General features: G+C 34.5%; 4 protein-coding genes across 4 annotated transcripts; all 4 read right to left on the minus strand.

Moving 5' to 3' along the window:
- Nucleotides 1-41291: 41291 nt before the first annotated feature.
- On the minus strand, nucleotides 41292-47472 carry LOC129005051 (voltage-dependent calcium channel gamma-7 subunit-like). The gene is made up of 5 exons (XM_054433831.1): nucleotides 47422-47472; nucleotides 44189-44440; nucleotides 43530-43650; nucleotides 42733-42857; nucleotides 41292-41955 (listed from the first exon to the last, which is right to left on the minus strand). Exons 2-5 carry the CDS (start codon nucleotides 44403-44405, stop codon nucleotides 41348-41350), a joined length of 1071 nt encoding a protein of 356 aa, XP_054289806.1. The 5' UTR covers nucleotides 44406-44440; nucleotides 47422-47472; the 3' UTR covers nucleotides 41292-41347.
- A 15935-nt stretch (nucleotides 47473-63407) lies between these two features.
- On the minus strand, nucleotides 63408-68857 carry LOC129005047 (uncharacterized). Its single transcript, XM_054433808.1, has 4 exons — nucleotides 68345-68857; nucleotides 67849-67928; nucleotides 64951-65094; nucleotides 63408-64312 (listed from the first exon to the last, which is right to left on the minus strand). The coding sequence occupies exons 1-4, from the start codon at nucleotides 68785-68787 to the stop codon at nucleotides 64257-64259; spliced, it is 723 nt and encodes a 240-aa protein (XP_054289783.1). The 5' UTR covers nucleotides 68788-68857; the 3' UTR covers nucleotides 63408-64256.
- A 7-nt stretch (nucleotides 68858-68864) lies between these two features.
- Nucleotides 68865-93724, minus strand: LOC129005009 (uncharacterized). Its single transcript, XM_054433756.1, has 11 exons — nucleotides 93682-93724; nucleotides 91733-91810; nucleotides 90102-90231; nucleotides 84454-87302; nucleotides 83953-84032; nucleotides 80352-80495; nucleotides 79719-79770; nucleotides 74868-74945; nucleotides 71737-71866; nucleotides 69179-71196; nucleotides 68865-68892 (listed from the first exon to the last, which is right to left on the minus strand). The coding sequence occupies exons 1-11, from the start codon at nucleotides 93687-93689 to the stop codon at nucleotides 68865-68867; spliced, it is 5595 nt and encodes a 1864-aa protein (XP_054289731.1). The 5' UTR covers nucleotides 93690-93724.
- Nucleotides 93725-101918: 8194 nt separating this feature from the next.
- Nucleotides 101919-121088, minus strand: LOC129004995 (histone-lysine N-methyltransferase PRDM9-like). The gene is made up of 4 exons (XM_054433731.1): nucleotides 120971-121088; nucleotides 104292-105151; nucleotides 103646-103840; nucleotides 101919-102475 (listed from the first exon to the last, which is right to left on the minus strand). The coding sequence occupies exons 2-4, from the start codon at nucleotides 105128-105130 to the stop codon at nucleotides 102370-102372; spliced, it is 1140 nt and encodes a 379-aa protein (XP_054289706.1). The 5' UTR covers nucleotides 105131-105151; nucleotides 120971-121088; the 3' UTR covers nucleotides 101919-102369.
- Nucleotides 121089-121896: the final 808 nt, after the last annotated feature.

Genomic DNA, 121896 nt, shown 5'->3' on the forward strand with positions numbered 1-121896 from the left:
TGGCGACAAAGACACCACGTCCAAGCTGGGATTCACTGTCACTTGCTGGCTCCAGCAGAACACTTTGCCCACTAGTCCAATCTCCTTCGACTGTGGCTTGAACGATGACCTGGCTGCGCGCTGGTAGCGTTGTGTCTTCCAGTAGAAGTACGCGTGCAGAGATATCTTTTCCACGCCGAAGTATGACATCTTCGTCTCCGAGAGTCACTAGTCCTCTTGACATGTCCAACTTCAGTCCGTACTTCACCATTATATCGGTTCCCAAAACCACGTCCTCGTCTATGTCGGCAACAAGTGCGCAGTGTTGAAACACGCAGCCGCCGATGTGGAAGGTAGCAACCGTCTGCCCATAGACCTGAGCTAGCTGACCTGTAGCTGTACGTAGAGACCATGATGTTGGTGAAATATCTTCCGTCGACACAGTGTTTGGATTCAGGATGGTCATAGTCGCCCCGGTGTCCAGAAGACAACTTTGGAGACGCCCGTTCACCTTTCCATCTATGTAGAAACTGCTCGACTGACTTCCCAGTGAAGCAACTTTACCACTTTTCCTCGGGGCTTTCCAATCGCGGGCTGACGGTTGCCCCTTTCCATCAACCCTCCTTAGTTTTCCTGATTCGGTTCTGGTGTGGTCGAAGGACATTTACTCCGGGGATGTCCCATCTGTCCGCAGCTCCAACAGCGCATCTGCCGGCGACGAGTTTTTAGTGCCTCCAGCACTCTCTTTACTAGCTCCTCGATGTCCAGTGGAGTTGTAGGTTCTGCGTCTGCCACGCGGACTCGAGCCTGGCCCCTCACCGACTGTCGCACAGCCTCAAACTCCAGTGCCTGTGTCAGTGCGTCACTCAGGGTCTTTGGTCTGGCGAGCTTCACTGCCTGTTGAGTCTCAGGTTCACGTAGACCGTCTAGGAATTTATCCACCGCCAAACTCTCGTAGACATCATCCGTGACTGATGGATAGGCGTTTCTCACCAGGCGAGCAATGTCGGCTTCAAACTCCTGGAGTGACTCACTGGACTTCTGGATCCGGTTCCGCAGCTGTGATCGGTAGAGCTGGTCCATGTGTCGATGCCCAAAGCGCATGTCCAATCTCCTCACTAGTTCTGGGAAATTCTTCCGCTCCGCCATTGGCATAGCGTGCAGAACAGCTAATGCATCTCCCCGTAGTGCCAGGCACAGTGCTGAAGCCTTTGTCTCCTCAGTCCACCCATGGACCATAGCCGCTGTCTCGAAGAGAAGCATGTAGTCCTCCCAGGGAGTTTTGCCATCGAAGTGAGGGACGATGTTCTGAGGGGCAACGGCAGCAATGGTGGGCGCTGGCTTGGAAATCGTTTCTAGGGCGTTGTCCTGCTGAAGTTCGCCAGTGCTAGCCGATGACGCAGGTGTGAAGCTCCCCGATGCAGCAATTTCCTGCCTAAGCTTAACTAACCTATCTTCTAGATTTTTTTCTATGCAATTAAATTTCTCATCTATTTCATTCATCCTACTTTCTAAATCATCAACTTTGCTAGAATACTCATCTAACTTGTTTAGCATTTTTGATTCTACATTTGACATTTTTGTTTCAATATTAGCTTCAAGGTTTTCTAACGCTTTACTAGTTTCTGACATTTTTGACTCTAATGTTTTGCTATTTTCTAACATTTTTGACTCTAATGTTTTGCTATTTTCTAACATTTTTGACTCTAATGTTTTGCTGTTTTCTGACATTTTTGCCTCAATATTAGCTTCTAGGTTTTCTAAAGTTTTACTAGTTTCTGACATTTTTGACTGTAATGTTTTACTATTTTCTGACATTTTTGATTCTAAGTTCTTAAGCATTTTATTCATATCAGATGTTTCAAATAAAACGTTATCTAGGTCTTCACCCACATCAATTAAAGCTTGTTTAAGTCGTGCCTGAAGGGCTGATTTAGTTCCACTAGTATCTAGATCTCGTTCTTCTAATTCTCTCCTAAGATCAGCTACTTTTAACTCATCAAGTTTCACACCTTTGAAAGCCATTTTTATGCCAAACAATAAAAATAATTTTACAATGAATGATTTTTTCCTTTGTAAACAAATTTACGACACAAATTACTAATATGTAGCAAAGACCCTGAACCTTACTAATATCTAATACAACCAAAATAAAACTTAATATTTTACAATTAAAATCGCCAAAATAATGCCGCTTTCCGACACCAATTGTTGCGGGCTTAGCAGGTTCTCTACAAATAAAACTTGGCGATTTTATAAAAACTATTTATTTACACTAATTACTCTTTATTTACAAATATTAGAATTACCTAACACCTAACTAACCCTATCTAAACCTAGCTAAAGCCTATTCTAATTTACAATGTTTCTACTTACAGCTAGCCTCTACAGGATTTATCACTTCTGTTACAACACTGTCACTACACTGTCACTAGAGTCACTACACTGTTACTCTCACTGTCACTACACTGTCACTGCCACTAGCACTAGCACTGGTCACTAACACCGACGGGCACTTGCTGCGACGATTCTCGGAAGGCTCAACTCAACTCAACTGCCGTGTGCCGGAAGACGGTCCCTATATAAGCTCGCCGTAGAACATTCTAGAGACCCCTAGTAACGTAGACAAAGGTGTTTACAGATCGCCGAGGAAGCTTCTGGTAGAAGGTTCTGGAGCCCCTATTCACGTAGTCCGTTGACATATTTCTATTGTCTGTCACTGGCGCGTTCGTAGAATCCGTGAGACAAACAACCCTTTTGAGACGGCGCCTGGCTATTGTTGCGTGGGGTTCCTGACTTGTAACAATACTCTAAAATATACATGTGTCAGCTATGTTAGAATGCATTATTGGTGAGTTAAAACTCAAATGATAAGAACAGCTGTAGTAGTTTATGGTATCTTGCCAAACAATATATCACGGCTGAACACCACAAGTGTACTCGCTATGTAGTATTTAGTTGTACTTCGTATTATCCATGCGTTTTAACTGTATTTGAATTAAGTTTCAACAAACGGTGTTTTTTTTTACACCAGTATTTATATTATCTCGAATAGTTTTCTATACGTAAATATATTTTGCACAATAATTTAATTATATCAGAATTTGGATACTTCACTGCATAAAAAAACATTTAGGAAACATTTAAAAAATAATAAGTAATTTTTAATTAAAACCACGGAAACTGTTAGAACTACAATACAAATTTGTAAGTCGATCATATTTCGTTGTTTACAGGCATGAATTTTTCTGATAACATCATATAAACCTGGACGGTTCCTTACAGGTGTATTAGACCAAAGATGAAAAAGGCACAATAAAAAGTACTTGAAAAGCTTACGATGATTTTTTTACCAAACCAAGGCTTAGATAATACCAATATACCGAGATAAATATTATCCTTTATATTGCTATGAGCCTGTGTAGCTATTGATATTAGATCAACAAAACATAATAAACACATAAACATATCAACAAAGCCTCAGGCAAGTCAGAGATAGATGTAAGAGATATCTATAAAATGATGTTTACCTTACTGAAGGTGAAGGTAATCCCAACAATAACAACAAACAGCAAAACAATCCTCTTCCTCTCTGCCCGGCAGGTAGCTGAGTTTAAGCTAAATTCAACTGAATTACATTTCATCCATAAATAACTGGATTTATAGTGTCGTTTACAACCAAAGAGTGTTTTCTCTTTACTAGTTTTGTACAAAAGTCTTTGCCAAAGTTGACTCCATTTTTAGTATTTAATAAAAATTTAAAAAAAACATATTTACAATCCCAACTGTAAAAATTCTTTTGTAAATTTGATGCTCTAACTAAACCAACAAAGCAAAAAGCCTGGTATTATGACTATAATGTCGGCACAATATTTAAAATAATAGTAAACACATTTAGAGAGCGAGCTGGTCTAGTGTCTTGTTGTGGAGCGCGGGGATTCAGTCCCCAAAGGCCCGGGTTAAAATCCCGCCAATCACCAAGGTTTTAGCTCTATAAGAGTGTCACACAGTCATAAAAAGGGAGAAACAAAACTGTTTTTAAAACAAATACTAAACATCCTTGTTTAGGTTTTAATCGTTTAATTTCTTATCTAGTACTTAAATAATTGGCAACCCATTCATTACAGCGCCTTTATTTTCAATGTTTGTTTTAAGATTTCAACTACTCAAGTATTAAAGGCAATTACTATATAATATTGATCCGTAAATCCTTCAGGTAACGGGCTGAGGAGTGTGGGGTCCCCATGCACTACTGTAGCAATGTAACATAAACGTCTCCAGGTAACGGGCTGAGGAGTGGGGGGTCCCCATGCACTACTGTAGCAATGTAACATAAACGTCTCCAGGTAACGGGCTGAGGAGTGGGGGGTCTACATGCATTACTGTAGCAATGTAACATAAACGTCTTCAGGTAACGGGCTGAGCAGTGGGGGGTCCCCATGCACTACTGTAGCAATGTAACATAAACGTCTTCAGTTAACGGGCTGAGGATTGGGGGGTCCCCATGCACTACTGTAGCAATGTAACATAAACGTCTCCAGGTAACGGGCTGAGGAGTGGGGGGTCTACCTGCATTACTGTAGCAATGTAACGTAAACGTCTTCAGGTAACGGGCTGAGGAGTGGGGGGTCTACATGCATTACTGTAGCAATGTAACATAAACGTCTTCAGGTAACGGGCTGAGGAGTGGGGGGTCCCCATGCACTACTGTAGCAATGTAACATAAACGTCTTCAGTTAACGGGCTGAGGATTGGGGGGTCCCCATGCACTACTGTAGCAATGTAACATAAACGTCTTCAGTTAACGGGCTGAGGAGTGGGGGGGGGGTCCCCATGCACTACTGTAGCAATGTAACATAAACGTCTTCAGTTAACGGGCTGAGGAGTGGGGGGTCCCCATGCACTACTGTAGCAATGTAACATAAACGTCTCCAGGTAACGGGCTGAGGAGTGGGGGGTCTACCTGCATTACTGTAGCAATGTAACGTAAACGTCTTCAGGTAACGGGCTGAGGAGTGGGGGGTCCCCATGCACTACTGTAGCAATGTAACATAAACTTCTTCAGGTAACGGGCTGAGGAGTGGGGGGTCCCCATGCACTACTGTAGCAATGTAACATAAACGTCTTCAGGTAACGGGCTGAGGAGTGGGGGGTCCCCATGCACTACTGTAGCAATGTAACATAAACTTCTTCAGGTAACGGTCTGCGGAGTGGGGGGTCCCCATGCACCACTGTAGTAATGTAACATAAACGTCTCCAGGTAACGGGCTGAAGAGTGAGGGTCCACATGCACTACTGTAGTGATGTAACATAAACGTCTTCAGGTAACGGGCTGAGGAGTGAGGGGTCTACATGCATTACTGTAGTAATGTAACGTAAACGTCTCTTGGTAACGGGCTGAAGAGTGAGGGTCCACATGCACTACTGTAGTAATGTAATGTAAACGTTGCCAGGTAACGGGCTGAAGAGTGAGGGTCCACATGCACTACTGTAGTGATGTAACATAAACGTCTCCAGGTAACGGGCTGAGGAGTGAGGGATCACCATGCACTACTGTAGTAATGTAACATAAACGTTTCCAGCGGGGAAGGGAGATTTTGATATTACAGCAGTAGTAGCCCCTAGGCTGTTTTGCCGCACCAGCTGATTTGACCGTTAAGCGGAAATGACGTGTAAAGCCGGAAATGACGGGGGATTTGACAGTTAGGTACGATAGGGGTGGAAATGGCGTGTTTTATAGCGGATTTGAGCTGACAGCAAATTTGAGCTGAAGGTGGTAACAGGATACAGGTGGTAGGAGCTGGTGGTAATGGATAGGGGATGAAACAGCTGTCTGTACAGTAGTGTGTTTAAATAGCTAATACTTGTTCGTTTGCAATTGTCTTAAATGTATTGGGCATATCAACCAACAGCTACACCAAGGTTTTAAACCAAAACACAGCTTACATGTACAGACAATAAATTGAGTTAAAATCATATTGTCGACGGAAACATTTTAACAGTAGCCTACAGTATTGTACTAGTGCCCGCGGCGGGGTGGTGCAAGGTTGTGTCACCGGCCGCCGTGAATTAGGCTGAGGCCGCGAAGGGAAAGTGAGCGGGCAGTGGAACAAGGTCAAATGCCCCTACTCAACCTCCATGTGGATTTGTATCCACAGTTCTACAGTTTGCTTTCGGACATAGCGGCGGAGTGTTGTACGGTCCTGGGTCTATCGTTTGCATCGTTGATGCCACCGTAATACTACACCTCGATTGACTCAACAACACAAGGTATTGTAAAAACCAATTTTAATTTATATCTTATGTTAGATAGTCGCAGGATAGCTGTTTGTGGTTAAAAGATGTTTATACAGAAATACGTTCCAAAATAGTAGATATATTTTCCCCATGTTAGTAAATATTTGTTGGTCTTAAAAAAACCTTAGGTAGTGGTGTATTACGGGTACTGGAGACCGTGACGTAAAAAATAAAGTAAAATTAAATATCGTTTATATTTTGTTAAACAGTTTGACAGATTAGACTTTGTGGTCAAAATATGTTTATATAATGGAGTCTTTAGAAAGACTGTTTTTTTTTTTAAGTGAATTATACCCAATTCCATGTGTTCTGACTTGTGCGAATCAAATAAATTAGTTTGCCATCTTCAACGTCAGGAGGCTTTGGCACATTTAATCGTGTCGGAAAGCAAACCTCTAAAAACTTGTTGTCATAAAAGAAAATAAACGTTTTACCATTTTCGTTTTGTCTTTGTTCTACTAATTGATAATGTTTGTTTTGTAACAGATATTTAAATGTTACTTTTTCTGTTTCTATTGGACTTACTAGTTGAGGAAGCTTCATTTCTTGACATATGGCTTCGGGTGATAATTGATTAGAATAATTTGATCCTGATGCATTCCAATGTAGTGGTAATTTAATTTGCTTCTGAAACTTTAGACGTAGTGACATTGACTTGCGAAAATTGCTAGTTTTAGTAGTAGTAGATTTCTTTAAATCTTCTTTTATTCTCTTCAGTTTATCTTGTGTGATTGTACTTGGCTTATCCATAGTTAACATCAGAACAGAGCTGGCATATGTGAACAGTCTTCGTTGAAGGTTCGACACTGAATGATGTGATGTTGGAGGTTTGGAGACTTCCTTACTTAGTAGGTAGAATTACCCGACAGTAGGGAAATTTACCCGCGAAGCAGGGTAAACCTCCCAACCGACCCCCTCCCAACTGGCTCGCGGATAAAAGTAGCGGCAGCGAACGGACTGTAGTCAGTCTCACCCAACTGGCACAGCTGACTGGTTGAGTGTAGACTGACTGACTTTTGATTAAAACCTTTCGTTAGATTTGGCCAATCTAACTTAATGTTTTAGTCAATAGCATGTGCTGCATGTTGTTTTTTTAGCTTGTATCTTAGATGGTTTTACTTTATGGAGTGCATCGTGTCTTTAGTACTTGAATTGCGCAGAGTGTTGTATTTTTCTAATCATGTGATATTTCAGCTAACAAAGGATAAAGAAGTCCCCCATTAAAATGAACAATCTTTTGTGACTGTAAATATTCTATATTTTAAAATTTAAGTTGACCATATTGTAATTAGTTGAGAGGTCCAACGGCCTGCATACTATTCTGCATTTGGTTAAATTAAATTTTAAACTTTTCGTTGTCATTGGTAGTTTACTTATGTCAGCTAACAATGAACACTTTCTTGTGACTGTAAATATTCTATATTTTAAAATTTAAGTTGACCATTTTGTAATTAGTTGAGAGGTCCAACGGCCTGCATACTATTCTGCATTTGGTTAAATTAAATTTTAAACTTTTCGTTGTCATTGGTAGTTTACTTATGTCAGCTAACAATGAACACTTTCTTGTGACTGTAAATATTCTATATTTTAAAATTTAAGTTGACCATTTTGTAATTAGTTGAGAGGTCCAACGGCCTGCATACTATTCTGCATTTGGTTAAATTAAATTTTAAACTTTTCGTTGTCATTGGTAGTTTACTTATGTCAGCTAACAATGAACACTTTCTTGTGACTGTAAATATTCTATATTTTAAAATTTAAGTTGACCATTTTGTAATTAGTTGAGAGGTCCAACGGCCTGCATACTATTCTGCATTTGGTTAAATTAAATTTTAAACTTTTCGTTGTCATTGGTAGTTTACTTATGTCAGCTAACAATGAACACTTTCTTGTGACTGTAAATATTCTATATTTTAAAATTTAAGTTGACCATTTTGTAATTAGTTGAGAGGTCCAACGGCCTGCATACTATTCTGCATTTGGTTAAATTAAATTTTAAACTTTTCGTTGTCATTGGTAGTTTACTTATGTCAGCTAACAATGAACACTTTCTTGTGACTGTAAATATTCTATATTTTAAAATTTAAGTTGACCATTTTGTAATTAGTTGAGAGGTCCAACGGCCTGCATACTATTCTGCATTTGGTTAAATTAAATTTTAAACCTTTGTTGTCATTGGTAGTTTACTTATGTCAGCTAACAATGAACACTTTTCTTGTGACTGTAAATATTCTATATTTTAAAATTTAGTTGTACCATTTTGTAATTAGTTGAGAGGTCCAACGGCCTGCATACTATTCTGCATTTGGTTAAATTAAATTTTAAACTTTTCGTTGTCATTGGTAGTTTACTTATGTCAGCTAACAATGAACACTTTCTTGTGACTGTAAATATTCTATATTTTAAAATTTAAGTTGACCATTTTGTAATTAGTTGAGAGGTCCAACGGCCTGCATACTATTCTGCATTGGTTAAATTAAATTTTAAACCTTTGTTGTCATTGGTAGTTTACTTATGTCAGCTAACAATGAACACTTTCTTGTGACTGTAAATATTCTATATTTTTAAATTTAAGTTGACCATTTTGTAATTAGTTGAGAGGTCCAACGGCCTGCATACTATTCTGCATTTGGTTTAAATTAAATTTTAAACTTTCGTTGTCATTGGTAGTTTACTTATGTCAGCTAACAATGAAAACTTTCTTGTGACAGTAAATATTCTATATTAAAATTTAAGTTGACCACTTTGTAATTAGTTGAGAGGTCCAACGGCCTGCATACTATTCTGCATTTGGTTAAATTAAATTTAAACTTTTCGTTGTCATTGGTAGTTTACTTATGTCAGCTAACAATGAACACTTTTAAGCTTTTGTTGTTATACCTAAACACAGACTCTTTCCTCACTACAACAGAAGGAGAGATAGAGCATGTTTGCTCCATCTCTTCTTTGGTATTATTTTAAATGACCTTGACCTACTTACAGGACTTTGAAAATATTTTGGAAAAAATATAAAAACGGTAGTAATGGATCTTGTATATGTTTGAATCCGACCGGGCATATATTCTAGCTAGGGACCTACTATCGCTAGTTAATTTACATAAGCAGGTGCAGCGTTGTTCTACCCCCACCACTCAACCCGAGCGTATAAAAGGGCTGCGAGCAGACGGATGATTGTCAGTCTTGCACAACCGGTGAAGCTGACCGGATGGGCAAACTGGCTAAAGATGAGACCCTTAGTTTAGAGTTGGTTACCACTCTAACCTAAGGTTCTTGTCACTTAGTAGTTATATTAGAAGCATGTTGATTGTAGTATTTGTTGGCTTGTAGTTAGAGGGTGTTTTGCGTATTTGTATCTTTGGTAAGGGTGTTGTATTCTTAATTATGTGATTTCTATTTCAGGTATCAAAATAATAAAGTCCCTATTAGTAATTTTATTTTCAATTTGAGTTGATCATTGTATGTTACAAGTTCTAAGTGACCATTAGTAAGTTGAAAACGTTCACACAAAACAAAAACATGAAACCATAGTAAATTCATGACATAGAGTTCTCTTTGACATACACACATTTTTATGGGGACAGTTCGTTGACTGCGCTGCTCCGGCTATTGCTAATGAGTCTTTGATCAATACCATGAGGAAGTCCTTTGGCTGCGCTGCCTCTGATCAAAAAGACTGATACATTGGTCTTTAGCCAATTCAGACTTACACACAAACATGAAAATAAAACAAACACTAAGTTCCCCCACTACAACAAAATGAGATAGATGACATTCACACATTTTTATGGGGACAGTTCGTTGACTGCGCTGCTCCGGCTATTGCTAATGAGTCTTTGATCAATAACATGAGGACAGTCCTTTGGCTGCGCTGCCTCTGATCAAAAAGACTGATACATTGGTCTTTAGCCAATTCAGACTTACACACAAACACGAAAATAAAACAAACACTAAGTTCCCCCACTACAACAAAAGGAGAGATGGAGCTTATTTTTGCTCCATCTCTCCTTTTGGCATTATTTTGAAATGACCTTGACCTACTTACAGGACTTAGAAAGCTTCCCTTAAAATACATAACAAACACTAAGTTCCCCTATTACAACAAAAGGAGAGATGGAGCCAATTTTTGCTCCATCTCTCCTTTTGGCAATATTTTTAAATGACCTTGACCTACTTACAGGACTTAGAAAGCTTCCTTATAGTACATTATTGGGAACCGAGAACAGTTCTTTTAAGTTAACACCAACGGACACAACATTTCCCCTCCAACCACAAGCTTCTCCCCTCCACCCACAAGCTTTCCCCTCCACTTGAGTTTTGCTATAAAAGGAGGTTTGCTTCGCAGGCAATCATCATTCAATGGTCTGAAGTAGTCCTAGCTAGCTGAGTCAGCTCCAGTTACTATTCACTGTTTCATTTGCTATCATGGCTTACCTTAGAATTCCCACTAGACCCTCGAAAGTAGTTTCTTCATCTTCAAAGTCTCTTCCTCGATCTATTTTAATTTCATCACATGCGTCAGATCCAAAATCGGTTCTTCGAGAAATACTGCAGTCAGAAGGTGCAAGTCCTGGAGCAGAAGAACAATACACCTTCCGAGCCATTGGTGATCAATCTCCTCCACTGATTGAAATATTGTCTTCATCTTCATCTTCACAATCAAGTTCGTCTTGTTCATCTTCTTCGGAGTTAACCTCATCTGATTCATCTACAAGCTCTTCCTCGTCCTCTGACTGCACTGTTGCTGATATTCTATCAACACCTACTGCTACTAGAACTGCATCTCCACCTCCAACTTCTACACCATGTATTTCTCCCTCGACAACTCCACCTTTACAATTCACTATTCCACCACCCATCATATCTCCTCTAAAAGACTCCCTACCAGCCACTTCCAAATCCTTTGACCACCTTCACACTTCTCCTTCAGATAAGTGTAAACAATTAATTGCTGACAGGAGAAGAAAATTTGCACACACCCTCTCTAAGTGTCGATATGTTTTTAAAAAGGGTGCTAGTAAGGGGGAACACTGTGAAAAGGTTTGTGTTTTGAATAGTGATATGTGCTCCATTCATTCAAAACACAATAAAACCACAGAGTCTTCCAATAAAATTAAAGAACTTCCCAAAGCAATCCGGGTAAGAAGGATGAAAAGGTGTACGAAATATTTCTTTGTCAGATGTGTATGGTTTAATAACATCATTATAAAACGTAACGATACAGGAGAGCATTTTTCAATTAGATTACCAAGAGATGTTGTAAACCCTGAACATCCGAAAAGAACTGACTACCTTATCCGGGATGCTAAAGGAAGATTGTCTTGGAAATCTTCAATTTCCAAGATCAAAAAGACACGGTAATTTTTTTCCTTTTAACATTTTACATTACCAAAGATAACACAGTAAATTCAATTTTTCCAAATTCTTAAAAAAAATGTGTGAGCAATTTGTTTAATTCTGATACATCATGTGTAAAAACATGCTGCAGAATTAAATGAATTGTTCACACATTTTTTTTATTATCTTGCAATGACCTTGACCCACTTCTTAAACTTAGAAATTTCTGCAAAATTTTAAAATAATGATAATATCAATTTCTACCACTACTAAAATTAAGGTGGTTTGTTTAACCCCACCCCCCTTTACCCCCACCAGTACATAAAGGTATAAATGACGCTTGATATTGCACACGATTCATTCTTAGATTGGAGCTAGCAGAGGCAAGTTTAACTATGAATTCCCCAGCTACAATAATAATTAAAAGAAACTTAAAAAACCTTCAAGAAGCATTTGCATTCAGGGGAAGTTTAGAAAAATATTTAAATCATAGTGTGACATGTCATTTTACTTTGTGGAAGGAAGAGAGAAACATCTGGAACTCAGAAGCAAACGGGTTGAAACTAGAATTAACTGATGTACGATTTAATAAAATAATTCGAAGGCTAGTGGAAATGTTAGAAAAAGGGTATATTGTGACTGCCACATTCTACATAAAACCAGACCGCAATAACTAAAAACAAAATGGAGTAAAGGTTAAGGGTGGGGGTAAAGGTAAATGGTGGGGGTTTGTCTATATAACATGTTTGCTGAGGTACAATCAGTTACTTCAGATTTACCACTCTTGTACATTATGTCTCCTGTGGACAATATTTTCCCGACAACTTCTTTTTTAAAAACCTTATTGGAAAACATTGTTTTTGAAGCTGGTTCAGAGGAAGAAGACATAGACTTGGAGGAAGAATCTTTATCCGAAGAAGAGTTGGAATCGGATGGTGACGAAAATTTGGAAGTATTGACTGATGAAGAGTTAGATGAAGAAGATAGAAGTTTTCTACTTGTTGAAGATTCATCATCTACTGAAGAGATGGTATGCTCGGAGAAACTTGTTGAGCTAAGGGAAACACCTACAACAAGTCATATAATGTTTAGTGCAATGTTTAGAAGTAGAAGACGATTGTTTGACTCTGACTCCGACTCTGACTCTGACTCTGATAGTGTACAAAAATTAAAATGAGAGGGTGGGTTGGGAGTTTGTTTTGCAAATCATCAATTTCCAAAACAAATACAGTAAATTTTCTATTTCTAAATTTTTAATCTTTGAAATATTTAATTTCTTTTAAATCCTGATAATCATAAAATCATATAAGACACAGTAAATCGGCTTTTTCAAAATTTTGAAAAAAATGTCTGAGCAATTTGTTTAATTCTGGTATATCATGTTTAAGAAAACATGTTGCTGGGTTAAATAAATTGTTCACACATTTTTTTATTATTTGACAATGACCTTGACCTACTTAAAGAATTTAAAAATTCCATGGTTCAACAATAAAAGAAAATGTTACCCATTTCCCCCACTACTATAAAGTAAAGTGGGGAGTGGTCTACCCCCCACCACTATATGGAGGTATAAAAGAGGTTTGACATCCTGCATTAAACATTCTTATTTTTGGAACTCGCAAACGCAAGCTTAGTCAAGATGGATAAACAAAAGATTAGACATAATGAAAGAGAAAGAAGGAGGGTGATGAAGCTAAATGAAACATTTGAGGTATTGAGAACCATACTCAAAGCTAAAAAAGGAACATCTAAACTTCAAATTATAAATTTATCAATTGAAAGAATAAGGTTTTTAGAAAAGGAAGTTGAAGAAGCAAGAATGAGGACTGTGGGAGAAATGAAAGAAGCTAGTGCTATAATTGATAACCACGTTGAAAAATTAAAAGAAGATGCTGATGAAAAAATGCTGTCGGACATGATACAATTAATGAATGGTGAAATGGAAGAGCGAATTCTGTCGGAAATGATGGATTTATTGGATAGTGAAATTGATGAAGAGTACTAACAAATAAAAAAAAATGGGACGTGGGTAGGTTGGGTTTGTCTTGGAAATCTTCAATTTCCAAGACTATAACACAGTAAATTGGGGCTTTTCCAAGTTTTGAACAGTAAATAACTTTTTCCAAATTTTGAATAAAAAAATGTCTGACCAATTTATTTAGTTCTGGTATAACATGTGTAAAAACGTGTTTCAGAACTAAACGAATTGTTCACACATTTTTTTATTATCCTGCAATGACCTTGACCTACTAAACCGGAATAGTTAGTAAAAAATAAAATACCTTGTTTTTCTATAAATATGTTTGAAAGTTGAAGAATAGCCTGTATTTACGTTAGATTATAAAGAAATTGGGAAATGGGGTGATGTCATTAATTTAATAGTAGTAGTAGAGGGGAGAGAGGGGAGGGAATGGTATAAATAGGGGTGGATGTTCACATCTTTCATCAGTATGCTGCTGCTTCTTGAATAGAGAACATCTACAACATGCTACGCTGCGCCATTTGTCAAGCCACATTCGAGGATGAAATAGATCTTCTACTTCATGAAATAGTCGATCATCCTACAAATGAAGAGGAATTGGAAGGATATCAAGACTTGATTGAAGAATTGAATAAAATAGGACAAGGAGAAGAAGAAGAACCGACACCATCTACTTCAAGAGATCGAGGAGAAGAAGAACCAAAACCATATACTTCCATGCTACGCTGTGCCATTTGTCAAGCCACGTTTGAGGATGAAATAGATCTTCTACTTCATGAAATAGTCGATCATCCTACAAATTATGAGGAATTGGAAGGATATCAAGACTTAATTGAAGAATTGTATAAAATAGGACAAGAAGAAGAAGAAGAACCCAAACCATCTACCTCAAGAAATACAGAAGAAAAAGAACCAAGACCATCGACTTCAAGAGGCCAAGAAGAAAAAGACCCGAAATCATCCACTTCAAGACCAAGTGTTATCCATTACGCACCTAAACTTTCAACTTCACCTTCAACTGCTACATCTTCAACAAATGTGGAACTACACGCTCATGCTCTACCAGGTAAAGTGGTAACACATTTCAAAATTGACAATGCCGCATTAAAACTGGAAGAATTTATGTTTAGTGCAAAAAGACTAGTTATTAAAACGTTGCAAAGTGAATTACAAAGATTAAATTTTATAAAGTTTGGACTATTGCTGGATGTTATGTTTACCAACATACAAAATGAAACATCACCTAGAGGATTTTTAACAAAAAACAGAACCATTATGTTTGCCTCAGATATTGAATCAATAGTAGATGAATGTTTTGAAGAACTTTTGACGAAATTGCAAGAACATGAAGGCAGAGGATCAGGATGGACTGTATTGAACATATCGGGCTTGGATGTAAGAGTGCATAAACACGGATATGGAATGAGAGGTAGTAGCTATATTCCTCTACCCAAGAAAATTGCTAATACTAAATCTTGTGTAAATGTACAAAATAATGATACTGAATGTTTTAAATATTCAATGTTGGTAAAATATGTCAAAAATAATGATCCGCAAAGGGTAGGAAGAGAATATGAAGAAGTACAGCACAATTATAATTTTCAAGGAATGAGCTACCCTGTAAAAATCAAAGATATCACCAAGTTTGAAAAAAAGAACCCAAATGCTTCTGTAAATATATTCGGTTTAGATTCATCAAACAATGTATATCCACTACGTATAAGTGCACAAGAACTAATTAATCACACAGACTTGTTATTAATCACCAAAGGTGAAATATCGCACTATGTATATATTAAGAACTTTAACAAACTTGTTAATTCACAAATTTCAAAGAAAAGAAAATGTAAGACAATTTGTAAAAGATGTTTCTGTCATGTGAATAAACCTTTGAGAAAAGGAGGTTCTGAATGGTTGTTAGAACATAAAAGGTTATGCAATGGAAATGAAGAAGTTAAGATTAACCTACCACCAGCTGATAGAGCATTTGTACAGTTTAATAATGTAGTTCATCAATATAGAATTCCTATTGTCGTGTATGCTGATTTTGAATCTACTCTACTACCGTTAGAACATCAAGAGGAGGACACATCAAGAAGAAACAAGTACCAACTACATTCACCCAACAGTTTTTGTCTACTCATCAAGTCAACGCTTTCCGAAGAATATTTACAAGATTATGGACTGACAGCTGAACCAAAAGTGTATCGTGGTGAAGATGCAGCTAAACACTTTGTTGACGAGCTGTATAATATAGCTGAAAAAGTAGAGGCAATTTATACACAGGTAAAACCTATGACACCTATGTCACCCGATGAAGTTCAAGAATACGATTTATCAACATCATGTTATTTGTGCAAGAAAACATTTACAGAATATAATCATAAAGTGCATGACCACGACCATCTGACTGGAAGCTACAGAGGTGCTGCGTGTAACGCTTGCAACTTAAACTATAAAATTCCTAACTATATTCCAATTGTAATGCACAACTTAAGCGGCTATGATGGACATTTTATAATACCTGAATTAGGGAGGGACAATGGTAAAATTGATGTATTAGCCGTAACGATGGAAAGGTTTATTAGTTTTTCAAAAAAGGTTGATAAAATGAAACTCAGATTTCTTGACTCCTACAGATTTATGCCTTCTAGCCTTATGAAACTATCAGAAAATTTGACAAGAGAAAATTTAATAGAAACAAGTAAAATAGTAGACAACAACAAATTGGATTTAGTTCTTCGAAAAGGAGTCTTCCCCTATGATTACATCGATGGATTGCACAGATTTGACGAGACATCACTTCCTCCACCAGAAGCCTTTACCAACAAGCTGAACAATTCAGAAATATCACCAGAAGATTACCAACATGCATGCAGAGTTTGGAACGAACTTGATATGGAAACATTAGGGGATTATTCAGATTTTTATGTTAAACTCGATGTAACTCTGCTTTGTGATGTAATGGAGGAATTCAGAAACACCTGTTTGGGAGCATACGGATTAGACCCTCTTCATTCTTACACCTCTCCAGGATTAGCTTGGCAGGCGATGTTAAAAGAAACCAATTGCAAACTTCAACTTTTAACAGATATTGATATGGTGCTGATGGTTGAGTCCGGTGTCAGAGGAGGATTGACTCAAAGCGTTGTAAGACATGTAAAAGCCAACAATAAAGATCTGCCAAACTACAACCAGCAAGAGCCATCAGTTTATCTTGGGTATTTTGATGCAAACAATTTGTATGGATGGGCAATGTCCAACCCCCTTCCATATGATAACTTTAAATGGATCGACCCAGAGTCAATTGGAGATATTGTTCAAATTCCAAAACATGGTGACACAGGATATATATTAGACTGCGATTTCGAATACCCAGAACATCTACACGACCTTCACTACGATCTTCCTCTTTTACCAAAAACAGAAATTTCACCAACTGGAAAACATCCTAAATTAATGATGAATTTAAATAACAAGCAAAGATATGTAGCGCACTTTTGGACTGTACAACAAGCACTTGAATTAGGACTTCGTCTAACCAAAGTACACAGAGTTTTGGAATTTTCTCAATCTTGCTGGCTGAAACCCTACATAGATTCCAACACTACAAGAAGAGCAGCAGCAACGTCAGCCTTCCAAAAGGACTTTTTTAAATTAATGAACAATGCGATATTTGGTAAAACTCTGGAAAATAAAAGGAAACACAAAAATGTAAAACTTATAACAGATGCTAGGAAATTGGAGAAACTTGTACAGAAGCCCAACTTTGGATCATCAGTAATCATTAATGAAAACCTTGTTGCCGTATCTATGAAGAAAACTAGTATAAAAATGGATCGACCTTTGTATATAGGAATGTCAATATTAGATATATCAAAAACGCACATGTATGATTTTCACTACAACAAGATGGTTGCACATTATGGAAGAGAGAACATAGTTATAACTTACATGGATACAGATGCTTTTATTTACAAGATAATTACTCAAGATATGTATAGAGATCTTCGCACATTTGTATATAAAGATGAATTTGATTTTTCTGACTATCCTAAAGATCATCCGAACTACGATCAGGACAGAAACAAGAAAGTATTAGGGAAATTTAAAGACGAGGCTAACGGAGTGTTACTTGAAGAAATCGTAGCACTTATATCAAAATTGTATGCTGTGAAACTACATGATGACAACATTATAAAAAAGGCAAAAGGCGTAAAGAATTTGTATTTGAAGAAAAATGTACTTTTTGAAGACTACAAGCAAGTGTTGTATGAAGATAAAGTTATAACTGCACACTTCAACACAATCAGGAGTTATAATCATCAACTGTACAGCGTGACAGAAGTTAAGAAGGCGCTCTCCTGCAACGATGACAAACGACACATCCTACCAGACCGGATCCACACACTTCCATTTGGTCACTATTCCCTTAACCCTATCGACTAATTACCTTTTCATCGTCCTACACCACTTATCCTTTCTCCTTTCCGTAAAATTGGGGGAACACAGCATTGTCCGCTGTGTTCCCCCTTTTTTACACAAGGTTAGAATGACCTTGACCTATATAAGGAGATGCAAGAAAAAATGAAAATCATTACTTTGCCAACATTGACAGTGAAAACAACATAATGGCTTTTAAAGAAAACATTGTAAATGAGCTACACAAACCTGCAAGAGTAAACTTTCCAAGAAGAAATACAACTGTTAAAGGAATAAATGATTTGTATCAAGCAGATTTGATTGAAATGCGACCATATAGTAAAATAAATAAAGGACATCATTATATACTTACAGTGATTAACTGTTTTACCAAAGTTGCAGATGCATTACCATTAAAGGATAAAACTGGTAAAAGCGTAACACAAGCCATGGAAATCGCTATAAAGAGAGATAAAAACAAAATGAAACATTTACAAACTGATGATGGCAAAGAATACTTTAATAAAAGTTTTTCAAAGTTAATGGAAAAATACAACATAAACCACTACTCAACCAAATCTGAAAAAAAAGCGGCTATAATTGAAAGATTTAATAGAACGTTAAAAGGAGCGATGTATAAAATGTTTTCAAACAGAGGAACCTACTTATGGATTGATATTTTACCAAAGTTAATAAGTGATTACAACAACAGGTTTCACAGAACTATTGGGATGACACCAAATGAAGTAAACAGTAAAAATGCTAAACTTGTATTAAAAAGAATAAAGCACAATACAAAACCTAAGGTTGAAATAAAGAAGCCTAGAAAATTCAATGTAAATGATAAAGTTCGAATAAGTAAGTATAAAACGATATTTACTAAAAAATATCTACCTAATTGGACAAATGAAGTATTTACCATATACAAAGTGCAACCAACTATACCAGAAACATACATATTAAAGGATAATAAAGGCAATTTGTTACAAGGTGCGTTCTACGGACATGAACTATTAAAATCTACAGTAGGTGATGTATATCTTGTTGAAAAAGTGTTACAAAGGAAAAAAGACCAAGTTAAAGTACGATGGTTAGGTTTTAACAAAACAGAAGATTCTTGGATACCTATAAAAGACCTAATTTAACGGGAACAGCTCATTGTACTATTGGATTTCGAATAAGATGGAGATTGTTTGTCATAAAGATCAATTCAACATTAGTAATATTGATGATTACACTGTTGATAACGACACAATCAACACTGGCAAACATGGAAGTTTACTTCCAAACACAGTCAGATGTATTATAAGTGGTCCTTCAAACTGTGGAAAAACTAATGTCGTATTTAATTTGATTACAAATCCTAAAGGATTGAGGTTTAATAACTTATATATTTTTTCAAAGTCACTACATCAGCCAAAGTATCAATTGTTGGAGAAAATCATATCGAAGGTGTCAGGTGTTAACCTTTATAAATTTAACGCCAGTGATAAAGTTTTGCAACCAAACCAAGCTAAACCATATTCAGTATTTCTATTTGATGACGTTTCGTGTGAAAATCATGATACTATTAGGAACTATTTCGCCATGGGAAGACATAATAATATCGACAGCATATATATAGGACAAACATACAGTAAAATTCCAAAGCAGCTTATCAGAGATAATGCAAATGTTATAATTTTGTTCAAACAAGATGAAACCAACCTGAAACACGTATATAACGATCATGTAAATGCTGATATGTCATTTGATAAGTTTAAACAAATTTGTGGAAAAGCATGGGCAGAAAAGTATGGATTTTTGGTCATTATGAAAGAACAAGCCATAAAAGACGGACGATATAGAATAGGGTTTGATAAATACGTTCTGCTTCACTAAATATCACTATTTCAAATCAACACTTCGTACTGTAAACATGGCAAGTCAAGAAAAGCTCTTAAAAGAAATAAAATCACTTAGTGATTCTATTAGACATAAAAACAGAGCTCTGAAGTTAGGTATAAGTGAAAGAGAAAAGTTTATAGAATCAACGTTTAAACCCGTTACTGATCCTTTAAACAGATTAGTTAAAAATATTGAAAAACCTTTCGAAGGAGATGCTATTCTACCGATTTCTAAGTATGAAAAAGAATCAAGAGATTATGAACAATACAAACAATTTCAATCAACTGAAGAAAGTGGTGAAAGTGAAGAAAGTGAAGAAACAGAAGAAACTGAAGAAACTGAAGATTCAAGAGAAAAAGAAGGATTTTCCGCAGGTCAAGAAGAAGGATCTACTAATCCTACAAATCTAAGTACATTAAGCACAAACATAGCATTCAAAGGGAATTTGGGCAGAAAATATTTATTAAAGATGTTACATTCAACACAGGCTAATCGAAGATATCATATTTATGGAGCTAGACTAGAAGACAATGGTATTATGATTGGAGACAGTAATTTGGATATTGATGAAAACGATAACATCCTTATTGGTAACCAAAAATATAAAGGTACAACAGGACTGTTTGAACTTATTTTTAAAAACAAACCTGGTAAATATACCAAAAAAGACCTATCAGTGTTTAAAAATATACTAAATGATACAAATGCACATAAAAAGCAGTATTCCAAAGATTTGCCCATTTATCGAAATCGATCAATAAAATACACAAGTGTCATAGCTGATCTTTTTCCAACACAAGTGAAAAAATCTCAACTTAAAAGAAGAGCTATATCTACAGCTGAATTAAATGTGTTACACAAAAGACCAAGAACCAACGAACCTACATCTTCAGGGAAAGGATTATTAAAAAGTCTATACAATACCAACATAATATATTATAATGATGTCAATAAGCTGGTTGATCGAATGAGATTATTATATGAAGCCATGGAAGTCGGTCATACCGGATTGGACAATGAATGGGTAGCTTTAATCGATGAACTACGAAATCGAAGGATTATTGCTTAATCATCGCATATAAAAGGAGGACAAGAATCGAGGGAACTCAGTTGAATCATGAGCGTGGACAAGTTTGGAAGGTATTCCAATTTTGGAGAAAAACCAAAACCCAATGGTAAAAGATATAGTTTACCATTAACAGCTGAAGGAGATTATAACATAAGCAGCAAACGATTGAAGTTTGTAAAAGATCCAGAAGATGATAATGATGCAATAAATTTGAAAACTTTAAAAAGTGAAAAATTGTTGAGCTTACAACTTCAAAACGACTCTTATAATGCCAAGTCTCATAGAATAACAAATGTTGGTGAACCAATAGAAAACTCCGATTCCGTCACCAAAGATTATTTACTTTCAAAACTGTCAAATACTTTACAAGTTAATAATGAAGTTTACGATGTTAAAAACAGAAGAGTTACAAACTTAGCTGATCCTGTCGATAGTCAAGATTCAGTCAATAAAGGATATTTACATTCTATAATCCCTGAAAGAAAAGAAGATAGATTCTCTTTTTATAACTTTGTTATAAATGATATAGGATACCCTAAAGAAGATTCGGACGCAGTTAACCTCAAATATGTTAAAGATAATTGTATTATTCACGATAGTGAACAAATTGATTGCAAAGGTAAAATATTACATAAGGTTAAAGAAGGATTAAAACCAACAGATGCTGCCACTGTAAGTCAAATCATGTTACAAAAGAATGGAAATTGGCATGCTGAGAACAAAAAGATAACTAATGTAAAAGGTGGAGTAAATCCTGAAGATGTGGTAGTTTTTAAACAAGTTCCTGTAATAACCGATGAATATAAACATAATAATATAAAGACCACCACTTTTGATTGTAAAAACTTACCATTAGCAAATGTTCATAATGCAGTTTTACCTCACGAAGCGGTAACTTTGGATCAGATGAAAGATCATATAAAAAGCCAGTGTATAATAAAAGATGAACAAAATGAAGAAATATACACATGTAATAATAAAAGAATTACAAATCTTGAAGATCCACAACAAATGGATAATGCTGTCAATGTAAACTATCTTGCTAGACTTTTGGGTACTGTAATGTTTGATTTTCACAATATGATACCAGCATATCCAGGACATAACAAAGTGCATCCAGATCAAAGAGATCAATGGATTGATAGGGTTATTATGAAGCAATATTTTATGTCTAGCAGAACAAAGATGCTTAGAACTAAACCTGTAGAAAGATTTCACCATTAGAAAAATGTTTACAATGCAGTTTTACCTCACGAAGCGGTGACTTTGGATTAGATGAAAGATAATATAAAAAAGCAAGTGTTAATAAAAGATGAACAAAATGAAGAAGTACACACATGACGTAATGATACAACATATTCAAAATATAACAAAGAAGATGAAAATACAAAAAAGTATAATATGGATTGATAAAGGTACATAATAAGAAATCAATTCGTAAATGAAACATTCATTGTCAAACACTTGAGGAGTGAAGCCGATGTGGGTACATTCCCCTATAAATAGAGATGTTAAAGGTTAAGCACATCAGTCGTGATATAGAGAGCTTGAAGAGAGGAAGAGGATTGACATCATCAGCAGTTTCTCTATTATCTAAACCAATTGGAGCAATTGTTAACAAAACAATAGATTTACTACCAGTAGAACTGCATTTGCCTGGAGGATATCAATACTGTGGACCTGGAACAAAATTGAAAAAACGTCTGGAAAGAGGAGATTCTGGAATAAATAAACTAGATCAAGCTTGCAAACAGCACGATATAGCATATTCAAAGTTTGCAGATACAAAAAATAGATCCATAGCGGATAGAGCGCTTGCTGAAAAGGCTTGGCAAAGAGTAAAATCTAGTGACGCAAGTTTTGGTGAAAAAGCAGCAGCTTTGGCAGTAACAGCAGCAATGAAGACAAAAACTACGTTTGGAGGAGGAAAGAGGAGGAAAGGCCGAAAACGAACGGTTAAAAAGCAAGGAGGTAGTATTAAAAGGAAAAGAAGGAATAATCAAAATAAAAAAAACAAGAAACCAACAATATGGTCAATGATAAAAAAAGGAGGAGGATTATACTTAAGACCATACCGTGTGTATTAAACAAGAAAAAACAAATACTAATTCCAAACAAAGAGTTGACAAATAAAGAATTAATTATATACGCTTCTTGTATGAAAATACCATTTTTTAGAGGAGTGTTTATGAAAGATGCATTGCCCGGTAAAATATGGAAAAATGAGACTGGAATAGTTAATTTAGAAAACAGTGAAGGTCCTGGCACTCATTGGATATGTTATAAAAAACTTGATCGAATTATTTATTATTTCGATAGTTACGGTAATATGCCACCACCTAAAGAGCTTCAACGTTACTTTCGCACAGCAAAACAAGTATTTTACAACTATAACAGAGAACAACCTGACAATACAACAATTTGCGGACACTTATGTTTAGATTTTTTAGCTAGAAGCGTTAGTCAACTTTAAGATGTCTTCCTATACGGTCTCATTGACCGGCACTTCATCAACTCTGCGCAGTATTCTATTTCCAGCTCTACGATTGCAAAAAGGAAGATTATGGGAAGCTGCATTATTGGATTTAACAACATACAATTCTATTCCAAATATTTCTGAAGGAGTCAATAACAAATTACACTATTACAAAAGCAAAAATAATTTGGGAGAATTAACACCAATGAAAGAAATTAGTTTACCGACAGGATCTTACGAAATAGACCATATTAACGAATTTATACAAAAACAAATGAAAAACGAAGAACTTAACGAACTTGTTCAAAAGGAATCAGAAAAAGAATATATAACAATAAGAGGAAATAACAATACCATGAAAGCTGAAATAACTTCTTCCTATTATATTGATTTTACTCAAAAACATTCAATTGGAGGATTATTGGGATTTTCTGAAACAACTCCAATACTAGAACCTAAAAAGACCTATTCTGGTGATAAAACTGTAACAATACTGAAAGTTAATACGATAGACATTACATGTAACATTATACAAGGATCATACAGAGATGGAGAGAATAGTCATATATTGCACACATTCTATCCGACAGTCGCCCCAGGTTTTAAGATTGTGGAAAAGCCACAAAACTTGGTGTACCTTCCCTTAAACACCAGTGTGGTTTCAGACATCGTGTTGAACATACTAGATCAAGACGGAAACCTCATAGACTTCAGAGAAGAACGTATTACGATCAGGATTCACATAAAAGCATCAACCTAAACCATGGGATTGTCATTCAAGAAGAGAGAGTTGTCGGGTAAACACCTAACTAGCTCATCATCTGCAAAAGGATTAACTACTGAAAACATTCGGTTTTTACAGGATATTGGATTAAAACTCATTGAAAATGGAAATACTGGATATAGCACAAGGACCGACATTCGACGAGACTTTATGGGAAAAGGAGTATCACACGCACAACCCCTACGCTTCGTCAAAATTGAATAATAATGATGAAATTAGAATTCCTATACAACAACAGGATATTTACACTCTTCCGTGCGAAAGTTATCTATATATTGAAGGAAGAGTAACAAAAAAAGATGGAACAGCTGGAACCACCGTTCCTTTTATCAATAATCCAATGGCATTTTTATTTGATGAAATTAGATATGAAATATCTGGAGTAACTGTGGATTCTACAAAGAAAGTAGGTTTAACAAGCACATTAAAAGGATTAGCATCTTTGACACAAAACGAGAAGAATTTGTTAAGAATTGGAGGATGGGTTGCACCCGATAACGACACAATCACCCCTGATTCTGCAGGGAACTTTGATTTCTACATACCATTGAAATTATTTCTAGGCTTTGCTGAAGATTACAGAAGAGTAATAATAAATGTGAAACAGGAATTAGTGTTATTAAGATCATCAAATGATAAGGATACTATTTGCGCAGCAACTGGAACCACTGATGCAAATTTAGACTGGAATTTAACTTTGGACAAAATCGTTTGGAGAGTACCACATGTGCGATTAAATGACGAACATAGAATAACACTGTTGAGACAACTGAAATCAGATAGAGATATTGTAATACCATTCAGAAGTTGGGAATTTCATGAATATCCAGTTTTACCTAAAACACAAAGACATACATGGACTGTAAAAACATCTACTCATTTGGAAAAAGCAAGATATGTAATATTTGCACTACAAACAAAAAAAAGGAATAATATACTAGCTAATGCCGGTCATTTCGATCATTGCAAACTAACAAATTGTAAAGTGTTTCTTAATTCACAATTTTTCCCTTACGACAACTTTAATATTTCTTTCACTAAGAAGAGGTACACTGTTTTGTATGATATGTACGCTAGATTCCAAAGTTCATACTACGGGAAAACAAACACCCCGATACTGTCTCCCGAGCAGTACGAATCAAAAGCTCCAATAATTGTAATAGATTGTTCAAAACAAAACGAATCTGTAAAGTCATCAAGTGTGGATATAAAAATAGAAATGGAGTTTGAAGAGAACGTTCCTGATGCAACATCTGCATATTGTTTAATTTTGCATGATAAAATTGTAACGTACACACCATTGACGGGATTAGTCAAAACAGTGTTGTAAATGAGTTTCACCACAACCACCAGTCGGCTATAAAAGGAGGAGCTTCGCACACCACCAATCAGTCTTTGCTCGTTCGTTGAATGGGTAACATCCTACACTACATCATGAGTAAAATGAGTTCTCCATCAGTCGTACAAAAGGATGCAGAGGAAGCAGCATTATTGGATCAAGAAAACCATCAAGAAATCGTCAATGAAATAGAAGAGTTTTTAAAGTTTCGAAAACAAGAAGACAAGGAGGACAAGGAAGAAAAAGAAGAAAAAACTAAAAAAAATGGCACTAAAAGGAAGCGGAAAGATGAAGATACAATCCCAATTAATATTTTGAAAGAAGTTTTCCTACGCATTTACTATCCTATCTCACTATGTTTGGGTAAAAGTGTAACAGCTGGACTAATGAAATCTTCGGAATATACACCTACAGTAATCTTGCAGCATGGTACAAAAATGGTTATATTTTCTGAAACGGCATGGGAATCTTTTCTAAAACATTTAAATCTAATTGAATGTTACTTAAATACTAATGTTTGCGGAAGGAAAACTAATATTCGACTTTTGGATTCTGACAATGAAATTGACATAGTAAAGAATCGTGGAACACTACAAGTACGATTTAGAGATTTAACTCAACATGAAAGTAAAATTTTACTCTCACGTGAAGAATTCTACATTTTAATGCATGCAACGTCTCCTATCTCTAGATATATGAAACAACTTGTATTCTCAAGTTCAATCATCAAAGAGTATTTAATTGATACACTGGAAAAACAACCGGAAAGCACCATATTATACGGACACGTGGATACATCTATTTTTAATAGATTGCCTCATGAAGTTGGTATGTGGAGACAGTTAAGGAACTTCGAATCAATTGATGAAGAAGCGATAGAAGCTGTTGAAGAATATGAAACTATAAACCAAGAAGAACCAGCAACCCAAGAAGTGTAATTAAAGAAAAACAGTATAAAAGAGTGACCAAGGCGCGGTGTGAATTCAGTTGAACACTATACGTGGTGGTGTGTAGATAGGGTTAAACATTATGGATATAAAACCCTGTGTAATAGAATTTCAAGCATTTCGTGATAACAAAGATGAATTTGTGATAAAAGAATTAGTGATTTTAGATTTGATTACACATGTCGTATACCCGTTTATATTTGAAGCTCCATTTTCAGTAAACCAATTGAATGACAAAGCAAGAAGAACAAACAAATGGATAACCAAACATTTTCACCATATTCAGTGGAACGAAGGATTGATAAGCTATAAGCACTTGAACAATATCATGTATCATTTTTCTAACAAGTTTTCCCATATTTATACAAGAGGATCGGAAAAAAGACAATGGATACAACAATATACATATCACGATGTTTTCGACATAAGAATGGACAAGGATCATCAAATTAATTATGGACCTATTTGTACTTTAACAGATCACTCTTATCGCACAGTAACACAATGTGCACTACAAAACGCATACCGATTAGCTAATTTTCTAGTTCTTCACTATTGGGACAAAAATAAATTCAAACAGCAACAGTGGAAGTATTACAAAGGAAATAGCAGTGGAGGGGGGAACGTGTGCTATAAATACAGTGGACAGTCTCAGGATCCTCATCAGTATTACTCCAGACATCGCAGAGGCAACATCTCACAGGGTAGTCCTAATCAAGAAAATGGCTTCACAACAGTTTCTCCAGTCTTTGGTGGATCAGTTCAACACCCAGTCCAAATCCAGCATTCTAAGTACTAAGAAATGTCACGAATTGAAGGAACACAAACACTACATCGTTCACGAGCTGAAGAAGACAGAAACTTCACATGGAGACGCAATTTTAGCATCACTGAGCGAGGCACCGTTTTCACCAGGTGATGAACCGAAATTTCAAGTTTATCTTCCAAGACGATTTGTACAGCAACTACAAAACGAAGACCTGCGAGGTATTCAACCAGGATCCCTCTATTTGGTATCACACGGAGTTTGCGGAAACAATTCCACTGAACTATCTCTACACATCACCCATCAATGTTAGTTTTAAGTTTTTTTCTGTAAATAACCATCTATGTACATATGTTTGTTAAATGTTTTTGTCATTAAAAAAAATAAATAAAAAAATTAAAAGAGGAAACAACATATCAGCATATAATTAATTCTATATGCTGATATGTTGTTTCTTTTTTTAAAATTCAAACAAATGACCTTGAACTTTTTTACTATAAATAACAGGTCTTACACGCAGTTGCTCTCAGTCTTGTTTTAACAATTCACCGAGCATCATGTCACAGCGTAAATACAATTTACCTTTTGTTTACAAATCCAAATACGATTTGGATAACTATTGTTGTAATTTAAAATGTTTTAGAAAGCCTGAAAGTAAAGTTGATGGAAAAGCTTGTAAAAAATGTGAGTCTGTTGGCTATTGCAAATGTAGGTGTAAAACATATCAAGACAAGCATCAAAATTACATACACGATCTAACACAAATGGTTAACCTACTATGGAAAAATGTAGACTAACTTGTGACAGATGCATGAGAGCTGCTGACTCTTGCACTATAAATAGCAGCTCACAACACATTGCTTTTCATTCTTGTTTTAGAATTCAGTCGAGCAACATGTCACAGTGTAATTCCAATTCATCTTTTGATCCCAAATCGGAATACGATTTAAAATACTATTGTTGTAATCTAAAGTGTTTCAAAACACCTGAATGTCAAGTAGATGGAATGGCTTGTAAAAAATGTGAATCGTTCTCCTATTGTCAATGTAATTGTAAAACGTATCAAGAAAAACGGAAACATCACTCACAAGACAAGGGACGTAGAATCAAAATACTTTTAAAACGGATGGAATGATGCCCTCATGATGCTCTCCCCCACCTCTACTACTTTCCCCCACCTCTACTGCTTTAGCTCCGCCCACTTCGTCAGGGACCTGCACTTCTTTACACGCAACAGTCACTTCGCATCCAGCTCTTCACCAGTCAACTCAACCTTTCTCGTTTACTTTGCACAAGATGGCCAACCTACAACAACAACAACAACAACAACAACAACAGTGGACAAGTGATATTGAAGACTCTGACCTACACCAAGCATGCATCGAAGCAGAAGAGCAGGAGCGAAAACGAAAGGAAAAAAAACTACTTCAACTGCTAGAGGAGGAGAAAGAGATTCGACGCAAATTTGATCGTGTTTGGTGCGCTCAGCCTCGAGACAACATCGAATGGGCCGAGCACAATGCAGACATGGCAAGATGGAAAGAGCTCCATAATACAATAGAGGAGTTGAAGAAGTAAACATCCAAGTACACAAGCGTCGCCGAACTACACAAAACGGCCTTTATAAAGGCCACCAATAAACTCATTCGTTTTACACTTTAGCAGACGCTCACTCTAGATACGTACGTTCGCACATGTTTTCCTTATTAATTGTAATAGTATGTAAGTTATTGTCATCCCTCATGTTTTATACAAATAAACAATAAACAAAACAAGGAAGCTATCCTACACTACAAGTGTAGAATAGCTTCCTTTTTTTAAAACACAAACCTATGACCTTGAAAACCATATGATCACCCTCATACACCCCCCCCCCCCCCCAATTACACATCACCTATGACGTCACAAAGTGACGTAGCACCGGAAGCAACCATTTCCGCCTGATGGGCTTTAAACTCAATTAATTCACCCCACCTGCCCTGACAGGTGGTGCGATAGGAGTGACCTTAGGCTACTACTCATATGTATTCGTAAATGTTAATAACTGGCAATACATTTCCTTTCTTTGGTAAGTTAAAAGTTATAAAAATAATGAAATTGTAATGAGGAAAACTTCAAAATTAATTACAAAACTTGGCCCTTGATTGAAAGTTTTAATCAAGGTAAGACGAGGTCCAATAATTGAGGATCTGTAGTCTGTTATTAGAGTTATTGACCTGAGTATCAAAGGTAAAAAAGAAAAGAAAATCGTCTCTATACTGATCACTAACACTGTCAGTGCTTATTCCAAACGTGATTTTTTTGTTAACATTTCAATATTCTTAATTAGCTTAAACCATTAGGCAATCTAATATTATAGTCTGAAAACAAAGAACGGTTAAATCAAATAAGAAATAAATCTTTTATTTCGCTTTGCAAAAGCATAATGTTTATAACTAGCTGCAAAGCTTCATAGGTACAATTCAGTTTTCTTTCACTGTATTAAGTTCTACAAGTTTTAATGGAATGCGCTTTAATTGAGTGATTTAATAGTTAGATTTTAAACCCATTATAGTTTTATTAAATCAAACTCAGTGATAAAAGATTTAGATTTATTCAGGTTTTTTATTCGAATTTTCTTTAACCTGATAGCATTTTTGCACTAATATTTTTGTGCTATTCAATTTTTACCTTGCTTTTTAAAATAAAAATAAATCATTTTGATACTTTCAGGAATTATAATTGTTATATAAGACAACTAATCAACTATAGATTTTGTCAATTTAAATTAATTTTTAACAAATATAAGTACAGTGGCCTAGTTATAACATGATTCCTGTTGTTTTACTATTCCAATATAAATAAAACTTGTTAGTTGTATCACGACCTTAAAACATATATCTTTAACATTTTTCTTACTTATCAAACCCAATTATTAATGTGACAACATACATTCAAACATTTCAATATTGTCACATCACGAAAAATGTGTTTAAAAACTAGGACTATTGTTAAAAGTTTACAGTTAAAATATTCTTGTTTCCTTTATGTACCAATTGAATATTCAAAAATACATATTTGCATACGTAAGAGCTTCGTTTTAGGCAAATGTAATAACACGACCTTTGTTGAAGTGCCTCGATGTTTGCTATTGTTACAGAATATAAGATCTGACGATATGAGACAGATACAAAGGGATCTTAGGATATGTTATAACGACATTCTTTGGAAGCTACTCTTTTGGAAGAAATATTTTCTTATTTGGAGAAGAAGTTCCTATATTTTTTCGCTTATAGTTAAATTTAATTTTGAATTAATGTGGCTTTTTTTCATACTTAAATTATGACGATACCACTTCATAATTTAAGTAAGACATTTTTCTTTGTGTAGCTTACATATGGCCCCTCTAAGCTTTAGGACCGCTCAGAATATAAAGTATATTTAATTTATGTAACAGAACATTTACTTACTTTACTTTACTTTGATTATTTTTTTTATTAAATCTATAATGGTTTGATGGTTTACTTGATTTAACATCACATCCCTAACTGTTACGTTTTTTAAGAAATCATTTAAATTTAACACCATTGTCAGCGTAACCTGGATTGAAATGCTAGTAAATATAATATTTTATTTAATGCATATAATATATTACCTTACAATCAATATTTTTTACCTTAACTCTAGCAAACGTTTTATGGTTTCGATCAAACTACAAAAATATGAATGGTGGGTAAGCCTCTGGATCTTAAATTGCAATATAAAAATGGTTTATGTTACCTTTTTGCGTCAAACGATCCGTGTGTAGTTAGTGCAACTACAGCTGTTTCATACCACTAGGGTACATATTCAAGTTCTAACGTTTATCTAACGTTCTACAAAAAACCTGAAGATGAACCTAGTATGAAACAGCTGTAGTTGCACTAACTACACACGGATCGTTTGACGCAAAAAGGTAACATAAACTATTTTTATATTAAAAATATTCGTTGACTGAAAATATTACATCTTGAATCTTTGAACTATATCCGACAATATTAATGAATGAATATTAATTAATTAATAAAATATATCGGTCAAGTTATTTTCTTGCATGCTCACAAAGGAACAACCACCTCTTGTAGCCTACATGAACATTGTTATATAAGTTTGCGGACTCTTTACCTTACACAAACTATGTGAACATTGACTAACTGCAATGCAGAGACAAGATAACATAGAGAAAACTGAGCGTTGGCTTGATTGATTTAAGTGTTGCCAACCCTTACAATTAACCTGTTCGTTTAATATATAACATTACTAGTACCAAAAGTGGCATTTTCCGGCGTGCGCTAAAGTTTCCCAGAGTTATGAAAAGAGGTTTTATTTTACTTGCATGGATATAAAATTTAGAATGTAAAAATACAACTTTAATTTATAAAAAAAATATTTCAACTAATACATTTATCTATATTTCTTACTTTTAAACTGGGTCAAGGAAATATATTAATTGAAAAATATAATACTTACTCTAAAAATATAATAATATATTACTGAGGTCAGTTTGTCTGTATCGTTGTATTTTTGCGTCGTGTTGAAAAGTATCGTTCATGACTTGTACCGAAAGTGATATTCTGGCACTTGAGTGGGCTCCGGAAATGCCACTTTAAGTACTAGTAATGAGAACCAAACTAAATACAATCGTTTTTTAAGTCTTTGAACCCATATGTACAAATGTTTTTAGATTATTTTAAATTTCATCCAGTTAAAAATACCATAAAAGAAACTAAAGAAAAACTTCCCATGGTCATTTTCTAGGTACTACTAGATATTAGAAAAAGAGGGGTGAATAAACGTTTTGTCGGAAAATTGTTTTAGGAAATGTTACTGATATTATTTTAACAACAAGAGAAAACCACTGTTGATTTAAAATTAGTTTATATTTCCAAGATTCTAAAAAGCAATTTTGCTTTTGATATTTTCTTATTTACGATGGCAATCCTCTTTAGCCCTCTACAGAAAGATCGTAAACTTTCTGGTAGATTTACAGGTCATTATAACAATCTGAGTAGTGCAAAAATTACAAAAGAAATATTAAATAAAATAAATAAGTACAGTCTTGCATAATTTAGTTTATAGAACTATTTATTTTTCTTGTCAACTTATTGCAATTCTACTGTATATTTTCCAATGTAATAAACGAATAATCTTTGTGTTAATCTTATAGGTTTCTGTTAGGTCAGTTTTAGTCATTGGAGCTAGTTTGTTGAATTTTAAAATATAATATGTACGTAAGTTTCATGTGTTTTGTCTTATAGTAACGTTTATCTTAAAGGTTAAATGGAAACATTTACATTTCAGATGCACCTAAATATTCTTTTGGAACCTGTTTTAACAAAAGACGAAACCCCTCTCTTACTTACAAATGGAGTCCAAAACTTTTATTTTAACCTGAAAAGAAGATTCGTTTCCTAAACACAATACAGACTTGCCTTTTAGCTAAAACTTCCTGATCTACAAAATTCTCTAACAAATGAATATTTTTTTTATGTCTGCTTCATATTGTGAAAATACTCACTTTTACATAACATGTTCACACGAAGTAAAATTTAGTCTTTAGACTAGTAAAGTAAGTTTTTATAAATATTTAGTTTATTTGTTACATTTATATTCGAAAAGGTTTCTGTAAAGTGGGGTTATTTTTGGCTATGTATATTTGGGTGTTAATTGCATTATTTATCCGTTAAAAATATAAAAAAATTATTGTATTATTGATTCAATTCCTTAAAACAAATAGACTCTACATTGATTTGCTTTAGTAGAGCTGTATGGTACCACGAGGAACAGTTATCAAACAGTATTTTTAGAGCTCAATCTAAAATAATATATACCAAGAAAGAATAAAGCTCAAAGGCATATTTAAATGATTGCTGGTTATAATTATAATCTTCATTTGGTACATCTTATGCTTATGCAAACGAACTATTCTGTTTTTACTTAAACTGTTGATGAATTAACTTTAATGTAAAACAATGGCTTTTGAGTTTAGAACAGTCTCTTAGTAAAATTGTAAATACACAATACCATGTAAACAAAGGTATACATTCCGGGGGATTCCGAAAAAATGTCACCAAAATTGAAAATGGTCTAGACATAGAGTAAAAATCTTTTCACTGTCATAAAGATGACTAATCACTAAAACATAAACAATATTTAAGTACAATGTTCAAGTAAAGTAACTTTAATGCATTTATCAATCAATAATACAGACTAGTATATTCCGAATGTAAGCTCAGTGGCATTGACGAAGACATAACTACAGCTATAAGCTCCACACAGCTGTAAACATAACATACACAGGCAAAGATGAATATGTAAGCATTGGCTTTATGTATGATGATTAATTGTCAAATTGAATGCTTTATCACTCTTGATCTTGAATGTTGGATGGATTTAAAATAGCTAACGCACTACTATCTGTTGTATCTTAGGTTTATGGAATATAAATAATATATTGTATATACAACATCAAGGGAAGATTATTGGTATTCCTCTCTTTATTAGATCACCGATAAAGATAATTTTAAAATAGTTTTAATATATGTGAATGTTCCTGAAGTGCTTATGTTAGAAATTGTATGTATTATTTTGTTTTTAATTAGTTTTACTGCTGCTTTCCACTTGTAATAAGGTCTTTGAGAGGCGACCACTGTATTATTAACATTTATTTGTCATAAAACTAGACAATTAAGTGAACATAAAAGAAAAAGCTTCCAATTTGACAATACGATAACAAAATAAAAATAAACTAATCGTTTAGAAATGTAAAGCTCTCCTAAGAGGGAATGAGTATACAGATAGAGTATTTTAAACCGCTGTTTGGTGGTAAAGGACAAGTCCATGTGTAAACTGACACGGTTATTGAATCTGGACAAAGATATTCGCTACGGTGGAAACATCTCTTAGGGACTTAGGGCTAAATATTCAATGGTCTTCCGACCGAATACTTCTGTTCACTCACACATAACATGCAGATTTTACAGCATCGCAAATCAAACGTGTGAATTCAACCTCTCTTGTTTTTACCTATTTTTGTAAAGTTTTACGTTTAAAGTGACTCCTGATTAATAAATATTTTTAGTTTTGTGTCAAATTTTACTAATACTTGTAGATGTTTTAAACTCATATGTCGAAGTGTACAAATGCACCTGTTATGTTTATAGGTTAGTTAAATCATCAGAAGTTATATATTCGTTAGATTTTTGAATTTATTAATTTATTTATAAATAGTTTTCAAAATATTTTCCCACCCTATATTTAGTACAGTAACAGTCTTTCCTTACTGAACTATTCATACTTTGGAAAGTGAAAAATAATAGTAATTAAAAAATAGCTTAATTATGTCTCGGACAACTTAAACATTAATTACAAAACTTGCCTCAAGCTTAATTGGAAGTTTTAATCAAGGTAGGACGAGGTCCAATAATTGAGCGAGTTTTTTCTCTGTTATGAGGTTATTGCTTCAGTGTCAAAGGTTTGAGAGAAAATTGTATCCATACTGATTGTATGTATCATAAAAAACTGTGAGAAAATGTTGCATTTTGTAGATTCTTAAATTTACATCTTTAATTAAGCTTCGTTAGCTTTTTTAGTCTTAATACAAAAAAATAGATAAACATGCCAAGTAAGTCTTAAGTCGCCTAATGTGGGTGTAATGTGTAAAATACTGTTAGAGACTTCACATGTTTTATAGGTCAAAAGGTAGTTTAGTAGAAAACTGTCTCATACTTAACTAATTATACAGTATTACCTTTAATTTAAATTAGGTTATCTCAAGTTTGAATGGAATGTGCTGAATTGGATTGTTGAATTGAAAATCTACCTGTTCTAAATGGTTATTATAACAAAAACAGCATATTTAGTAGCACGTTTGAACTTTTCTTATAACTTAACTTTTATGTTTACTAACATGACTTGTATTTTGGACTTTTTTAGAGGTTTTGTCATTTTAAGGAGTTAGTGCAGTAAAACACCAGAAAACGACTACGAACAATCTTCATGTGTAAAAAACTAATTTTGATAGAAAAAAAGTATGGTATTTTAATAATAAAATGATTTTACACTATCCTTCTTAAGTAATGGTAAAAATCACTCTACTTAATTCCAAGGACTTCTTGATATTATTATTCTCTTTGTGTTATTATCGGTGTTAAGGACTTCGGCATATACTTGAAATAAATACACCAAAATAATTAAATACTGTTTTATGAATATGATAAAATATCAAATATGATAAATATACTGAACCAAATTTGAGTTTTCTTAATATGAAGAATGGTTGATATAAAGAAACTGTAATAATAAATTTACATCTATAATCAAAATATTCTTGTTCCCTTTATGAACCAATTGAATATTCAAAAGTACATATTTGCATACGTAAGAGCTCCGTTTTAGGCAAATGTAATAACACGACCTTTGTTGAAGTGACTCGATGTTTGCTATTGTTACAGAATATAAGATCTGACGATATGAGACAGATACAAAGGGATCTTAGGATATGTTATAACGACATTCTTTAGAAGCTACTTTCTTTGATGAAATATATTTCGTTGTAGTTTGAAGACGAATTATTTTTTAGATTACAGTGATATAATATACTTAAAACAGCATACCTAAAACTTGGGGTATTTTCTAATCTTTAAGATTCTTCATATAATACAGCGTTAAGAATATCAGTGAGAACTCATTTGTGTATAAGCCTTACCTTCTCAACCTTTATAGACTTTCATAAGATAAATTAAAATTCATTTTATGTAAGGGACTCCCAAAATAATGCTTTATACTTTCTCATCTATTGTATGAAATGATTTTAATTTTTTATTATTCATGTATGTAGTTTAACCCTCTAAAGGCAGACTAATTAGGATTTGTTTTGGTATTATTATTTTAATTAATCACTCAATCATGATTATGTATTTGAGGTTTTTACTGGGTAAAATAAAAACTCCTAGGTTATTACATACTAGCTGTTGTACCCGTGCTTTGCAACGGGAAGAGGACACAAAGAAACATTTTTTATCTTTACATCTGTTGCATATAATATAGTTACACACCACCAACTCTTTTAGAAATAAAATTAAACTTTTATGGTCTTAATAGAAACGTTTAAGTTATGACTTTTAAATCTGGTAAGTAGTGGATACCACCATTTTGGGTTTGATTAATTTTAAATCTTGTGTAGGCTGATATGAGAAAAACTTACCAAATCTTCGAATAAAACTTTCACATACATGGTTTACCTTCATCTCCCTTAGTTATACCTATATCTTTTTTCTTTATTTTTGACATTTTAAATTTTAATTTTGAAGTTGCAAAAATACTAATTTTTAAATTTAAATGAACATTTTTTAAATTTCACTCTTCTTCATATTAAATCACAAATTCTTCCATATTCAGTTTCTTCACTCACAATAAATCATTAGCAAAGCTAAGTCAGCTGTTATAATCTTTAGAAATATTGTTGTGCCTTATTAACAGTCTTTTGAAATATTAAAAAAACTATATCTGTACTATAAAAATGTTAAACAAATAATTTAGCATTAACGACAGCAGACAAAACTAATATGATTATCAAAGCATCAAGGACCAAGGACAAAATAATGTAATAGCAAATACAGTATGTGCTTCATTGCATCTCTGATTCTACTCTACAAAAATATCAACAAACAATTTAATATCATACCAGCTCTTTTAATCAGTTCCATCGTCTATTTCCTTTACATTTTCACACTTACCATTAAGTAAACATAGTAACAGATATTTCATTGATTTTAGAAACAAAAGAACACTGTGTACTGCTTAGTTTTATTATATTTTCCTTGGTTTAATTTAATCAGTGATGTGACAAAACACAAATAATAAACTTATCAAATAAAGTAAATGTGAACTGAAAGCTATGTTAAGATAAAATAAGAGTATTTTAAATCAACGATATTCAATTTAGTTATCGATGATATTCTTTAGTTTAATTTAAGCATAGGTTTAGCAAAACACAATAACTAAATTTACCTAAATATACATATAAAAAAAACAATGTGATGTGAAAGTTATGTTAAGTTAATCTAACACATGTTAAGCAGTTCAAATTTATTTAAAGTAGACTCCAAATTCATATAAAACATCTATACATTGTAATTTTCTTATTGTTTCCATGAAAATATATCAATAACATTATTTTCATAACACTTAAGACACCTTAAAAATCGAAAGTAGAGCCTGAGTTGATGCAGCAATGCTTTTAGAATATTTTTTTATTCCTACAATCATTGACATAGTTTTAGAATTAATAATCCATAAACCTACCTCATAGTTATGGAAAATATTATATTTAATTTCTTTGTATCAGCTGTCTGAAATTGTGAAATTTGCAGTTTATCAGTTCTTCTTGTTTACATTTAAATGTCAAAGCAAATGTAAACAAACATTGTTAGTGTTCTCATCGCAGCCATGGAGACCAATCAATATTTACTTTTAAAATCCTCACCTCAGAACTTTTAAAGCCAAAGGGGCAAAGCCCACGGTCAGTATCGAAGTGTGAATAGTCCTATAATGGTCCTTGGTATGGTAACTATATTTTTGTAAAATTTAAGCCCAGTTGGTTCAGTAGTTTTTGCACCTATTAGTAATACACATACAGACAGACACCATTAGATTTTTATATAATAGTATAGATTATTATAATATGTAATAACATTGAAAATGTGAAAAATATTCTTTTGTAGGTAATGATAGAAAACTACAGGAGAAAATATTGAGGACTATATCAACAGTAGCGATGTAGATTTGTTCAAATGTTAGACACACCTGGTCTAATGTTTACTAATAAATAATATACTACTGGAGAAAATATAACTACTGTAACCGTTGTCTCGGAATTTTGCTTGTAGATTTCTCACCTTACTGAAAAATATGGAATTCTGTTTTTAAGGTGATTCATTTTTATATCGTTTAGAGTGCGCTGGCTTTGACTAAATGTGTCTCTTTTTTAGGGTAGACTTAACGTTTTTTTGCTTGATCGTTTGGTTATCATACCGAGAAACAACATGATGTACAATTATATCGTTTCATTTGGTTATAGTAGTTTTAAATTAAGTTAAATGTTGGAAAAATAGGTATGTAATAACAAAACTCATTAAATATAAATTTGATTGAACTATCCTTAAAATAATAATCAATAGCTATTCCAAAAGGATACTCAATCAGTAATAGATAGTTACTTGGTGGTATAGCGTTATTCGTTGTTTAAGTAGTAATTATATTAATTTATGCATTGGTCGCGTGTTAGCTAGAATTTAGTTTAAATGATTCATACACTTGTCAAAATTAGTAACCTCTTTAACAGATTAGTCTTTGACATCATAACGGCTCAACTTATGGCTAAAATATGATAATATACTATAATATTTTTTACAAAAGTCCTTATCAGCAAACCAAGATAAATTTTAATACTATTTTGCATAAAACATTTTTTACAAGAGTAATAATTCAAAAATATTCCGCTGTGAATTTGTCACAAAAGGTTAAGCTTTCAATATATCATAGCTCGTGTCTCTGAGCCACAAAAAGGCCCAAACGTAATTGTTCAGCAAGATTACACTGATCGAGAACATTTCAATTTCCAGGCTACCACTCGAGCTCGCTTTTAATTGTTTTTATTTCATTACTTCACTTTATCAGATACGAAAATGTATATATTGAAATATAAAAACAGTACGTTACTAGTATTATCATACACGTTGCTCGAGTTAAAAGTAGGTATTTATAGTAACACAGTTATAAAAGTGTAAAAGAGTCAACCTGTTTATTTCAAGCAAATATTGTCGGATTAAAATTAGCATCAAATAGGATTTGGTTTCGTAGAAAATTCTTCGCTCTCCATTAAATATTTGAAATTATCTGAGTGGAAAACGAAAGCGTTTTTAACAGTGTGCTATAAAATTTCCAAACTTACATTAAGCGTTGAATGAATGATATATTGAATGCTTACATCAGGAACGTAATACAGTTTTAAATCTGATAAAGCGAAGGGTTTAGAAAGCATTATATTTTGAATAAAAACATAATTTTATTGAGTTAAAGATAATTAGCTTTCCTTCCATTCAAAGTGTCTAACCTTGAACACGACACCATGAAAATATTAAAATTTATGTATTTGTTTGCCAAAAATATTTTTTATAACAGTTTCAAAATTATGAAATTTATGACTTTAATAAGTGAGCATTTTTTAAGTAATACAATTTTAATAGCTACCTACTTATTTTAACAATTATTATTAAAAAACCAGAAAGTCTAATGACAACATTTAATAAAAAATGTATATATTGTCAGGGAAAGATTTCATTCAACATTAGGTAAAACTTTATTATTTACATCTCTGTTTGAATAAAACTGATATTCAGGGAAAAAACACTGCAAGAAACTGATACGTTGGTTGTGGTTATAGATGTAATTGAATATATTTCTTGAATGGCAAAAGGCAGCTGCGATCTCCTTTCGCAAGATCAAAGGCATTCAAGAAGCCTTTCAATATTCCTATTCCAAAGGCAACCAAATGGAAGAGTTTAATACCGTATTCCAATACCACCTCACACCGTGTTTGGTTGGGGAAAATATGAATACACTTGGTAATGTAAATACGGATCTTCATTTTTCATACAGTTTGTACAGTTTGTAACAGATCTCTTCAAAGGGTAATTTATCTTATCATTTTCATATTACATGATCAGTTTTTTAACTATCGTATGCAAAAAAAAAAACTGTTTGTTTTTTCTTCTGTAAAATAGTTATTGGTATATTTTTATAAGACAACTATAATGATAATTGGACAAAATTACGTAACTAATAAAAATATAATGTTCAAACACTTATATATAACTAAATAAACAAAGTTGTGCAAATAAATACCTTAAGTCGTCAAATAAACATTCTTTCTAATTTTAAAGGTTTATTTTTATACTCCTTGAAAACAAAACTAACGACGAAATGTCCATAAAGGTAAACATAATTTATTTTATCACATTTTTCTCATCATCAACATTAATTTGGCAGTGAATTCATGTTTTGAACCAATCACATGAACAAAAGAGGTAATTAGAACATTCAGCGAGGTTTCACCAGCCTGGTAAACAATCATTAATTACTAGCAGTCAACTCTTTCATATTACGCAGTTGTGAAACTATAAGCGTAAAAGTAACACATTTATTGTCACTCTGCGACCTTTTGTAAATGTGTTACTGTAAATATTTGTTTTTATTATTAATCTGGTAAGTAGGTAACAACAAGTAATAACGACGAAGCTTTTTTTATATATTTCCTTATTAAGTTAACAGTTTTTAAGAAACTATTACCAAAAACTAAAAGGTTTGTAAACAAAAAAATTTTTCTTCATAACAACAATTGGAGCAATCAATAATTTGTTTGTTTAGAATTTGATATGTCATTTATACAATGCAACTTCGTTTAACTTATTAATTACAGTTGAACTAATGTATTCTACAATTGGATGCTGATCATTCCTAAACAAGTTTCCAAAGTATCCTCAAAACTAACCCAAAACGCAATTTAAAAAACTGTCTGTTTATTATTCTACAGCTAAAGACAGGTTAATATAGGCTGAACTCTATAAATACTTTTAATTTATATTATAAATTCATTAAATTTCTTGAATGGTCATGTTTTTAATTATTGTATTTTTATAGCCAACAAGGGAAGTAATGACCTTTACACTCTGTATACATGTTTTCGCCGTTTTATTTATGTACAAAACTAAAATTCTGTGGAACAAATAACTCGCCTACATAGTAAAAAAGTATATCCAGGGGAAAGACGTTTCAGTTGTTTGCATAATTGTTTACTTAAATTAACTAAGTGATTACATTTAACAATTAAAACTATCTATTTCACGAACATAACTATTTTGACATATCAATAACACGTATTTGTTTACGGTTAGTTCAAACTAATGGCGCATAATATCGAACAGTTTTGAAGATAAGTTTATGGGGATGGGATTCGTCGATTTGTTTTTTCTTATAGAACAAAACTATCACGTATTTAAACTTCCACTAGAAACAGAGTCCAGAGGACTAACAGTTCTTCGGGGGAATGAGAAGCTCTCTAGAGGATCCTCTATCCTCGGAAACTTGGGAGGACGAGGAAGTGAGTTGAACTTCCTTGTACATGCACTCCTGTGTGAAGGCGTCGATCCTGAGGAGGACGAGTCCTGAGCTACTCCAAGAAGTCCTTGGTGAAGGATGTTGGAGTACCTGATAGGAGGATCTGTCAATGGTCTATGAGGAGGTTTATATGGCGTGACACTGGGTGTACATGTGTGTCCAGGTCTACAGGTGTTGTCCTCGCTTGTACCTTTGACCACACAAAAGTCACCGGTGTTGCGGAGTTTTCTCTCACACGGTATGGTGTAGACCTTCCTCATCTGTCGGTCCGCTCCAGGGACGACGGCGCGCACCATGACCTCTCCAGAGGGGAACCTCCCGAGGAAGGCGAAGACCGAGAGCACGCCGGCAGCCTGGGAGAGCACGCAGGAGGCGATTGCGGCGTGGAATGATCTGCCGTAGCGGTGCTGGAACTCCGGGTTCACCATGTCTGAGAGGACGGAGACGTAGACAACTAGACCTCCGGCCAGCACCAGACCTAGGTAACATGGTGTCAAGGTTAGTGATGTAAAGAAGGTTAGGGAAAGGATAGGAATCTAAAGATTGACCTCCGATAAGATTTCTAAACATATATTTATGTATGTTATCGATTTTCAGCATGGTAGCTAAGTGGTAGCATGGTAGTGTTTTCCCAGAAATCTACTTAAGAAGGTCAACCCCAAGAAGATCAACCCTAAGAAGGTCAACCCCAAGACGACCAAACAAGCTTGCGGGTTAGATCCTGAGAAAATTCCTGGATAAATAAATATATCATTTTAGTCAGTAAGAAATCTATCATTCCACCCATTTAACACACATACTTCACTTTTTTTGCAACTCAACATATAAGCAACATGCTAGCGTCGTAGAAATTGCTATTGTTGTTGAAAATTCACTGTTCAAAACTCTGGAAATGTGCAACGTTGTGGACATGATACGTTTGTAATTTGTATCCTTATGTAGTAAAAAGGACCAACTACTAACCTTCAGCACAATTTCAAATTAAAAACCACTAATAACTGTTTATTAAATCAGTTTTATTTTTTGAAACCAATGAAGTTTTGATGGAAAAGGAAACATTGAATATTCAAGTTTTAGTGAATAGCCTCAAAGGAAAATGGCTATTACCACAATCGTCATGGTAAGATTTATAGGATATAGATAGGTGTATAAATCCGGAGCCACATTATCCTGTATTTGTAATTGCAAAAATTAAAAATACATAAACTTCCTACGTTTATAAATACAAATTGTGTATAGATACAATTTCACTCACCTCCTATGATATATAGCCCAGAAGCAAGAAGGGTTCTAAAGTCGTTGTGACAATGGCCTAAAACTGCCATCAGTGTTGCCAACCCCAACATGGCCGCAGCCAGGGCTACCATCGGTGTGGCGTACCTGGGAAAATATAAAATACTAATAAAGATAATAATAATAACATTTACAAGGATAAAACAAGAGACAAATCAGTATAACACAAACAGCATAACTTTTGAGAGGTGATAAATAATATTTTCAATTAAGCACCTCTTAAAAGCTTTACTCGGATTCAACTGAAAAATCAAATCTTAAAATTTGTATCTAGAATCCATTTGACACATCCTATTTCTTAATATTCAATCATGTTTCTTGAAAACCTTTTTTTCTCAGCTCGTATGCATCGAAGGGAAAATCTGCACGTACCATTGGCAAGATATTTTCCTGTAGATGAGCAGAATCCCTTTATAAATTAAAATAAACTCAAAAACAAGCACAACAATTAATTAGGCATAAAAAAAATAAAATGGGCCTTATGACTTGCCATGCTGGTGACGAAATAACAACGGAATATAAACAACAATAAAAAGCTAAAATTTAAAATCAAAACAAATGGAAGAAATTCCAATGATGTGTTTTATTTACACTGTGGGGCGAAAATAGAGATAGTATAACGGCTGTACAATGTACATTACATATTTTTGGTCGAGTTTTCGACCACTGGTTGACCTCTAGTTTTAAAGTTTTTCCAGAAATTATTTTATCAGGCAGAACAGTTTTCACATTTCAATCACGTCTAGTAATTTTTCTAACCTCATTTTCGTAATGAATGTCGGAGTGTATTCCAACGACGACCAGGTTATTCCTAGATCAGCTTCTCTGACTTCCCGCCAACCTGCGTACGTGATCAGCTGACAGCCAGGTATAGGCAGTACTGCCAACATGATAATAAATAATAATTTACCTACACCATAATAAAATACAACATCACAGGTTGAGAGCATATTATAACTAAATAATAGTTACAAGTTTTATTCTAGAACTATTATAAGCTAACTATAAGCTTTAAAATAGTTGCAGTTAATCAAATTATGAAATGATTCGTACTGAAACCTCAACTAAACTGGCTATCTCTCAGGGTATCTTCCATGAACAAAAGCGTAGCTCTTAAAGAAGTCTGAACCTACGAAGGAGTACCGTACATCAAATACACAAGAAATGTATCAACAAATTAGCTCTTTACTAATGTAATCCTTACCCTAACTGATATGCAGAAAAGATTGAATATACCAACTTAAGTGTACTGAAGGCAACCTATTCAGACCATTGTTGAACAGTTTACTCTCCGAGAACGAAAATACAACTTAGCGCAAGGCCTTCAGCGAACACCTCAGCATGCCTGCTAACTTGCAAACACTGACCACTGGTCATGAACCCATTTTGCCTATTTAACCCTTCATTAATCTACTTACGAGTGTTAGAGGAAGTCAGGATCCTTTTCAAAGCAGGGCAAACTCTCCACAGTCCAATTTTAAAGGAGACGAAATGTTTTGTTTTCGATCCAGGAAGAGATAGAGGTTCCCGTGCATATAACCAGCTGTTTGTCATCACTGCACTGATAATGGAGAAGAAAGATAACATCCCTGCTGCTAGTCCTAGCCTGGACACAGGGGTGCCACCACAGCACATCTCAACACACCAGGGGTACCAACTGTGCGCATTATCTGTAAACATACAAATTGTCAGGAATATATAACAGACCAATATCCCTGCTACTAGCTGTAGCCTGGACACAGGGGTGCCAACTGTGCGCATTATCTGTAAATATTCATTTTGTTATGAATATAACATACCAATATCCCTGCTGCTAGTCCTAGCCTGGACACAGGGGTGCCACCACAGCACATATCAACACACCAGGGGGACCCCTTGTGCACATTATCTGTAAACATACATATTGTAAGGAGTGTACAACAGCCTAGCCAAAGTTAAATGAATACATTACATTTATTAAATACATTTTGAGGGTAGCAACTATAATTTATTTCGTTGATTGTTGCATTCAATGATTCCTACCATGAAAAGGTTTAGCTGAGTCGTAATAATAAACAAACACTTCAAGTAAAACAAACCAATCTCCACCTTAGAAAGTGCACAAGAAAGAAATATTGAAACATGGTTAGTTTTTGAATTGAGTTTGTAATGAAATTGAAGGTTTGCGATCGAGTTTGTGTTAAAATAAAACTCAATTATGACGGGCTTGGGAATTTCTCACAAAAGCTTCTACACAAACTTCATATACGTGGATTACCACAGTGAACACACAGGAGCCAAGTTTTGAGCTACTTTGACTTATAAACTTTATAGCATCGGGAGATGAAGATGCGCTAGGGTATTAATTTGCATCGATCTTTATTGAGATGTAGCTTTTGTACAGTTTTGTTCTGTGTGATTTTTTGGAATCGTAATTAATCGTACTTGAACATATCGAGATAAGGAAGTGCAAAAAAGTTATTGTTTTTAATTATTGCACGTTTATGAGCATGGGATGAGGAAACGCATGATTAATGATAGTCTCATAGTACTTTATTAGCATTTTTGTAACATTTTTCTTTCGTCTCGTAGAATTAGATTAAACTTGTTATTGTGTCAAACCACACAACAACGATGTCGTTTTTTCTTTATGGTGTAAACAGTATTTTACAATTTTGTTTTTATAATTAACATCTTACCTGGCACCTCTTCCAGAGCTTCTAAACCATCTACCATTATAGAACTGTTGTGTTATTAAAATACTACTCGGTCATAGCTTTGCTGATAGGTAATAAACTATAACTAATAGTTAAATGTTTTGGGAGCCTAGTGGTGCTCCCCTTCCAGTCTGAGGGTTGCTGGTTCAAATCTAGACGGAGTCGATTCACAAGCTATTTGTCAATAGACCCCAAATTAATTATATACGTTTAAAAATATATATATATCGACATTGGATGGTAACAAGATCAGAGATTAGACCCACCCCTACCTGCCCTTGTAAAAACGTAGAAAATTTAAATGGCATAAAAAACTATAAATCTACTTCATTCATTAGAATAACTTATTATTTATTATTTTGATTAATTTTGAAATTCTTTTGTATCCACTGAGATTTGATGGAATCGTTTTATGGGCAAATAATAAAAATTCTGACATAAAATAAAGAGTTAATAAAGAAAAGAGTCGATGATACACTTAAAACTATTTTAGATTCAAATAAAATTGTTATCATCTAATAACCAATTAAATTATCTTGTTAAATGCAACTTAAATTTAACGAAGGTAATATGTTTTATTGATCAAATATTAATAAATTGTGGTTAGGTACTTCTAATGTGATAATGTTATTTGTTATAAATTCATTTATGTAGTTACTTATTGTTAAACAAATATTAATATCCTGCAACAGCAAATCTTTTAGACAAAGTGAATTCCCATTTGTCTGATTGGATTTTTACTAAATGTTTCCTTAAACAAATCAGATTCACTCTTTATTTAAAAAGGGTAAACAAGACAGGACTTGGGTTTGTTGCTACAGGGAAAGTAATAAGGAGTATTTTCTGTAGAATGTTATTGGATTACGATGGAACAAGTCCAATTTTTATCCAAGTATATTATATAGATATTATTTAAGCCAAATGTTATCACAATAAGAATAACATTATATAATATTGATTACAATAACCTGGGAATAATAATGTTATCAAAACCAAAAAATAGATATAAATTATAATTTACAGTTGTTTTATTTCTCTGTGGTTGTTTGAACAAGAATGATTCAATATACTAAATAATTTTTGTTTTAAGCTCTACTATTGAATTAGTTAAGAAATAAAATTGCAAAATTTTATGTTTTGAGGGTCAAACATGGAGAACCCCTATTTTTACCCTATAAAACACTTTTCCCTAGTTCGATAATGCTTGTTCGTGGCGTTCGAATAAATGTCAGATAGGCATAGACGTTTGGACCAAATTTCATTGAAATCGGATATTTTATATATGTAAAGAGTACTTATTATTACATCTTCCATCTACCAAAAACTCACATAAATTTGAACTATTATTAAAAATTTACTTATTGACTTACTAGCTAAAATGATTTATAACTTTTCGTGTTTCAAATTAGCTCTTCTTTGAAAGCTACATTGTTCGTATATCGTATAAATGATATAATCCTAATTTTTTTATTGTTTTATTTACAACTTTTAATTTCAAAGTGACTAATCAACTGCTTTATAACTTCGTTAATCATTGTTGTCTTAAACAATATTATAGTTAAATTGAAAAAGAGTTCGCCTTTTTCTAATAAACCTTTATTTTTGTAACGAAGATTTTAAGTAATAGTTCTTAGTTAATTTTGTAAAATATATATTTATTTAAAATTACTTGTGAACCGATAATATTTATGGTAATTGATTATTATAGGAAGTAATACAATTTCTATTGTGGCCGTTTTTCTGACGGATTTATGGGTAGTTTATTTGTGGATTTGTCTTGTGTGTACATTGCAGGTTTTATAGGCCTACTAATTTAAACATTTCTATGTAATTGTCGAATTTAAACTAAATATTTTAATGTGCGTTGCTAATATTTGCATCACCAAGTAATATTACTAAAATATAACGGAACAAATTGATTATAATTAATTATACAAAGAATTATATAAACTTACCGTAAGCACAGAATGGTGAACACACAGAACTATTTGTAAGATGTGTACGCTTTGGCGCTCACCGAGCAACTGAAAGTCCAAACTTCAGAACCAAGAATAGCGATTGTCGATTCATCTATCGAGCTCGCAAACAACCGAATAGAAGAATCGTTAAATAATATCGTATTGATTTTGATTGTTTTTAGCTAATTATCATGACCTAAGATTTCAACGAGCGTTTCCAGGAAAAAATCCTTGTATTCGGTTTTTTTCTGCCGTAATTAGGTACAAACTAAGGACCATAATAACGTTTTAGGTAATATAAAACACATTCTGCATAAGGTTTGCGATAAGTACATTCAAAAGTTAAATACATCAAAATGAAGTTTTAAATAAAATATTAACTGGAAGTCATACGCGTTTAAATTTAACAATCGGATTTATAAAATTTCAAATCTATCATAAGAAAGATATTTTTACATATCTTATTTACTATTCTTTCAATTAACGAATGAATCAATTACCAATTATCACCAATCAATTATGTATGGATTACGCGTAAGATTTGTTGTTTTGAGCTCTCTTTTTGTTTAGCTGTGTAAAATATGACAATTTTCCAACTTAAAAAGTGATAATTTTCGGTTTACCCGGTGTTATTTTCCCCTATAAATTATTTGTGTGTTCAGTATACGCTCTACAGTAAAAAAAACCATGCATATATTTACCACCAGTATACCTTGTTACAATTTCAGGATTGAGCTCCAAGTACTTCTGTTATAAACAAACTGTTCACATCGCTCATTTAGTTACAATAAATCTAAATCATCAAGTGGTCAAAATAAATTATTAAAGAAACAAGAAAATTAAATAGGCCTACACGTTATTGCCTAAGCAAAACTTTCCTATTGATATTTAATTACTATAGATAGTAAAATAAAACAAAGCCGAGTGCCATATGGGAGGACATGTACTGCATTCAATTTATTTTTCATCAACGTTTTTCAGCTTTCTCATTTTCTCGTTTCTTCATTTTGCCGTGAAAGCAATGACCAAGTATTAGACTTATGTATATTACACCACGACCGTAACAGGAGAAAGGGAGGGATATGAAAACTTGTATCTTATCTTCCTGAGGATTTTTTTTAACACCAACAATTTGGATCTGTTTTTAGAATTAGTAATGAGTTTTAAATTCAAGTATTTAAACTTGGCTGAGATATACAAAGTTAAGCAGCTTTGGCATTAATCAATCAAAAGGATACAGTAACTCCCTCAAGTTCAGATACCTTTAGATGGGACTCTAGGTTAATAAAATTAAAGTCTGAACCATTATAAGTTCATACAAATATGAATGGACATTTAAAACTCGTATATTATATATAGGCCTGAACTTTATTACCATCTATATAATTAATACGCTACATGAAACTTTGTCGGTTGAACTCCTCCGCCATTTCTTAACCGATTTTATCCATTGACGTCTCATTGGAAAGAGCGTGTCGCGTAGATTTGCAAACTGGCCTTACATTTTTGAAAAAGTCCCTTGGACTCTGCCCCATTGGCTTTGAAAGTTCCCATGTTATCCTTATGGAGAACACAATTGTTTACATTTTGATCAGCTGTATAATTTAATTGCTGTTATTTATTTTTCAATTCAATGAAACGCATTGAGTACATTTATTTACTACAGTATTTGAGTTTGTGTAAACATAACCCCCAAGACGGATCGTGTTAGTATGGTTGTATCTCAAATTTGTGCATTTAACGTTGTTGTGTGTAGCTATAATGTGTTTAATTGTTGTTTTTTTCTTTTAAATGCCTACGACGTGACGACAACTAAACATAGACAGGAGGCGTAATCGTGATAACGACCGTAGCTAACAGAACAGTGGCGCGTAATAGGCTTAACTCATCACAGTCAGCACCTGACCCTGGACAATCTCAACTATTAAGTTATAAATGCGCCCTAACACTACCCCAAAACGACTTTTTGTTCTCAATTGGCCCTCTATCAATTACCTGTGTTGCCTCTCGCCTGTACATCGAGGCATTTTGAGAAGGAGAAAACAGGCCGGAATGCTTTAGGTTTATCAATAACGAAGATAAACATGGTCTGTGTTACACACCGACCGGTAATGTTTGAGTTGACTCTTTTGAACTCATTGTAAATATGACTGTTATTCGTTTTGAAATAACTCCTGTAATACTTTGCAATTGCTCGAATTCGAGCAACGTGTACACTAGTACTAAATAATAGAGTAATTATATGTTAATTTTTTTTGGAATTTCAGATTTTTTAGATGCATTATTATTATAATTAATGAATTTCATGCATTGCATTATTATTTTATTATTATTTTTATTATTTTTATTTTATTAGTTGCTACACACCATAAAGCTTTCTATAGACTTTTCATTAACTTAGGCCTACAAAATTCCTATGGCTATTAAGTTAGCCCACATTGAACTCAAAGTCATTTATTTCTTAATAAAGATAATTCCTAATTTGTATTTTATTTCTGTCTAATAAGGTAAGTCTTTATCTTAATCTTATAATATATAAATTATTTTAAGAATAAATAGATTTGGTAAGTTACAATATAAAATTTATTAATGAAATACAAGATAAGTTAAGTTGGTTGAATTAGCTACAGGGTAAGTTAACAATGGTAAATTTTCAAAATGGTGGGGTTTCCAAAGTGGAAGATATTATTCTAGGCTTATATTGGGTTGGTTTCTTCTGAAGTACTAATTAATATTTAAATAGGCTATGAGCTCTTAATCTCAGGGAGGGGTGGTCGTGCCGGTTCGAATGATATATTAGGCTTCTTTAAAATGTAGATAATTTAATTTAGTTACTATTCTGAAATACTAGGTTCATGATTCTATTAATATAATAATGTTAATGTCCAAAAAAAAAAGATTCCAAATGGTTTCACTGAATTTAATGAAATAAAATATAATTTGAAGATTAAATTTTGAATAAAAGTTCAATTTGAAATATGTATATCTTGATGAGTTAAGTTAATTGGGCCTATTAGGCTATGCTGATTAAATGTCCAATGAAGATTAAATTTGTCCTTAGTTAAATAAGATGGATGATGGTTACCAAATCTGGAGTGTCTGTCTTCTTAAAATTTGGTACTCTTCAAGGCACTTGTACTGAATACTTTTAGATGATTAGAAATTTAAAATTTAGATTAAGTTTATACTTTGGGATAATGAATTTAGTTTAAATCAAACACAATGTCCAATAAAATGATGTTCACACTGTGAAGAGTTGGCAGGATCTGGGGAGAGGCAATGGTAGAAGCTCAGGAAGTCCATGTCCATTGGATTGAATACGTGTATTATCAATAGTCCGATATGGTTACGCTTTATTATGCCTGAAGATTGTTCCAAGATTGTAAACAGAAACTAGTTGTCACAGCAACCATATTCGATTACCACGATCTTTGACTAATAATACAACTAAACATTCCATCCCCATGTTAAATTTTTAGCCAGATTTTTTTTTCAGATCGTCGTAGTTGATGTGAGCCAACTGCAGATGCGCTGATCTAAATTACTATAAACTCTGTCGAATACACAAACCATTTTACCAAGTCAAACTTAAAGAATGACTTATGGTGAGCTGTAGCAGCTGTTATGACCAACGGTTATGACCCATCAACCTGGCCAGCAACCAAAAATCTATATCTATAAAAGAGGAACTATGTATGTATGTATGTATGTGTGTATACAGTATATGTATATATGTTATGGACTCCGAAACCGCTTGACAGATTGTATTGAAACTTTCAGGCATTATTAAGCACCTTTCAAGGATGGTTTGTGTAAAGTTTGGTGCAGATCCGTCAAAAGGGCTCCACCCCAGAGGGTTTTAAGTGGGCCAATGTCAGACTTTTTTTTTACTAGAATGTTTACAAATAAATATGACAGCTGTTACCAGGCAACTGTTTTGTAAGTTTGAATAATCACAACATGCTGTATTAGTTATGATTTGAAATAGTGCCCCAATGTTTCCACAGAGTGCAGCACAAAAAACTATTTTACTTTTGGATAAGTACAAATATATTAAACCCCAATCGCAGCACACCTGTGCACTCAACAACATTTTCTCCAATGTTAAATATTTAAACATAAAAACATTTATAAAAGTATTATAAACAATAAAAGGGATGGGATAAGTGCAGCAACGCGTGCCGGGTAACTGCTAGTAAGGAATAAAATAGAAATTTAGACACTAGTGCATTCTGTGATTGGCTCACACAACTACGTTTTTTTTTATAAAAAATAGTGACAGCTGGTCTATATAGATGGGATGTCTATTTTAGTATTAAATTGTCAATGCTACGATACAGTTGTTAAAACCACTTTATAAAAAAAATATGGATGTACTAAAAAATGTTTTTGGATTAAGTTTTTCTTAAAAATATTGTTCTAGATCAATGCATAGAAAATAAATTTATGATGTTGTTGTTCTCCTCATAGTGTTTGGCGATTTGTATATTACATTGATAATATATTGTGTACATAAAATTGTTATCTATATTATGTATGTATGTATGTCCGTAGGTGCAATAGCTCCAGAAATATTTATCCAATTTTAATAAAATGTTATACAAACATGTAAATCTATCTTTATTCTATCAAGTACATAAACCAGTATGGTTGGATATGGAAACTGGGTTTTATAGGACAAAATATTTTGTTCCTTAAAACGTAATACTGTTCCCCAATAATTGATTTCCAATCAAAAATATAGCAATTGAAAAACAGAATAATGTATAGGCCTAATAAATATTACATTGAACCTGCTGCAGTCCGCTTGATTGATATGGAGACAATTGAAAAAACTGTAAACTTGGAATATACATATTATTTCTATGGAGAATAAATACAAGATTTTAATTTTCTTGTATATATTTTAGGTAGGCCTAAATTGGTAAATGTATTTGCCTTCTCTGTAGCGGCAATACTAAGCAATTATTAAACCTAACGTTAATTTAATAGGAATAAATCTGCCATATTTAATAACATATTTTAGTGAAACACCATTCAGGCTTACAATATTTTAGCGAATACAAAATAAAAATGCATGTATTCTACAGGTTTTCTATGGCCACCATTTACTGCAAACCTCAAAATTCGACATGAGTATTTTTTTAGGTTTAGTTATATGTTTGCCTCAGCTCACTGAATAATAAAAATAATGCATTTAATACAAGTGCAATCTTTATAATTGACGAGTGAGAAATATTGTTGCTGTAATAACATAACCCAACTGACCTATGAAACCAAGAGTTTCCCTCCTAAAACAATATTTTGCCACAGAAACATCCAAAGAATGTTATCCTTCTCAAGCCAGACCAAGCATTTCCTTTAAATCCAACATAAATGTTTAGAAATGTTATTCTCTTACAAAGGTACATGGTTTGAATATTTTTGCATTATTTCATTTTCTTATAAAAATATTAGTATTCTTAGTAGTATATATTTTTTCTTAAGTAGTATATTTATTTATGGTAAAAATCCTATCACCTTTGTATATTTTTCGACACACTATATTTTTTTAAGACTTTCCACGCACGAAAACAGCTGTTTACCACCTGCTTAATCAAATGGGGTTTCATTACTGTACTGTACATCATTACTGTAATACTGAACTGTAATGAATTTTTCATCACTCTGTATTCGAAACCAGCCCATTTCCATACAGCTGAGATCTTCGAAAATTGTCAATTTCCATACACCAATAAACAAATAGTGATCAGCTGACTTTCCCTGACACAAACATGACTTTAGCTACACAAACAATACTTTGCCTGACATCAACTAAGTTAAAACAATCAACGAATCAATACATGAAAACCTAATCTTATCAGAAGTTAAGTCCTGTAGTTGGGGGAAATATATAACTGATCTGTACACTTTTATTTTTGTTAGGTTAGTTTAGTGTGGCGGAAAATATCCTACGTCACTCATCCAAAATGTGTTTACCCTACTCGTATGGTAAAAACCTATTTTTCGGACTATTTACGTAATATACCATTCCACGGATTAGTAAACGAACTACTTGGAATACTGCTACATTGATCAATATGTGTTAAATAGTAAATCCTGGTGCTGTTAGGCTGATTTGTTTATTTTCTAAATTTTAATTTGTTTACTTGGATTTAATTAAATATAAAAATGTGTTGCGTTAACCATGGAAATGAGTTTTGAACAATATAAAAATACGTACGTTAATTTGCAGAGCTACATTGTTAAATTCATACAAGAGAATGTCGGTAATGTGTTTCAGAATGAGTCTCGTGCAATCGGAGCCACGTATTCAAATTGAATTCTGTGATAATAATATCAAGAAAAGAATATCAATAACACATTTTCAATACACAAACCTAAACTATACTTTAAGGAAAATAGCGTGACAAAACGAATACGGTATTTGTATAAACCAACCATCAAATTTCCATTGGACAAGTGCAATTGCTCCAATGTCGGGGCCAAAATTGTTTTCGTGGACGGAGAAATAACAATATGAGCGGTTTTGTTAATACGGTGGTATCTACAGATATCTTTGTTTGGCTTATTTCCGATCATATTTTTCAATAAGTTATTTGATTTGAATAAGCAATATTACAGTACACAATTCAAGCAATCAAGTTATTTATCGTCATTGAAAAACAACTTTTAAAAGCTGAATGTTCACTTTTCTGTGTAGGCCTATGGCTTATTGATAAGATAATTTTCAATGTTAGTTAATCAAATCAAATTTAAAATCTGTAAAAGAATAATTACAATTCTCTTTTACCTACGATTTAAGTCGGTTTTATAGATTTGTAACATTAGAAATTCACGTAATTTCAAAGATTTTGTCTTTAAATTGTTGTAAGATTTGAGAATAAAGCACAATGATTTTTAGAATATGAGCAATCAAGTAAAGTGGAAGGTAAATAAACGTTAAGAAAATCCGACAGGAATCGGGATTTAGAAGGATTTGTCTCATTTAAAGGAAGTTAAGGCGTTTAGAAACGCCTATTGCCGTTAAAGATAAACGGATATAAGTGAAAAACTGCATACTGCTGGATTAACCTAGAATTAAATTGAATTTAATATTTAAATTAATCTCTTTAATCGTTTTTTATCGGATAAATTGTATAGCAAGAATAACATTTTTTCACGAACCTAAACTCTGGCTTTTACTGGTTTTGCCTTACAAAAAAAAAAAAAACATATAATTTGAAAAAAATTTAAATAACTCTTTCGGGTTTGTAAAAATTAACTTTCGTTTGCTGATGCTAGTGGTTTTAATACACATGAACAAAATTTTAAAGAACCCATAACAATTCAGGCCATCAAAAATTACTGACTAGGACTAGAACATTTTGAACAAAGTTGTGATCTACGAAATACAAACTCTTTTTAATTTTAAATTTATATTGTATTTTCAATATATTGCATTACATTGAATTTATTGGAGGGTTTGCATTTTGTGATTGATTGCAGTTATTTTTAATTTTGATTACTACTGTATTATTTACACAGCTAGTAGGCCTATCTAGACCATGCAAAATCGTTCATTTTTGGCAGCTATAAATTAGATTTCAATATAAATATTTTAATAAATACGTTAGAGAGGGTAATAAATTAAAAATGTTTTTGACAAAAGCCCAGGAAAGAAACTTGATTTATAGCTTAAGATAAGGGTTTTATAAAAAAAAATAATAGTTTTAGCGAATTTCCCTATAGGGAAGTACCGTAGCTATTACCGTAGGTGGCACGGTAAGACCTAGACCCGGGACCGATTTACTTTTTCATTTTGATGTCCCCAGAGGCCAAAAACACTATTCGTTCAAATTTTATATATGTATATATATATATATAGACTTATATACAGGGTGAGTTTTAATTGTCCCCCCTCCCAACTTTTTTCTACATTTTTTCAAATATCAATCCCAGACCACTTCCAAACATTGTTGGGTAGTAAGTACTTCATTTTGACAAGGTGGTCATTTCCGGCCGCCATCTTGGATCCGCCATATTGGATGCAAAGTTTTTTTTCAAATGTAAAGGTGGGGTTGTGACCCATTATTTCGAATTAGATTTTTACCCTGATTACAATGCCGAACACTGTTTTTAAAAATCTTCATTTATTCTAAAGTTATGAGGGCTTTTTAAAACTTTATTTTTAGCCCATTTTAACATTGTGTATTTACAAACTAAGGCCATAATCTCAAAATAGTGCTAGATAAAGATAAGTATACACTACCAGTAATTGTCGACCTATTTTCACATGGTTATGACTGATGTATTTTTTTCGGCCGCCATCTTGGATCCGCCATTTTGAAATGTGATTAATTATTTTAAATATGAAGGGGGTGTTGTGACCCATCATTTCGAACTATTTTTTTAAGCTAAACTCAATGCCGCAATCCATTTTTTGTTATCAAGTTTTATTTATGAAATATTGTAATTTTTTGTAAAAAATGACAATATTTAAAAATAACAAGAATGAAAATGAAAAACGGACCATGGAATTAAGTTCAGCTTAAAAAAGTAGTTAGAAATGATGGGTCACAACACCCCCTTCATATTTAAAATAATTTATCACATTTCAAAATGGCGGATCCAAGATGGCGGCCGAAAAAAATACATCAGTCATAACCAAGTGCAAATAGGTCGACAATTACTGGTAGTGTATACTTATCTTTATCTAGCACTATTTTGAGATAATGGTCTTAGTTTGTAAATACACAATGTTAAAATGGGTTAAAAATAAAGTTTTAAAAAGCCCTCATAACTTTAGAATGAATGAAGATTTTTAACAACAGTTTGCGGCATTGTAATCAGGGTAAAAATCTAGTTCGAAATAATGGGTCACAACCCCACCTTTACATTAGAAAAAAAAATTTGCATCCAATATGGCGGATCCAAGATGGCGGCGGAAATGACCACCTTGTCAAAATGAAGCACTTACTACCCAACAATGTTTGGAAGTGGTCTGGGATTGATATTTGAAAAAATGTAGAAAAAAGTTGGGGGGGGGACAATTAAAACTCACCCTGTATATATATATATATATATACGTCCGTGAACGCGATAACTTGAGTAATTTTTGTCCGATTTTGATGAAATTTGGTTTAAAGGTGTAAGGCAGGATAAACTTGAATGAGTTCGCGAAGCAGCACGATCGGACCATGTGAACGGGGCTTTACGGGGGGTTTTATGGGGTAAAAATTGGTTTTTCTCACTTTTGACCCTCAAAACACAAAATTTCAAAATTTCTCTTTAGACCTTTTTAAAGAGCTTAAAAAAACAAATAATTTAGTATATAAAAGTATTTTTGTTCGATTATTAGTAACGGAGAAAATTAAAAATTTAAATTTAAAATTCCCATGTTATTCTTATGGAGAATATTGTCAAATGTTGTAGTTTGCTTGTTTATGAATATATTTTGATCAAACTTGGCAAATTTATTTATTTTGTACTAAGCTATCAATATTTTACTCAAAAACACACTTTATTAGTTTCCTTGTAGCAGCAAACCTAGGTACTCGTTAAACCTAATGTTATTAAAATATATTTAACTGAAAATCAATTCATACAAATGGAAATTTGCTTAGTCGGCAGGTTTGCTGCGGCAGGGGTATTTGTATCTTATTTCTTCAAATTCTATGTTTAAGGATAATTTGTAAGCGTGTCGTGTAAACAACTATTTTGAGACCATTATCAAAGACGATTCTATACACCAAATATAAAAAAGACAACATTTATGTTTAGTTATTTTATACAGTTTTGAAGCGATTTGCTTATAATCAAATTAAATTAATCATTCAATTTTAGTTACCGGTATTCAAAACATTGAGGTAGTTGTGAAATCAAACATATATTTTAATAACAATGAATATATAAAACTATTACTTGATTTTAATTTCTCCTCAGTTAAAAAATAGTTTAATTAAATAAAAAAGTACTTAAAGAAGTTTAAATGAACAAGTACGGTTTAGATGGCGCAATAAGAATTAGATTGAAGAGCAGTATTTACAGAATGGTCCAAGAAAGGCAATTTGGATATTGAAATGTCGACTTTCTAATCAAATGTCTAGAAGACACTTATTTCTAAAACGTCCTGAATTCTTGAATTAAACCCCGTAATCGTCTCTTTTTCGTCTCTCGTTTTAGTTCATTTCACGTATAGTGAATAGGCTATTACCGTAGGTCTTGCGTTAAGACCTGGTCCCTGGACCAATTTACTTTTTTGTTTTGAACAGACAAATGAGACTCATTCCCATATTATCACAACGAGGAAACTTTACTAGGGGAAGTTTGTATGAAATAAATCACAAAGTCTTTTGATTAATATGATCTATTAATATAAAAATAAGCGAATAGTAATAAATAAATCAATTAAAACTAATTATAATTAATGTTAAAAGATGTACACTCAAATAAACCCTGTACACAAAACCTTTTTGAAGAATTTTGTAATTTATTTCGTAACAATCTTCATTTGGATTAACTCAACATTTGTTAGGACTACGTAACTGAATTTTAAGAAAACTAGTCAGTCGTAACTCAAATTGGTTTAATATTGGCAATGATTTAAAAAAAAAATGTATTAGATTTTTCACCGGTTTCGCAAAGATGTGAAGAGAGCACATGTTCCTCCCGACATACACTCTCTCTTCGAATTGGCTAAGTGCAATAACTGACGAGTTCAAGTGTGGTCAGGTCTCGGTTCTGACATTTGACTGTGATTTTAGACATTTTATGATTTAGCGTTAAAATAATTTTTGGTACCAAAAAAGAATTATCGGGTTAACCTGTTTTATATCTATTATGAGTTTCTGGTTGATTTAATACAACTGTTATAATATTATTTATAGGTTAAATCCAAAATATACAATTGTAGATTTTAAAATATTCAAAGAATACCATGCTACCAAAGCGTTATTTCCCTATAAAGTTTAAAATTCACTAAATGATGGAGGAAAATAAACAAATAACTAAAAAAACCATGTAAAACATATTTGCAACAAATATAATGTATAATCTTATAACTATTTAAATCTATAACAATATAAGAACAAGCCCACTTAAATTAAGAATATAAGAAATTATAAACTAACTATACTTTAAAAGGAAACCAATGAGATGAGACACTAACTTTATTTTGTGTAACTTCTAGAAGAGGTAATTTAATTCAGCAGACACCAGCGCTGGATAATCCGATTCTTTGAAAGTCGATGTTTCATTTGAAAAGAAATTTTGATGTTACATTTTTCCTGGCCTTTTTCCGTATTTGAAAGAAAATGTAAATTTTTTATATATTAGTTTTGCACCTTATCTCCTTCCCGTATAAATTATTAGTGTTAATTATGTGCAGGATGCAATCCTTTAAGAATTGAATGTTCTGAATTTACAATACTAAAATTGATTTCACAGACTCTAACTTTAAAGTTTGTAAAGGGATGCAGTTTTTTTATTTTTTTATTTCAAAGCTACAACATTTTTTAGTAGAGCAGGTTTTATTACTTTAAAAACAATTAAAACATTTCCACGTTCTAGCACGACTTCAGTCAGTAGCAGTATTGTACTACAAACTTTAAACTTCAATAGAATCATATACACAGACAATCCATTAAACATCAATTTTTAATAACGTTTTCAAGGCTTGTAGTAATTTAAAATAAATATTACCAACAAGTACTATACTCATAAATATTATCAGCCATCTAATTTGCATGATAACAGAAACATACTGGACTCATTTTAAGGATCATTTATTTATCCAGACTAGCCTAAATCACAATATGAAATAAAAGCTAAGAGTATTTTTACCAGGGTTTCTAAAATATCATTTTGTGTATGGATCTTCTTATGTATTTGTATGGTTTGTTATTTACTGGACACTTTATTAGCTTTGAAACGGTGACATTGACTTTTTTAAATTTTTTTTATATAAATATCTTACAGGTTATCAATATTAAGTTATGTTCAGAGTCAACCCCCTTGAATCATTTGATTAGTTACTAACCTCGAATTTTTAAAAATATAGTTTGTTTGTAGTAATCTACATATACTAGCTCACCCAGTCGTTTAATTGTTTCTTGCCTCTACATTTAACAATATAAACATGGGCCAAAAGTGCTAAAAGTGTCCGTCTGTATGTGATTTGTATAAAATATTGGCTAAGGAAATGCCAATTCCGCCAGTGGATGAACTCGTGGTCAAAGCGGATGAGATGTTCTGTATGCAAGGTCACGAAGGCAGGATTACTAAAGTGGGCTTCTCAGGGAAGTCCTCTGATGTGCTCGCATCTACGGACGTACATCCACAAAATGGAATATGGTGGGTTCACTTATTTAAATTATCTAATTTTAACATTGATCAACTATTATTTTTGGATCTGGAATCTGATCCTATCATCAGGAGGAAAAGTACCTTAAATATAGCCAGATTAGTACATGAATCCAACCAAAGCTGGAAAATGACAAATGAAAAGCCATACAGATAAGTATACTAGTTAAATAAAGAAACTTATGACTTTATGACTCGATACTTATGACTATTCATGCTAAATATTGCTCTTACACTTGAACTTACACAACGTATTATTATTAAATGTGTAGTAGACTTTCCATGTCTATTTAGAAGTGATTTAGAAAGGTATAAAAAAGTATCAATTTTCACACCAACAAAGCAGCCTGCTTCAATCAACGTTATGACATTCTTACACTTAAGCTAAATAATACCTATTGTATTTTTTTCCTTTAAGAATATTTTAAAAGTATACTTAGTGAACACTCACGATGGACTCGATCAGTTAAGTCTAAAAGGTTGATAAGACTGGATTAAATAAAAGGACTTTAACAAGTTTCCACGCAAAGTTTTGTTTCAAAACAACTTGAGCATCCGAGATAGCGAAACTGTAAAGAGGAATTCTTACAAACTTGGTAATGCCATTGACTTCGGATACTGAGGTAGTCATCCATCTATATGGACCAGGTGTAGCAAGTTTGCTTCTAAAAGAGAACATAAATTATTGTCACTTTCATATAGTTAGGTATATTGAAGTTATATTTTTCTGTCAATTTCTAAAGCTGTGACAGATTACATAAAGCAAGATTTCATTGTTTATTAAAAGTTACTTTTAAAGTTTGGTGTGGTAAAAACGTTAGGGCCAAAAGAGAAGACGGCGTTTTAGAGCAAAAGACTGTGTATTCAACAAATTTTAAAAAATAAATATATTTTTCACCATGTTTGTGGGAATGGCATGTTATTCCACGGTAGTGTGTACTGTCAAAGCTTAAGCCCCTCTATGTTGAATTATTATTGCTGTCAATCAAAAATTTTGTTTTCCATTTATTTATAATTTTACAAACACTTTTAGTATTTTTGTACTAACTTTAGTATGCACTAGTAGAGTACCCAACCTTCTCACAGGGTTGGTTTGTTTATTTACAATGGTTTTTGAAGACTTTTTTAGATGACAAGCATGTGAACAAAATATGTTATATAATTAGCACCAACACTTCATGTTCAAATGAGCATATACTCATTAAGCATTAATGAGCACACGTATTATTAAGTTTTAGTCCGTATTTTATGAGATCATTTTGTGTTTAAAACAAAACTCTGTTGGAAATCATACATTATGGATGTTATATATTTTTAACGTCCCAAATAAATTAAACACCCCTGAACAATGCTCAGGCCCTGGTACTTTAGATATTTGACTTTAATACTTTAAACCTAAGTATTACTAAAACAAAATAACCGGGTGGATTAAAATCCCATTTTGCGATATCAATAATCCCAGAGAGGATTGGACTTAAATTAAAACGAGATATCATCCAAAAATCCAATTGCATTTCTAAACTAATCTTTTAGTTTCATCCAAACATCAATTTTTTATATTGGTTTGAAACATTGCTAGCTGATATAAAATCATGACCTTTTGCAAAAATATATTATTTCCGTTATAGAAATTAGAAACAATAACATTTTACTATAAGAACATTGATTATTTTTGTAGTTTATTAAATTAAAGACTTGATTAATTTGGAATTCTAAATAAATTGGATTTTGAATGTTTCACATCCAAAATGAAACATAGTAATAGCAATAGCTAACAGATATAAAATCGCATACAACTATAATTGGAATAAACATTCAAGATACCGGTATTAAATTAATTATAGGATTCCTTTATTAATCTGAATATTTTTTTCCTTTTCTTTCTTTAGTGGTTAAGACAATTTTTTAGATTGGCTTAAAACACCTACTTTGTATGGTCGCCATTTCATTGAAAAGTATTAAAGTATTAAAAAGTATCCTAAAAGGTCTTCTTGCAATAATTCATTTAAATGAAATATGAAATTTCCTTTGCTGCTTGGAACTTAACACATAATATTGAAGTATCTAAAAATCTATGTATTAATGCAGAAACAATGCTTTCACAAATAAAGGCATTATTATATCTTTCTTTCTTCCTTCACAGATTAAATTTTGTATTTGTTTGTGAACTTTACTATTGTGCATTTTACAACAGAATTTTACATATCAGTATGTTCCTCTAGACGTAAAATCACTAAATTGGGATTCAACTGTTTTTTTTTACAACATAATACATGCACAACAAGTTATTACATTGTAATAGGAACTCAATTTGAATTAGCAACTCGTTTCATTACAAAAAAATCTTCAAATATTCTTGATAAAAGTTTATGATAAATCACCCTTTTCAAAAAACTTTTCAAATAAAGCTGTAGAAGTAATTAAAATGTCAAAGGGACCGAGATGAATGTGAATTTAGAAAGAACTTTAATTAAAACACTGATAAATAGCCAACATTTCTTTAATTAACATTCCCTGAAGTAATTTAAGCTAATGAGCTAATCAAACTTGCTATATTTATTTGTATTACATATTGGTTTTATGTGATAGCTAGGAGTGAGGGGGTTACAAAAAACCTCATCCCTACTAATATAGCTCTTGAAAAAGGTTGAGTCCTTGTAATAAAACTATGCACTAGTAAGTTTATATCAACTGGGATGTCACAGCTTAGCACTGCAATTGCTAAACCATTAATCAATTAAATTCTGTAAGACAAATGCTGGTATAAATAAAACAATGTAATTAGCCAAGTATAAAATACATAGTATTGAACTAAATAAGACAATAACATAAACAATAACATAATTTTAAAATGTATCACAATACAAAAAGTGTCCACTCACTCACAAAATTATTGAATTTAGGTGGTAACAAAATTAAATGCAACTGACAGTGGAAATAAGTGGTAATTTTATAGATTGATTTGTTTGTCCAAAAGCTGTACCCAATGTACTACTTGTAAAATAGAACACTACTTGACATAGAAAGGTAATCATTTACCAAACAATAGTTAGGAACGTTATTGACAACTATCACAGCTTTAGATTATACTATCAATTAGAACTAGTAAAAGAGAGGCAGTCTAGTGGTAGAGTGTGGGCTTCAGAGCCCGAGGTCCAAGGTTCAAATCCCTCCAATCACTAATGAATTTCATCTATTATGCCTGACCCTCTACTCTAACCTGAAGTAAGTAATATGTAAAACAGTTTCAGGCTAGAGCCTAGCATAGGCTGGGAAGTTGGTACATAAAAAAAAATTAATAAACACTATCAATTAGGATGGGGTGTAGGGAGGGACGAGGGAAAAGCTCCCAGGAACATTGAGATTCAAACTTCTTAACACAAGAGGTAGGGATTTATTTTTGTCCTAGGGCGCTAGGCACAAGTCCGGAATTGTTTTTCACAATTACTGTACTTCAGGCTAGACCTAGGGGTTGTGGCATTATTACTTTGGCGGATTTGAACCCAGGACCTTAGGGACTGAAGTCGCACTCTAACCACTAGACCAGCTCGCTGCCCGGTAGGGATATTTAATAAATTCAATTTTCTTAAAATGAATCCTATGCAGGATTGAAGTTTTAAAAATTATATATTATTCCCATATTTAATCCCTTGGTATAGTAAATATGGAGCTACCTCAAAAGGAATCTTGAAAAAATGTTGACAATTCAGAAGCAATATATCAAAGCTATATGTTAAAAATTAACAACAATTATTCAGCAAAAGAAAAGAACACTATAAACTTTCAAGAACCCTCACTGTGTATGGCTTATATGTTCTTGACTATATAGTGTTTTTCAAAAACCAAATTTTAATCGTTAAATTAATGTAAGCAACCATAAATTGATACACACAACAAAAATAATTTTGTAATTGGAAATCATAACTAAGAGGTTTCAAACAGGCTGTCAATGCAGGGCATATTTTTTCTAATACCTACATCCCTTTAAAAATTAAAACGGAAGAATACCCCAGTATTTAAACAAAAAGAGTCAGGGAATAGTTATAGACCTGTCCGTATGTTCTTTAGAATAATTAAAATGGTTACCTTAGTTTAAGCATTATTTTTAGTTATTTTGAGCAATTCATGTATTACTATGTATACTTATGAATAAACTATGAGTAAGACTATGTCAATGACAATTAATTTTTGTTATAACTGTACCATATAATTAAAGCGAAGGGGGCGGGAGGGAAATTTTAGTGTGAATACACAATTTGCTCTTCCCACATTCTGCTTGACACTCTAATTGACGTGAATTGTAATGAGGTAATTAATTTATGTGTTGTAAATATTTATCCTGTAAGAATATTTTGTTATTTATATAAAGACTTGGTCTGAAAACTGTAACCCCTTACTTTGTCAATGATATGTTATGTATCTTACGGCATATAAAGATTGATTGATTGATTAATTTAGGCAAAGTTGCCCTTTAAAAATTGGTTTGTACGCTACAGATCTGATTCTTGTGTGGCATGCTTCTCCGGCAATCTTCTTCTTTTCATCTCTGAAAATTGTAGATCAGTTGAGTTATTAACTAAAAGTTATTATGAAACTGGCTAATAATATAGTTTCACGTCACAGCTGTAATTCATACAATTATTTCAATCTTTTTTCCTTTTCTGGGGATAGTTTTCAAAACTCTCTGATCTTAAATTACAGTATTTATTTTTTTTTATGAATAACAAAATTATATTGTAATATATACTTGATAAGTTCAGCAGTTATTTTTTAGACATGCTAGCTGTAATCGTATTGCAAAAACTTTATTTAAATTTGAATTTAATGATAAACTGCAGAAAACCATTAAGATGTAAAATTGTTGGCTGTTAATAGGGAAACCATAATCAAGTTCTTATTATTTAAGAGCTGTTAAACACACACAATCAATTAGCCAAGTCAGAGAAAAGTTGTACAAATGTCAATGGAAAGTCTTTTAAAATTGCAATAATTGCATAGAAGTTATTCAATGAGTAACAAGGGGAAGTCTTAATTATCTGTTGTACAAGTCTTATGTTAGGCTGTTAAGTATATTAAAACCAGTAATTAAAAATCAGTTTACTAGGACTGTCTACTGCATGTAAGGATAAGCTTATAGCAATCATTTATAATGTATGCAGCAGTATAGAATGTTTTCTAGATTACCTTCCTCTAACTCTGTCATCATGTAGTCCACTTTTCTGTTCCTTTTCCAGCATTTATGAATTGAAAAGTAAATAACTGCAAAGGTCAGAAGGAATAATGACAGAAGTATGTACCAATAAGACTTAGTCATCTCGACAAAGAGATCTGCAACATGAGGATGAAAATGTACTAAACATTGTAAATAATTGGTAACTACCACACGAAGATAGTCAGATAGATGATTGTAACAACTGTATTTGTATACGATAGAAAGTTTACAAATTTTCAAATAGTTATACGGTACTCCAGTTTAAATTAGTTCATCATTTGCATTTTACTAATACAAACTGAAGTAATAATATTGTAGAGAAGTAACAATAAATACCATGTATTATTTCTTCTTAACAATATCATTACAAGAATAATTTTTCAATCTTAGCCTCTTGACTAAAAAACTAAATTTAGCTCTATAATTGAGTTTCTCAACTACAGCCAACTCTTTTGTGTACTGTAGTTTTTGAACTATTTTATCCATGGGATAATTGCAGACATTTTCCATCACAATCAGTAAAAAAAAATTTCAAAACCCTTTTAGATCTAGAATATGATCCCCTCCTTGGTGAAAATACTATATCCTAAATCATATCCTAAAACACAGCCAGTCGAAGCTGGAAATTCACAAATAAAGAAATATCAAAATTTATGGTCGTCAAAACAAGAAAGTACAAACCCTGAAGGAATAACAAAAAAAAGTTCAAATAGGGGGTGGTTATATAAAAACAATAGACACATCTGAGGTGGTGGCTAAAAAGAGAGGACAGACGTACGTAATTTATTGTGTTCATCAAGCAACCTTTATGATTGACTTTGTATTAAATTGCAAGTAATGAACAGCAATGAGAGCACTTTTGTAAATCTTGTTATTAATGTTTCTACATGCAATAGCCTCTCCACAAACAACATAAACTAGACATAGGGACATAAACCAACACAACACCGGACATGAAACAATCTTCACCCTTCCAATCCACAAGCTATAATTATGCCTACTGAAAGAAAACCATCCTATAAAGGAGCTAAATACTTCAACCTCCTTCCAGAACAACTTAAACAACTGAATAATTCAGCCTCTTTCCATAAAAAAAAACTCACAGACTGGCTGCTGGAAAGATCCTCCTAGACTGAGGAGAATTCATCCAAACATGACTTATAGATCTTTTAAATATGACTAGGTGAACCAGTGCGAATTCGCATGAATAATAAATTAGGATATTATAGCAACGTCGTTAGAAGTTGCGTCATTGTATCGACGTTGGTCTTGAGCTCGATCGTTGGCTATAGTTCTTTTTGCTGTTCAGTAGGAGTATTTTGAAGAACGGAGCTCATCATGCTGAAAACTTGCGCGTATGGATTAATATCAACCACATGTTGAGTCAAAATGTGAATGAGTTCAGTGCTGCAAGAGCCATTAGCTTTGTTTAGCATTCTTTCTTGAACAGCGGTTTTGATGTCGTAGATATAAATTTGGGCATATGTGGGATGCTCCCCTTCTGGTTGTAAGGTGCCAATTGATAAATTGTGATAAATGAGTGATAAATTGTGTCGTGCACCTTAACACGAAAGGCCCTCCACTGTTATGTTCTTCAATTTTTAGCTCGAGTGCTGACCATTGCGAGCGCAGAGTTGTACGATCTAATGTTCTCTTTGTAGTTTCTGCTCAAATGATTTGCTCCATTTAGTAGGCTCTGGATATAATAGCTCTCTTGGTATGGTGGTAGATTTACTTTTCCTTTATGGAAGCAGGATGAAAATCCTTCGCCTCGTCCTCTTTGTTCTTCTTTAAAATGTAGCACACCACATTTTAATGCCATCTCGCCAAGTGAATGCTGCTGAGTTCTTGTATTTGTCAGTGTAATTTTGTTAGTACACGTTGCCACTAACTGTTCCAGCTCCTCGTCTGGGTTCCTTAGGTTTTGCATTGCTTGCCGTATGTTGACTCGCCGTGTCTGACCAGCAATATTTCTTTGTCGTCGGGTCCTCAGCATGTTTAAACGAAAATAACATGTAAAACTTTTCTCCCGTCGTGTCCTATAGGTAACATTTCCTTGCCGGGTTTCTAATTATTTTTAAAAACACGCAAACTGTTTACATTTCAAAACGAAACAAAACAGCTGGAATTTATTTTTTTAACTAATGTATTTACATCTGTTTCAGAATATAATAACATTCAAATCAATCACAATGTTTTCCTTATGGAAGGAAATTTGAGGGCAGCCCACGCCCTTAAAAAGATATATTTCGAAAACCTAAAGCCAGTTTGCACATCACGAACATTTTGGTATGTAATATGTGGGGTTAAATCTTAAAACAAAAAAGCCTTATTGTTCACAAAGTTTCATGTCAGGTATTAAATATATAGATTAGTTGTTGTAATCAACTAAGAACCTGTGAATCCTATGACACTATACTGTTATTCGATGAACATGTAAATAAAGTATATTGTCTTTAGTCTATGCTGTTGTAAAACGTGAATTTATAATAGAAATTAGAGGGCAGTTAAGTTTACTTACAGAACACTCCTAAATTATAAGACATCTTTGTCAGAAGTAAAATGAACAATGCAACATTATACTTTTCACAAAAAAAAAACAAGGTAGACAAGTTTAATTTTTAATTAATGAACACTATCTCCATAATAATCAGCTGACAAATTTTAAAGCTGGCAAAATGTAAATTTGATGTCCTCCATCACAGCAGGATCTGTTTTGACCTGAGGATAAAAAGATACTAACTTAGATACTACCATTGACTATTATATGTTGTATTAATAGTCAAAGATACTACCTAAAATCTGTTATTATGACTAAAATACAGTTTTATACATGAAAATAGTCTTAATTTAGTTGGACCGAAACTTACCTAAATCCACAAAATTTACTGGAGCCTTGAAACACTTTCCAAAATTAATCTGAAGCTCAAAACTCTCACCACAGGAATCTCTGTTCAACATAAACACTTGTTAAAAGAAAAGATGGTAAATGTACCAGTCAAACTATTGGTAATCATACAACAACAAAAGAGTTAAAATACATAATCTAAACCTTCTTATTCATTAATCTTATGACAATCTATTGCACCTAATACTAATGTTTTACTTTATTTGAAATGTTTTATAGGCAAATGTATAAAGGGGCAGAAGTGATTCTATGTAAAAGTTAGACACACATTTTTGAGTATAGAAATAAAACTTATATGAACCACTTGGTTTTCTTTTTAAAGTCTCTTTGGTTCAATTAGATCTACTAAGCAGGCCTAAACAGTTCTTATAATAATATCCTTTTTATGCTAGCTTTTAATAGCTCTGTAGTAACAGTCTTATAAGGTGCAAGTAAAATGTAAAGTAAAAGAAACTCACCCAAATGTTGCAATTGAACGAACACACCAATCAGATTTAAGTTTATCTATCTTTAGGAACTCTTCAAAGGACTCCTCAGTCATTTTTTCTTTTACAATCAGAGGCACATTGTTTATTTTGAGAGTGAACCTCGCCAACTTAACATAATCTTTGGTACTGGTTTGATGAAACTCTGTATTTGTAATTTGTGTTGAATATGTACTAAACTCACTAGATTGATAATCATTTGTGCTCAAATATTCAAAGTCATATGTGCTATAATAATCGTGTGTGATATCAAAATCAAAGGCAGCCACATTGTCAACCATTATTGGTTTATTTTCTGTTGTAGATTTGATGGTCGATTCTTCATAATCCGTACTATTGAATTGTAAGTAGTTCAATGGACCGAAATCTTCAGATCTTTTAGTAAATTCTCCTGTTGTCGATTCTTCATAATCCATACTGTTGAATTGTAAGTAGTTCGAAGGACCGAAATCTTCAGTTGTTTTAGTAAATTCCCCTGTTGTTGATTTGATTGTCAACTCTTCATCATCCATACTATTGAACTGTAAGTAGTTAAGTGTACTGAAATCTTCAGATGTTTCAGAAAACTCTTCAGTGGATACCACATCAGTAGTAGAAGCCGTTTTAGTTTCACTCCAGAATTTTGAGTCAGTGTTTTCTGAAACTTGTGTGGTTGAATGAAACAAAATATCTGAGTCTTGGGATATTATATCGTGCTTGAAATCTTCTGTTACACATTCTACTTCTACAATATCATTGGAGTCTTCAGATGTGTAGTTAAAAAAACAAGTTAGATTGAAAATAGCTTGACTTGATTTCTGCACATACTTAGCTATCAAAATTTTGAATAAAGGACATTCCAAATCATGAACAATAAGCTGACTCGAGCAACCGGTTAATATAGAAATATCCCCTGTGGCAAAACACTGGTGGTAAGAGCTTTTTACATCAGTACAGTTGGAGGAGTTGCTTGACCCTTCAAAACCCAAAAGACAGCTACAAGTTTCTGGAGCAGAGCAGACTCCATTAATACAATCTTCAGAACAGTATGGCTCACAAGAGAACGAATCTTCATAATTCTCTGTGAAGCCTGGATCACACTCGCAAGTTTCAGGCTCTACACATTTACCGTTAACACAGTCTCTAGAACAATAAGGAGAACAGTAGCTTGAATTACCAGTAGAGTTGACAAACCCTTCTATACAAGTGCAGGTGTTGGGAGCTGAGCATTCACTGTTGACACAATCCCCTTGACAAACTGGGACACAAGATTCATTTCCTAGATTCTCATAGCCCTCCCAACAATGGCAAACTTCTGGAAGAACGCAAGAGCCAAACTGGCATTCAGAGCAAACCGGTTCACAAACATAAGGACTGAAGGAAGCATACCCAGCAAGACATTCACACACTTCTGGTTCAATACAGTTACCATTAATGCATCCTAAAGGGCAAACTGGTTCGCAAATATGTTCGCTTTGTTTCCTATATCCATCCAAACATTGGCATACATTCGGCTTTGTACAGTTGGCATTCACACACGGTAAAGAACAATGAGGTTCACAAATATAAGGATCATCAGAGCGGATATATCCGTCAAAGCAATTGCAGATTTCAGGTGCCATGCATTCTCCAAATATACACTCTTTTGAACAAACTGGGTTGCAGGAGTATTTGTCATGAGGATCCGCTTCATAGCCAGCCCAGCAAGTGCAGACTTCCGGTGACATGCATTCGGAATTGACACACAATTTTGAGCAAACTGGTATGCATTCATATGCATCACTTTTGGTGAAACCCTCATAACAAGTGCATTCTTCTGGTGCAGAACAAAATCCATTCTCACACTTCTTGGAGCAATACGGATTACATCGATTAGGACTTATTTCATCTTTAACGAATCCAGTGTGACAAGAGCATTCATTAGGTGCAGTACAGTCTGAATTGACACACTGATCACAAACTGGTTTGCATTTTGATGGATCCAAACCTTTCTCATAGCCTTGAAAACATGAACAGGTTTCAGGTGCTGTACAGTTAGCATTTGTACAGCCACCAGTGCAGACTGGTCTACAAACGTAGACATCTGAGCGATCCAGTTCATATCCGGCGTTACAACTACATATTTCAGGTGCACTACAGATTCCATTTTCACATTTCTTGGAACAGATAGGAACACAAATGTAGTCATTTTCTTTCTCGTAGCCTTTGTTACAAGTGCAGATTTCTGGCGCTGTACACACTCCATTTTGACATTCCTTCGAGCACACAGGTTTGCAAGAATATTGATCTACCTTCTCATGTCCTCTGTGGCAAGAGCAAACTTCAGGCTGGGAACAAACTCCGTTTTGACATGGCTGGCTACAAACGGGGGTGCAGTTGTATCTATCCATAGGGTCAGTTTTGTATCCGAACACGCATGAACAGGTTTCTGGTGCGGTGCATTCTCCATTTTGACATTCTTTTCTGCAAATCGGTTTACAAACTTCTTGATCTTCCTTGTAGCCATCGTTACAAGTGCATTGTTCGGGTCCGGTACATTTCCCATTGTTACACCCCTTCGAACAAAACGGGATGCAAGTATACTTGTCCGAAGCATCTTTTACAAATCCTGGATTGCACGAGCAGGTTTCTGGATGTGAGCAGATGCTGTTGTGACAAGGTTTGCTGCACACTGGAGTACAGACGTATTGAGACTTGTATGAGTAACCAAAGTTGCAGCTACATGTACTTGGCGCTGAGCAAAACCCGTTGATACAGCTTTGATAGCATATTGGCTTGCAGAGACCAGCATAATTTTTGCGAAACCCATCACAACAGTAGTATTCTACTTCTTCATCTTCAACAGTCTAGAAAAAATAATATGATTATCAAACAACAATTAATTTTATAGATTTATTTATTAATTATATTTTGTACCTCATATTTTATAGGGGTGAAAACGTACCGTGAATAAACAAACACCAGAACTTACCTGTTTAATACCTCGAGACTTGTCGTCCGAGTTCTGAACCCCTGCGTTGGTGGGTGATAGAATCAAGTCTTTGGAGTGTTCACATTTGAACAATTAATTACGAAGAATAGTAATCTAAATTTATTTAAAATATATTACGCTAAATTCTTTGTTTAAATATATTAATCAGGCCCTGAAGGATTAAAGATTTATTTATTTTATTAAAGTATATTACGTTTAATAAATTGCCATACAATTTTGTTGTCCTTTAGCAAATTTTTTTGCCAAATAGTTTTAAGTTTAATACGAGTAGTTTTAGAAAATTTAGCCATTTAGTTAATGACTTGTCAAAGAACGTTAGGTTGCAATTTCAAAGTATTGTGAGTAACAAATTAACACGATGAACCTCTGACTTTTAGTGTAATGTAAATTATACCTCAACATGTGGGACATGATCCAGCTCCCAATAGTTATATGAACAGTGGGAAAGATACAAAAATCCACATCTCCTTGTACCAGTTTTTAGAACATCTTCATATCGCCACACTCTTGCTGTCTTGTATATTCTGAAAATGAGTGCAGTAGGTTTTTTGTTAATCATCGGCACTGCACTATACAATATGTTAATAGAAGTCTAGACCTTTTAATGCTAAAGCGCTGAAGCCAGTTTTTAATAGCAAATTTAATTGAATACACTGACAGAGTGTGGTGTAAAATTATATACTGATTTCCATCGTAAATGAAAAGACAACTTCTTGAAAACCTTCATGTCAACTTTCATAGTAGGGTATTGAAAACTAAAGGATACTAATACAACTTGGAAATACCAGTGGCGGCGATAGCGGGCCCGCAGTGCAGGGGGACCCGCGAGCTAGGGGGGCCCGTGAGCCTTGACCGGGATTTTCGGTAAATTTTACCGGCACACGGGCCCACGATAGTGTGACAGGCTCAGCCACACGGGTCCCCTATCATAACAATATTTATGAGAATTAAAATACATTTTTATGATGAAAATTTGTTCAAACCTATAGTTCAAGTAGTTTACAACAGCTAAACCAACACTATTACTTGACCGAACGATATAAATTATCTACCAACCTAAGTAAAAGAATTGTCATCAGTCATGCGGGTTGCATTAACTGTCCTCGTGGATTGTGTGAAGGCGCAGTCAAAATTGGTTGCATAATAATAGGGCCGTATTTATAACCAATGTGGCCTCTGGCCTAGGAAGATAAAACATTAATGTTAATCTTCCTTGCCCCCAGCGGGTGACACCATAGAGGATCCTCTATGCTGATTCGACTAAATAAACTTGACAATTTTATTACAACCAAATCGGCAAATTAACCTAGGTGGCTAGGGCTATTGCACTAGCTTATAAATGATTCCATTCTTTCATTGATGCTAAAGAAGGATTTTCATTTCATTTCATGTCTTACTATTAGGAGGCTGCCCTTTAGATTTGTTTACTTCGCACTTAAGATGTGTTTACATCGAGTCAGGTAAAAAATGCTACTTACCTAAGGGCCTCAGGCCAAATCAGATCGGTTCAAAATCGGGTTGCTTTGGAAACGGTTGATTTTTATAATAGGCCTATAATGTCGATTTTCGAGCCGAGCAGAACCTGGACTACAAGCTTGACTTTGTGTTGATCAAGCACAAAGTCAGAAAATCAAGCTTGAGCCGATTTTCTCAGTATTCAATACAATAATGCACAATTAAAAGTAAAAGCTTTTATATCCGTGAGGATCACGCTCACGAAATTGAAAGATTAGGCCTAAGCTTTTGCCGCGACGATGACGATGTCTCCGCGGCCGCAGATGTTCAATATTTTGCCGCGATTGCGGAAGACAATAATGACGTTTCTTTTTTAGCGAGAGATATATCTAGGATTTAGCCGCGATTACGGAAAAATTATTTACCCGTCACCACCAACGGGTCACGGGGAGATATTAGGCCGTGATATTAGATTGGGCCGTGAACGCGGGAGACGATGATGCTGCTATCTAATAAAGTAATAGGTTTGGTTGCATTTGCAATCACGGTAAACTATGGTAATGTTTCTTCCATGACTTATGACTACGGGAAGTATTTACGATTTTGCCGCGATCATGGAAGACAATCGCCTCGGGAGATGCCTCGTCAAGTTTATTGCAAAATTGCAAGTTTAGGCAGTAATACATGGGAAAATGTTTTTAAAGATCATTGGGAGAGGGGGGCCAGGCGAACAAACTTGCGGGGGGGGCCCGCGGTTTCTTATCGCCGCCACTGGGAAATACACTCTCATTGATTGGTTCATTGGACTATGTTCTAATTGAGTGGAAACTGCCCACAAGTAAATTAGGGTCTACATCAAGCTTTCGCGGTAGTCAAGCAACCTATTCCGAATCTGATACCAACATTGTACTCTTCATCCACTACTATTTAGCCCGTTCCTAACCCTATAAAGCATACAGCATTGTCACATAATTAAAAAAGTTTTTTTAATAAAGATTCATGTTCCTGCCAAGTAAAAATGGCATTCTGTTATTAGAATGCTATGGCTTCAGTCATCAACCACGATTGAAATTCATCACCAGTTGACAGATGTGAGTAACATGTTTTTGTATAGAAAACGTGCATATGGGCATTGAGTATAAACCTAACAAAGGGAGTTAGGAGGTGGTCTTCAACCTTTACACAATGTTTTCTTAGGTGCAGTGAGACTGCTGTTGTTTGTCAATCTCATTTTAAACAGCAACCAAAGTTGAGTGTAATTATCAATGTAAATGAACAAGAGAGATAGCCAGACCAGGGGACATGTCTAAACGGCTATCAAGAACTACTATCTTGGAAGTCTGAAACATGTGGATCCGCAAGCAAAGAATCTTGAAATTCAATCAATGTCATGATGGAAACGTGCGCTGCCAACCGGCCCCATAATGCAAACCTATATGACCTTTGGCAAACTACTACATTCTACATACGCCATTTGTGCACGTGTTCTACATCTAAACACTTTTCTTCATACTCATCCGTCAACTGGAAAAAGTAATCAAAAGGAATTGACCTCATTCCTACAGAAAATTAACTAAGCAGCGGGAGATTTGATAACATTTTAAAAACACACAGCAAAGCGTACAAGTTAGTTACAGAGATGCAAATTGTGTCAATCCGTACACAAATAATGCCAGTACGTGGCGTGGAGCCTCATTGAGGCGTAAAAGCGGACTGCGGATTTATACGACAAAACGGCCCTCATAGCAATCAAATTGTTACAGATTCTCATAACCAGGGAGTTTTAGATTAAATTCATAAGACCTTAATACATCAGTATGAGGTGTTGGTATTTTAGAAAGTTTCAGGTAAAAAGAGTATAATTTAATTCCATTTATTTACATGCTTATTATAAAACTATTTGAGTTTGTGTAGTTTTTTATATTTATAAATTTACTTAGTTTAAAATCATTTCTAAATTGACTAAACTATAATTAAAATCTGATATTCCTCAATGTATATAAAAATGTTGTGTTAGACACTGAAAACATGCTTGGATTGCAGGTTTGTTGCTACAAGGGTTTCACTTACGTTTTCCATCGTGTACAGACAGCATTGCAGTCTATGTGGCTAATATGTAGAGAAAACGCCAGAAAAATCCATATCCACCTGGGAAAAATTTAAAAAACTCAATATTTAGTAACTTAATTATTTTTTATTAATTATTTTAGGTCTAAAACACTGAGCCCACTTGGCTGTTTGTTAAATTTCAATACAATTGCCAATCTAATCCATCAGTTACTGTACATTGGTCTTTGTGGTTGAATAATGAATGTTAAAGATTATAGTTAAATAATAGTTATAAGATAACTATTACAGTATTTTCTAAGAACACCACTTCGGAACCTTGGATGACTAGAAGAACATAAATGACTAGTGCACCTGTTGCTCGAATTTGAGCAATTGCAAAGTATTAGGGGCGATATTTCAAAACGAATAATGCAAGGAACAACAGAAAAGATTGGCAGAGTCTTGAAGAAGTACAATATTAAAACTATTTATAAGCCCCCAACAAATTAAGCAGTTGCTCCATCCAGTGAAAGATAAATTACAATTGCATACTTCAGGTGTATATCACGTGCAATGTAGCTGTGGACAATACTACGTCGGAGAAACTGGAAGATTAGTCAGAACTAGGATAAGAGAACACATAAGGTCCACCAAAAATTTGAAAGTCTAAAATTCAGCAATAGCAGAACATTCATTTACTACAAAACATGCAATTGATTTCGAAAATGTCAAATTCTTAGCCTCCAGTTCTATTTATAACGAAAGGAAGATCTTGGAAGCCATAGAAATTAGAAAACACACAGACAATTTCAACAAAGGCCAAGTACTTGATCTTAGTAACACTTGGATGCCAATTTTAAACAACATAAAAGTCAAGTGTGTTCAGGAAAGTTCTGGAAGTATTGAGGCACGAGGGTTACAGCAGTCAGCGAACGCCGGGGAAAACACGTGGACAGTAAACACGTCAGCCCCTCTATCCTGGGATGTCTAACCCCCACCCCTCCAGATATAACCTGCGATCTCGCCCAGCTGTAAGCTCAACTTGATTTTTCATCTGTGCGGAGTCAAGTCACCCTGAAGATGGCACTCTGTAACGAGGCCGAAACGTCGGTGAGTGTTAGTGATTCATCATTTTTGACACGGTCGTTGCCAGAAGTCCACAATTCTACATACAAAACTTGTTGTAACCTTATGTCTTCTCTATGTTTTCGTGTTTTGTTCAAGTCTTGTAGGTTTTATTTATATAACTCTGTTAACGATCATCAAATGAAGTGATTACCTGACACCAGTGACACCTTTAAGCCTGATGATGGTTTATAAGAACCGAAACTAGCTGCCAAAACACCAACAAAGGACTACTATATGCAGGTGATCGTGAACCATTTTATAAGTATAATACAATCGTCCCAAGAATTAACAACTCTTAGAAAATAAACTTTACCTTTGAGAAAATAATAAATATGAGATAGCATAAGTGTAGATCTATACAATTGTGTTGAAAAAGTTTTAATTTCATTTTTGCAATACCACAAACTATATTACAAAGTGTTTCCCCCCTATGGCATTGGCATCTCTTTTGGTCCTTCTGAATATGGTCCCCTACACATTATTGTGCAATCTGATTCTTATTTAAAGACAATTCATTTCTAATTTTAATTTTTTATTTTGTGGTTCTACGATGATTTGAGGGAAGACACATTGAAATGCGATATGAGTAATTGAAATAAATACTTGTGATAATTAATTTGACAAATGTACTTAAGGAAAAACTTACTTGTCCATTTGGAGTGATCTCTAAGCAGGATGGAAGATTCTACCGGACATCATATCATCTGTCCATTTATCAGATGACTAATAATCAGCTGTTTTGTTATCTCCAGAATTGTTACACTGTAGCGCTTTAGAATTTAGCAACAAATTTACAAATAATATTTGTTTATAATATATTGTGATAATTTTATCAAACTGCATGCAATAATAATATGGTTGGAGAATAAATATGCTTAGAGTACAAGTTTATGTAAATGGGAAAACAGTAGCTACCATTCCTATAAAGACAAATTTAATTGCATCACTTGCTTTTAAAATCTCTTCAATATAGTTATCAACAAACACGTTTTGTCTGTGGCTTAGTTCAATACACATAAGTGGTAGATGAACCAGCTAGAGACCAAGCAATATTTACCAGAGTTCCTTGAAACCACGTATTGGAGAAAAAATGGTGACTTCATTTTGATTTAAATAAAATCTGTGTGTTTTGAAATGATAACCAGGATACTCAGCCCACAGAGAAAAGCCAAAACCGTACATGAGGTTTGATGACTGAGAAAATGTCTGTGGATTGCAAGTTAATATGGAACTGGGAACTATAGATTAATTGCCAACAGCCCATGGCTAAGCAACATCGTTTTGTTGGTTTTCTTTTTAGGTCATTGTGTAGAAAGTACGTTTTGGTAGGGGAGGATCACGGGTGTTTCAATCACAATAGATAATCACTGTTATTTCTAAGATCACTATATGTGGCCATCATGGTGGGAACTTATCATGATGTTGCCGTGATGGCAAGAGATCAACTGTTTTCGTGCTTTCAGACAAACTGCAGCATTTGCTACCATTTCCAGCTGATCCAAACAATCTGGTTTTTGTTTTTTTTACAACATAATACATGCACAATAAAGTTATTACATTGTAATAGAAACTCAATTTGAATTAGCAACTCTTCTTTCATTACTAAAAAATCTTCAAATATTCTTGACAAAAGTTTATGATTAATCACCCTTTTCAAAAAACTTTTCAAATAAAGCTGTAGAAGTAATTAAAATGTCAAAGGGGCCGAGATGAATGTGAATTTAGAAAGAACTTCAATTAAAGCACTGATAAATAGCCAACATTTCTTTAACTAACATTCGTTGAAGTAATTTAAGCTAATGAGCTAATCAAACTTGCTATCTTTATTTGTATTACATTTTGGTTTTATGTGATAGCTAGGAGTGAAGGTGTTACAAAAAAACCTCATCCCTACTAACATAGCTCTTAAAAAAGGTTGAGTCCTTGTAATAAAACTACCCACTATTAAGTCTAATTCAACTGCGATGTCACAGCTTAGCACTGTAATTGTTAAACCATTAATCAATTAAATTCTGTAAGACAAATGCTGGTATAAATAAAACACTGTAATTAGCAAAATATAAAATACATAGTATTGAACTAAATAAGACAATAACATAATTTCAAAATGTATCACAATTCCAAAAGTGTCCACTCACTCATAAAATTATTGAATTTAGGTGGTAACAAAATTAAATGAAATTGACAGTGAAAATAAGTGGTAATTTAATAGATTGATTTGTTTGTGCAAAAGTTGTATCCAATGTACTACTTGTAAAATAGAACACTACTTGACATTAGTAGTTGTCTTGAAGGGTAATAATTTACAAAAAAAATTTAAGAACGTTATTGACAACTATCACAGCTTTAGATTATACTATTAATTAAAACTAGAAGTGAGGTGGTCTAATGGTAGAGTGAGGTCCCGGGTTCAAATCCCTCTAATCACTAATGAATTTCATCTATTATGCATGACACTCTACTCTAGCCTGAAGTAAGTAATATGTAAAACAGTTTCAAGCTAAAGCCTAGCGTCATAGGCTGTGAAGGTGGTACATTAAAAAAAAATTAATAAACACTATCAATTAGGATGGCATGTAGGGAGGAACAAGGGAAAAGCACACAGCAACATTGAGATTCGAATCTCTTAACACAAGTGGTAGGGATTTATTTTTGTCCTAGGGCGCTAGGCACAAGTCCGGAATTGTTTTTCACAATTACTGTACTTCAGGCTAGACCTATGAGTTGTGGCATTATTACTTAGATCATTATTACTTTGGCGGATTTGAACCCGGGACCTTAGGGACTGAAGTCGCGCTCTAACCACTAGACCAGCTCGCTGCCCGGTAGGGATATTTAATAAATTCAATTTTCTTAAAATGAATCCTATGCAGTATTGAAGTTTTAAAAATTATATATTATTCCCATATTTAATCCCATGGTATAGTAAATATGGAGCTACCTCAAAAGGAATCTTGAAAAAATGTGACAATTCAGAAGCAATATATAAAAGCTATATATTAAAAATTAACAACAATTATTCAGCAAAAGAAAATAACACTATAAACTTTCAAGAACCCTCACTGTGTATGGCTTATATGTTCTTGACTATATAGTGTTTTTCAAAAACCAAATTTTAATCGTTAAATAATTGTAAGCAACCATAAATTGATACACACAACAAAAACAAAATTGTAATTGGAAATCATAACTAAGAGGTTCAAACAGACTGTCAATGCAGGGCATATTTTTTCTAATACATCCCTTTAAAAATTAAAACGGAAGAATACCCCAGTATTTAAACAAAAAGAGTCAAGGAATAGTTATAGACCGGTATGTTCTTTAGAATAATTAAAATGGTTATACTCAATTTTAGTTATTTTGAGCAATTCATGTATTACTATGTATACTTATGAATAAACTATGAGTAAGACTATGTCAATGACAATTAATTTTTGTTATAACTGTACCATAAAATTAAAGCGAAGGGGGTGGGAGGGAAATTTTAGTGTGAATGCACATTTTGCTCTTCCCACATTCTGCTTGACACTCTAATTGACGTGAATTGTAATGAGGTACCGAATTAATTTATGTGTTGTAAATATTTATCCTGTAAGAATATTTTGTTATTTATGTAAAGACTTGGTCTGAAAACTGTAACCCCTTACTTTGTCAATGATATGTTATGTATCTTACGGCATATAAAGATTGATTGATTGATTAATTGAGGCAAAGTCGACCTTTAAAAATTGGTTTGTACGCTACAGATCTGATTCTTGTGTGGCATGCTTCTCCGGCAATCTTCTTCTTTTCATCTCTGAAAATTGTAGATCAGTTGAGTTATTAACTGAAAGTTATTATGAAACTGGCTTATAGTTTCACATCACAGCTGTAATTCATACAATTAATTATTTTAATCTTCTCCTTTTCTGGGGTAGTTTTCAAAACTCTGATCTTAAATTACAGTATTTTTATTTTTTTTTGTATGATCGCGAATAACAAAATTATATTGTAATATATGTTTGATAAGTTCAGCAGTTATTTTTTAGACATGCTAGCTGTAATCGTATTGCAAAAACTTTATTTAAATTTGAATTTAATGATAAATTGCAGAAAGCTATTAAGATGTGAAATTGTGGGCTGTTGATAGGGAAACCATAATCAAGTTCTTATTATTTAAGAGCTGTTAAACACACACAATTAATTAGCCAAGTCAGAGAAAAGTTGTACAAATGTCAATGGAAATTCTTTTACAATTGCAATAATTCCATAGAAGTTATTCAATGAGTAACAAGGAGAAGTCTGTTGTAAAAGTCTTTTGTTAGGCTGTAAGGTATATTAAAACCAGTAATTAAAAAATATAATGTAGGCAGCAGTATATAATGTTTTCTAGATTACCTTCCTCTAACTCTGTCATCATGTAGTCCACTTTTCTGTTCCTTTTCCAGCAGTTTTGAATTGAAAAGTAAATAACTGCAAAGGTCAGAAGGATTAATGACAGAAGTATGTACCAATAAGACTTAGTCATCTTGACAAAGAGATCTGCAACATGAGGATGAAAATGTACTAAACATTGTAAATAATTGGTAACTACCGCACCAAGATAGTCCGATAGATGATTGCAACAACTGTATTTGTATAGGATAGAAAGTTTACAAATTTTCAAATAGTTATACGGTACTTAATACCATGTAGTAATATCATGTATTATTACTTCTTAACAATTTTATTACTAGAATAATTTTTCAATCTTAGCCTTGACTAAAAAACTAAATGTAACTCTATAATTGAGTTTCTCAACTACAGCCAACTCATTTGTGTACTGTAGTTTGAACTATTTTATCCATGGGATAATTGCAGACATTTTCCATCACAATCAGTAAAACCCCTTTAAGATCTAGACAGGGCCGATTTACCGAATAGGTAAACTTCTGATAATCCCTTGCGGCCGCGTAGACATCGTAATCTATTTTGTGGCAAGATTCTTACTATTTTCCGCGGTCGGGTTGTTTATACATAATTATCGTCTACCAATATCGAGGCAATATATGAGCAAATCCCGCGGTCGTCAGGAGATTATCATCGTCTACCGCAAATGGGGCAAAATTCTAATCTTTTCCTGCGGTCGTGAGGACATTATCTTCTTCTTGCGCGATCGCAGTCAAATTCTGACCACCCCTCGCGGCCGTGAAGACATAATATCGTCCCCCGTGGTCGTGTGGACATAGCAATCACCTCCCGCGATTGTGGCAAAATGGTAATCATCTCCCTTGGTCTTGTGGAGTGGAGATCATCATCCTCTTCCGAAAATTAGGCAAAGTTATGACCTTTTCTCACGATCGTGTGGCCATTATCATCGTCTTCCGTGACCGTGGCAATATTCTGATCATCCCTCGCGGCCGTGTAGAAATCATTATTGTATCTCTCGTGGTCCTCTAGACATCGTAATCATCTCCCGTGATTGCGGAAAAACGGTAATCATCCCCCGCGGACATATGGAGATCATCGTCTTCCGCAAATGAGGCAAAATTCAGATTTTCCCGTGGTCATGTGGACATTATCATAGTCTTGCGGGATGTAGGCATAATTCTGATCACCCCTTGCGGCCGTGTAAAACTCATTATTGTATCTCCCGCGGTCCTGTATACATCGTAACCATCTCCCGCGGTCATGAATACATGGTAATCGTCTCCCGCGATTGCGACAAAATGTTAATCATGTACCGCAGCTGTGTGGAGATCATCATCGTCTTCCGCAATCGTGGCTAAATTCTTGCTGTTTCCCGTGGTCGTGTGGACATTATAATCGTCTTCCGTGATTATGGCAATATTCTGATCATCCCTCGTGGCAGCGTGTAGACATATTATCGTCTCCCGCGGTCACGGAAACGTCACTGTTGTCATGCGCGATCACGGTAAATTGAATACTCCAGGTAGAAGACAGATTCACACATAATTCCCGGTTCAAAAAACTCCCGAATGATCCCCGGATTTCCCGGTCGGTGGACACCCTGTTATATATATTGCAAAGGGGCGCTACTACAGGGTGACACAAAGGAACCGGACGTTTTTTAAATAAGTAGTACACAGTAGTTACATGGAATAAAATAGTTTTAATACTGTACATAGTGAGGTAAAAATTTGCCATTTGTTACAAAACAGTCATTTTTTGAAAATGACGTCATGCATATGGTGGCCATGTACTTCTCTACAAATGTTCATTCTGGTCTGAAAATCATCTGTAACTCCGGTCAGGAGATCTTGTTCAATGCCATTGATATCTTTTGTGATTCCCAACTTCAAATCCTCTAGATTGCGTGGTTAGTGAGCATAAAAACGATCCTTAAGAAACCCCCAAAGGAAGTAATCACTAAAGGACAAGTCATGTGACCTTAGTGGCCACGGTATGTCACCAAAGAGAGAAATCACCTTGTTAGGAAACATTCATTCAATACTGCACTCACTCTGGCGACGTTTTCGTGTGTTCTCGAAGTTCTAGAAGCCTGGTGGTTTCTTTCTTGTTAAATTTCCAGTTGTTCGGAACCCTAAAACCCACCTTAATAGCGTAATTCGGCTTGAAACCGTTCCATGGCGTTCAATATTAAAATGTCGACTAAATTCCCACTGGGTTTTGTCGACGGATTCACCATTTTGGACTGAAGTTTCGTATGCGAAAACGCGATGGTCTAGGGTCCACTAAGCCATTTCAACAAAAATGGCAAGCCTTACTGAAGGTAATGACATAACCTCAATCTTCCTACAACGTACGACAACAATGGAACAGCTGTTAAAAAAACGTCCGGTTCCTTTGTGTCACCCTGTATTAGTTGTGCCTAGGGCGCTGACAGGGGTAAAAACGGGCCTGGATCTAGAATATGATTCCCTCCTTGGTGAAAATACTATATCCTAAATCCTAAATCATAACCTAAAACCCAGCCAGTCGAAGCTGGAAATTCACAAATAAAGAAATATCAAACTTTATAGTGGTCAAAACAAGAGAGTATAAACCCTGAAGGAATAACAAAAAATAGTTCAAATAGGGGGTAGTTAAAAACAATAGACACGTCTGAGGTGGTGGCTAAAAAGAGAGGGCAGACGTACGCAATTTATTTTATTCATCAAGCAACCTTTATGATTGACTTTGTATTAAATTGCAAGTAATGAACAGCAATGAGAGCACTTTTGTAAATCTTTTTATTAATGTTTCTACATGCAATAGCCTCTCCAAAAACAACATAAACTAGACATAGGGACCTAAACCAACACAACACCGGACATGAATCAGTCTTCACCCTTCCAATCTACAAGCTATAACTTGGCCTACTGAAAGAAAACCATCCTATAAAGGAACTAAATACTTTAACCTCCTTTCAGGACAACTTAAATAACTGAATAATTCAGCCTCTTTCCATAAAAAAAAAAAAAAACTCACAGACTGGCTGCTGGAAAGATCCTTCTAGACTAAAGAGAATTCATCCAAACATGACTTATAGTTCTTTTAAATATGATTAGTTGTAATCAACAAAGAACCTGTGAATCCTATGACACTATACTGCTATTCGATGAACATGTAAATAAAGTATTTTGTCTTTAGTCTATGCTGTTGTAAAACGTGAATTTATAATAGAAATTAGAGGGCAGTTAAGTTTACTAACAGAACACTCCTAAATTATAAGACATCTTTGTCAGAAGTAAAATGAACAATGCAACATTATACTTTTCACAAAAAAACAAGGTAGACAAGTTAAATTTTTAATTAATGAAAACTATCTCCATAATAATCAGCTACCAAATTTTAAAGCTGGCAAAATGTATATTTGATGTCCTCCATCACAGCAGGATCTGTTTTGACCTGAGGATAAAAAGATCTATATTAGATACTACCATTGACTATAAGTTGTTGTATTAATAGTCAAAGATACTACCTAAAATCTGTTATTATAACTAAAATACAGTTTTATACATGAAAATAGTCTTAATTTAGTTGGACCGAAACTTACCTAAACCCACAAAATATACTGGAGCCTTGAAACACTTTCCAAAATTAATCTGAAGCTCAAAACTTTCACCACAGGAATCTCTGTTCAACATAAACACTTTGTTAAAAGACTTGTTAAAAGAAAAGATGGTAAATGTACCAGTCAAACTATTGGTAATCATTACAACAACAAAAGTTAAAATACATAATCTAAACCTTCTTATTCATTAATCTTAATGACAATCTGTTGCACCTAATACTTATGTTTTTCTTTATTTGAAATGTTTTATAGGCAAATGTATAAAGGGGCAGAAGTGATTCTATGTAAAAGTTAGACACACATTTTTGAGTATAGAAATAAAACTTATATGAACCACTTGGTTTTCTTTTTAAAGTCTCTTTGGTTCAATTAGATCTACCAAGCGGACCTAAATAGATATTATAATATTTTTTTTTTATGCTAATAATTCTGTACTAACAGTCTTATAAGGCGCAAGTAAAATGTAAAGTAAAAGAAACTCACCCAAATGTTGCAATTGAACGAACACACCAATCAGATTTAAGTTTATCTATATTTAGGAACTCTTCAAAGGACTCCTCAGTCATTTTTTCTTTTACAATCAGAGGCACATTGTTTATTTTGAGAGTGAACCTCGCCAACTTAACATAATCTTTGGTACTGGTTTGATGAAACTCTGTATTTGTAATTTGTGTTGAATATGTACTAAACTCACTAGATTGATAATCATTTGTGCTCAAATATTCAAAGTCATATGTGCTATAATAATCGTGTGTGCTATCAAAATCAAAGGCAGTCACATTGTCAACCATTATTTGTTTATTTTCTGTTGTAGATTCAATGGTCGATTCTTCATAATCCGTACTATTGAATTGTAAGTAGTTCAATGGACCGAAATCTTCAGATCTTTTAGTAAATTCTCCTGTTGTCAATTCTTCATAATCCATACTGTTGAATTGTAAGTAGTTCGAAGGACCGAAATCTTCAGTTGTTTTAGTAAATTCCCCTGTTGTTGATTTGATTGTCAACTCTTCATCATCCATACTATTGAACTGTAAGTAGTTAAGTGTACTGAAATCTTCAGATGTTTCAGAAAACTCTTCAGTAGATACCACATCTGTAGTAGAAGCCGTTTTAGTTTCACTCCAGAATGTTGAGTCAGTGTTTTTTGAAACTTGTGTGGTTGAATGAAACAAAATATCTGAGTCTTGGGATATTATATCATGCTTGAAATCTTCCGTTACACATTCTACTTCTACAATATCATTGGAGTCTTCAGATGTGTAGTTAAAAAAACAAGTTAGATTGAAAATAGCTTGACTTGATTTCTGCACATACTTAGCTATCAAAATTTTGAATAAAGGACATTCCAAATCATGAACAATAAGCTGACTCGAGCAACCGGTTGATATAGAAATATCCCCTGTGGCAAAACACTGGTGGTAAGAGCTTTTTACATCAGTACAGTTGGACGAGTTGCTTGACCCTGCAAAACCCAAAAGACAGCTACAAGTTTCTGGAGCAGAGCAGACTCCATTAAGACAATCTTCAGAACAGTATGGCTCACAAGAGAACGAATCTTCATAATTCTCTGTGAAGCCTGGATCACACTCACAAGTTTCAGGATCTACACATTTACCATTAACACAGTCTCTTGAACAATAAGGAGAACAGTAGCTTGAATTACCAGTAGAGTTGACAAACCCTCCTATACAAGTGCAGGTGTTGGGAGCTGAGCATTCACTGTTGACACAATCCTCTTGACAAACTGGGACACAAGATTCATTTCCTAGATTCTCATAGCCCTCCCAACAATGGCAAACTTCTGGAAGAACGCAAGAGCCAAACTGGCATTCAGAGCAAACCGGTTCACAAACATAAGGACTGAAGAAAGCATACCCAGCAAGACATTCACACACTTCTGGTTCAATACAGTTACCATTAATGCATCCTAAAGAGCAAACTGGTCCGCAAATATGTTCGCTTTGTTTCCTATATCCATCCAGACATTGGCATACATTTGGCTTTGTACAGTTGGCATTCACACACGGTAAAGAACAGTGAGGTTCGCAAATATAAGGATCATCAGAGCGGATATATCCGTCAAAGCAATTGCAGATTTCAGGTGCCATGCATTCTCCAAATATACACTCTTTTGAACAAACTGGGTTGCAGGAGTATTTGTCATGGTGATCCGCTTCATAGCCAGCCCAGCAAGTGCAGACTTCCGGTGACGTGCATTCAGAATTGACACACAACTTTGAGCAAACTGGTATGCATTCATATGCATCGCTTTTGGTGAAACCGTCATAACAAGTGCATTCTTCTGGTGCAGAACAAAATCCATTTTCACACTTCTTGGAGCAATACGGATTACATCGGTTAGGACTTATTTCATCTTTAATGAATCCAGTGTGACAAGAGCATTCATTAGGTGCAGTACAGTCTGAATTGATACACTCATCACAAACTGGTTTGCATTTTGATCGATCCAAACCTTTCTCATAGCCTTGAAAACATGAACAGGTTTCAGGTGCTGTACAGTTAGCATTTGTACACCCACCAGTGCAGACTGGTCTACAGACGTAGACATCTGAGCGATCCAGTTCATATCCGGCGTTACAACTACATATTTCAGGTGCGCTGCAGATTCCATTTTGACATTTCTTGGAACAGATAGGAACACAAATGTAGTCGCTTTCTTTTGTGTAGCCTTTGTTACAGGTGCAGATTTCTGGTGCTGTGCACACTCCATTTTGACATTCCTTCGAGCACACAGGTTTGCAGGAATATTGATCTATCTTCTCATATCCTCTGTGGCAAGAGCAAACTTCAGGCTGGGAACAAACTCCGTTTTGACACGGCTGGCTACAAACAGGAGTGCAGTTGTATCTATCCATAGGGTCAATTTTGTATCCGAACACGCATGAGCAGGTTTCTGGTGCGGTGCATTCTCCATTTTGACATTCCTTTCTGCAAATCGGTTTACAAACTTCTTGATCTTTCTTGTAGCCATCGTTACAAGTGCATTGTTCGGGTCCGGTACACTTCCCATTGCTACATCCCTTCGAACAAAACGGGATGCAAGTATACTTGTCCGAAGCATCTTTTACAAATCCTAGATTGCATGAGCAGGTTTCTGGATGTGAGCAGATGCTGTTGTGACAAGATTTGCTGCACACTGGAGTACAGACATACTGAGACTTGTATGAGTAACCAGAGTTGCAGCTACATGTACTTGGCGCTGAGCAAAACCCGTTGATACAGTTTTGATAGCATATTGGCTCGCATTTACCATTATTACTGCGAAACCCATCACAACAGAATTGTTCTACGTATTTATCTTCAACAGTCTGGAAAAAATAATATTAGTATTATAAAATTATTTATTATTATTATTTATGGAGTTATCAATTAGATCAATTTTAGTATTTGTGTATCAGTTTGGGCTTGAAAACAAAGTCGAGAGGCGATTGTGATTCATTTGGTTAGGGTAACTGCAAAACCAAAGGGGGGAAATGTAGAAACGGTCACCCACAGCCCTACTTCAGGACCGAACCCTTTTGCGCTTTAGTTTGGACACCAACTAGCACTGCCCAAAAATCCTGCTTCCCACACTTTTTAGTTACTAAAGTATTCTTAATAATAGTTTTTTTTTTTTTGTTCTTTAACTTGCATGATTCTGCTAATATTAAGAAAAAAGTTAATTAAAATTGAAAATACTGTTTTATATACAATTAAAAAGGTTTTTTTATACAGGGTGTTTTTTTAAAAACTTGCATCTTTATTTATGTAAAAACCACAATAGATAGAAATATGCAGTTTGTGGGAATCATCTATTGACGTAGGGGGACCAATTGTTTTGAATTCAACGTTACATTCACATTCCCCCCCCTTTCCCCCCCTGCCACCAACTTATTTTTTTTAAATAGCAAGGTACCCCTTGTGACATATCAAATAAAATAGCATAAAAAAAGAAAATGTTTGATGAAAAAAAATTGAAAATCGGTTCATAAATTTGTGAGATATTCCCCCCCTCACCCCCCCCGGAACTTAATTTTTTTTTAATAGCAAAGTACCCCTTGTGACATATCAAATGAAAGAGCATGAAAAAAGAAAATTTTTGGTGAAAAAAAAAATTAAAATCGGCTCATGAATTTGTGAGATAATCACCCCCCTTTTCCCCTACCAATAACTTGTTTTTTAATAGCAAGGTACCCGCCCTTGTGACATATCAAATGAAAAATAAATTTCGCCAAAATTTTTCTTTTTTCATGCTCTTTCATTTGATATGTCACAAGGGGTACTTTGCTATTAAAAAAAATTAAGTTCCAGGGGGGTGAGGGGGGGAATATCTCACAAATTTATGAACCGATTTTCATCAAACATTTTCTTTTTTTATGCTCTTTTATTTGATATGTCACAAGGGGTACCTTGCTATTTAAAAAAATTAAGTTGGGGGCAGGGGGGGAAAGGGGGGGAATGTGAATGTAACGTTGAATTCAAAACAATTGGTCCCCCTACGTCAATAGATGATTCCCGCAAACTGCATATTTCTATCTATTGCGGTTTTTATATAAATAAAGATGCAAGTTTTTAAAAAAACACCCTGTATATTGTATTTTAAAAGTTTGCATTTGTACACTAACTTGAGAGTGCAAGAAGTGAGAAAACCCCACTGGTTCAAAAATAAGTATAGCCATATTTCACCCCCCTTCTAGTACATGATCAAATTCTACATGACTCTAATTGACTTGGACTATGTATGTTTCATTTACAAATACAATCAAACAGCATTGGTAGTTATACTCCTTAATGAATTACTTTCACAAATAATAGTGTTTATTTTAATATAAATTTTAAAATATAATAACTTATTATTAAATACTGGCATTCTAATGATTGTCATATTTGATGTCAGCCCAGAAGCAACAGAAATGTATCCATCGTCTTCACAGCAAAGTCAAAACATATGGCAGCAATTAATTGACCACAGCCGAGTTGAGTATTAACAAGTTTGAAACAATCTAATAATGGATACTGAGGAAATTCCTAACTACAAGTAAATACAAAACAGAAATACAAATTCACTTACATTAGCATTAGTTATACAAGATTACAAGATGACAATTAAGTCTTGAGGCTACTTTATATAGTTTTAAAACTTAAAGAGATTTCACAACCAAATTTGGCATATCATTTCTGGTAATAGCATTGACTATTGGATTAGTCAAGTATTAAGCTACTTTTTTGTGTACATAAAACACAAAAAACTTCGGATCGGTACTTGGATGTGACATATAGGGAGTAAGTTGAAAATCTTAAAGGTAAGCATAGGATATGTACATCAAATTAAAGGTCTTGATAAACTTAAAACAATGCCGCAAACCGGGTCTCAAATGGACAATCGAGTAAAAAATAATTGCTGTTCAAAGATTCATTGAATTTGCAATGCTATTAAGCTACCTCCTCATGGTAGCACCCGCTAATAGACGGAAGAATATGATAAACGTAAGCATAGGTTGATACGCACATCAAATTAAAGGTCCTTATTAGTTGAATGCAATGCCACAAATTTGAGCTCAAAAGAACAACTGAGTAAAAAAACTGCAGCGGTTTAAAGATTCAAAATGGCAGATTTGATAAATCTTTGAACGGCTGCCCTTTTTGACTTGGTTGTTCATTTGAGGTCCGGTTTGCGGTATTGTTTTAGTTCAACAAGACATTTAATTTAATTTACGTATCAACCTTTGCTTAACTTTTAGATTTTCAAATTACTTTAGTCTCTATGGGCTGTCCCCCATTTGTGACATCCGATCATCATGTGCAAAAAAAAGTAGCTTACTATTAATTAGTAATGATATGCCAAATTTGGTTGTGATATCTCTTTTCGTTTTAATGTTATAAAGTAATCCTAAGACTTAATTAATTGTCACTCTGTATATGTATTCTTTCTTTGAATAATATCATTGACTATACACAGGGTATAGTCAATGATAATATCCATAAATTGTATGATTGTGGTTTTTTTTATTATGTACATAAGCAAGTAAAGAAATAAAATGATTAATTAGTTAATTTAAACTGTAAAGAGATTGATCTGAAAATTATTATAATTAATTAACACAGTTTCAGAATGCTAAATATTATACCTTCGTACGTTGGACTTGTACATTCTCCCAATATTCATCTCTGCATTTTTTAAGCCTCAAAAATCCACATCTCCTTTTTCTAGTCTTTCGAACAGGTTCATATCGCCACTCTGTTACTGTCCTGTATGTTCTGAAAATGTGTGCAGTAGGTTTTTGTTAATCATTGGCACTGCACTATACAATAGGCCTATGTTAATAAAGTAGAGATATCCCCTTTGGAAACCTTCACGTCTTTTATGCATATGAACTAAAATAGTAGGATATTGAAAACTAAAGGATGGAACAAAACTTGGAAACACACACTCATTGATTGGCTCATTGGACTATGTTCTAATTGAGTGGAAACTGGTTACAGGTAAATTAGGGCCACCCTCAAGCTTTCGCTATACTCAAGCAACCTATTCCAAATCTGAGACCAACGTTATTCTTCATCCACTACTATTTTAGCCCGTTCCCAACCCTAAACCTTAAAAACACATTGTCACATAAACGTACAGCATTGTCGCATAATTAAAAAAGTTTTTGAATGAAAATTCATGTTCCTGCCAAGTAAAAATGGCATTCTGTGATTAGAATCCTATGGCTTCAGTCGTAAACCACTATTGAAGTTTATCACCAGTTGACAGACAAGAGTAAAATGTTTGTACATAGAAAACGTGCAAATGGGGAACAGGGAGTTAGGAGTTGATCTTCAACCTTTACACAATGTTTTCTTAGGTGTAGTGCGACTGCTGTTGTTTATCAATCTCATTTTAAACAGCAACCAAAGTTGAGTGTGATTCTCGATGTAAATGAACAAGAGAGATTGCCAGACCAGGGGACATCTCTAAACGGCTATCAAGAACTACTGTCCTGGAAGTCTGAAACACATGGATCTGCAAGCAAAGAATCTTTAAATTCAATCAATGTCACGATGGAAACGTGTGCTGCCATCTGGCCCCATAATGCAAACCTATATGGCCTCTGGCAAACTACTACATTCTACATGTACGCCATTTGTGCACGTGTTCTACATCAAAACACTTTTCTTCATACTCATCTGTCAACTGGAAAAAGTAATCAAAAGGAATTGACCTCATTCCTAAAGAAAATTAACTAAGCAGCAGGAGATTTGATAACATTTTAAAAACTATCAAAATTCAAAAACTGTCAGCTGCAGAATTGTGTCAATCCATACACAAATAATGCCAGTGCGTGGCGAGGAGCCTCGTTGAGGCGTACAAGCAAACTGCAGATTTAAACGACAAAACGGCCCCAATCAAAATAGTTGATTATGTTGATTCATTGATCAAAATGTTACAGATTCTCATAACCAGGTAGTTTTAGATGAAATTCATAAAAAAATCACAAAGCCTTAAAACATCAGTATGAGGTGTTGGTATTTTAGAAAGTTTCTTGTAAAAAAACTGTATAAGTTATGATGTTTGCTAACAAAAGTGTATAGTTTCATTCCATTTTTTTACATAAGGCTATTTGAGTTTGTGTTTTTTTTTTTATTTTCTTTAATATCATTTCTAAAGTGACTAAACTACAGTTTAAATCTGATATTCCTCAATGTGTATAAAAATCTTGTGACAGACACTGAAAACCTGTTTGGATTGCAGGTTTGTTGCTACAAGGGTTTCACTTACGTTTTCCATCGTGTACAGACAGCATTGCAGTCAACGTGGCTAGTATGTAGAGAAAACGCCAGAAAAATCCATATCCACCTAAAGAAAATTTTAAAAACTCAATACTTAGTAACTTATTTTTATTAATTATTTTAGGTCTACACCCTTGAACCCACTTGGCTGTTTGTTAGATTTCAAAGATGTTAAAGATATAGTTAAATAATAGTTATAATATCAATAACTATTACAGTATTTTCTAAAAACAGCACTTTGGAACCTTGGATGACTAAAAGAACATAAATGATACATGTTTTGTCCAGTTCAAGACCTAAAGTTGAGAAAAATTTCAGAAAATTTTACTCAGTGGTGTTTTGGATTTACTAACAGATACAAATACAGTAGAGTCCCGCAAACTCGGCACTCGATAACCCGGCAGTCTGGATAACTCGGCCATCACCTGGCTTAGAAAATTAGTGATTTTTTGAGTCCGAGTTAAACATGGACTCACGCCAGCTCAAGTCAAATCATTCTCAGCTCGTACAAATGATTTTTTGTACTCTATCTGATGACTTGATACTAACTTGTAATATATATATAAATAAAAGAGGTAGTTAATAAGCTTAAAAAATTGTATTATTCTTGTTTTTAACCCTAGTTCCCGATAACCCGGCATTTCACAAACTCGGCACCCTTCCAGTCCACATTACGCCGAGTTTGCGGGACTCTACTGTAGCTACAAAGACAGAGACCACATCATTTTATGAAATAGATTCTATATTTTCGTAACTTAACTTTCAATCAGTTTAATTTTTTATTAATGAATGGATAAAATGGTACTAGGATAAAATGTTCCTAGTAGCAAAGTTTTCCAAAGTGTACACTGTCAGAGACAATTTGTCTAAAGTTCCAAACACAAGCCGTAAAATCTCTTTCATCCCATTTTATCGCACATTTACACCTGTAACTGCATATAAGCAACGTGTTTGTCATAAATATGTAACCTTTTGCCATTGGCTCTCTGTCGTTGTTTACCAAAACATTTTGTTATTATTTTATTTTCTCTGTTAATACCTAAAGGTATTTTATTGATGATGAAAATTTATCATAGGCCACTACTTTTCATAGATGAAATAAAAGAGGTCTGTTAACTAACACTGTTTATTTACAGCATATAATTTACTTCAAGTGGTTAACAATATCTGCATATAGTAACCCTTTGTTTGGCAACTAGTTTTGGTTCTTCTGAACCATCATCAGGCCTCAAGGTGTCAGGTAATACCTTCATTTGAAGATCGTTAACAAAGTTCAATTAATAAAACACGTACAACAGTTTTTTGTAACCTTATGTCTTCTCTATGTTTTTGTGTTTTGTTTAAGTCTTGTATGTTTTATTTATTGAACTCTGTTAACGACCATCAAATGAAGTGATTGCCTGACACCTTAAGGCCTGATGATGGTTTATAAGAATCGAAACTAGTTACCAAAACAGCAACAAAGGATTACTATTTGCAGGTGATTGTGAACCATTTTATAAGTATAATCTTTGACTATTAATACAACAACTTCTGTATCCAATAGTCAATGGTATAATACAAAAGTCCAAAGAATAACAACTCTTAGAAAATACATTTTACCTTTGAGAGAAAAATAATAAATATGGGATAGCATATAAGTGTAAATCTATACTACAATTGTGTTGAAAAAATCTTTGATTTTATTTTTGCAACTCCACAAACTAAATATTAAATCAAGTTTTTCCCCTCTATGGTATTGGCATTTCTTTTGGTCCTTCTGAATATGATCCCCTACACATGATTGTGCAACCTGATTCTTATTTAAAGACAATTATATTTTTATTTTATTTTGTAGTTCTACAAAGATTTGAGGGAAGACACATTGAAATATGATACGAGTAATTGAAATAAATACTTGTGATAATTAGTTTGATAAATATATAAGGAAAAACTTACTTGTCCATTTGGAGTGATCTCTAAGCAGGATGGAAGATTCTACCGGACATCATATCATCTGTCCATTTATCAGATGACTAATAATCAGCTGTTTTGTTATCTCCAGAATTGTTACACTGTAGCCTAGCGTTTTAGAATTTAGCAACAAATTTACAAATATGATAATTTTTATCAGACTACATGCAATAATAATATGATTGGAGAATATATATACTTAGGGTAAAAGTTTATGTAAATGGGCAAACAGTAGCTACCATTCCTATAGAGACAAATTTAATTGCATCACTTGCTTTTAAAATCTCTTCAATATAGTTATCAACGAACACGTTTTGTCTGCGGCTTAGTTCAATACACATAAGTGGTGATGAAATTAATAACCAGCTAGAGACCAAGCAATATTTACCAGAGTTCCCTGAAACCACATTTTGGAGAGAAAAAAGGATGACTTCATTTAGATTTAAATAAAATCTGTGTGTTTTGAAATGATAACCAGGATATCCAGCCCACAGAGAAAAGGAAAAATTGTACATGAGTTTTGATGACTGAGAAAGAGATAAGACTGGTAAAAGGTAAAAATGGTTTTCTTCAGGGCTGTGCGAATAGTTCGAAAAACGAATCGAATCCGAATCTTTTTAGAGATTCGATTCGGATTCGAGAATGAATCTACTGTTTCTAACTGGATTCGGATTCGGAATCGATATTCGAATTTACTGGTAAGAGATCCGGGTTCGGATTCGATATTCGAATTTCTTGGAAATAGATCCGAGTTGGGATTCGATATTCAAATTTACTAGATTCTGATTGAATATAATTTTCAATATAATTTTTTAGACACTAAAAAACTACTTGTGCGCTCCGATTTGCTGTTGACTGGTTCATGTTAGGAACCTGACCAACTTGGTGTTAGGCTTTAGGCACATTAGTGTAGGTCGCATTTGAACCCTATCTTGGCTATCAGTAAACTTAACCTCACAGTGTTAGTTGTTACTTGTAATAGTAATGCAGACATAGGGTTGTTTGGAGGATTAACACTGAGGTGTATAATAGGCTGGGCCTATGTTTTAGACTACACAAATTGGTAGTCCATCACTTTTAGCGAGTAACTTAGGCCTTGGTGGTAGGCCTAACTAATGCCCAATTTTTTAGTTTCAAAACTTCAAATAGGTAGGCCTAAATTTTATAACTTTTTTATTTGTCCCATTTCAAGAATTTTTTTAACTATAATATTGGTATAATTACCTCGTCAAGTAATCCAAATGATGTGTTAGGCTAAATTTTTTTAAGCAATTCCCTAAGTTATTTCAGCCCCAGAAAATGTGGTCTAAAAATGTGAAAATTAGTACTGCTGACTTTCCTCGGATTCGGATTTGACTCTGAACAGGTTTAAATATTCGGATTCGATAACAGCTTTAAATTTCAGATTCGGATTCGATCCGGGTTCGATAATGGCTGTAAATTTGAGATTCGGATTCGACCCAGATTCGACTCGGGATTAATTAAAATATTCGGATTCGATCCGGATTCGATAAAATCTGTACAGCTATGATTCGGATTCGGATTCAAACCAAAATTTCTGGATTCGCACAGCCCTGGTTTTCTTAGAAAGGGTTGTGTAATTGCTTTTCCCCTTATGGCTTCCATCTAATTAATCCTTACCTTACACTATTCCGTTTTGTGCGGTCTTTGACGTAATTAACCAACTAACGGTGAGATCTATACAGTAGTATATGTGCTGTTTGGTATTTTTATAATTGCTATCATATGTTGCATATTTGATGTTTGTTTTTATTGTATTGTTGTTTTGAGCTTGAAGACTTACTTTTGGGATCTTGGCTAATAAAGTATCTATGTTTAACTGTGGTGTGAGTTTTACCTTTCACTTCAGTATATAGATTAGAATAGATATATACAGTATTTAAATCTCTACACATTTAGCCATTGATAGCACTTAATTTTAATGAGGATTAACAACTGGTAGAAATAAATAAAACAATATTCAATAAATGGTATATTTTGTACTCTTAATGTGTGATGTACCTTGGAGAATAGATCAAAATCGTGAATATTTAAAGAAAATCTCAAACCTCTTTCTCTCCCATTATTGTCAGCCCACTAATCAGATTTTAGTGGAATTTGATAAGCGTGTGGAACAGGTATGAATCCTGTGTTTTAACATGTTAAGCATATTGAAAAAATGTCTTTAATAAAATGGATGTAACAAAGAAGTAAAGCTAAGTTCTCATTGAAAGCAAATACTTTTAAAGCTTATACGTAACACTTAACTTTCAAAGCTCAAAATAGATATTTTAAACAAAAATGTAAACAATTTGTCTCTAAAATTAGAAAAAAATATTTCTTTTACCGGGAAAGAAAGAGATTATACAAAAATATTTTCTCTTTTTTATATTGATCCTCATTTAAAAAATAATTTTATATCTCAACACTTTGTACACAAGTTAATTGTACTAGCTAAGTATTATCTTCGACTAGTTGCATCTTTTTTGTACACTAACTAAAATAAAAGCAAGAAAACAGTTGACTTAGTTTTGTTTACTATTTATTAGAATAATTGGGGGAAAATGTTACTAAATGGTCTCTTTAAAAGGCATATGTTTGAATATCAAACTACAAATCGCATTGATCTACACATATTTTTACAAAACTAACACAAATACAATACTTAAAGTATAAAACTAAATCTATGTAAAACTATTCACACTAACTAACTATTCCTGAAACTGACTAGTAATAGTTCATATTTGATTTGTACATATTTTAAGCTTATGAAAGTGTTCATTAACCTAAGAAGTTTTGTTCCTGTAACACACTATTTGTTATTTTTTACCCTTCGTAACTTGATAAAATAAATCAATAGGCAAATTGGTAGATTCTGTATTGATTGTTTGACATTAAATCTTAGAAGTAAATAGAATACGAAATAATTGTATGCTTGCCACCGACCAGTTGACAATGCTAATTTAATTAGCAGCTGTATGGCAAAGCATATTTTCTTTAACACAATAATATGGAGCATAAAATATTCACACAATATAACGTCTATAACGACATAGACTAATAAATTGATTTATTTTGTAATTTTGATTAACCAACATTAGAAAATCTTTTACATAACGTTTTACACAATTGAAAAAAATCAATAATATAATGTTGAAGCGTCTACTGGTACCTATAATATTTGTACATTCGAGCTATAAGGATATCAAATTGTATAAGTTAAAATGCCTTACTACGATTTGCACAATTGCACTTGTAGTTACTATGAGTGTTAGAGTAACACTCAAGATTATTGTTATATTTTATAAGCTGCTATTTATCTTTTAACAATCTGTCAAGCTCTGACTTTAATCCTTTGCGCAGGGATTATTCACTGGTTAAGTTACAGTCTTCCTATTTTTCTCAAGTTTTCTCCTTCTTGTGAAGACATTTATCAAAATTTAAATTTGTATAGTTTTAACCACCATAGTTTATGGCGAAAGCACAATATAAAAAATGTATGGCAAGTAAAAAAAAGTTATAAATGCCTGAGTTTACGGTAACTCATAAAGCATTTACTCATTCTGTCAACTTCTACTTGAGCCGTTCACAGTTTATTATATGGGCCTCTACCACAAAGCTCTGCCCGTCAGGTAAACCCATGATTTGCACACCAGAACTGACCATTAGTCAGCTGATTTTAGTCCGCTGTTATTATCAGCTGTTTTTGTTGAGTTAAAACTTATAGATCGTTGTAAATGAACGCTCGGTAATGTTACTCTTGGTATTATAATATACTCTAACTTACAGTATAAACGAACATTTAAACAGGGGTTTTCACAATTGAGGAACAAAATAGATCTAAATCACAACTAATTAGTTTTAAAGCATAAAACCAACTACATGCAATCATAGAAACTAATCCCTGACCTTTTACTTAGGTATGTACTGTACATAAAACTTCAGAAGGCAGAATCTTGTACAACTATTTTATTTTTATAGTCTGGATTGTAGTTTGTACTATTAACCGCGACTGTATTTAGCATTTGGGCACCCCTAGGCCCAATAACTTATTTCCCTCTAGTCTTGAGTAACTTTCCTAAAAACCTTTATAAAAAAATAATCAGAGACACCACTCTACGATGCACATTTACCATCAGAGATTCTTTTAGCAATTTACTATGTTCTTTGTGAAACAAAATGTTGTTTTTAAAGCAGTTCTAGGAATTTTATTTATTAACCCTTCCCGGACGGTCCATTATGTATACAGACAGGAAAATTAATACAAAATATCTTTTTTACATCTGTAATCTTTAGAATGTTGTAAATAGTTGACCTATGCAGCACTTTTGTCCAAAATATTTTTTTTTATTTTCTTTTTATAGGTAGGCCTATATATGTATTTTTTTATTGTTTATTCTTATTATAGAAAAACATTCCTAGTACATCGGTTAAAGATAGGCCTATAATTGAATAAAAGACCGTTTTTACAAAGATTAATGTTGTTATATATAACCAACTATAACAATAGACGTTGTAATAATCGGCGGATATATATGACTACCGTCCAGACAGACAAAATACCGTCCGCTATGCACAAAATGATAGAGGATATATCCGCCTATAGTCCGGGAAGTGTTAAATAAATGAGGAAAGCTTACGTTTGAGGGACTGAAAAACAAACTATCCAACCTGCAGGCAGAGCATTCCCGCAGCAAAGCATTGCGACTCCCAAGGGCAACATATTCCAAAAGATTTCTTTTACATTTCCTCCATTTTTTTTACAGTAAAATAAAATCTTTAAAATATAAATTGGCGTTCAATGAAAGTTTAATAATTCAACCTTAGCAGGAAAACTTACGCTAAAAACGGTGATTGTTTAAGCAAGGTCCAGTTTTACCAACCTAACCTAATCATATTAATAATATATTCAAACCACAACTACTAAATGGAAGCCTTAAAATCTATGCTTGACTATTTTGCATTTTTGATATTTACAAAGATAATTATGTATAAAATCGGGCACTCTTTATATGGCTATACACTTCATCTACAGGTACTTGTTGTTAAGGAATGTTCTCTCATAAAAAAAACTGGCACAGTAAAGCTAATGTCTAAAACTGTATTTAAAGAAAACTGAAGTCAGTTAGAAGTTTAACCCAAATAATTTTCTTCATGAATCGTTTTACAAACATCATTCGTAATTCTACTAGGCCCTAACTAAATAATTCAGTTACGATTGATACTTAAAATTCAAACCTTAGAAACATACATTCATTTCCTACATCACAACTAAATTGTTGCCTAAATTAAAATACTATCAAAAATAATACTTTTACATCAAATTACAATTGATTACTTAGATAATATACAAAATAAAAAGTGTATTAAAATGTGATAAACAAAATTATTTCTTGAAATGTATGAAAAAGAAAACATTTCATTCAACTTGGATATATTTCATCTACCCTCTAATACAGAATACAGTAATAATTATTATTAATGATTCTCATTTAAACCGTTTCATTACCGTACTAAGTTTATAGAGTAAAACTGAAAACCTCACAAATGTTTGAACAATATCAGGAACTTAAAGAAGAGAAAAAATATCACAGTGTAAAAAAAGTCTTTTTTTAATACTAAACTAAAATAGTTTAAAAATGAGTATTTTCATAAATGTAAAGTTGACAAATCAAGCTAGGTTAAAGCTATAAATAATTGCCTTTTTTATGTGTAAAAATATTATAATAACTTAAAACATGTTTTGATACGTATAGACTACGTATTACAATCGGATAGACTTTTTACCAACTACAATAGAAACTGCTAATCTGTGGGTCTTATTCCAAATATTTACAGCTTTGCTCAGCTGTTAAGAGATTCCAATTAAAGTAACTACAGTATGTTTGCACTCCGTTCAAAAATTGACTTATCGTAAGATCTGACTAATATGACTTTTAAAAGTGTAGTAGAATATTTTATCTATAAGCAAAATTTTGAATAAACTGATGAGCAGGAATAAAACAAGGAGTTTGTCTTGATGGAGTTTGAAATTTATAAATCAACTAATTTGTTTCATATTACCAAACAATAAAAGTGCTACATATTTCAGCGAACTGCCACTTTCAAACAAACTACAGTCCGGGAATAAACATAAAATCTGCTTGAATAGCTTTGTTTAATCTTAATGGTTTAAACACACCACACATTCATTTACCACTCGTACTGGCAATGTTGCGTACCCATTACAGGCTTATCTAACTAAAATTATTTGTCTATATGTTGTGTTTTAAAAGTATGTGTCCTTTTTTTTTAACCATCACCAAAACTATTGGCAAGCAGATTTAATGTTTATTCCTTAACTGAAGTGTTTGAAAATGGCGGCTTGTCAAAACATGTAGTGTTTTAATAGTTACAATTTGGATCCGCCGACAGGTAATGTAAAACCGATTAGGAAATAAATATTAATATTGCAGTTCAGGATCTATTACAATAAATGTTAATAAAATTACTAACTCACAACGTTTTTTTTTTTAACACAATTGTTTTGCACTGTAAAGGCAGATTTTTAATCCATATTAAAATAAAGCAGCTTATAAGTTATCCAATGAAAGACAAGGGTTGTTTGAAAAGTAAAGTTTGATGCTTTTAATGTAAAATACTTTACAAGGCCTTTGTTTAAAGAACTTTTATATTTGGATTTCTAAAATATTTCTGTATATTATTTATGATATCCCCAAATTTATTTTAAGATTTATCTTATCTTCAACAAAAAGCTTTTGAACTTTTAAAGTCAAAAGCCGCGTTTACATCGGAGTTTAGAACTTTTTGTTGGTAACACTTGTTTCTAACAATTTGTTAGTAACAAAAGTTTACAACAAATCGTGCACTTTTCTTTGATTTTGATAGAAACAATTTAATCACCGTTCCTAAGAATACTAGGTCAGTTCTTCTCGAGATGTCTAAAGAAGAGGATCTTTTACTGTTCACGGCGGCATGTGTGATCCTATTTACGCAGCGGGGACCGAGATGGTACTATGTGAAACCGTCGCAGCAAGCTAGATCAAAATACAGTGGCAATGACCTGTTAGATGATTTTAAAAGGGATGATATCGACCTCCTGTCGGGCTGAGGACGGACAGGAGTTTCAAAACCTTTAGAGAATGTCTAGTGCTGATTTTAAATATTTTACTCTTATGATTGGCCAGAAGATTAGCATAATAGACACCAATTACAAGAAGATTGAAGGCTATTTCTGTAAAAGAAAAACTTGCAGTTTTTAATAGTATTATTGGACCAGAAGGACTGACGCTGAGGGCGCAGGGTGTGGTCATGTGGTGTGGGTACGGTAGCGGGGAAGTGTTGTTAACAGCGTAGAAGTACTGAAACATGTGTTCCTAAAAAAATGTTTCCACAAGTTCCAAACACCCTTTGATCTTTACCGACTTTTGGTGGGAAACAAAATTTCTGTTGTAAACACTAAAAACAGTTTCTAAAATCAAAATGTTTTTTTACAAAAAGAAGTATTTCTTGGTTTGTTAGGAATATTTTTTGAAAACATGTGTTTCCAACTCCGGTGTACACGGGAGTAAATCAACTAATTAATCTGTTTTCCATACCTTTGCTTTGTCTATGATTCACTCTACTGAACTCCTAAGTGGCCATATAGTGATCATTTTTGTGAGATCAACACTCAACTAAATAAGGCCATGACAGTAGGCCTTCATTAGTGGAACTCAAATGTTAACAGTTATTTCTTGGCTGTCCGTTTTATGCATACTCCATCTGAAGATGTCAAGAGGCACAACAGTATTAAACATTTTAAGATCTTACATGCTCCCAATTCAGCTACCCATTCACAATAAATTGTATCCTCCTGAGAGGAAAAGGTTGTTTGAGTCCTGAAAAATAACCATTGTAAACAGCTTCCCAGGTTATGGAGACAGATTTTTTCCCAAGATTGGTCCTCTTCCTCTATCTAAATTTTGTCGGAAACAAAACAGCTTCCAGATACTTAACCCATTATTGGGAGTGGGTGAAATAAATCTTCCACAGGAGTAGTTAATACCTCCACTTTCAGAGTTGGAAAAATTAGAGGTTAAAATAGAAAATGACAGGATCCATCATATATCTATGGTGTAAAGTATCAAACTATGTATCGACTAGTCAATCACATTGACTAAGCAAAACTAGCGGTGAACTGTTTGGCTACATTTTGATTACTTTCTATGGGCTGCCCAGTCTTCACAGCGAGCAAAGCATTTAATTTAGCTCTGTGCAGAGAGATCTTTTGTTTTGTTTCAGATAAAACTAAAACAGAAATTGAAATTAAAGTTGTTTAACAACTTGAATAATCTCTAGAAGCTAGCTGAAGAAGAAATTGTGTACTGATCTTACTTCACAATTCAGAGCTACGCAGTTGTCTTTGACACCATAAAATAATAATAAGGCTCACAGCAACAGTAGGCATTCAAATTATCACGTTTAACATCCAAGATATGTCAAGAGTTAAACATGGACACTTAATATTTTCACAGTTTAACTGTAAACTGGACCAAACTTTTCAAACAACCCTCATGAATGGCACTAGTTTATGTAGCCTACGGCACCTGGAGTGGTTTAGAATGCCTCTCTCGCAGCGGCCACGAACGCTGCCATCTCAGCCGACTGCGGGGGATTACCCCCTCCCCTACCTCAGGATCCACCTTGTGCAGGACCCCCGTGTTGGTTCAGCTCCGCCTTGACACGCCGAGCAATGTGGCTGCGTGTGTGCTTGCGTAAGTGGTCTTTTCTGTAGAACCTGAAACATCAAATTAGATTAAGTTGGGAGCCATGGTACAGCATAACTTATCTGTTTATTTTGTTGTTTTTTTCTGTAATCATTGATTGAAATAATTCAGGTAACTTTTCAGGGTTACCAAAAGTCATTAAAAAATTAATTTTTACACTTTTCAAGACAAAAACTTAACATTTCTAGATAACAATTTGTTGTTTGAAAAAAGTATACTAACTTATTAGTAGGCCTACCTACTAAGTACATTAGAAAGAGTTCAAAGATACTATACCAGTATTAACTGTAATTAAAAAGGTAATTATCTATAAAAACATGTTTAGTAATGTATTATTGTGTAATGAAATATATTGTTTAATAGGCCTAGTTTGGTTCATTGTCCATACTGGCGTCCTGCGCATAGATATTATTAGACTAATGGTTACCAGGAATTTAAAATCTTTGATGAAAATCTAAAAACAAAAATACCGGTAGCCTACTAACTTAGAATTTGAGTGCATTTTTTTAAAACAATATGAAAAAAAAAACTATGAAAATATATTCTTACTATTATTTAACCTATTTTAGCCTATTTGTTTATTCCTTAAACCAATGAATTTTTTTGTGTTTTAAAAAGGGAAACTGTATTGAATCAATTCTAAATTCTGTATTAGGCCTTGTCACAGTGTACGCATGGGGGTGTGAACAAAAGAAGAGAAAACTATGGTTCTTTAATTTCGCTGTTCAAAATATTTACACATCCATAATTGATTAAAAACAAACTCAATTATATCACTTAGCATGTTCACATTATCTTTCTTTTAATTCTGATGGGGGCTGAGAGGTGAATTTTAAATTAACTGGTGATTCAGGCATTTGTGATAGTTGAGCTTTTTGAAAAAAACGGGCAAACAAATTTTGAAAACATTATTTACAGGAAATATATGGCATGAACTATAACGTTTTGGGTGCACTGGTGCACGTTACCGTCCCCCACCTTATTCAATTATTAGGCCAAAATTATACTTTTCAAGGGTGAGTATTTTCCACTGTTTACTTACCGACTAGAGACACGTACATCTACTTTTACAAAAGGTCATTTAAATATCTCAATAGATATTATGTCCAACCGATTTTAACCCATCAACCTGTTGATTCATTATAACATGGCAATTCTGGACAAGTAAGGTGGAGACTTACCCTTTTCCACACTCTGGACAAACATGGCGCTTCTCTCCTGAATGTATGACAAAGTGTAAAGTTAGTTGCTCCTTGCGTTTGAACGCCTTGCAGCAAACAGTGCAGACGTACGGACGGTCGGGGTTGTGGCTCTGTTTGTGTCTCGTCAGATGGTCCTTGCGTTTCAACCCGGCTCCGCAAATGTCACAGAAGAACCTGAGAAATAAGGTTTAGGCATTAGATCCCTAATAGATTCAGAAACTTACTGAAATTACGTCTTACAAAAATGAACCATAACATTCTTGACAAGTAAATAATCAGTCAATAGAACCTTAATAGGTCAAGTCAATTCAACGATTTTATTTTCACATAAACGTTTACAGTTGAGAATATTATGTTAGGATTGAAATAGATAATTTTTCTCAATATTTAAATGCTACAAAGCTACGGTATCTTACATTTTCAACTTAATTAAAAACATTGTTATGTAGGTCTTCTGTCGAGACACAGATAGGCAAGTAAAAAGTATAAAAACAGGCAGAGATATTAATTTACCAGTTGCTTTTTCTAACAAGGTTTAGTTTAGGCCTAGAGATTAACTTAATTCTGTACAAATAAAATCCATTCAAAAAACATGAGTCGAGTTACATTAAGATTAAACACCAACCTGCGTTCCATTGTATGCCCAAGTAGATGCTGTTCCAAAAGTCCTTTGTCGGGATAGGCCATGTGACATTCTGGACAACAATACAAAGTGGAACCATCCAACGCTGTGGTCAATCGTATCTCACCCGGTTTAGGTTTAGGTTTTTTCTCCTTGTAGACAATCTTCTTTTTCTTTTTTCTCTTTGAAGGTGATAATGGCGATTCCTCTTCTTGCTGATGTAGTTGATTGTGGTCGATCTGATCCAGAGGCGGCTCCATCGATGTTTCCACATCTCTTTTGTTACTCGTGTTGCTTGTAGTTTCAGGCGATGAATACTTTAAAAAGTGATGAAGCGATATCGGTAAAGTCGATGCTGGGAGATGCGAAAGATAGTCGGCAACTGTAGATCCGGGTGTGGCAATGCTTTGCCATGTGGGAGGCATTCCCGGCTGAATGATTGTGTATTCAGAGTTTTGATCGTGCTCGGTCTTCTGTTCAGACTTTATTTCTCGCATGTTTTCTTGGTACTGACCTTGTTTTATATCCTCTTGATAAACATAGTGAATAGTTTCATTCTGGTGGGGAACAGGGCTCGATTCTGATACTGTGACCATTCCGTTATCAATTTGAGTGCTACTATCCCTCTGGTATTTAACTGGAATGGAATGCTGCTCGTAATGATTGTACCTGCTGGTGGAATTCACCATTGGCTCCTCAGTCATCACTGATGTGTTCTGGGTACTTGTGGTTATACCATTCATTGAGCTATTGGTCTCATGTGTGTATTTAGGCGGGCTGAACTGATGCACTGAGACAGGTACCGATGAAGGGAAATGCCCCCCGAATGGTGAAAAGTTCATGTTTACGAAGTTCTTTTAGTCCTGTAACATAAAGACTTGGTAAGTTTATAGTAGTTGATGCATCAATCACTCATACTACTATAGGTCAATTTTAATGGCATAGGCTACCTAACTTATTATTTTACAAAAAAGTACCTTTCCAAGTTAAAGTACAGCTCATGATACGTAAGCTGGCACTTGGGCCTGGCGCGGGCGAAGTGAGGTTGGAGTCAATTCACAGGACGTTTTGACGCTGACTCACAGGAGTTTTGTGTATTTGAGCGCCTTCACGCCCCGAGGACAGTTGACGCAACCCTCATGACAGAATTTTTTTTTTTAACTAGGCTACCGGTGGCGGAAACCGAAGAGGATCTTAAGAAACTGGCCCAAACTATTACAACAGAATCAAAAAAGATAGGACTTAAAGTAAGAGCAGAGAAATCCAAATATCTCAAAGTGGGAAGAATTCAAAATGAGAAGTTTGTCTCTGGATTTTAATTTTACAAAAACAGTCTGTAGGCGACATAAACTAACAACTCGATACATTATAACCTAAACCTTAACTTACCTAATCTAACCTACCTTCAAAGGACTTAATGCAGTCACCAATTCACATAAAGCAAGACCTACAACCCTGACATGCCTTTTCCGACATCAACAGGAGTTTGCTTACATTCTAGAGGTTTGGTTAGGTTAGGTTATGTTAGAATAGCACCATTTTATTATGTTATTTCTAAACGGCAAAATATAATTTAATAAATCATTAGGCCTACCTAATAAGAATAAAATACTGAAATTGTATTAAATGCGTTAACTTAAGGTAAGTTAATGGTCTTAGAAATTTAAAAGTGTAACTTAATCAGGTGATTTCATATTGCAGAATCAGAGTTAGCTAATGTTGTCACTTCCATTTGCTTTCGACTATGATTGAAAACAATCAGCTGAGTTGGCTTAGGCCTACTTCATTTCATTCCACTTGTAAATGTCATCCATCCTACCTTTTAGCGAATTTCCCTATAGGGAAGTAGCTATTACCGTAGGTGGCACGGTAAGACCTAGACCCGGGACCGATTTACTTTTTCATTTTGATGTCCCCAGAGGCTAAAAACACCATTCGTTCAAATTTTTATATATGTATATATATTTAATATATATATATATATTTAATATATATATATATATATTTAATATATATATATATATTTAATATATATATATATATTTTGTTATTGTATACATCAATGAGGGCTACTTTAAATGTTACTAAGAAAATCAAAATACCACAGTACCCTAAAAACATTTTATTTTATATTACTTACATGTTTCGGACATTAATGCCATGATCACAGTATAGTATATAACCTATTAGTTTCTTCATTATTAGATATTTCTTATTAAAGAACAGGTGATAATTTTTATGTTAAGGGAAGGAGGTGTTTTCTTTAAGATGTATAATTTCATTGAATATTACGTTTTGATTTTGAATTTGTGTCAAGTTTAGTAAATTGTCTTTGTCATTAATATGATGAGTATAAATATAAAAGTCTTCTTTTGTATTCATTTTTTCACCTTTATTTTCAACATCCAGAATGTGCATATTTTTATTCTTTTCTGAGTATGTATGGTCGGTCTGAAGTATATGTTCGGCGTATGAGGATTTTTGTGTTGTCATATTGTTTGATCTGATTGCCTGTATATGCTCTTTGTACCTGACTTCGAATGTTCGACCTGTTTGACCAATATAGTATTTTTCACAGTTGTTACATGATAATTTGTAAATTCCTGATTTCTTATATAAATTTGGTGGGTTGGGTCTCGGATTTGTTCTTTTTTGAATTATGTTAAAAGCGTTATTCCTTGTTTTATAACTTAGTTTAAATTTTGAGTTAGGTAATGTCTTTCTTAAGGTTTTGTTTAAGGACGAGCTGAATGGAATACATATAAATTCTTTCTTTACATTTTCTTGTTCTTCTACTTTCATTCTTTTTGTTTTTTTCATTTTTTATTAATTTTTCAATCATTTTTTCTTTGTATCCGTTTGTTCTTGCAATTCTTTTTATAGTTTTCTTTTCTATTTCAAAGTTGTCTTTAGACATTGGTATGTTAAGTAGTCTAAATACCATTGATTTGAATGTAGAAATTTTGTGTTGCCAAGGATGGTTTGACTCAAATGGAATGATTAGGTCAGTTTGGGTAGGTTTCCTATATATATTGAAATTATGTCGATCGTTTTCTTTAGTAATTGTTATGTCTAAGAAATTTATCTTCTTTTCTTGTGTCTCCATCGTAAATTTAATTGTTGGGGAGATAGAATTTAAGTATTTCAAAAAATCTTGATATGAGTCTTTATTGCCGTTTTATAAGCATAATATATCATCGACATATCTATACCAATAGATTATATCTTTTTTAAATGGATTTTCGTCGTTTATGATTTTTGATGATTCTAGATACTGCATATATATGTTTGCTAGAATACCAGAAAGTGGAGAACCCATAGCCAATCCTTCTAATTGTTTGAAAATTTTGCCATTGAATTCAAAATAGCTTTGATTGATTGTTACTCTAGATAGTTTCATAAGAAAATGTAAAGAAAGAATTTATATGTATTCCATTCAGCTCGTCCTTAAACAAAACCTTAAGAAAGACATTACCGAACTCAAAATTTAAACTAAGTTATAAAACAAGGAATAACGCTTTTAACATAATTCAAAAAAGAACAAATCCGAGACCCAACCCACCTAATTTATATAAGAAATCAGGAATTTACAAATTATCATGTAACAACTGTGAAAAATACTATATTGGTCAAACAGGTCGAACATTCGAAGTCAGGTACAAAGAGCATATACAGGCAATCAGATCAAACAATATGACAACACAAAAATCCTCATACGCCGAACATATACTTCAGACCGACCATACATACTCAGAAAAGAATAAAAATATGCACATTCTGGATGTTGAAAATAAAGGTGAAAAAATTAATACAAAAGAAGACTTTTATATTTATACTCATCATATTAATGACAAAGACAATTTACTAAACTTGACACAAATTCAAAATCAAAACGTAATATTTAATGAAATTATACATCTTAAAGAAAACACCTCCTTCCCTTAACATAAAAATTATCACCTGTTCTTTAATAAGAAATATCTAATAATGTTTGTAAATAAAAGAAACTAATAGGTTATATACTATACTGTGATCATGGCATTAATGTCCGAAACATGTAAGTAATATAAAATAAAATGTTTTTAGGGTACTGTGGTATTTTGATTTTCTTAGTAATATATATATATATATATATATATATATATATATATATATATATATATACGTCCGTGAACGACTTGAGTAATTTTTGTCCGATTTTGATGAAATTTGGTTTAAAGGTGTAAAGCAGGATAAACTTGAATGAGTTCGCGAACCAGCATGATCGGACCATGGGAACGGGGCTTTACGGGGGATTTTATGGGGTAATAATTGGTTTTTCAAATTTTTCACCCTCTAAACACAAAATTTCCCAATTACTCCTCAGACCTTTTTGAAGAGCTTAAAAAAACAATTAATTTAGTATATAAAAGTATTTTTGTTCGGTTAATAGTAACGGAGAAAATTAAAAAAATTTTAAATTTAAAATTCCCATGCTATTCTTATGGAGAATATTGTCAAATGTTGTAGTTTGCTTGTTTATGGATATATTTTGTATTTTGATCAAATTTATTTATTTTGTACTAAGCTATCAATATTTTACAAAAAACACAATTTATTAGTTTCCTTGTAGCAGCAAACCTAGGTACTCGTTAAACCTAATGTAATTAAAATATATTTAATTGAAAATCAATTAAGACGAAATGGAAATTCGCTTAGTCGGCAGGTTTGCTGCGGCGGGGGTATTTTTTTTTTTTTTTTTTTTTGTAAAGTTGTATATTATTACGGTGATATCTTGAGAAATATTCATCAGCTGTGAAAAATAATGGTATATTTGGATTCAGGAGGTGACTAGGCTTGTCAGTAAACCTTATTTGATTATAGTGTACCACGCTCTGTTCCATAGTATTTTAAGCTATGGTCTCCTTCTCTGGGGCCATGCACCATCATGTCTTGAGATTCTAAAATTGCAGAAGAAAGCAGTAGGCTACGTATTTTAACTTCTAGTAAAAGAAATGACCATTGCAAACCTCTGTTTGTCAGCACCGGTATTTTAACTATTGTCAGTCATTACATTTTTTTGTCAGCCGATCATGTGAAAGCAAACCTACATAAATTCCCTTCAAGAAATACTGTTCATAGCCATGGTACAAGACATCGCTCCGACCTGGACATAGGCTACCTTTCTGCCGGCTGTCTAAAACCAAAAACTCTTTCCCAATGCTTGTCCTGAAGATTTACAACCACCTGCTTACGTCAATCAAAAACCAAGGGGAAATGGCCTTTTGTACAGCCCTGAAAAACTTGTTGAGGGAGAAACCATACTACAGCCTACAAGACTATTTTGATGAGAAACTTTAAGTCAATAAGCCTGCGGCAAAATCATCCCCCGCCAAAGTACTTTTAATATAAGTTAGTTCATACTTCAATCTATGGAAGTTTTTATGTATATAGCCTAGTGTAAATAGAAAATTGACGAAACCTATCCGGCTCTCAACCAAGCAATCAACTTACACCAGACGGATGGTGACGGTGCGTAACCTAGACCAGCTAAAGGTTCAGCTTTCTCAAGAAACTTGGGAAAGTGTACTCAACAAACACGACGTTGATGAGGCCTACAACTAATTCATGAACATCGTTACCACAAACCTTAATCTTGCCTGCCCATACAGAAAATCAAGAGCCAAGAAAAACAAAAATAATAAATGTTTTTATGATGAAGAGGCTAAAGAGCTTAGACAAAGATTCTTGGCGGCGAATAACCGTTACATTTTAACTGGGCGTGCAGAAGACAAGCTAATAGCTAATAACTTAAAAAAATCTTATGACTTGAAGTTAAACTCACTTCGACGAGATTTTAATGCCCAGCACATTCAGAACTCTGACAACAAGAGCAAAGCTGTATGGGATGTTATAAATGGTGAGCGGAAATCCAAAAAACCTTCAAAGGCCGAGATTACATCTCTTCTAATAGATGGTACCCGCAGGGAGGACCCTCAAAAAATTGCTCAGCACTTTAACCATTTTTTTGCAACGATCGCAGACAAAACTCTTGGCTTGGACAACTCTTCACCTAAATCACTTCAACTGCCCAAGGAAGAAGCTGTTAATTCAAAACTAGAGTTCTTCACGCCAACTCACGAACTAGAATTAAAATCTATCATCGACTCCTTGAAATCTAAGTCTTCAACTGGCTTGGATGACATATCATCGAAAATGGTCAAGCACTGTAAAATAGAATTACTTCAGCCAATCCTTCACGTAACAAATCTATCCCTGGCCCAAGGCCTTTTCCCTTTAAAAATGAAGCAATCAAAGATATACCCTTTACATAAACGAGGGAAAAGGGATGAAGTTGGCAATTTTAGGCCAATATCACTAGTGCCGACAGTATCTAAGATAGTGGAGAAGGTCATATTAACCAGGCTGCTTCAATATATGATTGCAAATGATCTCCTGACTAAAAGACAACACGGCTTCTTCAAAGGCCGCTCAACTATGACAGCTCTGGTGGACCTTTGTGAACATGTGATAGACTGCCTAGAAGAGGAGGAGACCGTCACTGGAATTTTCATTGACCTAAGTAAAGCATTTGATTGCTTAGGCCATGATCTGATCCTGTCTAAACTAGAAGCCTTGGGAATTCAAAATATTGCCCTGAAGTGGTTTTCTAGCTACCTTTCAGATAGACAGCAAGTAGTTGAAATCCACCGGACAGACGGAAAAGTATCGAAGATGATTAGATCCAGCCCACTTCCTGTCACAAGAGGCGTTCCTCAAGGTTCTGTCTTGGGACCAGTGTTGTTCATTATCTTCACCAACGACCTACCAGAATGTGTCAACCCTTATGGACAGTGCTTTATGTACGCAGACGATTCTGTAATCGTATCCTCCAGCAAGTCCGTGGAAGCTCTCGAAGTCACATCTTACATTGCCCTGAATGTTGCATTAGACTACTGTCAAAATAACAACCTTGTGTTTAATGAAGACAAGACCAAGCAACTGATTTTTGTTAAAAAACCCTCTCCTGGCTTGCCGAACCTTGACACCGTAAGCTCTACAGCACACCTAGGGATGACCATCGATTGCACATTTACATGGATACCCCATGTAGATATTCTCTGCATGAAATTAAGTAGCGCATTATTCACAATCAGAAGAGTCATGGCCTCCAGTACATTGGAAACAGCAAGAGTTGCTTACCACGCCCTCTTCGAGAGTAACATGAACTATGGAGTATCTCTCTGGGGAGGATCATCCTGCGCCAATCTGGAAAGAGTCTTAATACTCCAGAAGAGAGCCATACGAACAATGGCACGGTTGGGTTGGCGAGATAGCTGCAGAATGACTTTCAGAGATTGGGGAATACTCACTGTTGTAGCCGTATACATCTTGGAAGCTGTGGACTCCGCATGCTCAAGAAGCCTCAAAAGAAATGGCCATATTCACTCCTACAACACCAGACATGCTGGAGACTTCAACCTGCCCCTTCATCACAGGAAATCTTTCGAGATGAAACCTTCGTACGCCGGAGCCAGATTCTACAATATTCTGCCAAAAGAACTGAAGTCTGTGTGTCCCAACCAATTAAAATCTCACCTGAAGCAGTGGCTGTCCCAACGCCCCTTCTACACTATTAAAGAATTTATGAACTGGAGAGATCCTATTATCTGAAGTACACGCACTACACAATCACCTATTGTAACAAAAACATCACCCTGACGCCTGTCAAATCTTAATGATTTTGATTAAAAGTTATTCTCTCTCTCTCTCTCTCTCTCTGCTGGTCTCGGTCAAGGAGGAGGTAATTAAAGGTAAAAAACGAAGAAAGTAAGATATCAGAATTAAAAATTTGTTTGGATGCACCTATAGCCTACGGTAAATTACCATCTAAGTTAATCTATATATTAATTTGAAACTGTTTTTCTTTGACATAGCTAAATTGAGATAACGGCTGGGCGTAGAAACTCGGCAGAGGTGTCTAAAGAAAGGTCTTGGTCTGTAGATGAGCCATCAAAAGAGAAACGTGGTAAATTCCCTTGGGGCTCTGCCCCAGTGGCCTTTGAATTCCCATCCCATGTTATTCTTATGGAGGAAAAACTGGGTTTTTGTCCCAGCTAATTTGAGAGAACGGGTGGGCGTAGAAACTAGGTAGGGGTCTCTAAAGAAAGGTCTTGGTCTATAGATGAGCCATCAAAAGAGGAACGAGGTAAATTTCCTTGGGGCTCTGCCCCAGAAGCCTTTAAAGTTGCTTCTTCAAATTTGTTTACCATATGCATAATTCTACAATACTTTTTTATGAAACAGCTTTAATATTTAAATTGTGATTTATTGAATTTTTCAAAATGAAGTACAGTATTTGCAATGGGTTTTTCTGATTTTAAAATCAATTTTATTCTGCATCGTGTCATGTTTTGCAATATAATGTTCTATTACCAAATCTGTGGAAAATCCTAATATCACAGTAACTCTTAAAATTATTTCTTATGGAGTTAACTTATATCTATTGTATGGCTTGGTTTCTGCCTTTTTTACCACTTCTTGGAGATTGTACGTCTAGGTGATATTCTTTGGCGTATTGCATAGCTGTAGACAAAACTTAAGTTGGTGAAATTATTACAATGGAAATCCTGGACAATTTGATATTAGGCTAAAAATAAAACTGAATTAGCCCTCCGAGTGTCACTTGTTGAAAAATCGACTCACGAGACACTTTGTGTAGTGTCACTTGTCGATTTTTCAACACACAAACATCGTTTACGGCGAAGGCTCTATGACTGACTGAATCGGATTGAACTGGATCGAGTTAGGTATCGTTCTTTTCAGCAGATTCAGAGCTTTCTCCTGATGTCTGTTTCTTCATGTTAGTTCCGAAAATATTGTAGCAGACAGCTGACATGCGTATTTGTAAACAGCTTGGTTAACCTCGCACCGATGACTGATGTGTTTTATTACGTTTATCATTGTTTTAGTGTTAAAATCAAAAGTAGTGATATACGTGGTGCATTATAAGAAGATTTAAGTGATTTTGAAGGGCAGGTTGATGATCCTGAAGAAGTAGGTAGTGATATTGATGTAAATTATCAGCCAGATTCCTAGCTATGGTTAGGCTATGCATTCTTAGCTAAACGCTAAGTAGGCTATGTACCGAAATCACCTCACTATATGATTATATATTTGTAATCCTCATTAAATTTAGAACAAAGTGGCTGTTTTCAAATATTTATAGGCCTATAATTTATACAATTTCATTGAGCGCGAACTTTTTTTTCAATTTTTCCAAAATAAATTTTTTTTACTTAAAATGTTTTTTTGAAACAAATGTTCCTTATGTTTTATGTATAATATTGAAGCCCATGATTGTCCAAACAAAATGGTATATAGAACAGTAGAATTAACATTGTTTTTAAGCTTCTCAGATCCGTTTTAATAAAACCTTGCAAATGCGCAAAAAATAGGCGGACATTAAGGCCTAAACTGGGGGTTAAGGGGGTGAGGTAGTTCCTCGGACAGCTAAAGCTGCAATGATATCTGAAACCGAGGACTATTTCTCCCCCAGGGGCATCTATGGTGCTCAAGACCGTCCGAGAAGGCCAGTACAAAAATGAAGTACAGGCCTGTGTAGTCCAATGACTGCACCGTTCACGTCGTGGCCCCTGTCACGCTGATCTCGGCGGATCTAGGCTAGAGTCCTGAATGACTCTCTGGTGGGGGGCAGCAGCACCATCAGAACTGGGTGTTTCGTGCTGGTCTAAGAGAGGCTTGCCTCTCTTAGAGCAGGGCGCCCACCTAGACGTTCAGTCATAGCAATAGCTATGTCTGAGCACTGCGGGCCCTGGGCTAAGGTGTATTGCGACCCGTGCTGAGAGCCTTGCGGCACTGGGGGCCTAATACTCAGTGTCATAAACGGAGCCTTCTGGGAACCAGGGGGAACCCAGTCGTATGAACCCCTTACCTCTCTAATCACTGGGGAGGTGGACCTTATATACCCGGTACTCGTGGGAACAAAATGGATGTCCAAACAAAAGTTAGTAAGCAAACTGACAAAAACATAACTGATGAGCAAGAAAAGTGTGACCAACAGGTCGAAAGCACTTCTATTGCTAGTGTAAATGTAGAAGATCCGACCCTAATGGAGGAGGAAGGCCTACTAAAATCTGATGAAAATGACAAGCTCCCAGAAACTGGAAAGGAACGAAAAGACAAACGACTTTCCAGGGGAGAGTTACGAAGACAAAGGATAGCGGAAGCTCTAGCCAAAGGCGAGAAGGTGCTATCTAGAAGTGAGAGAAGGCTGGCGTGGGCTGCCAAGCACCCGAACTCTGCTCCCGGCGAAGCCGGTTCCTCTGGGAACCAGGATGCTGGGAAAAAGCAGGGTGAGGGCGGCACTCCCAAAGCCGACTCTGTTGAAGCCTCTAGAAGGACGGGTGGAAAGAGGGGGCGAGAGCACCTGACACCTGAGGATGCTGGGGGTGATAAAAAGAAGTCTAGGAGGAAAGAAGGAGAGGGGTCCGGTGTTTCAAAGAGGACATCGGCACCCACATATTCAGAGACATTGTCCGTAGAGAAGATGGCAATCGCCAGAACTGAACACCCGGACAGGAAATTGACAGAGGTTGAAGCCAACAAAATCAAGGGGGAGCTGTCCAGACGGGCCATTCGTGGCAAAGACGTCAGGATAAGCAGCTGCCATCTTGAAGGTGGATGCCTAGTAGTCGGCTGTACTAACACAACCACAAAGGAATGGCTGGTCAAACAGGTTCAGGAGCTGAGCCCCTTTGAGGGCAGCTCGCTAAAGCTTGCCCCAGCCAAAGAACTTGTAAAGGCTGTGAAAGTATCAGTGTTTGTTCCCACCACAACGGGGGCAAAAACCAAGAAGGACGTGATGCAGGGCATAAAGCTGCAGAATGACCTTGACACAGACCACTGGGCGGTCGTTGGGGGGAACTCAAACCCTAGCGGACAATTCCTGGTCATAATAATTGACGAAAACTCCCTGCAGAAGCTGAAGTCTCTTGCGATGCGCCCATTCTTGGGCTGCGAGAGGGTAACCTTCAGGTTGCATGGGAGCAAGGATCCCCACAAGTAGAGGATGGTTGCGGTGCTCCAGATAAATCTCCAACACAGCAAGGCGGCTACGGCTACGCTTTGCCAGAAAATTCTTGCCGGCCGCATAGGCGTGGCTCTGATCCAGGAGCCATGGACCGCAGGAGGCAGAATCATGGGGATGAGCACCGCAAAAGGTGAGTTGATATATGATACTGACAGTGACAAACCTAGAGCTTGCATTTTTGTCAGTAGAAATATTAAGACACTGAAAGTCACTAATCTCTGTTCTAGGGATTGTGCCGTGACCGAGGTATACGGGCAGATGGGTGACGGTAACGTCAAAATCCTGCTTGCCTCAGTATACCTGCCATATGACTCCCAGGAACCACCACCGACCAAAAGAAATGAGGATGGTTGTCGAATATGGAGCCAGGGAAAGAAAACACCTGCTGTTGGGCTGCGACGCCAATGCCCATCATGTGGCCTGGGGCAGCAGCAATATCAATGAGAGAGTTGAGAGCTTGTTAAGTTTTGTAGCTGAATCTAATTTAGTTATACTTAATAAGGGATCCAAACCAACCTTTAGACAGAGGAGAGGGGTGGTACTAAGGGAAGAGGTTTTGGACATAACCTTGGCCAGTAATTATGCGGCGACAAAGGTTGTAAAATGGGGGGTATCTGATGATCACTCAGCGTCAGATCACAGCTACATTGAATTCACTATAGGTTCGATCTGTGTAAAAGAGACCTATAGGAACGTTAGAAGGACAGACTGGAACCAGTATCGAGAGGTGCTAGGGGACAGACTAAGACAATTAAAAGACACAGAAGGGCATGGGGTGGAGAGTATGGCGAATTCTCTAAATGCGGCCATACTAAGCTCATACCAAGAAGCGTGCCCAGAGACTGTAAAGAACATGTCTAGGCAAGCCTGCTGGTGGAATAGGGGGCTAGAAGCTCTGAGGAGGAAGGTTCGCAGACTGTATAATGTGGCAAAACGTACAGGAAATTGGAACAACTACTCAGAGATGCTCACTGTTTACAATAGGACAATTAGAAGAGCTAAGAAAGAGTCATGGAGAGAATTCTGTCAGAACATGGAGAGTGTTTCTGAATGTGCAAAGCTTCATAGGGTACTAGCTCGAGGTCAAGCTAATCCTTTAGGAACAATGCTTAAGGAGGATGGTACATATACAGACGGCCCAGAAGAAGTGCTGGAGAGCCTTTTGAGCGCTCACTTCCCAGGATCCTTACAACCGCAGAGCACAGTCCAGGTGGAGATAGAAAGAGAGACTAGGGTGCGGACGGTAAGAGAAGATTGGGCCTGCGCTAGGGCTGTGATTACCTATAACGGTATCAAATGGGCGCTTAGGGCAATTCAACCATTTAAAGCTCCTGGTACCGATGGCATCTATCCTGGGTTTTTGCAGGAAGGTGGGGACCAGTTGATACTCCCCTTGGTGCGTCTTTTCAGGACCAGCTTAGCCAGTGGAGTTATACCAACAGCATGGAGGACCTCAAGGGTGGTATTCATACCGAAGCCCGGAAGGGATACATATGCTGTGCCCAAGGCTTTCAGACCAATCAGCCTTACATCGTTTCTCCTGAAGACCATGGAGAAATTAGTGGATAGACGAATAAAGGATAGGGTCTTGGTAAGCCATCCTTTGCATCCGAACCAACATGCCTACCAGAAGGGAAAGTCATGCGAAACAGCCCTGCATGCGCTGGTTAGTAAGATTGAAAGTGCTATCTCGAACAAGGAAATAGCGGTGGCTGCATTTCTTGATATAGAAGGAGCTTTTGACAACACCAGTACTCGCTCTATTGTATCAAAGCTGGTGTCAAGAAATGTGGAAAGCACTGTAGTGAGGTGGATAGGCAACATGCTCGAAAGTAGGAGAGCGCAAGCTTCTCTGTGTGGGACGGTGAGAGAGGTCAAAGCCCAAAGAGGGTGTCCACAGGGTGGCGTCTTGTCACCAAATCTGTGGAATCTGGTGGTTGACGATCTCCTGTCCGAGCTCAATGCACAGGGCATGTACGCTCAAGGATATGCTGACGATATTGTTGTACTAATAAGAGGAAAATTTATGAACACTTGCCTGGAACTCATGCAGAGGGCATTGTCCATAGTGGAGAGGTGGTGTAACCAGGAAGGTCTGAGGGTCAATCCAATGAAGACTGTAATGGTACCATTTACAAGGAAGAGAAATGTTGATATCGCTAGAGTACCAACTCTCTTCGGTAATCAGATCCAGGTTAAGAGGGAGTTCAAGTACCTAGGAATAAGGCTGGACGACAAGCTCACCTGGAACAGCCATTTGGCACATATAACGCAACGTTCTCAGACCACACTTATGATGATGAGGCGGGCTGTTGGGAAGACCTGGGGTCTAAGTCCACAAATGACTAACTGGCTATACACTAGGGTCGCAAGACCGATGATGGTGTATGGCTCGGTGGTCTGGTGGACCAAGGTAATGCAAACTACCACTGTAAAGAGACTACAAAAGATCCAGCGAGTAGCATGCCTTAGCATCACAGGAGCCATGAGAGGCACTCCAACTGCAGCCCTGGAAGTAGTGCTAAACCTGCCACCTCTCGACATCATTGTGAAAGGAGAGGCAAGGATGGCATCCTACAGAATGGCTTGTAGTGGCAACTGGAAGTATAATGCCTCCAGTGAGCACACAAGAATTGTAGACAAGGTGCAAAAGAACTCCTTGGAAATGCTACCAGACAGGATGGTGAAGATCACAGATCTAGAAAAACCATACAATGTCAACATTGTTGACAGGGATGCCTGGGATAAGGGTGAACCTGAATTCATGAAAAGGGGGATCACCTGGTATACGGATGGCTCAAAAAAGCCAACGGGCACGGGGGCTGGAATATATGGAGTCAGACCCAAGGTGCAGTTATGCGTAAGTTTGGGAAAAATGGCCACTGTATTCCAGGCAGAAGTGGTGGCCCTGTCTGAGTGTGCGAGAGTGTGTTTGAAGCGCGGTCTTATAGGCCACACTATATACATGAACTCAGACAGCAAAGCAGCACTAATGGCACTTGACAGTTTCGACTTTACCTCCAAGGCTGTAGGGCCTATGGGACTGTCATCAAGCCATGAAAGCCCTGGGAAAGACCAACAGGATCATCCTTAGTTGGGTTCCAGGGCACAAAGGTATTGCTGGCAAAGAGGGAGCTGACAAGTGGGCAAACAAAGGAGCTGAAAGCCCGCTCATGGGTCCAGAGCCGACGTGTGGTATTGCTTACAACACAGCACGGAGAGCTGTTCGCCAGTGGATGGGCATAGAACATCAAAGGAACTGGAAAAGAACAGAAGGAAATGTACAGTCAAAGAGAATGCTGAAGGCACCTACAGGTGCGATAGCGGCAGAAGCCCTTGGGCTGAGTAAGAAGACCCTGCGGAAGGTGGTTGGCTTTATTAGCGGCCATTGGGTATTCCGTGGACATTTACACAAGATGGGAATTCAAGTTGAAAGCCTCTTATGTAGGAAATGTGGAGAGGAGGAGGAGACAGCATTCCACGTGATATTTATGTGCCCAGCCCTACAAGGTCTGCGCATGAGATCCCTTGGCCTATCGACTGGAGATCAAAGGGAAGAACGGGTCACCATTGTCAAAAGGATCTCACGGTTCACAAAGGACCTGGGATTTGACAAAGAATGAGGACCTGTGAATGAGGGTGCACAATAAGCTGTTCTAGCTGCGTTGCAATCCCATGGTTACTTGAAGCCTGGCCCTCTATTAACCCTCCGAGTGTCCATAGTTTAGGCCTTTATGTCCACCTATTTTTGGCCCCTTTGCAAGGTTTTATTAAAACGGATCTGAGAAGCTTAAAACAATGTTAATTCTAATGTTCTATATACCATTTTGTTTGGAAAATCATGGGCTTCAATATTATATATAAAACATAAGGAACATTTTTTCAAAAAAAAATTTTTAGGTAAAAAAAAATATAATTTCGAAAATTTTCAAAAAAAAAATAAGTTCGCGCTCAATGAAATTGTATAAATTATAGGCCTATAAATATTTGAAAATGCCACTTTGTTCTAAATTTAATGAGGATTACAAATATATAATCATATAGCGAGGTAAGTTATCAAATAAATAAGTTATGAGCGAAAAACGGATTTCAGTACATAGCGTTTAGCTAAGAATGCATAGCCTAACCATAGCTAGGAATCTGGCTGATAATTTACATCAATATCACTACCTACTTCTTCAGGATCATCAACCAGCACTTCAAAACCACTTAAATCTTCTTATAATGCACCACGTATATCACTACTTTTGATTTTTAACACTAAAACAATGATAAACGTAATAAAACACATCAGTCATCGGTCCGGGGGAACCTAGCTGTTTACAATACAAATACACGCACGTCAGCTGTCTGCTACAATATTTTCGGAACTAAAATGAATAGCGCTTAGAGACAGACCTCTGGAGAAAGCTTAGAATATTACGGAAAGAACGATACCTAACTGGATCCAGTTCAATCCGATTCAGTCAGTCATAGAGCCTTCGCCGTAAACGATGTTTGTGCGTCTTAAAAGCGACGCGTGACCCTACACAAAGTGTGTTGTGCGTCGTTTTTATGACGCGTGACACTCGGAGGGTTAAAAAAAAAAAAAAAAAAAAGGCCTAAACTGTGGACACTCGGAGGGTTAACAATATGCTACATTTCTTGAGCAATCATTGAAATAACCGATTTGAAAACAATGGAAACATAGAAAAAGTCATAGAACACAACCAAGTAGAAGAAAAGAAATAGGCCTACTGTAATGTTTTTTTTTCCATATATAACCGTTATTATAGACAACCTAATGCGGCTATGAGAGGGAAAAATTTGTAGAAACACTAAAAAACAAGATCAGCTTTTTGAGAAAAGACAAGATATTTACAAAAGATTTTGATTGGGTTGCCTATATCTAACTGTTGTGTAGATCGTGAGTATTTCCATAATCTTCGTGAGTCGCCTGTAATGCTTCGCAATTGCTCAAATTCGAGCAACAGGTAGGGCCTACACTAGTTTTTAAAAGTTAAATGGCTAACTTATAAGTTATGTTACCTACCTAACTTAATTAGCAGGAGGCAGAGAACAGCAACAAAAAACTCATAATTAAAAAAAACCATTGATGTTTTAGCGACGATATTATCGGAACATCGATGGTTAATACCAGGACAATGGTCCCTACTTAAGTTACTATGTTTACAAGCCCCCCTTAAGTTAGTTTATAGAATGGTTATTAGTCTACACTTTTTAGGTACTTTTATAAATTCAATAAATCCATCAATAGGCCTAATTGATACTTTTAAGCATTCAGCAGAAGGCTAAAGTTTATGCCTATATTTTTATCTTTTTCTGTATCCTTTCTTTGTGGAACAAAATTAAACACTTAACTTAAACAATTTAGGCATAGGCCTAGGCCTCCTAAGTACTTATTGCCATAATTGTACATGTAATCAACATTATTAAGAATGCACGAATGCAGTTATACAAATTTTCTAGGCTATGATGCCTAAACAATCAATTTAAAATTGAGTGGCCAATTTATTGTAGTAAGTTTAACAGACGATTGATTAACTAGTCTGTTTTTTAAAGGCAAGTTTGACAATTTCTTTATTCTTACCATTTTTACGAAAACCTTGAATATAATTTTCAAACAGACGCTACACAAAAACTCTACAATAATTGTTTCCCGCACATAAATACAATCACAAATCACAACAACAGAACCAGAACAGGACAGACCAACACCTGCCTCAACCCAAACCACAAAACCGTGAACTAAAAAAGATGGTGGAAGGAGGAGAGAAAACGAGAAGTGAAGCAGAGAGCTTTCGGGAGGGGTTCATACTTCATAGTGGGAGGAGGGGTAATTAGTTAATCGAAGAGGGGTGTGGGGTTGTGGGAGTCTTATAAGGGTGAGTTTTATTTTTCCATAGAGTCTATGAGTGGTTGCAAAATTATATGATACACCAAAATTTCGTGACATTCTGCCTTTGAGTTCTTATGGTGTAAATTTACATTAAAACTCATGTAAGAATGGATTTACTCAGTTGTGACAAAAGAAATTTAATAAATTAGGAAACTTTTTTGTGCTGCAAAAGGCATTCACCTAGTCGTAATAGTATATATTACGTTATTAGCTTAGTCCTCAAAATGTGGTTTACCGGACGAGTGTGGTCGTTCCCGTGCTAGGTGAAGTTGAGTGCGATATTACCATACGAGACCGGTACACATTTTGGACGAGTGACGTACGATATTTTACGCTATAGATATAAAGTCAATGACTATACTACCTCTAAACATCTGTACAAATCATTATTCCCATCGACTAAAAGACTATAGATACCCCACCACAGCAAACCTGCCGACTGATCGAATTTCCATTTGTCTGAATTGATTTTCAATAAAATCTATTTAAATAGCATTAGGTTTAAAAGTACCTAGGTTTGCTGCTACAAGGAAACTAATAAATTGTGTTTTTTAGTAAAATTATAATAGCATAGTATCTTCTATAATATTAAAACGAAACAGTGTTTTTTTATTTCA

This window comes from Macrosteles quadrilineatus, unplaced genomic scaffold (genome assembly GCF_028750875.1).
Source record: "Macrosteles quadrilineatus isolate MER2022 unplaced genomic scaffold, UCM_ALF_1.0 Scaffold_14__1_contigs__length_3811126, whole genome shotgun sequence".
Lineage (NCBI taxonomy): Eukaryota > Metazoa > Arthropoda > Insecta > Hemiptera > Cicadellidae > Macrosteles > Macrosteles quadrilineatus.

Coding starts and splice junctions, on each gene's coding strand:
- LOC129005051 (XM_054433831.1), bottom strand. CDS start 44,405: ATGTGCTGTGGTGGCACCCCTGTGTCCAGGCTAGGACTAGCAGCAGGG. Junction 42,858..43,529: donor ACATTCATTACGAAAATGAG/GTTAGAAAAATT, acceptor ATATTTTCCCAG/GTACGCCACACCGATGGTAG. Junction 41,956..42,732: donor TGGGCTATATATCATAGGAG/GTGAGTGAAATT, acceptor CATGTTACCTAG/GTCTGGTGCTGGCCGGAGGT.
- LOC129005047 (XM_054433808.1), bottom strand. CDS start 68,787: ATGGATTATGAAGAATCGACAACAGGAGAATTTACTAAAAGATCTGAA. Junction 65,095..67,848: donor AGTAAATTTTGTGGATTTAG/GTAAGTTTCGGT, acceptor CTCATGTTGCAG/ATCTCTTTGTCGAGATGACT. Junction 64,313..64,950: donor GATGACAGAGTTAGAGGAAG/GTAATCTAGAAA, acceptor TACAATTTTCAG/AGATGAAAAGAAGAAGATTG.
- LOC129005009 (XM_054433756.1), bottom strand. Junction 90,232..91,732: donor GTCTGTACACGATGGAAAAC/GTAAGTGAAACC, acceptor ACACATTTTCAG/AACATACAGGACAGTAACAG. Junction 80,496..83,952: donor AGTATATTTTGTGGGTTTAG/GTAAGTTTCGGT, acceptor CTCATGTTGCAG/ATCTCTTTGTCAAGATGACT.
- LOC129004995 (XM_054433731.1), bottom strand. CDS start 105,130: ATGAACTTTTCACCATTCGGGGGGCATTTCCCTTCATCGGTACCTGTC. Junction 103,841..104,291: donor GGGCATACAATGGAACGCAG/GTTGGTGTTTAA, acceptor CTTATTTCTCAG/GTTCTTCTGTGACATTTGCG. Junction 102,476..103,645: donor TGTCCAGAGTGTGGAAAAGG/GTAAGTCTCCAC, acceptor TTGATGTTTCAG/GTTCTACAGAAAAGACCACT.